The sequence below is a fragment of the Pituophis catenifer genome, unplaced genomic scaffold (genome assembly GCF_029215685.1).
Source record: "Pituophis catenifer annectens isolate HBS135680 unplaced genomic scaffold, rPitCat1.0.hap2 SCAF_1, whole genome shotgun sequence".
In the NCBI taxonomy this organism is placed as follows: domain Eukaryota; kingdom Metazoa; phylum Chordata; class Lepidosauria; order Squamata; family Colubridae; genus Pituophis; species Pituophis catenifer.
This window is the reverse complement of record NW_027256881.1, coordinates 80,125,633-80,268,540: the sequence shown is the minus strand read 5'-3', so window position 1 is coordinate 80,268,540 and position 142,908 is coordinate 80,125,633. Positions and strand designations below refer to the sequence as shown.

Below are 142,908 nucleotides of genomic sequence, written 5' to 3'. Positions count from 1 at the left end.
GTTTTGTATAAATAAAGGGTGAAAATGCAGTGGTTTAGCTGAATCTTTGTCTCCATCCTTAGCCATGCCAATTGAAGTCGGTCTTGCAGAAAATATTATGTTCTGGATTAGGGGGTTTGTGTGAAGCTTCAATTTAGAAATTACATTTGAAATTGATTCAATCAAATCTCTGAATCAAAACAATCCTCCCCAGTGAATTTGAAGACAAAGCAAATTATTAAATTGAATTAAATGCAATGAAGTTATTTCAGTACCCTGGGAGCATTTGCCACATTTGCAAATTTCCTAAACAGATTCAGAAAATTGAAGCGGTTTGATTTTTTTTTTCTAAACATTTTCCCTGGAACTGTATTAGTGATACTCTCTAGGTCAGAACAGCTATAAATAATTTTATTCCACACCACACTAAGCCTTCAAGGATTGCAACCACTCTAAAAGAACATGATGCTCATGACAATGTCTTCTTCATATCCCCTAAGCTTAGTCAAGTCCTAGTAATTGTCTGACCCATTGTGGAATGAGTATCTTTCATCTTCCCTCAACACAAACTTTACCACTGATTGTGGCACATTAACAGTGATGGAGATGATTATGTAAAAGGGGCTGCCCTCTGCTCATTTCCTGTTGAATAAGCTGGAGACTAGTATGCCTGGTACCCTACCAGTCATGTTGGGTGAATAGAAACTGAAAAGCCGGTCATGTGACAGGAAGGGAAAGTCAACTTTATGAAGTCATCTTTACTTTCCCTTCCCAGATCCTTGCACAGCCTCCCTGCAAGTTGCACAGGAGTTGAAGCTGGATAAATAGAAATAGTACTTAGACTTACATACCACTTTACAGTGCTTTACAGCCCTCTCTAAGCAGTTTACAGAGTCAGCATATTGCCCCCAACAATCAGGGTCCTCATTTTACCCACCTCGGAAGGATGGGAAGGCTGAGTCAACCTTGAGTCTAGTGAGATTTGAACTGCCAAATTGCAGGCAACCAGCAGTCAGCAGAAGTAGCCTGCAGTACTGAACTCTAACCACTACACCACCGTGGCTCACCCTGGCCCACCATGGCTAAAGAGGGAGACTTTCTCTGTTAACCTGTGGCATGACCTGGAATATCTCCCTTGCTTCAGTCTGTGCTCCTTTCCCAGCCCACCCCACAAGATTAGGGAGGCCGTGACTATAACTTTGTTAGATAAATTTGTATGCCACTGTATCCTTTCACATTAAAGCTAGCTTGCAACAGTACCATATATCATAAAATGTCCTTAGTAAGAATAGCCTTAGCCAAAGTAAACACCACAACATTTGTAACATATCAAAACCAATAAATGACATTAATGCAGAACACAAGTGAATATACCAATGTTGAAGTACCATTCTAAAAGAACCTCTGAGAAAGTTTGGTCTTCACCAGTTCCAAATACATAGAGCATGCCTTGCTTGGCAGACCATACCAACCCCATGGCCCATCTGTAAGCAACAGATCCACATGAATGGGTTGAGCTCACTCTGTTCCATGGCTAAAGCATTGCAGGTGATCCATGCAGTGGACAGGAGCAAGGGAGAGAACAAAGTGGCACAGACCTGTCAACATGCCTAAAATTGCTTCTGGCAGAACTCCATTCCACCACCAGCAGGGACAGCAATTTGTGCTTATTTTTTTTCCACCTGGCAAATAAGAATGTTAATGGGAGGGAAAACTCGCCCACCTATCATTGCAACTAAAGTGGCCCTATGGTAAACCGTCAAGACAATACTATCATAATTTTCACTGCCATCAAATACAGACATAGTCATTATAAAACAGCAATTCAGCCATCAACCCGACTACTTCAGCATTTCCAATTCTCCAGTAAATGGAGGAGCTGGCTGGACAGAATGGCAGAAGGGAGGCCCAGGAGCCATTTTGTCAACCTTTGGTGTTTTCTATTTCTGAAATTTGGTTGGAATTTTTAAGCCAATTGCTTAATACATAGCCATGTGCTAGGTAATTACTCACAATATCTCGCACACCAGAGGGATTGCACACCCACATTTTTTGAGAGGAAAATAACTTAGAAAGTTATTTCATTGTTTGTTGAGTTATGAAAACCAAGGAGATGGATAATGGAATGGATCTTCTAGAATTCTGATCAGAATAATTCTGTATTCCAACCCCTTGTTCAGGCTTCTTGCATTAAATTAATCCTGAAAGCCTGAGAAGAGACAAATCTAGCAATTATATAGCCTACTTAATTTTCTGAAAACCCATCCATGAAGCTTCTAATCAGCCTCATCTGTATTTAAACAATTGTTTGTGTATGTATGTATGTATGTATGTATGTATGTATGTATGTATGTGTATATATATATTTCTGATTATTCTTTTCAGCAACATAATAGAACAGTGCACCTAGTTATCTCAAGAGCAATCTACATTTTATCGTATCATTGAAAAGAAGTCTGCTGACCAAACTGACAACCATATCAAATAAAATAAATAAATAAACCATAACCTCTAGGAGACAAGAGAGCTAAAGATGCTCTTTTGGAGACAAATATTGAATTAAAGAAGGTGTCATTAGACCACATCTTGTTTCCAAACTGCAAATCAAGAGGTGACCAGTGCAGCCATTTTGGAGTAGAAATCATCAGAAGAAATTCATTCTTACCCATTTCTCTGCAAAGATAATTATCACCTCAGGAAGAAAACTTCCCATTAACCATTATCCTGTAGATGTTGACTTGTTATGACAATGTATGGAGGAGTAGGAGAGAGAGAGAGGGAGGGAGGGTGTGTGTAATGACAAAATGGTAGTTGTGACTGTGAGAGTGAAGCATTTTTACATGTGTGTATATAATGAACATTAAAATAGAGTGTGGCCTGAATCACATGGAGACAGCCACCATTTTGATTTTTTTTAACCTTGCTGCAGATACTGCTGGTGATTTTACAAGGAGAATATGACCCACTATTAGGAAGGCAGCAAGTGTACCATGCCATTTTTCTGTATATAATAAAACTAACTGTATCTCTTTTGGCATTAAAAAATGCCAAAGGTTGGCTGCAAATACTCTCGTCATATGGTCAGATCCTGGAGTGTCATCCGTGATTCATTGTTTACTAAGTACTGTACCTAAGTATCATCAGGCAGTGGCACTTTGGAAAGTGTCCTCATCTGAAAAAAATAAATCACAATTTACAATGTTCCTGTCAAAGTCATTATCCCCTTTAGGTACTTGAAAGTTTACTGGATGATTCAGTGGCCAAAAACAACCCAGAAAAAAGCTTTTATAACCCTACCAAGTAACTTTCTCGCTAAATAAATAATATTAATTTCTTTTCTCTCATTAACGTTAAAATTATATACTCACAGTGGCTCTGCCATCAGCTGCCATCCAAAGTATTGAAATAAACGGTGAAGCTGGAAAACAAAGGGCATAATTACATTTTAAATACTAATAATGCTAGGGAAATGCTTGTGATTAGCATTTAATGGACATACTTTAGTGTTGCTAGTTACACTGTGTTGTATTCCATGTAACAGAATTCAAAACAGCTCTCTAAATAGCAGGCCTGCAGAAGTCCCTGAGGCCATGGGTTGAGGATTTAACCAAGGAACCAAAGACAAACAGGCGAAAGAAAGACTTCAGAGAGGAAAGAAAGGGGTTCCTTCCACACATAGCCCTGAACTTGAATTCTTTAAATCATAATTTGTTGTAGTTAGAAATTGCCTGGTTTATACACAATGGGTTAGCCCCAAGTGGGTTCATATACATTGGCTAAAAATGAGTAGCCCCCTCCACTTCCATAATTGACTATACAAGATGTGGCTTGGAGGCTGAAACCCATGAGGAGAAAAGGACAAAGGATAAATAGTGAAGAAGATGAAAAGGTTCTCCAGGGATTCACAATTATACCATCAGTGCAACTCCCTGATTGTTCAGACAGGAATCAAATATTTCATGAGACATTTTTCTCTCTTCTGCACCCAACACTCTGAGTTAGAAGCCAAAGGCCCAGATTGCAAAGTAGGAAACCCTTTGATGTGTAGGGCCACTGCTGCAGGAATATTTGTTCTGAGTGTAATTTTTGCTCAGTGGGCAATAACAACAAATAGAGTACATATCCACTGTGCTTAAAACAGAAACACAAGGCACACAACAGTGCACACTGTGATGTTAGAAAGCTTGGGTGTATTTTTTTTTTCCCCATCTATAGCTCTGCAAAGGCAGGTTCTAATTTCTACGGTTTAGAAATTAAATCTTTGATTGCCACCTTCATCCTCGATGAAGAAATGTCTTTATTTTAATTTTGTGCCTCTTCAAATTGTCTCCAATTGTCCCATGGCACTGAAATGAGGCATAACTGATGCAGCATTTTACGTAGCGACACAACTCTGATACTCCACCCGTCAACGCAACTGGCTTTTGAACAATTCCCACTAGTAAAATAAGACGTTAAGGATTGAAGCACATCTTGATAGACCACAGGAGCCTCAATTACTCCGAGATTCTTCATAAAAATATTTCTCTCTGCCTTTTCAAAAATATTTGGCCTAAGAAATGGAAAGTTAACTTAACAAAAAATAAAATTACTTTATACTGTATATGACAGATATTTACACAGACACACAGGTCAAAACCTCAATAACCTGAATTTGAATAAGACAGTTTCATGAGAACAACTTTCATGCATTATTTTTAGTTTAAAAAGCCACGGTGGCTAACAATAGATCAAAACATTCGGGTTATCATATTTAACTATGATGAATTAAAAATAATAGAGATATTAAATTTGGCTATAAATAAGGCTAAAACAAATGAAAAGGAATGCTATAAAAAACATTTTCAGTGCTATATAAAAATTGGATCCCAAATATAAGCAGACACATAGGAAACCCTTTCTTTGATATATACATTATAAGGAAGAACAAAAGTTAACCAGAAAAAAAGAAATAATGTAACGAACAATATTCTGATAATTTAAAACCTATAAGAATCAGTGAAGAAAAACGTGGATTGTAATGAAGTACTATTATTCCCTTTGCAACCAAGAGAGGGAAGTTACGAATGCCATCTCCAAAATAGCAATAGCAATAGCACTTAGATTTATATACCACTTCACAATGTTTTACAGCCCTCTCTAAGAGGTTTACAGAGTTAGCATATTGGCCCCAACAATCTCGGTCCTTATTTTATCAATCTCAGAAGGATGGAAGGCTGAGTCAACCTTCAGCAGGTGAGAATTGAACTGTTGGCAGTGAGCAGTGAGTTAGCCTGCAATACTGCATTCTAACCACTGTGCCACCACCATGGCTCTTATAATTGTGTGTTTCTAGCATATCTGATGGCATCTGGCTCTAGAGTTCTAAAGCTTCTCCCAATTTATCAGGGACTCACTTCCTACTTAATGTTATAATGGGATTAATGTAGGTCTGCTATGTTTGTCTGGAATTCTACAAAAGAAACTGAAAGAAGATTCACCAGACTCCATGGCAGCAGATGGAAATCATATTTACCTTTTTTTTTTTACTATGTAAAATAACTCAGCTTTGCTTAACCTCTAGAAACTCAGCTGTTTGTAGAGAAACTTCTTCCTTTCTCCAAGCCTTCCTGGAATGACTATGTGAATTTGCAATGTTACAAAGTCAAATGACCAAACCAGGAAATGCAAAGAAGACTCCCATCTGCAAAAAGATAACTTAAAAGATTTAGAAAGATAAAAAGATCCCTGGTCTTTTCTTCAGTTTAGTAATTAAGTTAAACCCTCATTACAGCTTGTTTTCTTTTTTCCTGGGAAAAGGAGGAAGGAAGACTGCACCTGGTCATTTCCCTCTGTGGATCTGTTGTTATTTTAGCCATTTTATCCAGGGAAAGGTTCCACTTACCTGTACTACCGGTTCGCAGCGGGAGCATGCACACTTCTGCGCATGCACAGATCGCCCATGATGATGTTGTGGCGGGTGGGCGGAGCCTCCCACCAGTTTTACTACCAGCTCTATAGAACCGGACCGAACCAGGAGCAACCCACCACTGATTTCATCATGTCAGACTATGATGACTTTATACGCTATCCTGTCAAACACAGCTTCTTCCAACTGTTGGATGTTCAACTTTGTATCAGATTTGATGTTATCAAGCCAGCATGTTCTTTGCTTGCCCCTTCTTCTTGTTCCGCTAACCATCTCTAACATCTTTGCCTTCTCCAATGAACTTGCATGCATGACATGGCCAGACTAAATCAGACATAGCCTTATGATTTTAATTTCTAGTGATGTGTCTGGTGTCTGATGTGTTTGGAGAAAAATAGCCAATTTTGCTTTCAGCAACATTCAATGGATTGCTTGTGGCTGTATTAGATCACTGTCAGTCAGTAACTTTATGAAATCAGATGCTCCCATAATTTTATGTGAGACTGGCATGTATAATATGTCTTGGGGGAAGATAACATGTGCCACGTAGATGATTGGGATTATGGTGGCACAGTGGTTAGAGGGCAGTACTACAAGCTACAAGGGGTGGGTTATACTTACCTTTACTACCGGTTCGCAACAGGATCACGCACACACATTTGCTTCGCTTGCGTGCGCACCTTGCTTCTGTGCATGTGCAGATCAGTGATGATGACATCCGGGGCGGTGGGCGGGGCCTCCTGCCGGTTTTACTACTGGTTCTTGTGAACCAGTCCGAACCAGGGGCAACCCACCACTGAGGCTACTTCTGCTGGCTGCCGGCTACCTGCAATTTGGCAATTCATATCTCACCAGGCTCAAGATTGACTCAGCCTTCCATCTTTCCAGCAAAATGAGGACCCAAACTGTTGGGGGCAATATGCTGATTTTGTAAACGGCTTAAAGAGGGCTGTAAAGCACTATAAAGTGGTATATAAGTTTAAGTGCTATTGCTATTACAATTACATAAACCCAGTTATCATAGCCAATGACAGCAATTATGGTTATGACAGTCCAGAGCATACAGAATGCATCCATTTGCTTGCCCTGGCTTGAAATATTCCATTCCTATAATTCTCTAATTATCATCTGGATTAAAGGACAATGCACATGTTTCCCTGTTCAACTTTGAAAAAATTCTCTGAACATTGCTGTTTGCCTATAACAGTAACTAATTTATAAAACAGTGCAGCATGACAAAAGATCCTTCAAACAGTAAGGAAGATTTGAAACTGCCTGAATTTCCAATGCCTCCACACATTCAGACACATGAAATCTCCAGCTGCCCATCCAGACCGGACTAAAGCCATTGCTTCCTGAATCATCTGAAAATATCTCCTTACCAAATCTAAATATGAATTTTCAGGTAAGAACTGAAATGGGGACTTTACTATGTAAAAAAGGGAGAAGAAACCTATCACAGTTTTGCTTTGTTAACATTGGTCTCAGCTCTTGTAAGAGCAGCTAGAAATTATTCTACCTTCCAGTCAGATTTATAGTTGTCTGCCAATATTAGATGAGTCAATCTATTACAGTTGGGGTGCAGTTTTAACCAGTAGGTAAAGATATTTATCCAGGGATTAGATCCAAGTTAACTGACTCCCACTCCCCTCCCGTAAAAGTATGCATTTTTAACACAGGAGGTGTTACAAAAGGTGATACTACTTAGACATTTTGTTTGAAAACTTTCTGGCATGGCATGGCTTGGTGGGTGTGGCTTGGTGGGCATGGCAGGGGAAGGATAGTGTAAAATCTCCATTCCGTCCCCACTCCAGGGGAAGGTTACTGCAAAATCCCCATTTCCTCCCAATCAGCTGGGACTCAGGAAGCAGAGAATAGATGAGGTCAGGGCCAGTCAGAATTTTTACTACCGGTTCTCCGAACTATTCAAAATTTCTGCTACAGGTTCTCCAGAACTGGTCAGAACCTGATGAAACCCACCTCTGATATATACACACATATACATATGCATATGCATGCACACATACACACAAACACACATGTATATAGATATAGATATATAGATATAGATAAATATGCTGTATACAACATAGATACTGTACATATAGGTTGACTCAGCCTTCTATTCTTTGTAAACTATTCCAGAAAGTGCTGTAAAGCACTAAAAAGCAGTATGTAAGACAAAATGCTATTGCTATTGCTATATATATTCCTTTGATCCATGTTTCCGACTATAACATTTGAACAGATTTGGTACTGGAGTGGAGAATAATGGATATTTGTATTGTCATTTATCAGTGCTGCAAAGAATTCCATTTTGGCAGATGATGTTACTTCTAGGTCAAGAAGTCCATGTTGATTTTTATATATAGCCAAAACTGACAAGAAGATTGGTAAAGTATTTGAACTGATGGCAGAAATGCAGCATTATTATAAGATGAAGAGGAGCCAATTATCTGTGATAATGTAGGATTTATTAAATAGAGGTACATGTACCACTAATGTGTAATTGATATCCAATGCCCCTACTAACTTGGAAAAAAAGTAAAAGTTGATCTTTCGGTGCAGAGAAAGTAAAAAATTAGAAAAAGCTTCCTTGAATTGAGAGGGAGCCACTCAAAGACTCCTAACCAGACCTACTACATAAGAATCAGAGTCAATATTAAAGAGTAACTCAAATTAATGGATAACTTACCTGCAACAAAATAAGATACGCTTTTGTTATTGTATCTAAAATGCTTGCTTCAATGGTAAAACCTGGGGAAAAAATAGGGGTGAAGGAGAGAGTAAGAATCATTGTGGAACAATCAGGAAATAATAACACTGGAAAGAAAGTAACTTATATAATATGTTTCCGGTAAATTGCACAAATCAACATCACAGTGGAAGATTATTGCGTAATGCTGAAGTTACTCTTTGGCTAAATGAAGAGACTCAGATTTGGGGTGTACTGATCAGATCACAATGGTTTATTCTGATGAATTGAAAATGAAATGTCTTCATTTGATAGATAGAATTTGTCATAAATACAGTGAGAGGAATTTTCCATCAAACACCAGAAGAAAGATGATTATCTAAGAAAAAATGAGGGGTATGAACTCGTATACTTAAAACTGAATTAAAAATAAAAATGCGCATTTAAAATTGATCTCGTTTATTTCCTGATTCATTTGTTCCTTCTGTCTGGTAAAAAAAATTTAGTAAGGCCATTTTTCGCTATTTACTATGAGGCTGGCTTTCACCAGTTGCTTAATTTGTAAATACTTTTTTTCCAGACTCAATATATGAAACTGACAAGCAGATATGAAATTGGTGTCTATTCATTACTTTAGTAGGCAGTTTGCTAGTTTATATTCAAGAAGATAAGTAGTTGTAAGCTTCATTAATTGGAATAACTATTAGGACCCTGATCTTTTTCTGTTTCTTGAAGAGTAATTAAGTAGTGATCAACTAAAAAACAGAAAAACAAGACAAGAAAACAGAAACTAGACAAAAGGCCATAACCAAAAAAAAATCATGCATAATTAGATATGCTTATAAATATTAAGCAAGTTTGCAATCTTAAGAAGTGCAAAACATCAGAATTTATGTCTTGAAAAAATAATATAATGAGAAGCAATCTGTATAAGATTACTTCATTAATATCAGTAAAAATAAGACCAAATTTGAATAAAACAATGTTTAATTTAAAAATTCTTCAGAATTTTTTGGTGCTAAATTTTGTGTTGCATGATTTTTGCCCCCATCTTCTTCTCCACACTTTCAAATACCATTGCTGAAAAGATATACTTTAGTTTCATAGTATTCTGCAATAATAAATCTGATGCATAACAATAAATACTGAATTAACCTCTTGCCCTGTACCATTATATACAACCAGAGGAAAATGAACAGTAAAATCCCACTAGAATTGATTATCAAAAATTATTCTGTACTTATTAATTTTTCCTCATTTCTTATTCTCTTATTTAAAATTTTAAATAAAATTGAGAATGTCCCAAAAGATGATATGTCCCAATTTGAAATTTCTCTAAGAAAACTAGAAAGATTTAAATTTTTAAAGGAAACAGCACCACACACATTTTATTTTTAGAATGAATTCCTGTAAACGTGCCAAAACATTTGAAACTTGTAATCAATTCTTCTGCAAATTACTTTAAGCAGAGTTAAATTTCCCATCAGGAGGCAAGCTCTCTCTGCCACCCTCCCTCTCTCCCTTGAACTGGTCATATTTAACTTAGTAACTGGGGTAATCAAGGAATAGGAGTACCAGAAATGGAGACAAACATCGTTTCCATGTTTCCAAACATCTAAGGAATGTTTTATATAAAGATTTGGGACAGTTGTTATGCGATGTCTTAGGATCTATGAAGAAACATATCAGGCTGCCTACCTGAGTTCTGAATAATTTCACTCCTGAGTTCTGAATAATTTCACTCCTAGCTTGAATTGAAGAGCATTAAAATGACAGGTGTGAAACACCTCTGCTCAAAGCTAGAAGTAAACAGTGTGGAAAAGCAATCAACAATTTGAAGCGGAATCCAAGAGATATTGAGATGTGCCCTTTGGTGTGTAAATTTGTTTTTGTGCAATCTGACAAGTGAGGTCTGGTTTGCTGCTTCTGCTGTATTTCTATATTTATACTATGCACATTATAATAATGTATAATATTCTAAAGCTAATCAAAGTTTCTAATCCACAGTTTTTGGACCTTTTCCCAATCAGCCAAAAATATCACAAAACACAAGTAACACATCCAGATAAGTACAATTGTGGTAGACAATCATTCAAAAACATGAGTGTATGCACAGACTTAGTTTTAAAAGCAAATTATCGATATTGCAAGTTCTGACAACAAAGACTACTCATTTGTACTTGTTTTGATTGCAGTAATAAAATCTTTATTTTGAACCTGAACTGTTCTGTTAGCTTTTCTTCTACATTTCGCTATGGAAGTTAAACACCATCTGAGCAGGATAAAAACCCAAAGGAAAAGGTTTCTGTCCTTAGATTTCAATACCTGCATTGAAGGCAGTAATTCAGAAATAAGCCCCTTTTCAAACAAGCTGACTTATTTAAATCTCTCTCCTTGAAATCAGTGGGAATGTAAAATGCTTAATTTTCTCTGGGCCATGCCCTATCTTCTCGCTGCTTATCTGCACTGTAGAACTAAAGGAAAAGAGGAAGTCACACGGATCTTTGAAAAAAAGGAAAACAGCAACAAAACTGAGCAAATGCCTGCGCTCTATCATTAATTCCAAACAATTATTTTACAATTGAAGTAAACACCAGAATGGCATTTGAGTTTTAAAAGGAGCAAATTGCACATACCGGAGAGCTAGGGGTTCTAAAGAATCTGCCAGAGGTCCCACCTTCTCTACTTTCTCAAAGGAGACAGGAAACTTTACTCATTTCTTTGAGTAAGAAATGTTCTGCAATGAAAGATTACACAAGAGGAAGCTGGAGGAAAAGGCTTGAGTAGGCAAACCAAAGACAATAGTTTCATTGGTATAACAACCGTTGGAAACCATTTGACCAACAGGCTTATTGCTCCAAATGAAGACATAGCATGGAGTTTTTCCTCATTCAAAGTTGGATGAGGGCAGTCTATGAAACGAATGCAAGAAAAACTTATGTAATTCATTTGTCATTCATTTCAATGATAATTCGTGGTACAAAACTAAGACCAAAAAAAAAAGCTTTCTTTAGAAGATTGGCAGGCAGTTGTATTAATCATTTATTTGTTTAAGATTAGAACAGTCATCTTCCACTCTCAATAATTTATTTGTGAGGGAACATTTTAAAATTACCCAGAGAGGTTTGTTAATATCTGAAGTGCCATCAAAATATTTTGTACAAACAAAAGATAAAAGCATATTCTCCATGGCAAAGATGGGAGATCCAAAGCTTTCCAAATGTTGAGAAGTTGGAGTTGTAGCACAGCACAAAACATTGTGGGCTGTCCCCTGATACCACTAGATCAGTGGTGAAATGTAAAATTTGTTACTACCAGTTCTGTGGGCGTGGCTTGATGGGGGGTAATGTGACTGGGTGGGCGTGGCCACCTTTTTTTTTCTTTTAAAAGCATTTTTTCTACAATCTCTTTGGTTGAAGAGGTTGTTAAAAAATGCTTTTAAAGAGCTCTGACGATCCCAGCTGAGCCACATGATCATCAGAGGCTTTTTTTTTAACTTTTAAAAGCATTTTTTCAGCCAAAGAGGTTGTAGAAAAAATGCTTTTAAAAGTTAAAAAAAAAAGCCTCTGATGATCGCACAGCTCAGCTGGGCATGGGGAGACTTTTGCTACCGGTTCTCCGAACCACCAGCTGCGATCGCTACCAGATCAGGCGATTCAGTCCGAATTGGGAGCATTTCACCCCTGGACTAGATGAAATCACTAGGGCTCGCTGCCTTAGAAGAGTGAGGAAAATTCTCAGGGATGACTCTCACTCTGGTCACCACTTCTTTACCCTCCTACCATCAGGAAGGTGATATAGAAGTATAGCCAGCCACACAACAGGCTGAAGAACAGTTTTTATCCGTGGGCTGTCAGACTCCTGAATGAGAAATAACATCATAACTACATAGTATGATGGACTGCAGGGCCGGCACAATGTGTAACATGTTCACACTGGTGCAATAGGACTGGGTGGTTTGTTAATATGATTTATTGGGTTAGGGGTTTTCTGTCTTCACTATGAGTTGTATTGTGTTGGGGGGGGTGTACTGAGGGAGCTCAGCCAATCTCATTGTACATATGTTGTGCACTGACAATAAAGATTTGAAATTGAATTGAATTGTATTCCAAAAACTGGATTTCCAGGACTACACGGCTTTGTGCCCTGGCAGTACTTCTAAAGCATCAGTTGTTAAATGTCTTAGAGATAAGTAATTTGCTACCCTGTCAAAGAGCAAAATTGTCAATTTTCTGTGGAAGCAAAGGACAAGCAGAGATCTTCCTATTGGCACAAGGTTCATGCTGTGAATTCAAAGTGCATTCTCATTCCTTGATTATGCACTGTTTGTTAGAGTTATTTTGTGTTAGCTAATGAAGACAGGTTGCTTAAGATCACAATCCAGCCCAAAAGTTTAATACTTGTTCTTCATTATGTGATTAAAGGATGTTGCTGCTTATGTTACTTCACTTAGACTAACAGAGATGGACACGTTAATATTATTCCCAAAGCTGCAGAAGAAGTACTTCAAATTTGAACAAGCACAGCACTTCAGCATTATTCATTAAAACACAAGTGATGCTTTTCAGGATTGAACGTGAGCCAGGAAAAAAAAGAGTTGCAAATACTTTAAGATCACTTCTGTTTCAAATCTCTTAAGAAAAACGACAGTTTATTTTCAGGCGCACCGAAGGCGTGAATCACTTCTAAATTTTTCTGGGAACTACAAAATTTATACTGCGTTTAGCGAGTCTTCTTAACAACTGAGAAATGTGATTGTAACACTCTCTATGCTACAGCTAGGTATATTTTCTAGGTTTTTTTAAAAAAAAATGACGTTGCTTTTACAATGAACTCAAGGAAGAAGTGTTATCTATTATTTATCACTTTGCTAGACTTGTGAGAAATCGGCTTAACTAATTCACTGCATGAAGGGTATGGTCTTAAGAAAAACAACTTGATAATTGGTTATTTCCAATACCAAACAAACATATTGCAGGCTCTCATACTTATTTAACTAGATATTAGACTAAAGTAATCAAGCTAACAACTCCTTAATGAGGGAGATGGCCAATGCCTAGGAGCAATATAAATTTTGGTATCTCATCTGGGAATTTTTGGTTTAGCCAGTCATGGATGATCAGACAAGTTCAGCATGCAAAGCCTTTTTTTTCTTGTATATCTAAGACGAGTTAATGCACTTTTCTTGTTTTAAGTGATCTCAGTTTCAATGTCATTCAAAAGCAAAGCAGTTGTTTAATTTAAGAATAGTTAGCTAAATAAGTCAGCTTCAAAATTCATTGAGATATGCTAAGTTGCAAACAAACCACATGCTGGTTTAGTGAGACATTTGATAGCTTTTCGAAAACTTAATCTACGTTTTATCCACAGTTTCTAGTTTCAGAAAATCTGGCATATTTCAAGTAACAAGGATCTGTTTATCCCCAAACTCATAATTTTAAAGCTAGAGGAAAGCAAACAAAGAAATGTTTCTGGAAATTGGAATGCTGGAAATCTAACAATCAATCTGTCAATCACATTTTAGCTGAGTAATGGAAAGATGCTTCATTAACCTGCCTTGAACCAATAAAGAAGCCTTCATTGCAATGGGACCTCACGATTACCATGTAAGACCAAGAAAGAGATGGGTCTTCTTTAATGAGTTGCTTACAAGGTATACAATCATGCAAGATCCAGAGCAGTGGTGGTTTGCTACCAGTTCACCCCAGTTCAGGAGAACTGGTAGCAGTGGCAGCGGGAGGCTCCGCCTACCCTCCCAGGCGTCATCAAATACGATTTGCGCATGTGCAGAAGTGGCACACACGCGAGCAAACCGGTAGCAAAGGTAAGTGAAACCCACCCCTGATCCAAAGCATTTTCCCCATTTTGGATCCAAGTACTGCACAGTATACAAGAGAATGGGATCTTTCCTGGAGAAAGATCCATGCTACATTTTTTTCCTGGAGAATTTTTGAAGCTTTTCTTTGATTCAAGTTTTTTTTTTATTTCTGTACATTCTATTAAACCAAGAATGGGCAACAGGTAGCAGTCCAGACACAGACCAGTTTCTATTCACTTTAGCCAGTACAGTACAGTCACATGCGAACGTATCAAACTTTGGGTTTTAATATGATATGCAATATCACCAGTAAACACCCACATTTACAAATTGATAAAGGTGTTTTGTCTGATGTATTCCTCAATAAGGTCTTTATGAGTCAGCTTTTCAACATATTTGTTCCTTCTTTTTTCCCCAAAAAGTAATTACCATACTTTTCAGACTATAAAACGCACTGGTATATAAGACGCACCAAGATTTCGAAGAGGTAAGTAAGAAAAGAAAGTTTTTGCCCTCCCTGGCCCTCAGGAGCACTCTGCAGGCCTCCCAAATCCTCTGCACAGCCCATTTTTGCAAAAATGGGGCTGGGGGCTGGAGGAGGGCAAAAACGCCCCCATTTTAGTGAAAAATGGACCCTTTTTTGCAAAAAAAAGGGCACACAGAGGGTTTGGGAGGCCTGCAGAGTGCTCCTGGGGGCTGGGGCTGGGCAAAAATGCCCTGTTTTTGCAAAAATCAGGTGAAAAACGGGCCTGTTTTACGCAAAAATGGAACGAGTGGGGCAGGGCTTCGGGAGGCCAAAAATTGCTGTATTTGGTGTATAAGATGCACCAACATTTCCACCTTCTTTTAGGAAGGGAAAAGGTTCATCCTATACTCTGAAAAATACGGTACTCTTAGATTAAGCTCCATTCAGGTGGCTTCATGAAAACTTTCTTGTAATATCCTTGTCAAGAATATGGAATTGATGTATCATGGCTTCCTTCCAGAATGCTCTTTCAAATTCCCAACCCAGCCTAAAGACTTTAGATTTTCTGATGATTCCTTCATCAAGTATATCTTGCTTAGATTAACCAGGATTGACTGCCTAAACTGTCTATATTATTATATATTTCATAAACATTTATAAATAGTACAAATGTTCCCATTTCTAACAACCTTATTTAAGGAAACCAAAATCCTGGGTAAATCTTCAAATGTCTGATGTTCTCAGGGAATACAAGCTCCTAACTTTTGATTATATTACATCATATACATCATTCAGTACATTTTTCAGCTGAAATCACAGCTAGCATTTCCTTAGTTTTTTTATTATTATTATTATTTATTTATTTTTTTATTTATTTAATTTGTATACCGCCCTTCTCCAACAGGACTCAGGGCGGTGAACAGCCACGGTAAAAACACAACATATAAAATTTAAAAACAATTTAAAAAACATTAAATACTTTTGGTCGTCAATTTAAAATAACCCAATTAAACCAATTATAAATTTTAAACCATAAGGATGGGGTCAAGCCAGCCCAGCTAGATGGAATAGATGTGTTTTCAGGGCCCGACGAAAAGTCCGGAGGTCTGGTATCGTGCGTATCTCTGGGGGTAGGTTGTTCCAGAGGGCAGGTGCTTATTAAATTTATTGACTGCTCATCTTACCACAAAGTAACTCAGGGCAGTTTACGATATTAAAAAGATAAAATTTTACAAAACCTACACACAATAGAGACCAAATTATAAAAAGGATAAATACACAACCCTAACTAAAATATGAAGAGAGAGGGAATAGGATGAGCAGGAGGGGACGTGGGATCTGCTATTAGTTTGTCAACTGCTCCCAATGTGAAGATTCCCCACCACCGCATTGGAGCCCCAAGCCAGCTGGTAGAGGCAGATCTTTAAGCAATTGTCAGGAGGGTTGAAGCCAACCTCTTTCCAAGGGATAAAATGTTCCAAAGGGTAGAAGCAATGGCAGAGAAAGCTCTTCTCCTGGACCCCTCCTGCTAGAATACCGTGGCTGATGGGGCCATCAGCATGCCTCCTCAGCCAGCATAGGTGGGGCAGGCCAATCCAATGGGATGAGACAATCCCACAAATATGGCTTGACTGTATCCATATAAACTGATCCAATTTATCTTGTTTCTCTAACATTGTCACTGGCAAGCATTTAAAGCCCTAGAGAGACACGTTTAAAGCCCTAAAGAGATTCCTGAGGAGACATGTTCTCCAGCCCTCCTTCTATTGACCGAAACTGCACAACATAACATTGGTTGTTCTCATTGTTGAAAGAATAAAGATCGGCTTCTGCCTCAGATAACCTGCTTCAACAGACCCTGTTTGAAGCCATGGCAGTCAGTTCACTTTCCCCTCTAGCAATAGATTATACATACCTTGACCGTGTCACAATAAGGAGGAAAATATTTGTTTAACACCAATAGAGCTAAGCATGACTTAAGCCTGTTTCACCGACAGGTTAGAGGACAAGGTGAAGGCAACGTCATGGAGAGCAGCAGGACAGAAGAAAGGTATGGCCCATTGCCAAGTCATATTTGTCTTGTGGTTAGATTTTCAAGGGGGAAAAGTCCTCTCTTCTGCTGTTCTTAAACCCACACAATGTGGCTTAATGAATGGCTCATCCAACCCATTTGATCACAGAGAAACCTCCCCAGGTGGAATGATTCAGACAACATGTTGTCCTCTCTTTTGACATCTCCAGATGACCAAGTCACCCCCACCTACCACTGGAATATCAATAGAAACTAAAGTCACCCACCAACTTTAAAAAGTTGCCTCTTCAGGAAATTCACATCATTCAAACGTGGGCAGTTCCAAACCTAAACAGGTTGTTCTGTTTCAAACTCACTTTTTCCACCAGAAGTTTATTAACACTTAAGATCATGGGACAGATCTAACTTTTTCCCTCTCTCCTCCTAATGGTATTCACAGAGGACGCCCCTGACTATGTAGTGGGGAGGGAGCTAGTGATAAGTTTCATTAGAGATAATGATAAAGAGGAAATGTTTAATCCTCTCACCCGGGCAATTTTCCTAATAGCAATAGCACTTAGACTTATATACCACTTCACAGTGCTTTATAGCCCTCTCTAAGCAGTTAACAGGGACGCGGTGGCTCAGTGGCTAAGACGCTGAGCTTGTTGATCGAAAGGTTGGCAGTTCAACGGTTCAAATCCCTAGTGCTGCATAACAGGGTGAGCTCCTGTTATTTGTCCCATCTTCTGTCAACCTAGCAGTTTGAAAGCACGTAAAAAATGCAAGTAGAAAAATAGGGAAGGTAACAGCATTCCGTGTGCCTTTGGCGTTTAGTCATGCCGGCCACATGACCATGGAGACGTCTTCAGACAGCGCTGGCTCTTTGGCTTTGAAACGGAGATGAGAACCACCCCATAGAGTCGGGAACGACTAGCACATATGTGCGAGGGGAACCTTTACCTTTACCTTTACCTTTACCTTTAAGCGGTTTACAGAGTCAGCATATTGCCCCCAACAATCTGGTCCTCATTTTACCAACTTCGGAAGGATGGAAGACTGAGTCAACCTCAGTTATTCATGCATAAATAAACACCCTACAGGGCACAGGTGTCAAACTCGCCAAACTCTCCACGTCACATTGATGTCACGTGACATATTGCAATTTTTTTGTCTCCACAGAGCTGGGGTGGGAGTAGCCTGCGTGTGATGCATGCAACCAGTGGCCACCAGTTTGACACCCCTGCTATAGGTAATTAATCCAATTGCTTGAATGTATTGTGATGCTAGATATTTCACACATTACATAAAATGTGCTTGGCTATTTGGTGAATCAGTGCCTTGTGTGAAGGCAGCACTTGAACTGGGTACTGGTAGCCTTACTGAGGAAAATCTCATGGATAAGTAGATTTCAAGTTCATGGTATCTATTATTTTTTTACTTTTTATTCTCTAATCAATGGAAGTGTTTCAGACATTTAAAGTGTACAGTGCTGTTCTTGAATATTTGAACACAAAAATGTACATTTACAAAGTTGTGTTTCCTTTATTTATTTTTTAAAGCAATGCAACTTCTAACTATAGTATTCAGATATATTTCAAGATGGAACTTTATAGACTTTGAAGTTTTCCAAATTTAACATTGAAACCTTGTCTTTTTCACTAAAGTAAATAAATTTCCATTTCTGTAAATGGCAATGGTTTAGCATGTTGTATATATTTAAATGTTAAGTCACACAATGACAGCATTTATATATGTTTGAAATTCTGCGCGCTCACTAAAGAACATATAAGCACATAATTAAAGATTTTCTTTTCCAATTGTGAACTGGGCACTGTGCTTTTAGAAGTTATATCACCTTTACTATATTATTTTTTTCAGAATATATATAAACCATTTCCTTTTTATTTTATTTTCATCTGTCAAATCTCACATTAGTATTTATAAACATTCAGCTATTTTTTTGAAAAGGCATGAATTAGATTTTAAGCACTTTATCTATTTTATAGTCCTGAAAATATCAACAAAGGACCCCAATTATTTTTTAATATGTCTGTTATTTGCATTCATGAACTGTTATTAAAATAATAATACAGAAATTTAAATACAGGTAGTCCTTGACTTACAACAGTTCATTTAGTGACTGTTTGAAGTTATAACGGCACTAGAAAAAGCAACTGTTTTTTACAGTTATGACCTTTGAAGCATCCTCATGATCATGTGATCAAAATTCAGAAACTTAACAACTGGTTCATACTTATGACCATTGCTGTGTTGCAAGGTCAAATGTTCCTCTTTTGCGACCTTCTGACAAGCAAAATCAATGGGGAAGCCAGATTCACTTAACAACCATGTTGCTTAACAATTGCAGTGATTCACTTAACAACTGTGGCAAGGAAGGTCGTAAAATGGGGAAAATCTTACTTAACAAATGTTTCACTTAACAACAGAAATTTTGGGCTCAATTGTGATAATAACTTGAGGCCTACCTGTACTGCTTTAGGTCCTTCCTATATTTTCCACAAGGTGGCAGTGTCTACTTTATGCAATCCAATAGCTTCCATGTTTAGCTAAGAGAGTTTACAATATTTCTCTGAACAGAAGCAGCAAAGTGATGTATAGAAAACAAGAGCCAGAAGCTAGTTACTAAATATCAAAGCACTGGAAACATTCTAGATTGGGAAAATAGTGACCTCAATCCAACCAAAGTTAGTAATTTGAAAGGGGAAGATGTAAGTAGGTAGAGAATCAGAGGGAAAAGTAAAACATTTACACTAGATCAATCCAAATATCTATTAATTTCAATCCAGCATCTGACCTTCTCTGGACTCAGAAGCTAAGCAGATCCAGCTTAGTTGGTACTTGAATGGGAAATCACCAGGAATTGTCAGAGCTATAGGTTAATCCCGAAAGCAGAAAAGCATCTCAGAAGACAAAGCAAAGCATTTCCATACTGAAGAAAGAAAAAGGTTATTTGTTGATTTGATTTGATTTATATGGACCTATCTATGAAGTTATAAGGAAGGAGAAGAAGAGGATGACCAGGAACAAGATGGATGGATTCAGTTACAGTAGTGATAGGTATATATCAGAGATGGGTTTCAGCAGGTTCTGACCAGTTCTGGAGAACCGGTAGCAGAAATTTTGAGAAGTTCGGAGAACCGGTAGTAAAAATTCTGACTGGCCCCGCCCCCATCTATTCTCTGCCTCCCAACTCCCAGCTGATCAGGAGGAAATGGGGATTTTGCAGTAATCTTCCCCTGGAGTGAGGAGGGAATGGAGATTATACAGTATCCTTCCCCTGCCACACCCACCAAGCCACACCCCCAGAACCAGTAGTAAAAAAATTTGAAACCCACCACTGGTATATTTCTTTGGCAGACCTGAAGGACTAAATTAGGAGCAATTCATTGTGGGGGAAAATCTATACGGTCACTAAGAGTCAACCTTGATTTAATGGCATGTGATCTATCAATCTTCTATAAAATTATCAAGAGCTGAGGACAGCTGGAAGGAAACTACCTTTTGTACAGTTTTTTCTGCTCTGAAGAAATTGGTTATGTCACTGGGTTACTTACAAACTCTGTGTGGCCAACTTAATTCATATGATATCCCCATAGAGGATATTTAAGACAAAACTATTTGTTTAGAATTCTGTTGTTACATCATTGAAGTTAATTCATATTAACAATTGCTTCCCAACTAAAGGCAGCTACGTTTCTTTTCAGAAACAGCTAAATAATCTTCCCTTCCATCTCCCAAAAATTCATTACCTCCGTTGACAGATTTTTCTTGGAAGGGATTGATTAAAATGATTTTCATTTTCTTAAAATATAAAATTGAGATATATAAACATAGGACAGATTCACAATGTACATAAGTTTCAAGCTGTCTTCCTGAATCTAATGCAGGGGTGTTGAACCTTTTTGGACTCAGTGTGTCAAAAATTTGGAAAATACCTAATTTGACTCTGCTGGCATGCTACAGAGAGAGAGAGAGAGAGAGAGAGAGAGAGAGAGAGAGAGAGAGAGAGAGAGAGAGAGAGAGAGAGAGAGAGAGAGAGAGAGAGAGAGAGACTCTCTCTCTCTCTCTCTCTCTCTCTCTCTCACACACACACACACACACACACACACACACACACACACACACACACATTCCAATATCTAAGGAGCTGCCACAAAAAAGAGCGGGTCAAGCTATTCTCCAAAGCACCTCAAGGCAGGACTGGAAGCAATGGATGGAAACTCATCAAGGAGAGAAGCAATCTAAAACTAAGGAGAAATGTCCTAATAGTGAGAACAATTAACCAGTGGAATGACTTGCCTTCAGAAGTTGTGGATCCTTCATCACTGGAGGGCTTTAAGAAGAGATTGGGCAATGATTTGCCTGAAATGGTTTAGGAACTTCTGCTTGAGTAGTGGGTTGAACTAGAGGACGACCAAGCTGTCTCTTCCAATTCTGTTTTTCTGTTACTCTCTTTCAGCCTAACCTACCTCACAAGAGAAAATAGGAGAAGGATGGAAAGTTGTATTAAACTGCCTTGAGTTGCGCAAAAGAATGGTAGGATATAACAACAACACAACAATTTGTAAGGGTAGGGACAAATTTTGGTAAGGTGTTAGCATTTAAAATTATTTGGAAATGCCAAGATTCAGTAATATACTGTATGCACACCAAAATACTGTTACAGTGAACAGGCAAAGCTAAAACGCTGGATGTTTTTTTCCCCTTCTTTCATTCATGTTATGCTACAATTTGAGCATGCCTTTGATCACATTTGTCACCAGTATTAGTAAATCACAGCAAGTATGAATTTGAAGGGATTTGATAGGTCATTTAATAGGCCAATTGTTTAAGTTCTTCTTCTATTTCCTTTTCCTTGGATAACAGCCCAATACATAACAGTTGAATTTTCCTGACTTTCAGAGGTAGTAAGCCTTTGAAGTTGAGCGTGTAAAAATAGTTGACACCTTGGGCTGAATTCTGAGGGTTATGAACCAGCTTGTGTTAACAGCCATTATTAGCTAAGTGAAGTAACCATGTTATCAACTTCATATCTGTGAGGCAAATGTCTTCAGTAAGCACTGTAGGGTCTATTCAAGACCTGGCTGATTAAGTGTTCCATTTAAAAGCCCTACCACAAGACACAACACCCAGAAAATAAATAACCAGTCTTCAGGACATCCCTCGCTCTATGACTTATGATAATGCTCCCCAAAATAGATTCTAATGGTAAAGCCAAAAGGGTTTTGTGAACAAACATGCTGATGTAAGAAGAAAAAATAATTGCCTTGTTATTAAATTCAACTTTGTGTTTGTGGAAATATTCAGAGTGGCTTACAAAAGTCATAAGGCAAATATTTGGGAAATCTCTATATGGAAAAAGATTGCTTGCAGTGTGGGTACAGCAACTGAAAGTCTGCATTGCGTGTTTACTTAGAATGATGGCTGCTGTCAGCAATGTCAGGTGAAGATTTAGGCACCAGTACAGAAATAAGGAGAATTATTCCTGCTCTAGGTTAATTATTTGCATTTAGCAGAAGGAAAGAACAGCATTCCTCGCAGGATTTTCTCTATAACCAATAAGAGAAGCATAGAATTGGGAATGGCATTTGATTGTCTTTCAACTTTTTCAAATCAAGACCTTTGACTCTCTTGCTCCTTTCCAGTGATTTCTGGGTAAGAATTTCAACCAGGACACAGTGAAGAATTCAAAATGGGCAAATTGAAAATGGATCCAGACAAGAGAGAGCCATTCCTAATAAACTGCTCACTGAATAAGTTTTGCATTTACACATTATTATATTTATATCCTTCCTTACTTTCCTCTGGGAACAGAGATTCAACTTGTATTGAATAGGACTGCATATCCTTTAAAATTACAGGTTTGCAAGTTTTGGTGCTTTTACATAATGGACAAGCCATCTTTCAGCCCCATCCAGCACAGAAAAAATAATCCTAGCCTTACATTTGAAGCAGAGACTATTTGCATCTTTCCTCGGCTTTCAAATTATTACATGTCATTTCTGAGAACCACAGATCTGGCCATGGCAACTCGGGTCTTAGTTTCCATCACTATTTCAATGTGGGATTGTCTAAACCTGCAGCCAAGGTTGCTAAATGTCCTTGTAGAAAGAGCTGCTTTGGCTCCTGAATTTTGGAAGCAATTCAACATGGGGGTAAAACTCTTTAAAGCAATTTATGTTTTGTTCCTACAGTTTCTGAAGGATTGCCTATACGTTTTGCCTACAGATTGCATATAACACGCATGCACACACAGAGACACAGACACAGACACACACACACACACTCACACACACACATACTTTATTTACCGTATTGTGTCCAAAGCACCTGATCCCCTCCCCTTCCAAGATTCCAAGGCCAACATTTGATGGCCAATATGCTGGTGTTTGATGGCGTGGTATCCTGTTTATTCTTAAATAAAATAAATCGCAACACAGATAATTGTGCAGGACAGCTAATGTGGTTGATCCAGTTCTATCTCCTTGCACCTCACCACCAACCCAACCCCAGCTGTCTGAGGCAGTTGCTTCCTTCTGCCTTGTGGCAGTGCCAGGGCTCCACTGGAAAAATCCAAGATGCCCTTCTGTCTCCCCCGCTTAGTCAGAGCAGAAGCTCTTCAGCATTAGCTACTTCCTTTTCAATCCTTAGAGTTTCACATTCAGCAAGTCATACCCCCCCGCATTTCTCCAACCATCAGGCACTCCAGAGTTACCACTACAGAGATTTAGTTTCCTTTATGTGAGAGAGTACTGGAAATCTGGAAACTGACTTTATTTACAGCCTCTCAGGCAGAGCATAAGTAGAGGCAAACAGGCATTCCTTCTGTACCGCAGGCAGATGATCCCTAGATAACAAGTGAGGCTCACTGCCAAGACAGCACCCGCCCTCCCCAACAAGTTTACACTAATTCCACCAAGGAGCCCTCCATTCTCTCTCTTGTCCTGCCCATTCCAGCTCCAAATTCTTTCTCACGCATACAGGCTGTGTCTCTCCCTTCTCCAAAGCCATCATAGCAACAGAACTGCCTGCATGTGAGACCTTCCGTGTTCATTGAAAAGCACCATTCTTACCCCTATGGTATAAAGTGACCTTTAGCAAAAGGAAATTTCTCCATGGTCAAGATCTGGCCACTGCTAAGGGATGCCTCCTCTTCTAGATAAAATTTATCTTTTCTTTTTTTAAAAAAAATAAAGACTCTTCTAGAAAGGGTGCAAAGAAGAGCAATAAAGATAATTAAGGGACTGGAAGCTAAAACATATGAAGAATGGTTACAGGAATTGGGTACGTCTAGTTTAATAAAGAGAAGAACTAGGAGTGATGTGATGGCAGAGTTCCAATATCTAAGGGGCTGCCACAAAGAAGAGGTGATCAACCTATTTGTCACCTGAAGGCAGGACAAAAATGGATGGAAACTGATCAAAGAGACAACCAAACTAGAACTAAGGAGAAATTTCCTTGCACTCAGAACTATGAATCAGTGGAACAACTTGCCTCCAGAAGTTCCAACACTGGAGTTTTTAAAGAAGAGATTGGATAACCATATGTCTGAAATTGTATTGGTTGAGCAGGGTTTGGACTAAAAGACTTCCAAGTCCCTTCCTACTTTGTTATTCTATTATTCTGTTCTGTTATTTGGTAGCAGAACAGCCAAGGGCGTGGACTGAATTATTCATTCATTCATTCATTCATTCTAATTCCAATTTAAAATGCCTTTAAAGTTGATTTTGGAGACATCTCAGTTTTCTCGTACCCAGTCCTACAGATAAATAGATAGTCTTACTTATATGTATTTCCTAACCACAGGAGATGCAAATGCAGAAAGCAATTTTTTTGAATGATCCCCTCACCCATGAAATAAGAACAACTACAAATACAAAAGTTAAATTAAGTTCGAAGGCACTGTGGCCAATAATAATAAAATAAAAGTCAATGCAAGAAATGCAAAAATTACAATCATTTCAGGAAAACGTGATCACCAATAACAAAAGTACCTGAATGAAATAATTAATACAGCGTTGAATTGTCCTGCGGCGAGTTGGCCACAGTAAGTTGGTCATGGTGAGTTGTCCTAGACCCCTCTATTATCTTAGAGTTGAAGGTATGGCTACTTCCCCTATTCCCACTGCAGAATTCAGCATTTAAAACCCCAAATGGGGTACATCAAAAAAGGAAGAATTCTTTATTTAACCACTGGTAGATGCCATCTTTTTTATATACCCCAATAAACTGGACTACTCTTCAAAGCATTCCGCACAAATATAATTGACGATGGTCTCCCAGAAGAGCTCCTACAGGCCACCACCTAAAAGCTTGGAAGGAGCTATGGCATTTATCCAGATTTACACAATCAACAGATTACATTTATCCATATTGCCAAGAATGACAGAGGCTGCTCACATGGAAAATAAATATTTTTGAGAGCAGGCCTAACACTTTCCAGAATGTAGACTAAAGCTGAGAAGGTTGTTTATTCCCAGGCTGTGATTCCAGGTTTTAATCAGCTCTAAGTCCTCTTATCTGAGCCAAGGAGATTTTTACATCATTTTCTCTCTGATCTGCCCTTCCCCCGTTTGTATTTTTCTTTCTTTCTTTCAGACTTTCCAGTTGGTTTTATTTATGTAGACATGCAAGCATGCTAAATTTCAGAGCTTTAATTTGTGGCTTCCTGTCTCCAAGATTGTTCTGAAGTAGTTCTCATGTGGCCATTCTTCCAGTTAAATATTTACACACACATAAACTGCACATAACTTTTACTTAGGGGCAAACACCCAATGTAGCTTTGCTTCACTCTTCAAGTTCTACATGTGGTTCTTATCATGACAACATATTCAAAATATGTGCCTAGCAAACACATTTTAGATATATTTATACAAGCCATTATGTGCTTATCTTTGAGGCATTTACTATATATAGAAAAAAATGGAAGATTAGATTTCCTGTTCTCGTTGCTTGCCTCAAGAGCCCCTTCTGTATATTCATCATGTCCAGCTTCTTGTTTTAGAGTCAAGTCTCCCTTTTCTTTTTTTTCTAGCTGTAGCTACAATCTTCATAGTCAGTTAAGCACAGGTAGTCCTCAACTTCCAACAGTTCATTTAGTGACCATTCAAAGTTACAACAGCACTGAAAAAACTGACTTATGGCCATTTTTCACACTTACAACCATCGCAGCATCCCCATGGTCATGTGATCTTTAGACATTTGGCAATTGGCCTGTAGTTATGACCGTTGCTGGGTCCCAAAGTCATGTGATCCACTTTTGGGACCTTCTTACAAGCGAAGTCAATGGGGAAGCCAGGTTCACTTAACCACTGTGTTATTAATTAACAACTGCAGTGTGCATTTTAATTTTTGTACAGGTAGTCCTCAATCTACAATAGTTTATTTAGTGACCATTTAAAGTTACAACGGCACTGAAAAAAAGGTGACTAATGACCTTTTTTTCACTCTTATGACCATCATAGCAGAGGTGGGTTTCAGCAGGTTCTGACCAGTTCTGGAGAACCAGTAGCAGAAATTTTGAATAGTTCGGAGAACCGGTAGTAAAAATTCTGACTCGCCCTGCCCCCATCTATTCTCTGCCTCCTGAGTCCCAGCTGATCGGGGGAAAATGGGGATTTTGCAGTAACCTTCCCCTGGATTGGGGAGGGAATGGAGATTTTATAGTATCCTTCCCCTGCCACGTCCACCGCCACACCCACCAAGCCATGCCCCCAGCCAAGCGCTGGCTGGGGGATTCTGGGAGTTGAAGTCCACCCATCTTCAAGCTTCCAAGGTTGAGAAACACTGCCCTAAGGTATTATTTATTCATTCAATTTGTACTGAATAGCCATCTATCTCAACAAGTGACTATGAGTGGTGAACAATCGTAAAATAATTTAAAAACAATTTTCATCTTAATTACAGGTGGTCCTCGACTTATGACCACAATTGACCCCAAAATTTACGTTGTTAAGTGAGGCAGTTATTAAGTGAATTTTACCCCATTTTACGACTTTTATTGCCACAGTTGTTAAGTGTGTTGTTCAGTTAGTAACCTCGTTGTTAAGGTTTCCCCACTGACTTTGCTTGTCAGAAGGTCGCAAAAGGCAATTACATGAGCCCTGGGACACTGCAACGGTCATAAATATGAATCAGTTGCCAAGGCCTGAATTTTGTTCATGAGTCCATCAGGATGCTATGCTATGATGGTCATAAGAGTGAAAAAAAGGTCATTTAGTCACCTTTTTTTCAGTGCCGTTTTAACTTCAAATGGTCACTAAATAAACTATTGTAGATTGAGAACTACCTGTACATAAAATTAAAATGCACACAGCATTAACCCAACCAGGAGACAGAATCCTTTACACATTTGGGGATCCAGGCATATAACAGGTCTTTAAAATCTTATGAAAAGCCAGCAAGGTTGGGGTCATCCTAACTCTGGGGGAGGATGCTCTGTAGGGCATCCTCCTTTCTGGGCCATGCCAGCCGGGATTTCCTGGTTGATGGGATCCAGAGCATGCCCTTCCTATCAGACTGGATTGGACAGATAACAAACACAGTCCCAAGCCATGAAGAGATATAAAGGTGGCATCCAGCATTTTGAAGTACACCCGGAACCACACTGACAGCCAATACAACTCATGGAGTAATGGGGTTACATGTGCAGAAGAACTGTCACTATTTACTGCCCATGCAACTACATTCTGTTCCAGTTGAAACTTTTTTTTATTTTTTAAAATTTGATTTATATGCCGCCCTTCTCCGGAGATTCAGGGCGGCTTACAATGCGTTAAGCAATAGCCTTCATACTTTTGTATATTTCCAAATGTTCTTTCGAGGGCAGCCAGGGGTGAAATGCTCCCGGTTCAGACAGGATCGCCTGATCCCATAGCGATGGCGGCGGGTGGTTCGGAGAACCGGTAGCAAAAATCCCTGCCCCCCCCCATGCCCAGCTGAGTCGCACGATCATCAGAGGCTTTTTTTTTTTACTTTTAAAAACATTTTTTCTACAACCTCTTCCGATGAAAAAAATGCTTTTAAAAGTAAAAAAAAAAAAGTCTCTGATGATCGCGCGGCTCAGCTGGGATCATCAGAGGCTTTTCAAAGCATTTTTTTCTGCAACCTCTTGGCCGAAGAGGTGGTAAAAAAAATGCTTTGAAAAGTCTCGGATGATCCCAGCTGAGTTGCCTGATCAGCAGAGGCTTTTCAAAGCATTAGAAAAAATGCTTTGAAAAGTTTTTTTTTAAAAAAAGTTGGCTACGCCCACCCAGTCACATTACCCACCACCACCAAGCCACGCCCACAGAACTGGTAGAAACAAATTGTACATTTCACCCCTGAGGGCAGCCATATGTAGAGCATGTTGCAGCAATATAGATTTTCTCCATTTCTACAAGCCTTAGAACAGGGGTGTCAAATTGGTGGCCCACAGGCCAGATGCTTTACACGTAGGCCACGCCCACCCCAGCTCCACGAAGGGGAAAAAAGTCACAAAACGTCATGTGACACCACAAGTTTGACATCGTGCCTTAGAAGGTAAATCTCCAGTTTTGCCAGATGCAGCTTCCCAGTAAAGAGTGAGCCTTCCAATCAGAAATACGTGGTAGCAACCTAAATATTACCCCAAGAAAAACTCTTCTGACTTGGGGAAACGGCTGTGCACAGAAGCCTGGAAGTCAGGTAGAGGGGATGGTAGGGCAGAAATCCCAGGCAGAGATATGGCAGGTTTGTATATAAATAAATAAATAAATAAATAAGGTTTGTGTTATGCATTTTTGCCAGAGACACTGCTACAACAATCCTTATGTAGGTAGTCCTTGACTTACGACCACAACTGAGCCCCAATTTTTTGTTGCTACAAAAAACATTTGTTAAGTGAGTTTTGCTCCATTTTACGATCTTTTGTGCCATAGTTGTTAAGTGAATGACATGGTTATTGACATGATTGTTAAGTGAATCTGGCTTCCCCATTGACTTTGCTTGTTAAGGAGGTCACAAAAAGTGATCACATGACCTTGGGACCCAGCAACGGTCATAAATACATGCCAGTTGAAAAGTGTTCGAATTTTGTTCACATGACTACGGATATACTGCAACGGTCATAAGTCACTTTTTTCAGTGCCATTGTAACTTTGAACAGTCATTAAATAAACTGTTGTAAGTCGAGGACTGCCTGTATAGAAGCTTCCTGCTTCTGATGCATCTTTTTTTCCTACTATAAAACAACTAAAGAGACCCAGAAGTCACACAACATGCAATGTGCTTTTCATGCATAATGAAGTGCCTCTGATCACATACTACTAATTCTGTGGTGAAAGGATTTTTCCGGTGACATCACTGTTGCCCGGGGAACACCCAGTTGGGGGCTCCTCTGTGTCCCCATTAAGTTGCCCACTGAAGTGGTACCCATTTATCTACGGTCACCCGCTTTCGAACTACTGGGTTGGCAGGAGCTAGATCCTGTGACGGGAGCTCACCCCGCCCCACGGCAGCAACAGATCTCGAACGCGATCCTGTCAATCATCAGCCCAACGTTCTAACCTCATGAGCCACCGCGCTCCTCTCTGATCATGTGAAGATGCCTCAGGGTAAGAATACATTAAATTAACATGTCCACTCAATCCTGTGCAAAGCGTTTATATCAGAACATGTCTTGAAGAGTTCAGGTGCACCTAGCAGAAAGACTGCACAGAACAACTCTGTGTATTTCTACTCATAAGTAAATCATTCATTGTTCAATTGGGCTTCTGTGTAAGGGTATACAGAGGGCTGCAGAGCTGCTCACAGGTGTTCTTTGCACCTTTAATTTGCATTCCTCATTCATCTAGTTTGTTCCTTTTGCACAAAGGAAAAGCCCAAAATACTAAAAGCCATATGCAGGAAAAGTAAAGCGGAGCCAAAAAATGGAGTCCCATTTTATTCAAACTACAGTATGTATCTGTTTTTTTTCCTCACTTGAACTTTACAGAAAAACACACACACACAAATAAGGCTTTGTGCTGCCCTGAATGCGGTCCACAGTTACTGGTCCAAGTAAATATCAGCACCGTGTCTATTTAGGAAACAGAGAAAGAGCTTGTTGAATGGGCAGCCAGTAACTGATTCTGGTAAAAGCATGAGATCTGCAGATTTATCAGACCAAAATTCTATTAATCTTGTTCAATTCCCTATCAGGGCAGCCTAGACAGTCTGTTTCATTACTGCTAATAAACTACACCACTGCTAAGGTCCTACTGTCATCACTAGAGCTTAAGAGACATAGCATTTGGGATTATAAATTTTGCATTTGTGGTTTGAATTTATGTTATTGCCATACTTATAAAGCTGCCATCACATACCCACTTGCCTGAAAGTAAATCTCTACTGAAATAAGAATATATGTTGTAGATCAGCGACTCCCAACTTTTTGGGCACTAGGGAGCAGTTCCGTGGAGAGAGATTTTTTTCACAGACTGGAGGGGGCATGGTATTGTGTGCTCCTGCATTCCGCAGTAGAGGCTCCACTTGTTTGTGTGGCCCGGTTTCTAGCATCCCATGGACTGTGTCAGTACATGGACTTGGGGTTGGTGACCTCTGTTGTAGATAATTCCCTTGCCTGGATATTATGTAGACATTACATTAGAATAATCTATATGTGCGGTATGGATGGATGGGTGTATACTTTTTATACTATCTGAATATGGCTAACTCCAAGCAGCTCACAATAATCAAGAAGCCACCAATACAAGTAAAAGAAATAATAACAAAGAAGAACATCACATCATACAACATTAAATCCACAGTGCCATCATTCTAAGGGTTTGTTTTGTTTTGTTTTGTTTTGTTTTGTTTTGTTTTGTTTTCATGTTTTTAGATATACAGTACATTTCTTTCCACCTATACCAGTGGTGGGTTGCTCCCCGGTTCGCACCGGTTCTATAGAACCGGTAGTAAAACCGGCAGGAGGCTCCACCCACTGACCTTGATGTCATCAGAACGCTTCTGCGCACATGCGGTCCCATTGCGAACTGGTAGTAAAAGTAAGTAGAACCCACCCCTGACCTATACTCATTGTTCTTACTTTGTTTCTCACATATACATAAATTGCACATGCTTCAACTGTTTTATTTAGCAGGGAGAGATAATATTTTCTTGTAAATGGTTAACAAAATGTTGTTCTCCAAGTATTCCCTTAGGTCAAGTTAAGACTATACACCTGATCCCACAATTAGGAAAACAATGTCAGAGCTAAGGCTTAGATGCAAACAATGTCTGACTTACAAAGAACAAAATACAAACATGTGTGGATGACTTCAGGGAAGAAACGGTAAATTGAAGACAGCTCCACTAAAAGAAAAGTCACCAACCACAGTTGGTGACATAATTCCTCTCTCTGGACAAGAAAAGGATTAGAAATCACCCACAAGTGCTCCAGATAGTTGCTTCTTTTGAGGGGAGCACAAGACAGTGGTACCAAGAAAGTGATTTTGATAATTTTCTATATTGGGTTTACAAAAGAGGCTTGTTAAAACTTTTAAGAATTTTCTGAGAAGGTACAAAGAAAAAATGAAAAGCAATCAAGTTCTAAGACATTATTTGAAGGGACTAAAGATTAAGATTGTAAAGAAAAGGAAGGAATATAAAGTTGGTTTACATTGTTATCTCAGGTAACCTTAATGAAACTTTGTTGATCGGGTCAGAATTGACCTGGTTTTAAGGATTTGTTTATGGATAAGACATAAGATATAGGAAGAAAAGATCATTTATTGTATTTTAGAAGAAAGTGATAAGTTACTAACATTATTTTTACTTGTGATGAATGGGAAAATCGTGTCCTTATAGATTTCTTAATATTGTTAAGTTATGAATTTACAATGATATTGTCCAAAATAGGAGCTACAATTTATGTAGGTGTATAGTTCGCTGATGTTTAAATTCTCCTTGAGCTGCTGTTCTAACAGGAGAACTAATTTTGCTGTAAGTCAACTTAATGTTTGCAGCCAGAAATACTTTATCACTCCTCAAAACTCCAGCAGTTCAATACAACAGTGATGAAAAGAAAAACAGCCTTTAATAAATCATTATAATCTCTTGCCAAGTTAAACAAATCCTGGCATGTGTAACATAGCCCTCAACCTTGAAGGCACCTCTCACATGGATGATCAGTGACCTTGTTACTTCACTCCACAAATCTTTTTGAACTGTCGGATAATCCACAACACACTGTAATAGCCACATTTTGTGTTATTTCCTATGAATATGGCCTTGTATCAAAATATTCTGCTAACCACTTTGGAAAATGATGTTTGCCTAGGCCAAGATTTGAACAGACCATGACATTTTATACAGAGACTATTGTTATGCTGAACATTTATCACGGTGAGAGGGGTAGTGGTGTCTTTTTCTTGCATCAATAATAATTTTGGTTACCATACAAAGATACAAACATGCATTTCTTTCTCATTTCTCTTGCTGAAAGTTGTAGAAATAGCAGTATGTCATTTTACCTTTAGCTATGGAATTCTTATTCCTTCCATATCAATATATGGAATTCTCATTCCTTCCATATTAAGCAAATTACCTCAGAGTTGAATATCCATAGCTGCTCTGGAAATGAGGAAACAGGGGCAGCTAACCATGGCTCTATCCAGGGGTGAGCTTCAAAAATTTTAGCAAGGGTTCTCTGCGTGGCTGCTGGGTGGGCATGGCCATGGTGAGCGTGGCCTAGTCAGCCTCCTGCACCATGGCGGGGGGGGGGTGTTTCCCTTTCCGGACTCTGGAGGCTTTCCTTGAGATTCTGGGAGGGCGAAAACAGCCTCCCCAGGCTCCAGAGACCCTCTGGAGGCTGGAAATGGGTCCGTTTCTGGCCTTCCTGAACTTCTGGTAGGCCTCCCCGAGCCTCCACGCATGCCCTGCACTTACCTGCATCCAAAACAGACCGTGTGGGGACTCCTGGTAGGGGTGGCGTGAGTGGGGCAGGGCCAGCCAGGAGTGGGATTTGTGGATTCTCCAAACTGCACAGAATCTTAGCTAGAGGTTCTCCCGAACCCCTGCGAACCTCCAGCAACCCACCCCTGGCTCTATCTTGCATTTGCTACCAGTTATAAAGTTACTTGGACTCCTTTTCCTTGATAGTATCCATATGCTAGAAACAGGGAACACAACTGGAGTACATCCCAATCTTTCAAAAGAAAGGGGGGTTAGGGTAAAAAATAAGGCCAAGCAGCAACAAGAAAAGAAAGAGCAAATTTTAGGATGAGATTAAATAAACTGAAGAAAAGTGTATAATAATCTAATTCTGCTTAGGGTGGAAAAGCTTTTCTCCACCCAACCTTCAGGGGAAAGCAGATGAAGAACATAGGGTGATGGTGAGTGAAGCCAGAACTTGAAGTGAGCAAGGCCCAAAGAAATCTATCCATACAAAAGCAAATTGTTATAAGAAGATAGTTTGTGCCACTAAATTCACCGAAAAGTCCCGAGTACAGTAATCCCATTTCCTTCTAAAATAGGTACATGACAAATGTTTTTTTTTCTTTCTCTTCCTATCTAAACATGAAAGAATGGGCATTTGTTACTTTCCTTTCAAAGTCAAAGGCTGAATTCTCAATCTCGTTCTGCAGACAACACTGTTTTATTTTTAAAGCTAACACAGTAACTTAGGTGTCTCCTGAGTTGCATTACATTCAATATTAAGACTTAGCTTCACCTGTCTGTATTATAGCTATAATTTGACTGAACAAGCTAGACCATACAAGTAAACAAAAATGGAGCAAACTTGGAGAACTGGTGATTAATTTATTGACTGGTTGGTTGTTTGACTATATTTGTTAAATGCTTCAATCCAATATCCCTGGACTATTTCCATGTCTATTTTAACTTGAGCTGAATAAGGAAGCAGAACACCATGTTGTGTTAAAGGCTACTTTGAGGAAGGCTAAAATATTTCATTTATATTTAGCCATGGTAGATTTTCTACCACTTGTTTCTTTCTTCCAAAATGTTATCTCTGGCATGATTTGCAGGGTGAATCTGACAAAAAGAAAAAGAAAAAGGAAGGCACTGAATTAGGAACATAACTTGACATCACTTGATTTCATACCATTGCTCATCAGAACACTATGAATATTCAGAGGTGGATAAGAAACTCAGCAATGGAAGTGATGCTTTTCTGACTTTTGACCCTTCTTTCTACACTATATCCAGTGTGATGTATTATGGCTGATGTATGTTTAATTTTAGAGCGAAGCTGGGTAATGTGCAGACATTCAGATGGGAACTGGAATGTATCATCTGGAGGGAAACTTTTTCCTGAATTTGTTTTCAAGGCCTTGCTTCATGCTGATATATAACTGCAAGAAATTTTGAAAAACAATTCAAAGAAGAACAGTTGCAAAGCAAAAACTAATCTCAATTTTATTGTTTAATCTCACAGGCTTGTAATTTATAAACTTTGTTTTAATCTTTGGAGAAGCCTTTGTATTTCATTTTGCTTTTTGAGAAAGGTGCAAAAATGGAACTGAATGGATCCATTCAGATAATGTCACTGAAAAAGCTGTGAGCAATCCCTTCCTTTCTAAGCTGGTGATGTCACTGAAAAGACTTCTCTACTATATACAATTGTGCCAGGAAGTAGCTGTCCACCACTCCCAAGTATTAAACTCAACATATGAACTCCAAAAGCCTCTGTGATATTGCTAAGGATTTCAAAACATAATTCCAGTCTCCCACATTAGGAAGGAGTTTATTTACAGGAATTTATTTTGAAAACTGGTATGCTTTGTTGACAATTTTATTGTCCAGAAGGTGAAGGATGGAACAAGAGGGTCAGCTGAATTGATTTTAATATTTACCAAGAGGGAAGAAGTGGTGAGAGAAGTGGAAGCAGTAGGAACCTTGGGTGAAGGTGAAGACACCTTTGGGTTTTTGTTTTTTTTTTAATTGAAAAAGTTTTTCAAATACAGATTTTTCCCCCTTTTTTTCCCTCCTCCTCCCTAACCCCCCCCTCCCCCTCCCCTCCCCCCATGGCTTCTCCAAAATAAAATCCAAATTGATATCAAATTATATAATACTTTACCATCCTTTTACACCCCCCCCACATGCTAACCATTTCTTTCTAACATTGTTATTATATCCCCCCTATACTATACATTTCAAAGCAACCTTCAGCTATAAAACTATATAGTAGATCCTAATTTGGCATTTATTCAACTCATAATCTACCCATTTCCTCCACCCCCATACATATATCTCTTAATTCAAATCTTTTATGTATATTTATATCTAAACATAACATCCCTTTTCCTAAACTAAACAATCAGTAACCTAACCTATCTCCACCCATTTTCCTACAGGTCTACCATACATAATATTTTTAATATCTTTGTTCTTCTGCCCACACCACACAACTAAAAAATATTTCCATATATAAATAAAATCCTCAAATGACTTTAAATTTGTAATCCATATAGTATCTTCTGTAATGTCTTTCAACAGGATTATTAATTCCATCGCCCATGTTAGGGTAACATCAGGTTCAGCTTCCAACAGTATATTCAGTATCTTCCATTACCATCTGCCCCCATCAATAATAAGTATTTTCGTATATAAAAAACCACCCGAGTGACTTTATATTTATATTCCATGTAGTATCTTCTGTAGTGTCTTTTATCTAGATTATTAATTCCAACCACCACATTGGGGTAACAACCAGATCTTCTGCATGCCCCAATCCCATAGTTCTCTTGCCTTATAACTCAACATATACGTAATCCATTTTTCAAAGAGTCCAAAATAGAAAGTTCCAATCCCCTCAATCAGAGGCCATCTTCCACATCCCAAAAGCACCAGCACTGCAGAGATCTGTTATTCTTCTCAAAATAGTATAAGTCAATAATTTGCCTCAGTTATATTTTCATGTATCAGCCTTCTATAAATCCCGCTTATTATATTTAATCGTCTCTTAAGTAACTGGCATTAGACACCTTTGGGTTTGTCAAGGAAAATCAAGGAAACGGATGCCCACCAACTGGAGAAGACTGCAAGATGGTAATGGGGAACAGGGCAAAGGCTGAATTGCTTAATTTGTGTCTTTTTACAAAAGGAAAAATGGTCCATCCTGTCAGGAACTGCACCATTGGGAGCGAAAGAGAAATGCAGGTCAATATAGGTAAGGGATTGGCAAGAGAACACCTAACTGCTTTGAAGGAATTCAAATCTCCCATACTGGATGGAGCCCGTGGTGGTAACAGAACTGCTGGATGTTGTCTTAGAGCAGACGTCTTCAAACTTGGCTGGCTGGAGAATTCTGGGAGTTGAAGTCCACAAGTCTTAAAGCTGCCAAATTTGAAGACCTCTGTCTTAGAGCCACGGAGAGAAAGGACCAAACCCAGAGCACAGGGTAAGTGCCAGAAGATTGGAGAAGAGACAATATTGTTCCAAATGGGAAAAAGGAAACTATAGACCATTTAGCAGGATACTAATAGCTTGGAAAATTCTAAAAAGAATCAAGTAGTGGGCTTTCAATTATTTAGAAATGAATAAAGCCATTACTTGAATTAGCATGGGTTTATTAAAAACAACTTGCACCAGACAATGTATCTTTCTTTCATATTGTGACTAGATTAGCGGGCCAAGGAAATGTTGTAAGTGTAGTGTACTTAGACTTCTATAGGGCATCTGATAAAATAGATTATAGTCTCCATCTTAATAAAGTAGATCTATTTGGGATGGTTGGCACTACTATCAGATGGATTTGTGGTTGGCTAAACAATCATAGGCAACACATGGTTCTTAATAGGTCTATGATCACATAGTGGAAAATATACAGTTGAGTTTATTTTATTTATTTATTTATTTATTTATTTATTTATTTATTTATTTATTTTATTTGTCAACAAGTACAAGGAAACAAGTAACAGTATAGACATAGGCATAGACACATGAAAAAAAATTGGCACAAATAAAAGGAAATAAATAAGCAAAATACAGCCATAAACACATAAAATGAGTACATATAAATGGGAACAGTAGGACAGGGACGGTAGGCACGCTGGTGCGCTTATGCACACCCCCTTAGGGACCTCTTAAAAAACATGAAAGGTCTACGGTAGACAGTTTAAGGTAAAAGGTATGGGGGTTAGAGAGACTAACAACCGAATCAGGTAGAGTGTGGTGCAGTGGTTAGAGTGCAGTACTGCAGGCTACTTCTGCTGATCACCGGTTGCCAGGAGTTTGGCAGGTCGAATCTCAGCATGCTCAGGATTGACTCAGCCTTCCATCCTTCTGAGGTCGGTAAAATGAGGACCCAGATTGTTGGGGGCAATATGCTGACTCTGTAAATTGCTTAGAGAGGGCTGTAAAGCACTATGAAGTGGTATATAAGTTTAAGTGCTATTGCTAAGTGCTATTGCTAATAGAAGGGATGCTCATAACATTGCAGAAGGTACAAAGCCAAGGCGTGTATATTGCTAACAGTTCAGAAAGCTCAAAATTCAGCATGATCTCAAGAGACTTGGTTGCCCTATCCAACAAAGTTCAATGGCGATTCTGCAATTTGGCAGGAAAAACCAGATGCCAAAATACAAGGCATGTGGTACGTGACTCAACAGTAACACTTGCCAAATGAATCAGAGTGCCCTTGTAAACCGTAGTTTTAAGTGGAACCCAGCAGTTTGCTACAGCTGCAAAAAGAGCCAATGTAATGGGATTATGGGCATCAGTTCACCCAACCGGTGGTCGCTGCTCACCTCCTCCAGCTGCTCAATATTCCACAGAATTCAATGTTAAATGCAGCAGAGAGAATGCTAACTTTTCTCCCTCCATTCAGAACAGAGCTGCTGCAGCCTGTCCCTTTAAGCTAGTCCCCAGGAGTGAGGGGGCCAGGAGGGAACCATAAAGGGAGCAGAAGCTCTGTTCTGAATGAAGGGAGAAAAGTTAGCATTCTCTCTGCCATAGAATTCAATGTTAAATGCAGCAGAGAGAATGCTAACTTTTCTTCCTCCATTCACAATGGAGCTGCTGCAGCCTGTCCCTTTTAAGGTAGTCCCCAGGAGGGAGGGGGCACAGAGCAGGGAGCAGCTGGAATGGAGCCCTTTTTGAGAAAGGCAGGAAAGTGGGGAAGGGGATTTTCCTGCCTGTCATCCAGTCCTCAATCTCAGCACAGACTGAGGGAAGGATGGTAGGCAGGAATATTCCCCTCCCCATTTTCCTGCCATTCGCAACAAGGAGTGGCTGGGAGGGGAGGGGCCGGTGAGGAGCCCCTTGATGTAAGCGATGTTGAGTTGGCCACGCCCACCCAGTCACATGACCTCTGTCAACAAGCCACGCCCACAGAACCGGTACCCTGCTTTTATGTTGCCACAATACAAGTAAGGTGCTGAGGAACTGGAAAGAATGCAGAGAAAATGGACAAAGTAATGGACTTGGAAGCTAAATCCTATGAAGAGAGGTTAAAGGAACTTGATACGTTTAGGCTAAAGAAGAGGAGGCTAAAGGGAGCCATGATAACAATCTTCCAATACATAAAGGGATGTCACAGAGCAGAGGGCATGATTTTATTCCACATAAGACTAGTTGGTAAGATTTAAACCAGCTGATGGAAGCTTTATAGGGGACATTCAAACTTGAAATAGGAGGAATTTTCTAACTATTACAGCTATTAGATAGTAGTTGTTAGTAGTTGATAGTAGAAGTTGTGAGTGTTCCATCACCAGAAGTTTTCAAGAGATATTTGGATAGCTACTTGTCTAAGATATGTGAATTCTTACACTGGGCAGGATGCTGGACTGGAAGACCTCCACAATCTCTTCCAACCCTCTGATTTTATGAAACTTGGTGTTTCTATGAAAGATTCAAATAAATGTAGCTCCGAAGCTGACATTTGAAACCAATTCTGCCTCTTCTGAATATCTTTAAGCTTTTTTTTTTTTTTTAGAAAAAAAACCAATGGAATAAAATGTTTTACAATAGGAAAGGTCCATTTTTACCATCCATTTCCTAATTTGGTAGAAAATCCAAACTGATTCCCACTCCCCCAGATATTGTACAAATGTTTTAAAACCTTTTTTCAGAGACAAAATGTTAATTCATTTCCATGATTCTGAGGATGCCAATGTACTACTGGCTTTTATACTTTTCTTCTGTAATGAGCTTTTCTATAACCATTAAAAGTAAATGTATCTTCCATTTTTCTTACGCAGTTTAATAATTCCTTTCTTCCCATTAGGTCAGTTCCAAACATATTTGCCTAGCGGGCAACATTTAAATAATGGACTTTCTAATCCATATTTTCAGTTCCTGGGCACTCAAAAGGCTATATGTGCACATTTAGAAAAGTTTATTTTAAAACTTATTTTTAAACTTATTTCTTAATATTTAAAACTGACCTTCTTATAGCAATGTATCCGTTATTTCTAAGTTAGTTTGAAATAAGATAAACTAGGTTAAAACAAATATACACTTTTTATATATTTATAGGCTCTGGATCCAAACATTTAATTAATGAGACAAATTCAGACTTGAATTCCAAAACAAGGCATTTTTTAAAAAAAGATGGAGAAATCATATTCTCCTTCTGCTACCTTTTGCTTGGCAGAGAAAAAGGGAGCAAACCAAAATTAAAAGTGATTACTTTTGATTACTTAACTCAAAAGTTTGGCATGAAAATAATCTCCTCAGGAGAAGGAATAATGAGATGAGTATGCAATTAAATTATCATTTAATGTCTTCCCTTTGGAAAGAATTTACAAAGCAAAGCAGCTCATTAAGGCTCCAACTAAATACTAAGTCAGGTTTAATGGAAAAGCCTGTTTGTTTAACCATCTTGCCGATTAAGAAAATGCCAAGTAAACAGACTCTCATCCAAGTTATATCAACCAAGAATAGCTGCAATTTTAGTTTTGTGAAGCACTTTGGTGGAACTTTTCCAGAATTGTTTTTAAATATCTGTATCTATCATCTATCTATCTATCTATCTATCATCTATCTATCTATCTGTCTATCTATCTATCTATCTATCTATCTATCTATCTATCTATCTATCTATCTATCTTATTCCTGTTTAGTGTCTCATCTTAGGATATGGACATCCTGGTGCCATAAAATTTGTATTCATATGTGCACTCTGAACTTTACATGTACAAATTAAGTCAAATTAGGAAATTTGCTCCATTTCCACATATATACTTATACAGTACATGTCTTGCTTCTTTGGTATAACGTATTTCAGGCAAAGGAAGCAACAAGGTCACTAGAGCTCCATGCCTTGAGTGGAAATGTTATTTAGGATTTTTCGGAATTCAAGAAACTTCATCTATATTTTTATTGGAGTCAGGTACAAGAGCTAGAAGCATGCTTTCCATATTTAAAAGTGGAGATTGCCAGAAATTTAAATTCTGCACCAAGTTTTTTACCTTTCAATTCTCATGGTTCTGAATATGTACCTCTGTAATGGGTCGAACTGAAACAACAGTTCTCCTAACTAATGACAATTACACGATGAACAAGGAATTGGAGGGAGATGGTTTTCAATCCCATTTCATTATGGTTCTGGAAAGTGTGGGAAATTCCCCCACTTTCATCTCCTTGGGCAGTCTTTCCAGGGAGCAGATTTTGGGGGTGCAGGGTAGAATAAATCTGCTTATACTGTGATGAATTGATTTAAATGTAAGTGTGAAAACTTAGACAAAGTTTAGGGTAACAAGAGTGGAGTCGCTCAGTTGTGGGTTGCTCCCGGTTCTGTCTGGTTCTTGCGAACTGGTAGTAAATGCGGTGGGAGGCTCCGCCCACCCACCCAGACATCATAATGGACGATCTGCGCATGTCCTCCTGTTGCAAACCGGTAGTAAAAGTAAGTAGAACCCACCCCTGGTGTCGCTGGTTTCAATACTCCACAAAATGCAAACACCCACTTAAAACTGTCGGTATCTACTTGAACACTTTTTTTTTTGATGATCCCAAAATAGTCACTTCCTTTGGATGCAGACTTCATAGCAGGGTCCATTTGTTACTTTATCACTCACTTCAGCAAAATTAAAGTAAAACTGCTTTTTCACACATACAAAAAAGGACAAGCTGATTTTATTTTTTTTTAAATTTGATTTATATGCCGCCCTTCTCCGGAGACTCAGGGCGGCTTACAATGTGCTCAGCAATAGCCTTCATCCTTTTGTATATTTATACAAAGTCAGCTTATTGCCCCCACAAACTGGGTCCTCAGTTTACCTACCTTAGAAAGGATGGAAGGCTGAGTCAACCTTGAGCCTTGTCAAGATTCGAACCTGCAGTAATTGCAGGCAGCTGGTCTTAATAACCAGCTTAATAACAGGGTGCCTTAGACCACTGTACTACCAAGGCTCTTCTAAATGAACCTAGAAGCACCTGTGAAGTCGGGGTCAGCTATCATAACCCAGGCAGGAATATGCAGTTACCGTAATTATAAAGGAGGCTGGCAAACCTCATTTTTAAAATCTTGTATTAGAACTGCAACATTTAATTGGCTTCCACTTCTCATTAAGTTAAATTTATTCTGCAGTAAAGCTATGGCCTTCTCTGTAACCAGAGAATCAGCACTATAGAACTGAACATGTCTTGCAAATTACAGCAACCACATAAAGGTTAATTTTATGGCTGGTTCCCACGAAGAGTGGCACCCCAAGGGTAGGCAGATTCTGACCAACTGAGAAAGCCTCATAGGCCCCCATTCACTCATATGTTTTGTCCTACTTCTCATTGTGGAACTGTAGCACTGAGGAACTGCTCCCTTACTAGTGTGCACAAGAAAGTACATAAATGCTTAGGGCTAAACAGTTGAACTTTACTACGTGCATGATTATATCCATAGATGCTGGACTTGGGTTTTTCCTTGAAGATGTTTCACTTCTCATCCAAGAAGCTTCTTTGGTTCTTGGATGAAGAACTGAATGGAACGGAAGAAGGTTCTTAGATCAGAAGCGAAACATCTTCAATAAAAAATGAAGTATAGTTGCCTTTTGAAAAAGCACCTTTTGGACAATCATGACCTGGATGACTGAGAATCTCCATGGATATGCATGATTACACAGGCAGCAAAGCCATGAATTTTTCTGGTATATTTGCTGCATAAAATGTAAAAAGACTATATTATAGTTTAGATCTGCAAGACCTCCTACTGTATCTAGTCACTTTCCATGTACACATATTCTTTGCAATGGGTAATTGTGAGCGGGTATTTTTTTCTCCTTCTCATTGATGCAAAGAATTCAAACGCAGTTGGCCTGGGCGGGACAATTGTTCTGCTTTCTGTATTTTCTAAAATAGAAGAAATATAACTGAAATTTCCATGCCTACTGCCTTCTAAAGCGGTGGTATCTATTTCTAAAGAATTCTGTTAGGAGATCCTTGAAATATACCCTAGAGAAAAAAAACTATTACGGGCACTGAATTCATTCAAACATAGTTCCAAGATTACCTCAGAGTTCATGTACTTCTAGATTTCTCCAACTCTGCTTCTGTGGGTAGATGATATTTCATGAGATTAATGGACTTTGGCCCATCATCAGATTCCAAGAAATTTCTCTTTAAAACATCTGGGAAATTCCAGGGCCTGAAAGTTTGAAATTCCTAATCGAGTCCAATTTAATGTCAGTTTTTCTAGTCAGCTTTAGATGGCTCTCCAGACTCTGTTTGAAGACCTCCAGTGAAAAAGAACATACCAGTTCATGAAGCAAGCCATTATACTTGTTGACAGCACTTACCACCAGGAAATTTCCCATATCTATGATTCTATGATTCTATTTCTTCCCATTGGTTTAGTCTTGCCCTTTGGGGAAACCAAATAGTCCGCTCCCTCCTCTACATCACAGCATTTTAGATATTCAAAGGCTGTTGTTATATTCTCTTCTCTTAGTCTTTTCTTCTGGAGCAACATACCTAATTCCTTTAACCACCATCTATAAATTATAACCCATTAATATAAATGCCGGTAGTCCTTGACGTATGACCACAATTGAGCCCAAAATTTCTGCTGCTAAGCAAGACAGTTGTTGGGTTTTGCAGCTCCATCTTACAGCCTTTCTTCCCACAGTTGTTAAATGAATCATTGCAGTTACATTTTTTACGACATGGCAGGTCGTAAAAAAAGATGATCACATGACCACAGGACACTCCAACCTTTGTAAAGACAGGGCAAATTTTGACCGCATGGGAATGCTGCAACAGTTGTGTGAAAAATGTCACTTTTTTTCCAGTGCCACTGTAACTTCAAATGGTCACTAAGTAAGTCAAGGACTACCTGTACGTTAATCAATGGCCCCGAAGTTGGAATAGTGAAAAGTAGACTTGTTTTTTACACCGTTTTCAATCTGTACTCTATACCCCATCAAAGGAAACACACTGCTTGAGTGATGCAAACATCTCCATAATAATTCTCCCTGCCTCCCCTCAGAATGACTTTTGAATTCTTTTTCAGAACTTTTCATCTAAAAATAGTAAAATCATGACTCCGCCATGCCTCATTGGTCTATTTACAAATGAAAATAGACAAATCTTCATTCAGTGTAACCATGTCCAGCATTACCCCACTCTTGCAGATGGAAGGCAAAGGCTAAATCCAATCAGGATTACACATCAGGTAACATCTGAACTCAGGACTTTTTGACTTACAATCAGTAGCACAATCACCTTTTTCTCTCTTATTATTTTCAGTATGTACCTTCCATTACCTGCTAGCTAAGCTGGGAAAGGTTTTAAGAAACAAGATTCCTTCTTTTGCCACAGCAGTGGTTTCTGTCTCAACTTGCAAAGAAATTATCAGCTTGATTAAACAGATATATCAAAAGCATGTTAGGTGCCTTGTCCGACTTGTTGAAACCCCCAAGATAACTTGCTAATCTTAGAAACATCCTTCTCTATCATTGTATTTGAACTGTTTACATTTTATGAGAATTCTCTGTGGTAGACTTATCCAAACCTTTATAGACAGTTCTGAATTTCAGTTCCATTTGAGTTTTTGGGGAAAGGTGCATGGAGGAAGTGTCTTTCCCTTTATAAAAGTAGAATACAGGTAGTTCTCGACTTAAGACCACAACTGAGCCCAAAATTTTTGTTGTTAAATCAAAAGTTCGTTAAGTGAGCTTTGCCCCATTTTATGACTTTTCTTGCCACGCTTGTTAAACAAATCACTGCAGTTGTTAAGTTAGTAACACAGTTGTTAAGTGAATTTGGCTTCCCCATTTCACTTTGCTTGCCAGATACTTACAAAAGGTAATCAATCACATGATCCCAGGATGTTGTGACCATCATAGATATGAATCAGTTGCCAAGTGTCTGAAGCCTTGGGGTGCAGCGGACTAAGTACTGTTATGTAGCACTTAGCTGCCAGCTGCCTGGAATTAGTGCGAGTTCAAATCTCACCAGGCTCAAGGTTGACTCAGCCTTCCATCCTTCCGAGGTAGGTAAATTGAGGACCCGGATTGTGGGGGCAATAAGCTGACTTTGTAGAAACACCACTTATGGGGGGCCAAAAGCCCTAATAAGCAGGTATATACAAGAAGAATGAAGGCTATTGCTATGAGTGCACTGTAAGGCGCTCTGAGTCTTTGGAGGAGGGCGGCATATAAATTGAACTAATAAATAAATAAATAAATAATTTTGATCACATGACCATGGGGATACTACAACAGTCATAAGTGTGAAATACAGCCATAAGTGACATGTCTATAGAGATTCTCAGTTGTCCAGGTCATGGTTGTCCCAAAGGTGCTGGAATGCAATCCTTCCATTCCCCATCATTAAGTCACAGCTGAAGAAGCTTCTTGGATGAGAAGTGAAACATCTTCAAAGAAAAACCAGAAAGTCCAGTTGCTTCTTGAAAATGCACTTTTCGGACAGCCATAAGTCACTTTTTTGGGGCCGTTTAGTAACTTTGAACAGTCACTAAATGAATTGTTGTAAGTCGAGGACTACTTGTGAATATTTTTGATATAATGGTAAAACAAACAAAATAAGGCATGATGAACTGATATCACTATCAGATTGGGTGTGAAAGAAATATTGCTGTCTCCTTTTTGGCTCTTGCCTACAAGGCATATTATCACCAGCTCCATTTAGCAGTTTGAATAGAACCTAAATTGTTTTGGCTTCATAGATAATGTGAGGCCTATTTTCCAAATGTAAAAAAAAGGCCTTATTAGTTTCAAAACTAACATTTTTAGTTGATAGATTTGTCATGAACTGCTCAGCACAAGCTGTGGAAGTCAATCCAATATTTCAAAGCAATGTAAAATCTACCTTTTTCTTTTTCATTGCATATACCCCAAAAGAGGTTTTTGGAGTAAATGACCATGACAAATCTAATAACAATGACACCTTCACAGACGTCCTGAAATCATCTAAATGAGTCAGTTAAGTGAGATAAGGTAACAATAGGTCCATAGTCATTAGTAATCTTAACTAAGGGAGTAAACACTGAATGACCTCTAAATCCAAATAAATAAACTTTAAAGAGAAAAAATACAGCACAATGTCATGTTTAAATTATTTTAAAAATGAACTCTCTTTGTGGAACTATACCAATACTCTTTTCTACATTAAAAACAACAACACATTCTTAGTGGTTTTGCAAATACTTCCTTCCATAAATGATTTCCATTCCAACCCAATGCTATAGAAATAATTGGGACAGACACGATTTTGTCTACCAGTGTTTTAACATAGCAAACTGTTTTAACAACATTGTCATTTATCAGAACTCAATCTTTACAACACAAACAACATCAAACCAGTTCAACCTTGACCCACCATTATGCTCCAGAAGTCTGCAGGGTTTTAAAACACCACTTTGGTTAACAGCTATTCAGTCTTTTTTTTTCCCCCACAAGAAAAGATATATTCCTTTAGTTTTTACCATTGTCACTAAAAAGGCATATCTGTGACATGTGGTGCCAATCTATGTCAAGGGAATCAAGGCTGCAGCAGTTAAGGCAAGGATAATTCAAAACGGCACTGAGGTTTTAATAACTGGGATTGTACCCAAAACAGTGATATTTGTGATGAACCAGAAGAACGGAAGAAAGCCTTCTCTTTCCTTAGAGCTGTGTTTTCCGCAGGCACTTGCAAGTTGCATAGTTTTGAAGCAGAATGACACCTTCTTTCATCTTCCTTGGTCAGAATTGTAGCTTGGAGGTTTTTCTCTCAGTGCTACAAAGCCTCCACATCTGAGTAGCTGCATAGCATCTGAGCAAATGAAAGGCCATCTGACCTTAGGCCAAAGCAGAGACTGCTTCTGCCCAGAATCCATTGATTTCACATTAGCAGTGACTCCTGAAGTTCTCAACCTGGACTGATTTCTCTGGAGGTCTACATGGAAGTTCTCTTCATAGGCCGGCGTTTTTTATTTGTTTTAAACATCTTGAGATCTCCTCTGCCTCTCCATTAACTTCCCGTCCCCTCCCCCAGGTCCACCGGTGAATCTGAGCAACATCAGGAAAAAGAAGGATTCTCTGAAGGGGGGGGGGGGGGGAAACAAAAGACGTAGTCCCTAAATAACTCTTTAGGAAATAAAGATCCCTCTGACTGGAGAATAAAAGAAGGCACTTGGTGAGACATTCAGCCACTTTCCATCCAATCTACTCAATGAGTCAATAACCTCAACCTTGTGATCCAGCTAACCAGCAAAGAGGGTTCTGTGGAGGAAGATTTCGTGGACGTGGTCACAGGCGGCCTTTTAGCAGCATCCTCCTGGAAAGGGATGGTTGCGCTGTTGTGGAGATCCACATTAACAAAACACCGGCTTCCCCTGATGTAGTCGGCGCCTTTTACTAACTGTTTTTCTGCCACAGGTCTGGGAAACGGATGCTGCAAAGGGGAGTTTTCTTCAATAATGGGTGGGATTCTTTCATTGCTGAAGTATCGGCAGAGGACATTTTCAGCTGGAAAACCAAGCAGAAGAGTCTTATAAGCATTCACATTCAAAAAGTCTGCAAAGACTGAGCAGCTTTTAATATTACGCCACTCTCCAGCAGATGTGGTAAAAATTATTTTCTCAGTCAGTTGTGCAGAAGGAATATAATCTGAACTGGCCTCCACATTTTTTTTAATACTGACATTCTTTTTCTTAATCCGCTAAAACCTGAATCATTGGGAACAGAATCAGCCCAAATTTAAGTTAATGAGTAAAGTTTCTACTTTAGGAATGAATAAACTATACATAAATACATTCATTCTTAAAATCCCATTGTTGTTTCATTTAGGAAAGAAAATAAACTTAGTAAGGGACAAATTGAAACATACGAATTGCCAGGGAAATGTTTCTCTCATTTACCACTACTGTTATCTCCATGTCTTTTTCTTCAGAAGCTTCTACAAGCTTCTGAAATACAGCAAACTGAGATTGCTTCAAAATCTGACACAGATACAGTGATGTAATGATGCACACTTGCATTCTAATGTTTGCTGCAATCATGCAAGTCACACTTTCTGCATCATGGTGCATGTTTTGGACCTGAACACATACAAATATATACACACATCCCTTGCAAACACTAATGCTCTGACAAGCTCTAGGAGACAGACATTTTCCTATTTTGGCCCAGTACTTAAGATTTGCTAGCTGTGAGCATTTTAAACAGTATTTTAGCAACTATGGAATATCCCAACTCAGTATTCAACTCAAATGGGACATTAAAACCAGTGCTTGTGCAGAAGTCCACAATTTCTGCTAGGCTAAGGGCCACAATATGGGTGACATCAAACTATATTGTGATTTCATTTACCCTTCATTAAAATTAAACATAGGTCTGGATGTGATTACTCTCCAATCAAGCATTTCATAATTTCCGCAACCTATCACATTAAAAATTAAAATTTGGTAAGCATTTCCAGAGGTGTCTGATGCATACACCCAGGGCTTTCGGGAGCCACAGGCAGTCAGGGTTGTGCACTTTTACTCTCAGTATAATAACAGGTTATTACATTAATATCTGGAGTATAAAGTATCATCGAAAGCACCTCTCCTATTATATTAACGTAATATAAACTAAGACTCAAATATTGCTTTGACATTTGCCATAACAATGTCTAGTTTGCTGACCCCAGGGAGGCTATCTGGTTAAATGAATATGATGTTCCTCTCTGCTTGGCAAATGCACAGAGGGAAATCTAACATTAAACTGCAACGTGGACCATGAACAGACATCCTCATTGGGAAAAGCAATTGAACTTCAATGAGTTCCTTACCTTTTCTCCCCATCGCTCGCGGCTTAGAGAAAGATTCTGCAGCTCCTGACCAATTTCCATCAGCAGGCATAGACAGTGGGCGAGGTTTTCCTAAAAACCACAGATAGTGTTACTGCAAAGATATTATTAAGTTATGTGTAGGTTCTTGGTGCTTTTTCAGCTTGATTGTTTTCTTGCAGCCATTTAATTACCAGGCTAGGTAACACCATCAGTGTAAGAGGGGGATATTTTTGCCTTGATGATAACAAGAACCCAACACTTCAACTCTGAGCTACCTATACTCTCCTCCATGTGATCTGTGTGATGGCAATTATTGTGAACTTTAAACTTTAAGGCCAGCATCTCCCATCAAGAGACCACTGGATTCTCACAAGCAAGACCTCTTTACTTCCTAATATCTAAAGTTAGACTACTTCAGTATATGGAAGTTTATTTAAATTAACAAAATTCATAGATATTGATTTACTAATCATTAATAATCTGCAGATGAGTGTTATTTTTTCGTTTATGACATTAATTTGTATGCTATCCTAATTATCCTACAGCAAATAACATAATAAAAATACATTAAAAGCCATTATGCCTACCCAGTCCCTCAGGTACCACAGCTTGAAATAATTCCCAGGTCTAAAAAGTTGCATTTATCCCATGCAACTCAAAGTGAAACAAGTAATTTTATACATACAGAAAAATCTAGTTAATATATCAGAGCAGTCTGCAGGAGAATCCTCTAGTCTGTTCTTGTCCAACAGGTAGCAAATAACCTTAAACAGAGCCATTGGATGAATTTCTATGCATGCAATAAGTGTGGAGAAGTGTGACATTCACCACTCTTATCACCACAGCCTAGACCTAAACAGGAGCATGCAGTTGTATTCAATTACGTTTCATTCTTCACCTTCTGCCACCATTATTGTCCATGTCCATGCGGTTGTTCTGTTTCTCACAATTCCTTGGTAAGACACTTATTCCACTCTATCTCCATATTCCTAGACTTATGTGGCACAAATGACTTGTCTTCCGAGGTTGGTAAAATGAGGACCTAGATTGTTGGGGGCAATATGCTGACTCTGTAAACCGCTTAGAGAAGGCTATAAAAGCACTATGAAGCGGTATGTAAGTCTAAGTGCTATTGTTATTAAAGGATCCAGGCACCTGAGATGGACCACCCTAATTGATCCTCTACTTTTGTCTCTTTGGCAGAGGGTGAAAACAGAACTAATTATTTTGAGTTAAATTTCAGCAACACATGATTTTGCAGGTCTACTCAGAAACCGCCTAATCAATTCAATGGGAATTGTTCCTATGCCAGTGAGTATAAGACCGCAAATGAAAAGTTATAAACTGCAGATACATAGCAGAGCTTATATTTTAAAAAAACCTTTTCATAATTTTTCATAATACAGTATTTCCATCAGTTTCAGATTCTCTATGTTTTAGTCTTCTAAAAAGGAAGAGTTTTTAAAAAACTTTTTAAAAAAGGTGGGGGTTAACTCTCGGAAGAAGAAAACCCAAAATATAGGTTCAGAGTTTTCTCACCATAAGATGGAGTTTTCTCCCTCATCTTTGCTAGTGGAATATTTGTTTCTCTGGGATAGGCAGGCAATGGATCAGAATCTATCAGAGTAAACCTTCGTCTTCTACATTCCTGATCAAGGAAAGAATTGGGAGATTCTGCACCTTTAGAACCAGGGAGAGGCTGTCTAGGTTTATTGCCTCCTCCATAAATGAAGTTCCCCTTCTCGTCCCTGAAAAGATAATTAGATTCAATTAGCAACATAAACAAAGGGCCTGCAACCCTGAACCCTGAACAATTCTAATGCTATTCAGTTGCCACCTGAGAGATACTGTAAAGAGTAAACAAAGAAGGAAAACAAAAGGAACTCGGAGTACATATTCATGCTGCAATTTTGCAAGTTGCAGAGAAAAGTAGAAAATGTGGGACAGCCCCAGAATTACATTTTCTTCTTTTCTGTTTTCTTTATGAACTCCCCAGCTTTTATGGTGCAAGCAACAGCATGTTTAAAGATAACTCAAGATATTATCACATGATACTCAGACAGGCGGCTGAATAAATCTCTGTGATCAGAAGAATGGTCTAAGTATTCTGCAATTCAATTGTTCTTCCCTAATATTGGCGGCAACCCAATAAATCATGCAAGAGACCTGACTCATATTTTTTCAATAAATTACACAATGGGAACCTATGTATCATTTCCTAATTTATACCAAGCAGAAGAACTCAAATGTTTTACCTTCCTTTAGTGTTCGATTAATGTTATATAAGATTTTTTAAAAAACAAGGGAATTACTGGTTAGTACTCCTGTCAAGTATTATAAGGATTTAAAAAAAAAATAAAAATAAAACCTTTATTCTTTTTATAGGAAGAAATGCTATGCACTTTTCCATCAGTATCTTCAAGGTGGATTACTTTTTCCTTTTACAATATGTAAAAAAACAGTATTCAAAACCAATTAAAATGACATCCCAAGCTAGCAAATTCAAGTAATAAATAAAAAGTTGAGAAGGAAAGACAGAATGATTTGTTATCAAAAGCTGGAAAGAATGAAGCCATTTCAACAAATCATTTAGAGATGTCATAGAACTACTCCGTAAGATTGATTCTGACATCTTACATTTATTTTAAGTTATTGCTGAATATCCAGGTGAGAATATCCATATGCAAGAGTAAAACAATACTTAAAGAGTAATTTGCTTCTGGGGACATAAATGATTGAGCTAGACCTCTCCCCCTCCCACTCATATGACAGAAATGTATTTGACAAATCTCTGAAAAATAGAATCTAAATGGAGTGTTCAACATGTAGACTTTTTCTCCAAAGCAAAAAATTCCAATTGAAGCTTTACCATGTTGCAAGTGTTGTGCATGAATATGGTGCTTAATGTAAGTCTCCACACTAATACCAGAAGACAATTATCCCTTTATACTTTTAGTGACTTTGGCACGGCTATTTTGTTTCCCAATTCACAGTCTTAGCATACAGCATTCTGTATCTCTGGAAGACGGGTGATTAGTAAGTCAAAATGGCAGGCATCCGTGTGATCAAAGCTCCACCCCCAGAATAGAAGTGGGACCTTCTGATAGTCTTCCCAGTAAAATGGACAGGAAACACAACCTGATGATTTAATTCTACTTTATTGTAAGGCTACATTAACAGAATCCAGCAAGTCTAAAAGTACAAACTACCCACTGCCACTTTTAACTGTTTGATCCATTAGACTGGGTTCTTCCTACGTTTTTCTCTGATCATTAAGCCACTGGGGGCTCCTCCCTCTCTTGTCTGACTATTTCCTAGGCAAGACTTCTTTCCCCTTGTTCCTCAAGACCATCTACACATTCCACTACACCATCTTTTCTGCAATCATGCTCACACCTTGGCTTTCTGACATGCCCCAAGAATGCCCTTCCCGGTTTTTCTTCATTCTGAAAAGCAAAACCAACGCTAGCTCTAAACGTAAACTATTTAAAACTTTTACGAGTGAAGAGATGCACAGATATTTGCATCTCTTTTTATTTGCACATGCTTTTTTTTATTTGAGTATAAATAAATGTGGCCTCCACTAAAATCTACTGCAATCAGGCCACTGCAAATGCTCACGTCCTTTGAGCCTTGATGAAGCAACTTAAATCATTTCAACTGCTTAAAGTTATTTTGGCAGACCAACTTGGATCCAAAAGCTTTAGAGGCACAATCATTTAGAAAAGAGAAATAAAAACATCTAGTGGCTAGACAGGAACATTTTAGGAAGCAGAGATACATATTGGACAAAATTTAAGAGTTTTGCCAAACACTACCCCTAACCAATATAACCCAATATAAGCTGGGTTAACAAAATCATAAATGAAGAGGTGATAAGCCGCCTGGGAAAGCAAAGGGAAATCATCAAAGCCATTAAAAAGCGAAAGTTAGAATATTTTGGACATGTGATGTCACACCCAGAAAAATACAGCATCCTTCACTTAATCCTCCAGGGAAAGACTGAAGGCAAATGAGGTCCAGGCAGAAGAAGAACATCATGGCTTCAAAACCTAAGGGACTGGTTTGCACAAAACTCAGCAGCACTTTTTCATGTGGCTGTTGACAAAAATAGGATTGCCAACATCCAATGACGGATATGGCACAAGAAGAAGAAGACGACCCCTAACCAAATAATCTTCTACCATGTTTCCCCAAAAACAAGACCCTGTCTTATATTTTTTTGAACCCTGAAATAAGCGCTTGGCCTTATTGCCATGCGCTCAAAAGCCCGATTGGGCTTATTATCAAGGGATGTCTTATTTTGGGGAAACGGGGGTACTAAACATTTTCTAAGAATTTCTCATTGTAGCAAAAACCTGTGCTGTAATTCTATCAACAAAGACTTTTTCAGCCACCAGAAAATAACACTGCCGTACATTTAAGAGCTCAAAACTGTACGAAATACAAAGTAAATGCTGATTACAACGAAGTAATTCATCTGGAGAATGAATGCAAAATAGCCAGATAATAATGAGCGGCTCTTTTAAGTAATATGTAGCTGCTGGCATACCGAGGTGCATAGGGAACAGCTGGCGGTGGAGGTATGTAAAGATCCAGAATGGCTGGTTTCTCTTTCTTTAGTGATGTCTCCTTGGTGTTTTCCGATGACTGAGCTGGGTGTAGACTGGTCTACAGGGAGAAGATACAACAGTTCTTAAGTAATTTTAAAACTACAAAATGCAGTCAGGCCAGTTCCTCTACCATATGCTTACGTTATTCTCCATTCCTATTTTTTATCTGATTCACTGAAAACTGGAAACATTTCTTTAAATACTTTATTTTAGGATAATTATTCTTGGAATTTTATCATATGCTAACTACCTAGGATTGTTGACAATAAGGAATGCACAATATTTTAAAAATAAATAACCCGTCCCACACACAGGTGCCTTTCATTTTTTGTGTTCTATCATATTGGACTTAGGTTTGGCCAAAGTCTTTAAATCAAACAGAAGTACAGAAGCAGTTTTAGGAATTACTGTTTTATACAGAATTGCTTTAAAAAATTAGGCATAAATTAAGATTGAAGCATTGGGCAGACCTTCAGGTTCTACCCTGCTAGAGATAGATGCTGTCTGTAGATGGTTCAAGATTGTTTATCAACATGGAAGCCATTTCCCCAATGTGATCTTTCCCCAAACCTCTTCAAGCATTCAAATCAGTGGTGGGATTCAGCCAGTTTGGCCCAGTTCGGGTGAACTGGTAGTTAAATTGCTGGCTGGCCCCCGCCCCTTCCTCCCCTGCCCCTTTCAAGAGTCCCCACGTGCCACATTTTGGCTCTCAGGTAAGTGCAGGGAGGCCTCCTAGGCCCAAAACGGGGCACTGGGAATGGCACGTTCCCCGCCCTCCAGCCCATTTTTGTTCCCAGGTGGTGCAGGAGGCCGAGTGCTGCCTGTCATACCCCCTGGCCATGCCCACCAAGCCATGCCCACAGAACCTGTAGTAAAAAATTTTGTTTTCCACCATTGATTCAAATGATTAATCTCATAGGGTGATTCAGTTAGATAGTAAGTATTTCATCTACATATGGTTCAGATCCTAAGTAACTTGCAGAAGAATATCAGTTTTGTTCCATTTATAGCATGAATATTGTAAAAACAAGATACTGTATTTTAATTTTTAAGACATACTGTTTTCCTCCCTGGATTCTTTCTTAGAGATATCGAAGTCCCCCTTCCCTTGCCATTATCTGCTTAGACCCCAATGAAATTCTCTTTGAAAAGATTTTAATCCCCATATCTTCCACACCCTTTTTCCCTCCCAGGTTTCACAATGCCTCCAATTTTGCTAATATCAGCAATTGGCACTTCAAGGGGAAACAGCATAATTCAGTACAACAGCATAATTCAGATAGGTTATAAAGATTAATCTTTGACAAATGCAATATTTGGTCACAATTTTTCTACTCTGCACGAATTCAACTTTTCCAAAGGAGTATAAACAATTCAGCTCAAATAGCCTTTTAGATATCCTGCCCAGTTAAGAATGTCCTGGGAGTCAAGGAAAAAAAATTATACTTCCCTATTCTTTTATTTCTTTTGTGCAGTAAAATGAGATTACTATAAAAGGAGATTTCACAAATTCATTACAATTTTTTTTAAAAAAAATGACTGAAAAACTATTTTGATAAAATCAGTTATTATGATTTACCAATTATTAAATTAGTTTTTGGTATTATTTATTTATAAACATACACACACTTGCTAATAATTATACTAATGATACTAATATATCTCAGTACATTTCAGACCTTTCCACTGGCTCTCTATTGGAGCCAACGCCTAGTTTAAACAACTAAAGTTTTGTCTTTGGAACCCTTTGAGCATAAACTCCTTGGATTTGTCTGCCCTTTCTTCCCACAATGCAGTTTGTTCTTTATATTCCCCCTTTTTCAGCACCTCTTTCCAAGGTCAATGTTTTCAAGTTTTAGCTTTTTAATAACCTGGCCCTGCAAGTTTGTAAATCAGTATCCTCTTTTTCTCCATTTCTGTAGAAATGTGATGTTTTAAAGGTATTTAAACTACCCCCCTTAAAAAAAAAAAAAAGATTAGTCACTTAGGTTAAGATTTGACTCTTCTATCCTATTCTTGCTTTGTTGACAATTCTAGGTTAACATCTGCTTTAAATTAGTATGGATGTATATCAGATTGGCCTAACACTGCTTGCCTGAGGTCATGACTATGTTCCCAGGTGTTGGACCAGAGTATCTGTTGGACCCCATGAATTAGTTTTATTTAAATATGCATCTTAAATGAATATTGATGGGTGGATTTTATCTCAACTGCTGATTATATATTTATTTTGTGTTTTTTGTTGATTTCCTTGCTGGTTTTTTTTTTAATTGTTATTAGCCACCCAGATTCATTTAAAATGGGCAATCATATTAAGTAAATAAATACTTCATCCTATCTCAGGGAACTGTTTCAATGTACTGTTTTTGTCTTAGTTATCTTAGAATTAATATCTATTTACTGGGAATTGAGCTAATTTGACTGGGTTGATTTGTATTTACTATATTGTATTTTTTATACTCTGATTTTTTAAAACAGGTGTAATAAATCATCTTCTTAGCTTAATTGAAAAATTCTGTTAGAACTAATAATACTCTAAAATGTTTCAATCGCAGAGACTGCTTCATTTCCACATCCCATTATAATCTATAACAGTGGGTCTCAACCTTCCTAATGCTGCGACCCTCATGTTGTGATGACCCCCAACCATAAAATTATTCCTAAAACCATTGAAAATGTGTTTTCCGATGGTCTTAGGCAACCCCTGTGAAAGGGTCATTTGACCCCCAAAGGGGTCCCGACCCACAGGTTGAGAACCACTGATCTATAACAACCAAGTATAGTACTCTTTAAGTATGCTATCATTAGTTGACTTTTTTTCCCTTTCATTTTCATTTTCTGAGATCAAAGTTGGAACATTTTAAGTAGTTCCAAAGGAAATAGGGGAAGTGAGATATAAACAATTCAAAATTGTGTTATGTAGGACAGTCCTTCCTGCAGGAATGTATGTAGATCAAAGATCACCGAGTCAAATGCCAGTGATTAAAAAATCAAAAACCCCAATCCCCAAAACTGCATTCGGGGAAACTGGAATATAAGAATCACAGCTAATCTAAAAATCTTAGTTTCTGATGTCCTAATTTTTCATGTTCTGAGAAGCTTTTTTTTTTTAAAGTGAAGATCACCAGATATCAAACAACTTCAAGCAGTAGCACTATGAAAAATAACAATTCAATAAGGATTCTATCAAGTGCTTATTTCGCATGTTTACATGGATCATAAAAAAAGAGTACATATTTTTACAATATGAAAACTGTCTGCAGGTCCCTCAAGACTAGGTAGTGTACAGTTTCATTATGGAACATTAAATAATTATTTTTTGAAATAATTGCTATGCAGGTTTAAACTTTTTTAATGATAAAAAATCCCTATTAAAACAATATGAAAACTGTATTTATGACATTTCTATCCTACCTTAGCTTTGTAAAATCCAAGGCAGTTTGCATAATAGCAAAATATAATTAAAAAGTGACTAACTATGACCAATTATGGAGACAAAGTATACATAATCACTAAATAAATAAATAAATGAGAAAGGGTATATGTAAAAGGGAAACAAAAACTTTGTGTAACTTCATATTACCTGTACAAGTGGTGGTTTCCACCTCAGATTTTTAAGTGGTGCGGGGGTAAAATTAAAAGACCCTGTATGGCGTTTCTTTACTAGGAGAGTAACTCCAGAAGGATTCTCACGGAGCTTCCTTACGAGATTCTTCAACTGCCATCCCACCTTTTAAAAACACAACATATAAATCATTTCATTAAATCCAATTTAAGAAATGAATTTAAAATAAGGGCATCTTCAATACATCAGAAGAAAGTCAAAATGTTTCTCATTGCTATGTTTTTATTGTTTTATTATTTTGCATGCTTTCAATAGTGTAAGTGCAAAGTCTCAATGGATACAGTCTTCTCCATTGAGATGAAACAGTTATGGACAAATAGGATATCACTAGTCTTAGGTACATTGTTTCTGTGAATCCCTTGGATGTCAAATGTTGAATGGCTTTAGAGCAGGGGTGTCAAACTCAAGGTTCGGGAGCTGGATCTGGCCGCGGGGCTGCCTCTGGCAGCAAAAACAGAGCTTGGGAGGGCCGTGTGTGGCTCTCCCAGTCTCCATTTTCAGCCGCGACAGCCTCCTGCCAATGAAAACAGAGTTCCATTATCACTGGCAGAAAGCGGCAGGACACCATCGCAGCTGAAAACGGAGCTTGGGAGCCCATTTCGCTGGCAGAGTGCTCAGGCCACCACAGACAACTCCGACACGAGTGATGTCAAGCTGGCCATGCCCACACTGGCCATGTCCACCCTGGCCCCAAGTCAAACACAATCCTGATGCGGCCCTCAATGAAATCGAGTTTGACACCCCTGCTTTAGAGGAAGAACCATTGTGGAACAAATAATATATCTATGGGGTCTATGTCACCCCAAGTAGGTAGATATGATTAATTCATGTGGAAGATGAAGCATTACACTAATAAACTCTCTCCAGTTTTCCTGAGGATATTAAGTATTTTTCTCTTAACAGACCACTTCCATTAGTTTTATAAACTTTCAAGCCATTTGGACATTTTAAGAAGCAAAAAAATTAGCCCATACAAGAAAAAGTAGATTTACATTTTGTCTTTTTTAACCCCTAACCATATCATCTTGGTGTTTCTTTTTTCTTGTTTTAGCAGAGACTATGATTACTGTTAGGTTAGGGAAGGCAAATAATAAACAGGGAAGAATTCCTCCTGAATTTATCCTAGGGCAAAGGAGAAATAAGGATGGGGATGATGATGGCAATTAAACCTGAATACAATTTCAAAATGGAAATTGCCACCCAAATTCCTGTTCCTCCAAAGCCCTCTGTGCATCCTTGGTTACAATGGAAAGGCACAAAGCATTTTTTGATTAACTGGCCAAGAATATAATATTTAGTGTTTGTGCTGCTTGACTATATTGGTCAAAACCTTGTAGGCTGCCAGACAACCAGCAGAGGCACAAAATCACATAAGGCAGAGAGAAACTGTAAAGCGATGAATAAGAATCCTTTCTCTGAAGTGGAAATATTTCCCATAATAAAATGCTAATTCTCCTAAATATAGATACATTTATTTATAAAGTTTACTATTCATCATAATTGTAATGATTTGTAATTGTAAAGATGCCAGAGGCTGCATTTATGAACATTTACAACATTCCTTGCATAATGATCTTAAGACATCTCACTTGGATAAATTCATAAAACACTTAATAATCCATGAAATGTTCTCAGCAGCCAACATTCAAGAAGAATATTATTCCTCTAAGTATCCCTATTTTTTTTTAAAAGAATCAACTATTCAAACCTGTGTTTTTCTTTAACCAAAGTGGTTTGTGACATTTCATTCTTTTTTTAACAGATGGTTTTGCTACTGAATGCCTTAAAGTATAAGCAGCGTTTCAGTATAAAAATAAAGGAATACAATAGAAAATCAGGCTAAATTTTGGTTCTAAGTGGTATCTTTTGAATCACTTTTGCTGTGGTTATCTACTTACCACTGTCTGCCGGTTCACCTGAATCACTTCATCACCAGCATGGATTTTCTGAGACCGATCAGCAGGAGACTACATAGTATAAAAACAAAGCGAACAAACATTTCCAATTTAAAAACCTTCAAATGGTACACCACTCTTAGCAGAAAAGCTATGGAAATGGAAATGTCTGCAGTGCTTCTGTGTGAGCTACAAAGGCAGGGTCCCCCTACAACTAACTAGTCATTAAATAACTAGCCAATTATTAAAAACCAAACAGGACTTTTCTTATACTGAGCCAAAGGCTAGCAATTGAGCAGGGGAAGAAAGGAGGGAGGTCATTTCAGTCTGCAGAATTTCTTTTCTACTTCTCTAATAAGACACCTGTAATTTAATTAGGCATCCCCTAACAGAGTGAATGAAGCCACTTGTCTCGATTCCTAACAACATACAACCTGAACGAGAAAAGTGTTAAAAACTTTGATAGTTCAGATATCCTAAGAAAAGAAGGTGAGTTGTTTGATTCTCTATTAGCAGGCAGCTTTGGAGTCCATCAACATCTCATGTGATGGAAAATATTTTAGTTGAAGAAACAGGAGGGAGATCATTCCAGAACTCCTTTATGTGCCTTTAAAGTCTGCTGCAGAGGGACTCCCATCAGGGTGTGGGATGAAAAGGAGAAAGTTCTGCTGTGCTGGCAAAGTTAGTAAGACAATTAGGAGAATTTTTGCTCAGTTCTACACTACAAGGAAATGGCTCTGCGGCTGCAAATCTGTTCCAGTGATTCTCTGACAGTTCACATCATAGAGAAAGAGAAAAGGTCCTGAGCTGACCTGTGTGACTCAAATCAGCTGAAACAAATAGCTCATTTCCCTTGTTCCCTTATCAGGTGCAATGCAGGGCAAGAAAAAAAATCCCCTTAGGGCCACCTGAGATGGAAAATCTTACTAGGAAAGAGATCCCCACCGTCATTGGACTGATCTAAGGCATTCCAATCTTACACATCAGCATTAAAGAGGCAAAACTATACATGTTGCATTTTCGTAAATGGAAGCTCTGGCGAAAGAGAAGAGAGACATTGAGAAACATACAGACTCCAAGATAACTTCCTTTTCTTAGTAACAACAATCCTTTCAGGGACCTAGCCGATCTCTCTCTGAACAGACAATTGTAGACATTGCGTATCCAAAACACATTCTTTCTGAATTGAGAATTAATTTGTTAATAAACAAAAGAGGTGGGGGAGAAGCCCACTTAGCTTTCATCACTAGGATTTTGGAAAGTGACTGGAAATTTTTGTTTGGGTCAAAACATTCCCACCAAAAGCAGGAAATCACAAGTCATTAACAACTTGGAAATCCTGTCACCTGACAGGAATTGGACACATCTCTCCATGGCATTAAGAGCTGCTATGTCAGAGATGCAGCTGGATAGATACCAAATGACAGGAAGCCACCAGAGGCAAGACGCTGTCATTATACTGCTACAAAGAAGGGAAAGGGCGCTTATCTTAGCAACATGACTCCTCAGCAGAGATCTGGAAACCCAAGAAAAGAAGGTTACATGCTTGTGAACGCCAACTAAGGTTCCTAGCACTGAGTTCGTTCAAACAGAAAACATAACAGTAAATCTAAAAAGCCAGTTTGGCATGGTTAGGAGAAAGATTTGAACATTTGCATTGCTTAGGTATTTTAAATGTTTGGGATAGAAGGCAAAACAATATTCTCAAATGACCAATGGCCGCACTGGCTGTGGAGAATGGGAATTGTCATCCAGTTCTATATCTGCAGGTCAATGGGACAGGACAGGGTATATAGAAGAGAATGGTTATCTTTCTATTAAGGCAAAAATGAAACTGGAGCTCATAATTGGTTTTCCCACCCATTATTTATATCTCCATGGCTTTTCCTTTTCAATTCTAGAGACGCTTTGCATTTAAAGAACTCTCTTTCTCTTATTTTAATAAGTTCCTTTGATTCCCAGGAAGCATATGGACTCTTCTATGCCCAGTCTAAATATCCTGCTGGTGTTTTCAGAAGGAAGAGAGTGCACTACATAAGCATGTATTTGCTGAGCCTGCATTTACAGTCTAAGCATTTTGCTCATTCTGGGAATTCCAGTTGGTACAACCCCAATTAGCATTTAGAAACACTTTTACTGATTTGCATACAGCGAACTGAACTAAAGGGTAAATATAGAAGAGATAGAGTCAGTCATGCACATACCAAATTATCGCTGTCAGCAATAGGATAATGATAACATTGTGAAACCGAAATAATTGAAAATATAACAAGAATTTGCTTTCTATTCCCTTTTTGCCACTTTGGGGAGAACAAATGGCACAACTGAAAACAGAGGAGCTGATGACCGCAGTAGACTGAAGTTCCAACAAATGGGCCAGCTCTTCAGGATTCTGGACTAGGAGAGAACTTGGAATTGACCACAAGTACTCCAGACGATGATGGTGGTCTCCAGCAGCTTTAGAGCTCTAGTTGAGGGATCCCAATCTTTGCCCAAACTGTGGGTTTGTGCCTTTATGTTCATAGAGTTCAAATACTTCCTTTTGTAACCAATTTTGGAATTTGCTTGTTAACTACTTTTCAGGTTTTATCAACCTTCAAATGGCAAGATTTACTATACCAACTGAGTTTCCTATAAATACAAATTTAAGGACCATGTTTGGAAGATGATATGGAAGAGGAACACATTTTAAAGGATAGGATTGAGACTGAACTGAAAGTGGATTTTAAAATGACGAAGGGCTGTGGAAATAATGTAAGGAGACACTACCTTGCATATACAAATGAAACTGGCCGATGGTTTAACAAACTAAAAGAATGATCTGGATAACTTTCTTATGCTAGATTTACAAAAGAGACCTATTAAAGTTTTTTTTTTAATTTGTTAAGATGGGACAAGGAACAAATGAAAAGAAATCAAGTTCTAGGACATTTCTGAGGGGATTAAGGATCAAGATTGTTGAAAATAAAGGGAAGAAATATAAAAATATCAAGTAAAGTAAAAGGAATATAAAGTTGGTTTATTTGACCAAGATTAAAATAGACATGCTGTTATCTCTGGTAATCCTTAATGGACCTTTGCTGACCAGGACTGAATGCCAAGGCTTTAAAGATTTATGTATAAAGAGATGGAACATGGGGAAAAGAGAAGGTGATAACTTACTAAATATATAAATTATTAAATAAGTTACTAAAATTGTTTATATATGTTATGAAGGAAAAAGTTATTTCTTTATATATTCCATTTTTAAAACTTCTTTTCTATTCTTTTTCTTTTCTGCACTTTCTTTTTCCAGTTTCTATTAGTTCTTATCTTTTTAATTATAACATTTACTAAAACTACTATTTTAAAAAAGGTTTTGCCTTGGGTTCAATTTTATCACAAATAGTTTATGTTAATTTCCCTTTGATGAAGTCATTAAGAATACTTACATTTTCTGTTGTCCCAGTAACAACATGTAAACCATCATAAGTAGATTTTATGTACATTCCCTAAATTGAGAAATCGAAAGATAAAATAAGCATCAAAAATAATTACAGCACATCCACAGTTATACCTCAAATGTTTTTCAGACAATTATTTCTGAGGAACAGCGTGGCTGATAATACCATGCTGGAGCCTGCCCCAAACCAGCCCTGTTGAATTGTGTAAACAGAGTATAGTCTCCTTTTGGAGAAAAAAAAAAGGGGGGGAACCCCTCCTCACCTATGGAGGTGAGAATCCAAACAAAAACCACTTAACACCAAGACCCTCCAAATCAATCAAGGAGGAAAAGTGATCTCAATTTATTTCTTAGGAGAACGTCACAAAGTGAAAATTCTTGAATGGCCGAAGGGAACAACTGTTTAATTTTATCTTTAACGTGGAGAATAAAAAGGAATCTTTATGTTTAGTCAAGGTGGCTTGATATTTTGTTTATCTATTTTTCACATTTCTGAATCGCCCATCTCCCTCAGTGTCCCCCATGTTATTTTAGGATGGTATTGTTTTATTGAATCTGTGCTGGCAGTACTTACTCCTACTTTTGTTATTATTGACTGGAATTGGGCGGCCTTAGGTAATCTAATGAATAAATAAGCATAAAATTATTTATCTGTTTATAAAAGTTGATAAATTTTGATTTATCGTAAGATACTGTATGCATTACTTGTTATGCTCAAAGTCACTTTGAATCATATAATTGAAGCAGTATATAAGCGTATGTGATGAATAAATAAAATAAATATACAAAGATAATTTCCCCCCATATTATGTATCTCAGTATTTAGATGAGGGACACAACATGAGTGTGGGTCTTGTGAGAATAGCTGAAAATCTTTAGTCTGAATATAGTTTAGAAAACTCTTCAAAATGTATATATGGTACATGCTGGTTGTCAAATTTAGCTTTTTAATATGTTTTTCTAAGCTAGAGCATAGACCACCTAGAGGTTCGTAATATTTCAAACGTTCCTCTAAAACAAATCAATTTTAATATAATTAGTCTTTAATATTAATAACACGATCCTCTCTTGATATTCACATTTTTAGCAATGACAAATCTTAATGGGACTCCATAATGACCTTTCAGGTCCAATACAAAGAACCCTGTTTTAAAGTGTTTCTCTGTTCTCTTGTATATAGTAGGATACTTCATGTGGGAATTCCCTACTGGAAAAAAATTTAAAGTCCTGGTCATGAAGAATTACAGCTTTTATATTTTAGACTGCAATGTAAACTAATTATTCAAACTAATTAAGAGGGTGCTTGTGCTCTCAGTCAAAATACTGTCATAAATAGGAATGTCCACGATCTGTCTGTCTCTCGGTCTGTGTGTGTGTGTGTGTGTGTGTGAGAGAGAGAGAGAGAGAGGGAGGGAAGGAGGGAGGGAGGGAGGGAGAGGGAGAGAGAGAGAGAGAGAGAGAGAGAGAGAGAGAGAGAGAGAGAGAGAGAGAGAGAGAGAGAGAGAGAGAGAGAGAGAGAGAGAATAGGCATTGGTCTTACCTTGAAGGCCAAATTTCTTGATAGTTGTGTCATCGTCCAGATATGGGCTGCTTCAGTCGGATCTGTTGCTGGCTGAGCCATAGTTTTTTTGACCACGCCCCTTGCTCCTCCCTTTGGGGCCCAGTTTGGCGAAGAAGGCCACAGGAACAAGCTCCAACAGGAACCATCATCCTCAGAAATAGAAACTGGTCCAACGGGACAACTGGAAATAAACTTCTTTAACATTAACAAAAAACAAACTGTACAGGCCCTGAGACAGAGGGAGGGGCTGGACGATGACACAACTATCAAGAAATTTGGCCTTCAAGGTAAGACCAATGCCTAATTTCCTTGATCCAGTTGTGTCATCGTCCAGATATGGGACATACCAAAGTTTGGCAGTCCTAAGGGCGGGATGACGAAGGGCCTGGGGAGACCCCTGACCGGTGCACCTGTTGCAAAACCCTCCTGCCAAATGTCGCTTCCGCAGAAGCAAAGACATCTAACTTGTAATGTCTAATAAATGGTGAGGGGGTGGACCAGGTGGCCGCCCTGCAGACCTCCTCAAGGGAAGCCTGAGTTGCCCAGGCCGCCGATGTAGCCGCACTCCGGGTGGAGTGAGCAGTAATTTGACTGGGAATAGGAACCGCCTGGGCTTGATATGCCGAGGCAATACATGCTCTGATCCAGCGACCAACCGTTGCAGATGAAGCTTTATTCCCTAAGGAACTTGGCAAGAAAGAGACAAACAAGGCCTCGGATTTTCTGAAAGGGGCAGTTCGTGTAATGTATATTTTCAGAGCCCTCCGCACATCTAAGGTGTGCCACCTCCGTTCCAAGTTATGGGAAGGTCTAGGACAAAAATTGGGAAGAATAATGTCCTGAGTCCTATGAAATAGTGAATTAACTTTAGGAATAAAGGAGGGGTCCAGTCGTAAGACGACTGTGTCGGGTCTGAATATGCATAGATCTTCCCTAACAGAGAGGGCTGCCAGCTCTGAGATACGGCGAGCCGAAGTTATGGCCACTAAGAAAGCTACCTTAAGGGTGAGGAAACGAAGATGGACCGTGCGGAGGGGCTCAAAGGGAGATGCCGTCAAGGCGTCAAGGACTCTGGGTAAGTCCCAAGTGGGATACCTATGAATCGAGGAAGGCCGTAAGAGCCTGACACCTCTCAGAAATTTTCTAATAACGGGGTGGTGAGTGAGCGGCTGTTCAGAGGGCTTGGATAGGGCCGTAGACAGTGCCGCCACATGTCTTCTAAGGGTGCTGTGGGCCAGACCGCGGTCCAAGCCATCCTGCAGGAAGTCTAGGATCTGAGGAGGGGAGGCTAGCAGAGGATTGATCTGGTGGGACCTACACCATCGTACAAAAGCTACCCAGGTGATATTGTAAATCCTAACCGTGGACCTGCGTCTACAAGCCTGTACAGTAGGAATCACCCTATCTGAATACATGTCCCGCTTTAGGAGGGCCCTTTCAAGTGCCAAGCAGTCAGTTGGAGCCACTGAGGCTCCGGATGGGTCAGGACTCCCTGCCTCAGGATGATCTGGTCCGATGGAATCCTCCAATGGTGTGATATGGAGAGATTGACCAGATCCGCAAACCACGGGCGCCGTGGCCAGTGCGGAGCTATCAGGATTATTTCCGCCCTGTCGGCGACCACCTTCTGGAGCAGAGCTGGGATCAGAGGCAGAGGTGGGAAGGCATAGTGAAGACCGGGAGGCCATGTGAGGCGGAGAGCATTGATCCCTTCCGCTCCCGGAGTCGGGAACCTTGAAAAGAAGCGAGGAAGTTGAGTGTTCAGATTCGTTGCGAAGAGGTCTATGCGTGGAAACCCGAACCTGTTGCATATCGCTTGGAAAATGTCCGGATGGAGCTGCCACTCGGCATTGTCTATCTGAGTCCTGCTGAGGAAATCTGCTTGGATGTTTTCTGTCCCCGCTATGTGATCTGCTCGGATGGAGAGGAGATGTTGCTCGGCCCACTTGCCTAGACGAAAGGCTTCCTCCATGAGACGTCTCGATCGAGTCCCCCCTTGATGATTGACATGTGCTTTTGCAGCTATGTTGTCTGTCAGCACCAGAACGTGATGGTTTTGAACAAGCTGTTGAAACTGTATGAGAGCTAGGCGGATGGCCTTCAGTTCTAGCCAATTTATGGGGTTGGACAGGTCTGATGGAGACCAACGACCTTGAGCCACATGCGATTGGAGATGCGCCCCCCAGCCATGAAGACTGGCGTCCGTCGTGAGGGTGATCCTGTTTTGGTCCATGAAAAGACATCCCCCGTCTAGAGAAGGCGATGTCCACCAGTGTAGTGATCGCCTGACTGATAGTGGGACTCTGACAGTGGCCATGGTGTGAGCTTGTTGCTTTCGTTGGAAAGGCAGTAGAAACCACTGCAGGTGTCGGGCGTGAAGGCGTGCCCAGGGGACGATCTGAATGCAAGAGATCATTTTGCCTAGAAGTTTTGACAAGGTGGCCAATGGAACAGAAGGGTTTTTGTGAATGTGAGCTATCATGTCTTTGATGTCGGCTCGGCGTTCCAAGGACAGGTAGACTGCGCCTTGATGTGTATCTATGATGGCCCCGAGGTGGACGAGTCTGTGGGTTGGTACTAAGTGACTCTTCTTGTAGTTGACTAGGAAACCGTGTTCGGTCAAGGTTTGAATTGTGATGTGTAGATCGTGTAAGGCTTGGTCGTGAGATGGAGCTAGAATCAAAATATCGTCCAGGTAAGCCTGGAGTCTTACCGGTTGTTGCCTCAGGTGAGCTGCTACTACTGCCAGTACCTTTGTGAAGACCCTTGGTGCGGACGCCAGGCCGAAGGGAAGGGCCCGGTACTGTAGATGTTTTCCTGCGTAGCTGAATCGGAGATATTGCCGATGCCTTGGAAGTATTGGGATGTGAAGGTAGGCCTCTGTGAGATCTATGGAAACTAGAAAGTCGTTGGGACGAATCCCCTGAAGAATAGAGGTTAGTGAACACATTTTGAATCTGCGATACACTATGTAAGAATTGAGAGATTTTAAATCCAGTATTGCCCTCCACCCCCCCGACCGTTTTGGAACCACAAACAGGATAGAATAAAATCCCTGTTTCCATTCGCTTTGAGGGACCTCCTCTATGGCGCGAATATGCAGGAGATGTTGAACCGCTTGGTCCATCAGGAGGCGTCTGGACTTGCTGCTGTAAGGTGGGCATTGAATGAAACGTGTCGGAGGTGTGGATAGAAATTCTAGGGGGAGGCCAAATGTTACTATGGATAGGACCCAGAGGTCTGGGGTAGAGGCTTTCCACCTGTCTGCGAAGAGAGCCAGGCGGCCTCCAATGGGAGGGTTTGGTGATGAATTACTTACGGCCACGGGACTGGCGGTAGCCGGAGCCACGAAAGGGCCGCTTGGACTGTGTGAATTGTCTGCCCCTATCCCGAAAGGACTGACGATCCGAAGACCGGCTTGATCCCTGAGGGAAGCCCTGTTGGGAGGTGTTTCCATGGTAATAGGGACGAAAGGATGCCCTCTTGTAATAAGGATAAGATCGTCTGTCAACACGTGTAGATGTTGAAGGAAGAACCTTACGCTTGTCCCGTGTTTCAATGAGGAGGGGCTCAAGTGACTCACCAAATAATTTCGCTGCAGAATATGGAGCTGCAGCCAAACGCCATTTGGCCCGAAGATCTGCTGGCCACTGACGGAGCCAGATCATCCTGCGGGCTGATACAGTAGAGGCTAGGGCCCTAGAGGCGAATTTAACCGAATTTAGAGTGGCATCTGCTGAGAATTGAGTAGCAGCTATGATTTTATTAATATCCTGATGGAGGCGAACCTCACTAGGGGGCACTCTTGCTTGCAATTGCTGAAGCCAAAGGATGGTTGATCGGTTGAAAAAGGAGGCTGAGGCAGCCGATTGAATTGCCCATGCAGCAGCCTGGTGGTTCTTCTTGCACAGGAAGTCTAATTTTTTATCCTCTGGTCGTAGACCCTCGGAAGTATCCCCTGTCACATAGGAGGAGGGAGACGAAAGAGCTGCTACAGGACTGTCCACAGGGGGGACTTGCAACAGTTGAGCAAATTTGGGTGCAACCGTATAATACTTCCTATCTGAAGCAAGGGCAGAGGCCAAGGTTGCAGGGCTAGACCATTGTTTCTTAACCACGTCTGTAAATAATTGAGGGATTGGAACAAAGGATTGTTCAGGAGTAGGTTCAGCAAAAAGTCCCTTTTTATGACCCTGGCTATCTTCTTGCAATTCTTTAATGTAATCATCATTGTCTAGAGCTGCAGTAATGCGTGCCTTATGTAACAGAGACTTAAATTTGTGTGGAGGAAATAACCCTGTAAAGGCAGGTTGATCTTGAATTACGCCCTCATCATCTGATAAATCAGAATGGTGATCCATCTCCAAAGCAAAGGATTCACAAGCCCTTGAAGCAGTAGGGGAATGAGAGCCAGTAAGACTAACTGCAGGAGATACTCTAGCATGAGTGGAATGCTCAGAAATTATTGATCCAGAATGATGTCTTTTATAGGCATCCTCCACTCGAGAAGCAATGGCCCTTTCAATTAAAACTTGTAAGTTTTCTGGCAGATTTTTAAAAGGGTCCTCTGGAATCTGATCTTGCAAGGGAAACTCCCTTGCAGCCTGAGCTGGTGTCACATTTCTGCTAGGAGCAGGAGAAGCCGGGGAAATTATTTGACTTGCAAATGGATTTTGCAGAGTGCTCTGTTCTTCTTGAATAAGAACCCCTCCCTCACCTTCTGAAGACCAAGCTTGGTGAACTTCAACAACAGGAAGGGGGGGAGTAGCGGGGGGAGGAGAGGATTCCTTACTGGGAATAGCTTTTGAAATTTGCTTCTCTAAAGCCTTATGCCTCCTTTGCAAGTCTTTTTCCTCTGATTTAGAAGAGTGCTTGCGCTTGCAATCTGCTTTTTTCCCCTGAGGCATGGTATTTCCCTCCCCGTGGGAAGAACGCTCTGCCCTTGCAATAGTATACTCACTGCGACCAAGATGTCGACTGCAAAGATTTAGTTTCACTTTCGCCACGTGGTAAGGTAAACAAGAGCAGAGGATCTGGCGTTAGCTCACTGGCTGCCAAGTAACACGTGAGCAGAAGAAACTTGCTCTAGAGGTGACTGTCCAGGAAACCTAGAAACAGCCCCTATAAAGCGCCTTTACAGCCACAAAAAAACCCTGGCTGTAATATTGCCACGTGGAGAGTGTAAGGAAACCTTACAGCTCTCCTGTATAAGCTCCGTTGGTGATATAGGAGGATCACTGGCTAAAAAAGGGTTAAAAAGCCTCCTATTGACTCGTTGGTGGCAAAGCGGCAATTATCACCTCTCCAAAGTGCCGCGGCGCTTCAAAGGACCGCCCTACAGCTGTTCTGCTGTCCCGGGAGCTGAGGGCGGGGGCGGCGGCCTATTTTAGCGATTCTGGGGTTTGTCCCAGAATATCACTACAAACGGTGGTGGTACAATGGTTTAAGCCCCCTGCGGTGTTGTTGGTGGTATAGATTTAAAAAAACCCCACCAAAGGGAAGAAAAAAAAAAATTTAAAAAGACCCGGGAAGAGGCTTCCAAAATGGCCGCCGCCTGGATCTATTGAAGAGCCTGATAGAACAGGCTGCTCCAATAAGAGGTATACCGGTAGGCTATTATATGCAAAATAAAACTAAAAATATTTCTTAACTAGCCTAGTAGACCGGAACCTCTGAAAATTACAAGAAAAAATTAAATAGGAAAATAAATGAAAGAAATAAGAAAATAAAAGGTCAAAAAAACTTACAATTTAAATGCAATCGAACAGACCTGGGCTGAGAGCCAGATCTGTAGGAGGTGTTACTCTCAGGCCGACTGAGCCTAAACTGGGCCCCAAAGGGAGGAGCAAGGGGCGTGGTCAAAAAAACTATGGCTCAGCCAGCAACAGATCCGACTGAAGCAGCCCATATCTGGACGATGACACAACTGGATCAAGGAAATAGAGAGAGGCAGATAGTGAAACAGAAATGTCAAGATGGTGGCCCACTCCTTTTCATATGTGCATGCATGTTGTGAACAAGATGCATATAAAAAATGGGCAGGATTTCAATTGTGCAATTATAGCCTCCATGTTGACCTTTTTTTTTTTTAACTCTTCCTGCTTTGAGAAAATAAAGTAGACTTTGTTATTTTAAATAAACTTTATAGTAGTAGCTGGGAACAATTTAGAAGAGCAAGGAAATGCAAATATTCTTACCAAGCCTTCCCCAGGTTTGATATTGTTTAAGTGAACTTCTTCGAGACAGGCACCCTGACTCATCAACGGATCAGTTGTTGACCTGATTGTCTTATCACAGATTCCATTCAAAACCTTAGACTAGAAAAAAAAATAAGAACATGCTTTACACATTATTTCAGGATGTGGGGTGCTGGTCTCATGCACAGCCCCTCCAACAAAGAAAGTAACACCTAAATTAAGAATGTTTAACATTATTTCAAGGAGATGGGGTCCTGGTCTCATGCCCAGCCCGTCCAACAAAGAAAATAACAACCTAAATTGAGAAGAGCTTTAGTGCTAGTTCCAGATTCATAGGATACAGCATCTGCTCAAAGTTAACTTTCATTAACTTCATTGGTAACAAAGCTGTGGTACTTTATTTCAAACTAAAAATTGTATAACCATAATTCAAGTCCTTTTTTAATTTTGGACACAAATGATCCAAAATGGCTGTAACTGTTTATCATTCACAAGCTTGGAAGATAGTAAATAATATTTACTGGCAATCTTCTGGGACAGATGATAACATATAGGCTGAGTCCAATTAACCTGAAAACCCTGAATTAATCAGGAGATTCTCCTCTCCTGTATCTAAGTCAGCTTTCCCTTCCCTATGCCCATCAGATGTACTGCGAATTTCCAAGCAGGACGGACAACAGCTAGGAATTACTAGATTTACAATCTCATCACATACGGAGAAAATCAAGTTAGAGGAGAAAATTTTCCAAAAGTTTGGTCATCAACATTAACCAAAAACCTGATTTTTTTTCTAAAGAAAAAAAAAGTTAGTCTAATTATCTTAGTGGTTATTAAATTATAGAATTTATTTCCTAAAATATGCCAAGAAAATCCAATATTAATCATTTAATACGCATTTAAGTGAAATTTAAGGGATTTTTGTTTGAGTTGGCAATGTTAATATTTAAGATTTAACATTTATACTATTTACTTATTTCAAAAATAATGAGATTAGTTGCCTTGGATTCCCAAATATGGTTGCATATGAAAATGAAAAGAACATTTTATTGCTTTGTTTGGAATCCCAAACTTTTGGCTTGGAGATGCAAATTTAACAATACGGAGGGGGGGGAATCAAAATTAGAGCAAACTGAAGCTGGGCAAGGAGAAGCTGATTTAGAAAGGCATTGAAGAACAAAGTCTTCCCATTGTGGAATTTTGCTATTGTGATCCCTGCTTCTCAGTTGCTATTTACCTCTCTTCAGCAGGATATTTACAGCATGAAATGGAGAAAAAAAGTCAAACTTCTCTCTTCCATCAAATGCATAGTGTACAATTTTCTTTTAAAAAAATACATAACCACAGATCAAGATCATAGAGAAAATCTCTTCTCTTCCCTACTCTTTACATATATACATTTACCTATTAATATACGATTCTTTCCTCTAGAAACATACCTTTCCTTCTGAACTAAAAAGCTCTCCCAAAGTAATTTGAGAGAATATTAACAGTCATAGAATGCTCAATGGAAGGATCTAAGGAGAGTTTTTCTCCTGTCAAGTAATAAGGAAAAACACTCGTGGTGGTGACGTGATGGTTAGAATGCAGGCTAACTGCAGGCTAACTCTGCTGGCTGCCAACAGTTGCCAGTCATAAAAGGCATATTGTAACGGTGAAGTAAGAAAACAAACTTCAAAGATCCTTGTGAAACATTATTTCAGAATAATCAAGAAGAGGAATGAGCTTTGAGATCTGCTGAAGTCAGTTTATAAATACAAACATCCCAAAAGTTAAAGAAAAGATGTTCCATTTATTTACGGCCCACTATAACAAATGAATGTCATCACCCTACATGTGCATCTCCACTATCAGTCAGAATAATCTATTAATCCCAATAATCAATCAACTGAAATTTGATTGTCTTATCTAATACCTATCCAGCCTTGTACTTCCAGCTTCTCCTTGCTATCAGTGCCCAGTTTTTATCCCTTATTCACCAATACGTACATAAAATTTCAAACCTAACACTGTATTGTTGCAAGCTCCACCTCCATAATTCATTAGAGGAACAGCATTTATCTGTGCCTTGCATCTAGTACAAACAATTACAGCCTCAGTAATATTCACTCCTGGCACCTCATATTGCAAAAGCCAGGAACAGTGTATTACAAATGTTGTTGGAATTTGACTAATAAGTTGACTCTTACCTACTATTTTGGAGAATTGCTCTAAAGCCAAAACCCACCACAGCATTTCCTTTGTGGGGAATGTTACTACCGATCAGGGTGGATAAAAATCAATGAATTTTTTTAAAATTAAAAATAAATTGGATTTTTTTTAAATTAAAAATAAATCCATTTTTTTAATTAAAAATAAATTCGATTTTTTAAATTTAAATCTGATTTTTTTTAATTTAAATCGGATTTTTTTATTTTTATCAAATTTATTTTAATAAAATGCTTTTGGAGTAAAAATCTATTTAAAGATAGTTTTCTACTTAAGATACATTAATAATTTAGTTTATTCAGCATGAAATGGAGCTTGGTTATGTAGCATAAGGCTGTATATTCTGCAATATTTACATTTTTGGTAAACTCATTCAATGAATCCAAGCTCTGCAAGCTGAGATAACATGCACTGCACTGATGCATTCACACAATTTCACAGTAACCATGAGATAAATCATAAAACAAAGTTCAGGAATATTCCTTTATCCCATTGTTTTTGCAATCCATGTACACTACAAACGATATGATTGTTTGAAGAGAAATGCATCTGTACCACCAGGCTCTAAGTGTGAGGAGGAAGGGCAAGCAGTAAAAATGAAAGTGAAATTTTCTAAGCAGTTTATAAATATAATATTAAAGAGCACCTGTCATTTCAGATCCATCATGGCAGCGGGCATCCACTCACCTGCTGCCTGCCACATCCCTCACTTTGTTGTGTCACTGCCACATCACCAGCCGTCCCATTAAAGTAAATGGGGCTGTCGGTGAGTCAACAGTGGGTCCCCCTCTGCGGGACAGAGATGGCAGTTACTCTTTAAAAATTATGATTTAAATCGAGTTGATTTCAATCAAGTCTTTTTACTAGTTATTTAAATCATGATTTAAATAGTGATTTAAACCGACTTAATTTAAATCAAATCCACCCTGCTATCGATACAGGAAGTGTGTCAGGAGCACCTCTAAAGCTCCAAGCCAACACGCACTATGACACTAATTAAACAATCATGGCTACTAGACCAGTGTAGGAAGTTAGCACCCACCCCTTTCCTGGAAGAGTGAAATATTTTAGGAAATATGAAAAAGGCAGAATATTATATTTCCCTGGATGAGAAATATGAGAAGCATATTTTGCAGACAAAGCAGCTCCCACCTTCCTGCCCCCCACCCTTTGTCAATGGGCCATTAAGGCCTGGGCCAGTCTATTCTACATAACAAAGATCTGCCTCCTTCAGACAGAGCCATAGTAGGAATTGCCAAAGATGGGATTAGCCCTCTACACAATAGCAGCAGAAACTCACCACATGTGACCTGGGAAGCACATGTGACCATCAGCCAGCAAGGCCCCCACCCCCTGGGAGTCTGACAACCAATCAGGATACTCTTTTGGGGCCCCAAGAAATGCAGAGCCAGAGAGAGCATAAAACCTGGAAAACTTGCTGTATCTGCCCCTTTTTCTGTTCAGGAACTCAAGCCATGTGATCCTGTCCACCATTAAACCATCTTTCCAAGCAGTCTCCATGTTTCCAGTGTCTGTTTCCCCACTTGGAGCAGAACCCAGAAGGATGTTTCTTCCAACAATTGGCGAGCCAGTGGGACTCCAAGCTAACCTAACCAATGGACCAGGCCCAGGTAAGCCTCCCTTGCTGGCAGCAGACCCATTGAGTCTGTGGGTAAGTTTTCCTGGACCTTGGCCATTTGGAACTAGGTTTTAAAGGGGTTTTGAGTTTGAGCTCAAAGGCTGCTTGGAAAGAAGGTGAGTACCTCTAAATTTTAATTTTAAAGTATGGAAAAGCATGGGAAATTTGTGTATGCCTGCATGTGTGTGAGTGAAGGCCCTTCTCCCAATCACAGTTGGATCTTGCTTCCTCTGTGCATTTCCTAACCGCAGAAAGACTAACAGTCTGGAGAGCATGGGGGTTTTGCCAGAGCACAGGGCCTTCTGTAAGGGAAGGAGGAAGTGTGTGTGTGGGATTCCACCTGGAAAACAGTCTGATTTCACCTCTTTGAGCGACCTCTAGCCGCACCTCTGCCTACTGCTAGCTCCACTTAGCCATGACCGGTAGGATAGAGAAAGCAAGGGGGGGTTGCCAAACGTGGAACTTTGTGTTTAAAAGGAATGGAAGCCGAGCGAACAGAAGCGTGTGAAGGGGGGGTGGTAATAAAATTGTGAAAGGGAAACCCGGTTTTGTCCAGCCCAGACACGGGGCGAGCGTGTGTGTGTGTAAGAGGAGGTGCCCACACCTGGCTGCAGGGGTCAGCAGGTCCTCGCGGATCCCCTTTTTGGATCCGAAAAGTTGTGGTGATTCCCTAGAGGAAGGGGCCCATACTTCGCAAGGGAATCGAAGTCCTTCCCAGAGCTTTTTCCTCTGAAAACTGAGAGCGTGCCACCCAGCTAAGTCGAAGTGATCCTTCCGGAGAAAAGGAAAGGGTCATGGGTAGCGATAGTTCGCGGGTGGCAGGGACCCCAGTAGATGAAGTGCTCGCGGCCTGGGACGCCAGGCGGGTGCCCATATTGAGGGGCATGGATAAAAGGAAATTAGGAAAATTGTGTTAAAAATGGGCTTTGCTAAGAGAACACCGGGAGACAAATTTGGCTAAATAAAGGTACTTAAAAGAAAAGGGAAATATATAAATAGGAATGTTGGGTTTTTGTTTGTTTGTTTTGTTTGTTTTGTTTGTTTGTTTGTCTCTCTGTCTTCTATGCAACCACGTGGTATGTTTAAGATTTGTGCCTTCCCTAATTTAACTGAGATTTACATGGGAATGATCAGTATGTGTGAAATCTCAGAGTTCTGCTTTCTTCTCTTTGTCCTTCTTCTTTTTATGTGTGTGTGTCTTTGGGCGCCCTCGAGGTAATTGTAACTGTAAAATGTATCTGATCTCTAGAGACAAGAATTTTAAATTGTTAGAAAAGAAAAGAAGAAAAGGTTGAAGCAATGAAAATGGGGGAGAGAGAGAAAAAAGAAAGAAAGAGCCTTTGCCCTGTGTTTGTCTGGCCAACAAACACAGATTAAAGAGAGCATTTCATTTCATTTCTGTTTTTTTCTCTCCTCCTCTCTCTGTATCTTAAAGTAACAACTCAAGTTTATGAGGAAACGTTTTAAGTTTGTTTACAAGTAAAAAAATCAGTCTTGCATTTACTGTATGTGTTTAAATGGGTTTACCTGTTCATCTCTTTCCTGAAGCATGTGAATCCAGATTTTTCTTATCTGTTGTGTCTCCATTTTGTTGAAACTGCATTATCTGTTTAGTAATTGCAATACTGTTGTGTTGTTTCTTTTCAAACTCTGCCTGCAAGCTATCTAACCCCCCCCCCATCTCTAATCCTGTTACAATGCCTTTCCTGTGAAGATTACCCACAAAAAGGGGGAGGGGACCCTGTTCTCATGTCTTTCAGCCCTGCACAAAGGACTCTGCAAACTGTGGAAGCAGAGCACATGGATCCAGATGCTGCCTCCAAAGGAGACCTTCCATCTGTTTGAACCAGGAATTGGGTTTGAATCCAGCCTCCACTGAAAGTCATCACAGCAACCAGTGTGGAGCAGACCTTTCCAAGCCTGACTGACCAGCCTTACCACCAAGCATGCTACCCAGCAGACATTAAAGAAAAGACCCTGAGATGTATAAGTAAAGACCAAAAGACTCTTTTCAATCCTCAGAAGACAGCTGGAAAGACTATGGGGGAGGGTGGAAATTCATTGTAAGGTTTTCTTTCTTATCTCATTTATATTGTAATCAGTTTATTGTAAGAATTGTATTTGAGAGTGGTTGCCACAGCAAGTTATGTACACTCTAGATTTCTGTCTAGTGGGGAGGAGAAATGTGTCCAAAATGTTTGTATTGTCTGTATTGTAAAAGTAGCTGCATACACATGCACACACAGAGAGACACACCATTCAGAATTAGATTGAAACTATTTCCTTCACTTACCTCTACACAAAGCTTCTCCTAGGTTGATTTTTGCTCTGTAGCACTAAAAGCCCAAGTAGTCATATCTCCCTGCTAATTCCATGGGGAAGGAAGCAATACCCCTCAGGCAATTCCTTCACTTGAAGAGATAGCAGAAAAGTGATCTCCAAAACCCAAGCCCTGACTGACTCACAAATGATGCTGCCCAGTTGCCCAGTAAAGGAAGATATATTGCACTGGTGGTCTCATGAGTAGAAATCCCAGGGCTCATTATGTGTAACACCAAAAAAAAAAAAAAAGAATGGATATTGTACACTGGCTAACCTCAATTTGGACTCACAAATCCTGGATGCACTAAACTAAGAGCTAGGGCAGGTTTAGTAACCAACCCATGAAATGGGCAGCCTGTAATTTAAAGGAAAACTATGGCTGTGAAAAAATTTTGGGACATGTGCTTGCTTGAAACCTGACTGGAAGCTCACAGAAAGTAATATCTGAAGTCTGAAATTAATTGGCATGGAAAATTGGATACTGTAAAATTCTTACCAGAAATTTTTCCCTGGCTGCTAGACCTTCATGGTTGAAAGCTTTTGGAAGCCACTGAAGGAATCCTTTTCTGTTGCCTCTATCAATGCCTTCCCCTTTGCATTAGAAAATTAAAAGCACCCATTAAGCCTCCCTGATGTGATCAATTTTAATCTTTTGCCAAGAACTTGTTTCAAAACTCACGTTTTGAAAAAAAAAAGAGTAGGGATTGTAGGAAGTTAGCACCCACCCCTTTCCTGGAAGAGTGAAATATTTTAGGAAATATGAAAAAGGCAGAATATTATATTTCCCTGGATGAGAAATATGAGAAGCATATTTTGCAGACAAAGCAGCTCCCACCTTCCTGCCCCCCACCCTTTGTCAATGGGCCATTAAGGCCTGGGCCAGTCTATTCTACATAACAAAGATCTGCCTCCTTCAGACAGAGCCATAGTAGGAATTGCCAAAGATGGGATTAGCCCTCTACACAATAGCAGCAGAAACTCACCACATGTGACCTGGGAAGCACATGTGACCATCAGCCAGCAAGGCCCCCACCCCCTGGGAGTCTGACAACCAATCAGGATACTCTTTTGGGGCCCCAAGAAATGCAGAGCCAGAGAGAGCATAAAACCTGGAAAACTTGCTGTATCTGCCCCTTTTTCTGTTCAGGAACTCAAGCCATGTGATCCTGTCCACCATTAAACCATCTTTCCAAGCAGTCTCCATGTTTCCAGTGTCTGTTTCCCCACTTGGAGCAGAACCCAGAAGGATGTTTCTTCCAACACCAGAAAGGGATATGAGGCAGTGAAAAGGAGCCAGTGAACCAGATAGACATGCTTTGTAAGCTTCTCATGTTGTTAGTACACAATTACACTTACACAGACACACACCAAACAATGTTACTATTAAAAGTAAGAGTATTGAAAGAACCATAATGCATAAATAGAAGGGCGTATGGATTTTTTTTTTATGGAGGGTAATCAACAATTGTTCTGTTCTGAATGGAGGTGTGAGTATTTTTAGATACTGTGAATTCCTCCCCATCTCTCTGGCAGGCGGAAGGTCTTATCAAAGAACACAGCCTGATTCATGTCAAAAGGAGGAAGCAACGATTAACCATTACAAAATATTGAACGCAGGTCACTGCATCCCTATTCCAGTCACAAGACTGCCTCAAACGTATTTGGAAAATTCTCTTTTCACATCACTTCTGATTCAAAAGAGCGTTTTTCTACTGTTGTAATGTATTGTTGTGTATTTCCCTTAAAAGTTCCGTCCCCAGAACAGTGAGCTCTGAGCTCTATTGAAGCAAAACTCTTCCCCTCCTACTTCTATTGGAGACCTCAAAACATACTGCCACACTATCTGCCAGCACCTCTTTGCATCAGCAATTGTGACTAAAATAAAAAAGAACAGAATTCCTTTCCATCTATATTACATTAATAATACTATTAATTGGGATTTATATGCCACTGCGGTCCAGTGAGACTCTGAATGTGTAGTATTCTCTTCTTTCAGTAAGACGTTTAAAACAATAAAGCCATATGACAAAAGAGCCACAGCAGGAAAAAGAATTACAAAGACAACTATGGCTATTGAAAGAACCACAAAGAAGCATCCATACAACCTAGGCTGGAGGTCCCCAACTTACAACAGATCCATGGTTCTATTAAAGAGCCAGGTTTGACAGCTCTCCTGAAACTCAGCAGGGTTGAGTAGATTGAAGGAAGAGCAGAAACAATGCAACTGGACAAGAATCTTTCATTTGCTTGCTCTGTGGGTCACATTACAAGCAGCTTCCATTGTTTTCCATTTCCTGTCCTGAAATTTCTCTGCTCACACAGAAAAGGAATATAAGCTCCCCCATTTGATGGGCCAATATCCTTCATATTCAACCTAGTCATGAGTCTTGCAATGACAGGATAGGAGTCTATATACATTTCTTTGAAAAACAAAAAAATGCTATCAACTGAACTGGAATCCAGAATAATGTACAGATCTGTATTTGCATTTCAGAGCAGATGAAAACCAAACTGAATTAGCAGCAGAAAGAATGTAGGGAAATGCTTGAACGTAGCCTCCACTTTGTCCCATTTTTAGCCTTCAACTAGGCAAGCTACATATCAAAATAGGGCTTTTGGATCATCCAAAAATAGTTTGGACTTTCTCATTTTAGGCGATTAGATAAGCCTGGAAACTATGCAATAAGGAGCCATAGATGCCTGCTGTTCCTATTGACCTTCGTAATAAGTAAAGCTGCTTTCAATCATAAAAAAAAGTCCTTTACAGAAAGGAATTCAAAAAATGAATTAAACATAAACATTTATACTTACTACATTGAGAACTTTATCTTCCATTTCAGCTACGAGGCAGTCCTTTAAAAAGAAAAGAACATATTCTATTACTGGAAGATCCTTATATAGCATCAAACTGTAATTTTGACTTGACAGTCAGTAAAATATGTCTGGAGCATAGAGGACAATGCAGAAGTTTTTTTTACAATGATCCAAAAATTTAATTCTCTGCAGAAGCTTCAGCAAGAATCTTAACTGTTCATTTTAAAATGTTTTCATAAGCCATTTAATCAAAGCCTCACATAAAATAAAATAGTTGGTTAAAGGAAGCATAAAGTTAAACTATTAGTTCTTCAATAGACTGGCAACTAAAAATCAACGTTGATTTTAAGATGTGTGGACTTCAACTCCCAGAATTCCTCCAACGGCATGCTGGAAGTCCACACATCTTTAAATTGATACAGGTGAGAAACATTACTGTAAGTCAAAGAAAAGGGAAGCACCAATAAAGGAGAATACTTAAAAACTTAGGGCTGAGATGAGTGGTCCTTAATGGTCTCTGAGCTTGGTTGTTTTCTTGCAGATGTTCCATAACCCAAACTAGGTAACATTCCAGGGCTTCAGAAGCAAGTATTTCCCAATTCTAACCAGAGATGCTAAGGAAGGATCAGGACAACGGAACAAGGCACTTAATCTACCATGTAAGATATGTGCTCTGCAACTACAATAATGCCTATCCATCTTCAGAACACACAATGTAAAAAAAGTAATGTAAAACACAATGATTTGCATCTAAATAAGAGCCTCTTATGTGCAAATCATCCATCCAGTTAAAAATAATGGGCAGCAGCTTCAGTGATTCATTGCCAAATCAATCCCACTCAATTGAGAAGGTTTGATCAAGCCAGATTTGCTAGTTGAAGGACACAGGGAAATAATGGGAAGCAAGCAAAGGGTAGGAAGGACTATTTGTTATGTAGATTTCCAGCTAAAGTTTTCTGCATCTCGTCCATCCAGTAGTGCTTCTATTACCTTCATCTGTTCTACTATAGTTAAAAAAAAATGTGATTCGCAATGTATTCTCATAGAAAGTTTTTTGGCTTTGCAAATATTACCTGCAAAGACGCTGGGCTGAAAGAACGACATCCAACAGAGGCATCATTTATTCAACAGGAGCAATGAAGAATTAGAAGATTACACTTGCTTCTCCTTTTAAGGAACTGTCTGAGCCAGAATGGCAAAGTAGACATGCTAGCAACCCAAAATTTTAAGGTAGCATCCAATTAAGTGTTGTATCCCAGAGGAAGACTCTGGGATGCAACATCAAGAACCATCAGAGATTTCTGTCATTGGAAGAAGAAAGCCGATTTTTGGGAGGGGGAGGGGCTATTTTCCTCTCCCTACTGCACACACAATATTCTGACAACAGATATGGGGGTTAAGGAGATAAAAATAGCCTTTACTTCTTGTTCCGCTGGCAAAAATCTCACCTGCATCAACTGATGGCCACTGTCAGCAGTCATCTTAATTGGTTACAGCTTAAAATAATTTATCTTGAGCCAAGTAGAAGAAATGACCATGCCATTACTAAGAAAAGAAAAGGCCCTAAAATGTGCAGTTCTGGAAAGATGGCTTCAGCTAAAAATAGCTATAATCACACCTATATTTAGAGCATAGTCTTTTTAATCCTGTGTGTGTCTACTGTAGAAAGTGACAATAAAGGCAAGGGTGGCTGGAGAAAAAACAAATATTAGCAGCCACTGAATAGAGCGACCTACACATTCAGAGACAGGTTTTTAGACCCAGCCATGAGTTAAAATATTTATTGGATCTTTCAGCTGTTATGTTTAGTCTGACTCTAAACTGTTTCTACATTTGAATGCATCTCTTATTTCAGGGGAGTCAAACTCTTATTTCATTGAGGGCCGCATCAGGGTGGTGTTTGACTTCGGGGGGCGGGGATGGGCATGGCCAGGTGGAAATGGCCAGCTCAATGTCATTTGTGTCAGTGGTACCTGTGGTGGCCCGACCACTCTGCCAGTGAAAATGGGCTCCCGAGCTCCGTTTTCACTGGCAGAGGCACTGTGGGCCAGTCCTTTGCTGTTTCCAGGGTGGCCCTGTGGATCAGATCTAAGCACCCCATGGGCTATATCCACCCCCTGGCCTTGAGTTAAGACACCCGTCTTATTTCTTTCTGCCTTTCTTTTTTGGATCAATATATAGGTAGTCCTCAACTTACAACAACTGAGTCCCAAGTTTCCGTTGCTAAACAATGCAGTTGTTACGTGAATTTTGCCTCATTTTATGGCCTTTCTTGCCACAATTGTTAAGTGAATCATTGCAGTTGTTAAGTTAGTAACACAGCTGTTAAATAAATCTGGCTTCCCACTGACTCTGTTTGTCAGAATATCGCAAAAGGGGAGCACATAACCCTGGGATACTGCGACGGTCATAAATACATGCCAGTTGCCAAGCAACCAAAATTTTATCACATGACCATGGGGATGCTGCAACGATTGTTAAGTGTGAAAAATATCATAAATCAGTGATGTTTTTTCAGTGATTTTGGAACTTCAAATTGACACTAAGTGAATGGTTGTAAGTCGAGGACCTTCTTAATTCCAGTTCTTGCTTCCTTCTGTGTATTTATCTCTCTTCTGGTTTTATAGATCCCACAACTATAAGTTGCTGCTAGCAAAAATGAGCTGCTATGTATAAATTACTCAGGGCTGTAACTGCCTTGTTTTATGGTATGTCTCCTACTATTCTGGCTTTTTTTTTAAAAAAAAAGTAAGAGGCATTACAGTAAAAACCTGGAGAAAATTATATGTGAAGGCCTTATGTTTTTATAGATTCTAACATTGGTGGGTTATTAGCAACAAACGGCTGCTACAAAGGTACTGTTAGAATTAAAAATCTAATAATGAACTTATAAATTCCAAAGTAACTAGTTAATTTAAAAAATCCTTGTTAAAATAATAGTATTAGCTTTGAGAGACCAAAATAATAATACCAGGGAACAGTTTAAACCAAAGCTGCTTGATCTGATCATACAAAATCTAAAACTCACATGTATCACTAAGCTGCTCATAAAATTATATTACAATTATTTCTGTACATCTACTGTTCTGCATTCCTTTGGGAAATTTTAGGAAGAATAACAGCAGAGAAAGAGAACAGACATACACACTCTCTTAACTGACCTTCTGAACAGTGGTGGTAAGATCCAAACACAGCTGAATGATTTTATTCTTTGTCACAGAAAAGTCAGCTATCCCAGTAAATGGAGTCCTGTGGTAAGACAAGAATGAGCCTTTAAGGAAAGAAGAGGCCACACAACAACAGTCATTACTAGAATCTTACTTTCTATGAGAGTGCTACTATGTGTTGATTGTCATATATTGGTTTGTGCAGGGTCACCATATCACTTTTCATGGCTATTTACAATAAGTTATAATCAGAGTTTCAACTGGGGATTTGCTGAAGATTACTACATCTGAGGAAAGGCAAGCTCTGTTTTACTGTAGTTTTCCAACTAAGATATCTTTTGTGCAGAAACCGAGTAGTTTAGAAGAAACGAAAAGGCACAAGTTCTAATACTTTCCCCAACTTCCACATTTGTGGATATGGAATGGAAAGGATAAACTCCTCTTGTAGACCTTTCCAAAGCCTACATTAAGGGTTAAAGATGACTTTCCTTATGCCATTGCAAACTCAAGAGACCAACCTTCATACAGGTACCGGTAGTCCTCAATTTATGACCATAATTAAGCCCAAAATTTCTGCTGCTAAGAGGTTAAATGACTTTTGCCCCATTTTACAATCTTTCTTGTTTATTAAGTGAATCACTGCAGTTGTTAAGTTAGTAACCCAGTTGTTAAAGGAATCTGGTTTCTCCATTGACTTTGCTTGTCAGAAGGTCGCAAAAGGTGATCACATGACCCCAGGACATTGCAACCATCATAAATATGGACCAGTTGCCAATTTTGATCACATGACTATGAGGATGCTGCAATGGTTGTAAGTGTGAAAAACGATCCTAAATCACCTTTTTTTCAGTGCTATTGTAACTTCAAATGGTCACTAAGCGAATGGTTGTAAGTCAAGGACTACCTATATTATGTGTAGTGAAAGAGAAGAGAGCTACTCCTAGTAATACGCTACACAGATCAGTGAAACACTGATCAAAACTTATGAGGCATGACAAGGAATTTCCATAGATGAATAGGGGGAAAACAAAAATAGAAGCAATTGTTCTAAGGATGTAATTACTCTCTAAAAGCTAAGCCTGTTAAAATGCAAACTTCGGTTTAGATTAACAGTTATTTTTAAAACTAATTTAACACGTAATACTAAGAAAGTATCAATGCCACCCAGGGGAAAAGAAAGGTATTTTCTCACCCTGGTTAGAACAAGTTATAACCACAGTCTGTAACAGGGTGTTTTGAGAAGCAGAGACCTCTGACTGGGAACAGATCTCCCCATCATCCTTGACCCCAGCAGCTGAATAGGGAATAGCTTTCTTACAAACATAAGACATTCACATGGGTGGTATCTGTCTGAAGTTGGAAGCTAAGCAATACTGGACTTTGTTAGCAGCTGGATAAGAGACGACAAAGAAATCCCAGGGTTAAAGTTTAAACTGGGAAAGAACTGAAATACAACCTCCACCACACCCACACCCAAAAAACAAAAAACAAAAAAAATTCCAGAAGAGGAAAGTGACAAACTATTTCCATATTACTACCTTTATGGAAATGCCCATGAGGTCACCAACAGTTGAGCCTAAATTGAAGAAGTCTACCTACAGCATTCATCTTGAGTCAGTACTGTCTATTCGGACTGATTATGGCTTTCTGATCTCAGATAAACTCCCACTACAATCTTCCAATGAATTATAGCCTCTTCCCATTTAAATCTTACTTCAGGCCTATCTATGTGTGCCTGCAGTTAGTTCACATTGATTATTGCAACGCCTGTTAGGAAATCAATACACTTGACTGAATAAATCAAAGTCCACCATTCTTAAGACAAAAAAATACAAGAATCAAAAAAGATTTACTTTGGAGGTAGCCAATGGTGGTTTCAAAAATTTTTTACTACTGATTCTGTGGGTGTGGCTTGGTGGGCATGGCAGAGGAAGGATACTGTAAAATCTCCATTCCCTTCCCAATCCAAGGGAAGATTACTGCAAAATCCCGATTTCCTCCCAATCAGCTGGGACTTGGGAGGCAGAGAACAGATGGGGGCGGGGCCAGTCAGAATTTTTACTACCGGTTCTCCGAACTACTCAAGATTTCTGCTACCGGTTCTCCAGAACCTGCAGAAACCCACCTCTGGAGGTAGCCCACAAAAACAGCTATTATTGTTATATGAACCAAAGTGACAGGATAGTATTTAGAAGGAGTGACACATGTCACAAACCAAATTCCTCTCCATTTTCTAGTCCATATTTATATACACAATTTCCTGATGCCGAACATCTCGCTAATGAAAGAGAATCTTGTTTATAGAGCACATTTTACCCCCAGCAATTCCAGGTTCAAATGTGGGACCACTTGCTGAAACTGGGAACCCTAAAGAGGTGTTGCCAGTCAGCAAAGACACATACTGAGCAACAACAATCTTTGAAAGAATGAAGATTCTGAAGAGGCTGCATTACAGCTTGTTGCACAAAGTTGGATACATTGCAACTGAAAAAGGAGAAGAAGCTATGTTTACAATAGGCAGCCAATATAGATCAAGGGAAGAAAAAAAAAAAACAGGCAGAAAAATGAGAAAAAAGGGAATCCAGCAGAAAATAGTAGGTATTTGTAGTACATGTCTGTTTACTCAGTTATAATCTCTTTTTATGGTCATTTCATGGGTATCATGACATGGTATATAATATCAGCTCAACTGGATGGCTTAATGGTACAATGAACCTATAGTAGGCTCAAGATAGTCCTTGAGCCTACTATAATTACGAATCTACAAAGTAGGTCAGTAATCTCTCCATCTTGCAGGGTTTTTTAATGTTCTAACAAGTGCTTCCCTGCCAGTAATCTATCTGGTGTATTTCATTCCTTTCTGTAAGCCAGAGTTTCTCAATCTTGTTGATTATAAGAAGTATGGACTTCAACTCCCAGAATTCCCCAGACAGCATGCTGGATGTTGAAGTCCACACATCTTCAAATTGACAAGGATGAGGGAAGCTCTGTACAGGGAAGTATCAATAAAGGAGAATATTTGCAGCCTAGAGTTGAAATGCTTGGTGGTCTCTGAGCTTGGTTGTTTCATTACCCAAACTAGGTAACATCATTGATGTGCAGCACTGATGATGTTACATTTGGGTAATAAAACGTCTGTAAGAAAAAAGCCAAGCTCAGAGAGCAGCAAGGAGCCCTCAAAGAGAAGTATTTTCTAACCACGGATCCAGAGATTATTTGCTCCCAAATTAGGCATTAAAAATGCTCCCGCTGCCATAGCATCACCAATTGCCCCTCACTCTACTTTTTCACATAGGAACAAATGATTCTGACTGATCTGTGGGAGAAAATAAACAAAGATGAACGCTTGGCTAGGCCAGAGACGAAAACATCACTTATCTCTTGGCAGCAAAACCAAGGGATACAAATTAATGAACGCCAACATCCACTGAGCGTGTTTGGTTTGAAAGTCAATTCTCATAGCAATTTATGAACAGCCCACAGAATCGCAAGGTCCTGCATCAAAACACAAAGTTACTTTTTAAAGATAATATTTGTATTTAATCTCATTCTAAAATAGAATTGGGTTGGAAAACAAAAGCCTTTTAGAGAGCCAGTCACCTGATTCTCTCAGTATTTGCAGAAGAGGTCAAGGCAGAGACAAAATCAGCCTGGGAGGTAGCGATGGTATATGAGCTGCCTTTCATCCTGCAGAAACATCTATCTCTTTATAAATCCAGGGGAAACAATTGTACCAGGAAGCTTCCAACACTCTAAACTGGAGTGGGGCGTCTGCTCTGATGTAGCAGCTATCCCGCTAGAAATGGCTGCTCTGAAATCCAGAGAAAGAACAACATAGACTCCTTAGTGCTCTCTGAGTTTGTTGCTTGTTGTAAAGAATAATCCCATGCCATCTATCCCCTTAGTTTTAGTTCTTAAATTAAGTATTGATCTTATCTCTTTTTATGTTTATATTTTTACTATTTTGGAATCCACCCAGAGTCATTTTATTGGTGAGATGGGTGGCCTATAAATGTAACAAATAAATAAAGTTATCCAACTTTATCATCATTAGTGCTGGTGAGTGTGAGGTTTGCTCCATGTATATATATAGTACCCTGCCCTGCCACTTCCTACTGATGTGTGTGTGTGTTTGTGTGTATGTGTATACACAGAAAAAAAAGAATATACCGCAAAATGCAAAGGTAAAGATATTTCCCTGTAGCCCCTTTGTACTCAAACAGCAATTTTATGTGAGTGAGAAGCTGAATGGGATCCCTGCAAAACACTGTTTAAATTGATGGATTACAACTTGAAAGACCCAGGATCAACTTTTCATTCATCTATGAAGTTCACCAAAGGATCTGATGCAGGAAGTTTTTCTGTCTTCAGCATAAATTGCTGCAGAAGGCTCTTGAGAGGACAAAATGATATGAGCAAAGTTTGGATTTGAAGCAATCAAAGTGCTAAGGGTTAGGACTGAGTCCCTTGCTGTACTTTTTTTGCAGCTCCTTGAAGGAATCACAATCTTTCCTGGGCTGATAAGGTTTGGGCTCCAGAAAATGTTCGAGTTAAGAATATTCCTGAACTGAACTATTTTCCTAAGTTTGCACAGCTGCTGACTGAGGAAAAAGCAGTTCCTTGAAGGAATAGCCAACAGGTGATGCCAGATCTGAAATACCATTGGCTGCTTCACCTCCCAATATTGCACACCAATGGTTGTACTGAATGTTAACTCTTTTGTCTTTGTTTGGTTATGTCTAGTCTAATCTTTGAATGTAGTTTGCAATCACAAAAATGCAAGCATATTTCTCTGCTTGCAAAAGGACATTTCAGCCTTCTAGATACGTAGGCAGGTACGTAAGTAGACAGACAGGTAGAAAGGAAGGAACAACAAATATGACCCAAGTCTGGGAACGAAGTCCAACTGAAGGACACCCTGAAGTCTCTCTTAGAATGTCTCTCCTCTATATTTCCTGTCTCACAGGCTGGAAGAATGCAAGAAGTTCTGTACTATCTCCAAACCTCAAACGGTAGCAGAATCTTCTCAGCTACTTGCCATCTTCCACTGCAGTTGTCACTACACTGTAATCCAGGGGTCCACAAACTAGGGCCCATGCCCCTCCCAAGGCAGCTACATCCCTTTAGCTGGGGGTGCTTTCCACCCTCAGGAGCATAACAAATTGAAGTTTAATTTTGTGTATTGTTTAATAGACTGCTAAATTGGCCATGCCCACCCAGTCACATGACCACCCAACCACACCCACCCAGCAGGTCTGGTCCTCCAACAGTCTGAGGGACCGTGAATTGGTCCCCTGTTTAAAAAGTTTGAGGACCACTGCTGTAATCCATAATATTAGCTAGAAATTAAAGACATTTCTCTTAATGTATTTCTCTTTAGGCCTCTGACTTGGTTTCCTTTCATGCCTTGGTGAGGAATCAGGCAATCCAGGCTACAATCTTGCATCTTTTCACCTGGGAACAATCTCTACTGCACACAATCATACTGCCTTCTGAATATTCCCATATGCCTGTTTAAGAATCAATTGCAAAATGTAAAGCCAGCCTAGTAACCATCATAAGGAATTTGGTCACAGTTAACTGTGTTAACTGGAAATGCCTTATATAAAAAGGGAGATTTTTTTAAAAAAGTACTTTTGTTGGCTCACTCAAATATCTGCCTTGGCAAAAAGATGGGCAAAGAGGAAAAAAAAAAAACATTGCTACTAAGCCAGGAATAGATCACCCCAGACACATGAATTACTTCCTTGTTTGCAGAGTTTAACAGGATACAGACTCCTACCTGTCCAGCCATGTCAGCAGAGCCTTAGCAGCACCAATGAGTTCTACCACGGAGGTAAGGAATTCATTAGGAGGTTTGCGTGAGCTATTTCCATCGTAGTTTGAACTCTTCCTCCGGGTGCCAATGTAGTTTTGCAGATTGTTGGATGCAGCTCGTAATTTAAGAATCAAGTTCTTCATGTTGTCTGTTTCAAGGCCATAATTCTACAGAAAAGAGAATATTTTTTAAAAAATGAGTGTCCTGGTCCCTCAAAATGTTCACTGAGTGCCCAAGGTGGAAGCAAAGGTAGATTATTGGGAGGCATCTATCATGCTCCATAAACCTGCATACAAGGTAGTCCTGAACTTGCAACAGTTTGTTTAGTGAACGTTCGAAGTTACAACAGCACTGAAAAAGTGACCTATGACCATTTTTTCATGCTTACAACCATTGCAGTATCCCCATGGTCAGATGATCAAACTTCAGACGCTTGGCAACTGACTCATAAATATGACAGTTGCAGGGTCTCAGAATCATGTGATCAGCTGGTAACGGAGAAGCCAGATTTGCTTAACAAATGGGTTACTAACTTATCAAGTGCAGTGATTCACTTAACAATTCTGGCAAGAAAGGCCATAAAATGGGGCAAAATTCACTAAACAGTCTCACTTAGGAACATAAATTTTGGGCTCAATCGTGGTCGTAAGATGAGGACTACCTGTATTATCTGAACGCAACTCCTTAAGTGGTACACATCTTTTCCAATGATGTCACTACAGCTGTGGGGAAGGGCGGGCACAGATGCATGATTTACAGGAAAGATGCAGATGTGTTAAGGTACCACCCCTTAGACACTGTGAAATACCATTTAGCCTTTGAAACCAAAGAACTGCACAGCCTACACTCAAAACCATCTCATGAGCTGGTAATCAAACTTATATCATGTATTTTCAGACCTTCTACATCAGGGGTGTCAAACTCGATTTCATTGAGGGCCGCATCAGGGTTGTGTTTGACATCGAGGGGCCAAGCAGGGGTGGTCAGGGTGGGCGTGGCCAGCTCAACATCCTACAGCCTGCACACAGGTCTCCTGGGCTCCGTTTTTGGCTGCAACAGCCTCCTGCAGCCCTCTGCCAATGTAAAAGGAGCCCGGGAGGACCACCGGCTGCCTCCCGAGCTCAGTTTTTGCTGACATAGGCACCGCGGGCCGGTCCTTCACTGTTTCCAGGGTGGCCCTGCGGGCCAGATCTAAACACCCTGTGGTCCAGATCCAGCCCGCAAGCCTTGAGTTTGACACCCCCAGTTCTACATGGATTGATTTGGTATTTTAAAGGTGGTAATCTAATATCTACTTCCTTGGAAAAAAACTCCTCTGAATTTAATAGGACTCACTTCTAAACAGTTTAATTTAATTTAATTTAATTTCGAATTTATATACCGCCCTTCTCCCTGAGGACTCAGGGCGGTGTACAGCCAAGATAAAAAACATAGAATACAAATATTAAAACATTTAAAAGTATATATAAAATTTGGCCCAAAAAATTAAAAATCGCAGACTAATTAAAAGAATTTAAAAATTTTAAAAATTTCTTCTTAAGCCAACCCGGCTTGCTGAAAAAGATAGGTTTTCAGGGAACGACGGAAGGCATTGAGGTCCTGGATTCTTCTTATCTCCGGGGGCAACTGATTCCAGAGGGTGGGAGCCCCCACAGAGAAAGCCCTCCCCCTGGGGGCCACCAGCCTACATTGTTTGGCTGATGGCACCCTGAGGAGGCCCTCTCTGTGGGAGCGCACGGGTCGATGGGAGGTCATCGGTAGCAGCAGGCGGTCTCGGAGATAGCTAGGCCCTATGCCATGGAGCGCTTTAAAGGTGATAACCAACACCTTGAAGCGCACCCGGAAGACCACCGGGAGCCAGTGCAGCTCGCGCAGGAGTGGTGTTACATGGGAGCGCCATGTTGCTCCCATCACTACCCGCGCTGCTGCATTCTGGACCAGCTGGAGCCTCCGGGTGCTCTTCAAGGGGAGCCCCATGTAGAGAGCGTTACAGTAGTCAAGGCGAGAGGTGACGAGGGCGTGAGTGACTGTGCACAGGGAATCCCGATCAAGAAAGGGCCGCAACTGGCGAATCAGGCGAACCTGATAAAAGGTCCCCCTGGTAACAGCCGTCAGATGTTCCTCCAAAGACAGCTGTCTATCCAGGAGGACTCCCAGATTGCGAGCCCTTTCAGTGGGGGCCAAAGACTCGCCCCCAATAGTCAGTGATGGAGTCAACTGACTATATCGGGATGCCGGGAGCCACAGCCACTCAGTTATGAATAGGATCATCCTGCCAAGTCAGCAGTTGAAAATTACCAATACTAGAAATGCTAGTTTTAATAAGTTAATTAAAATCATACTTTTCATTTCCAGTATATGCTATTCCAAACATTGTCGTATTAAGTCTTTTTACAAGGGAATAATAATATATGCAATTCAATGATGTGTTTCTATTACTGCATGTCCCCATGCATATTATTACATGTAAATATTTTTATGCTCACATCAAAAGATGCTCACAAAGAGAGTTAGCTAAACACAAGCAAACAAAGCTAGTTTAGTGCTAAAACTTTTCAGAAGCAGGAATGCCAATTAACTGATAATATTTTGGATAGAATATTATCAGATTTATAGACATAGATTAATCACAAATTCCCTCCTGCTGCCCCCACAAAAAGACATGAGGCACTACACTGTATTCTTGCTTTTCTTTTTAAAAATAAAAATAACATTTAAAAAAAACCAGTTGTATGTATGCTCAGGCATTCAGTTTAAAGAGGAAACTAAATAATTTATACTTGTCTCAGCATTATATTTAAACATCCTTTTAAATCAGAGAACTTGATTTAAATAATTTCACAAAGTGCTTTCAATCAGTTTTTGTTCATCTATTTGACCATAATTAAGTTGCATTTCATATATGACATTTGATTGATTGATCAATGCACACTGCTTCAGACACTCACATATGTTTAAATTCATCCCTGGAGGATGAATGTAATCTTCTTAGGGGGATTAAAATAATGGTTATTAGTTCAAAATCAGCACGACAATTCTGTCACCCAAAATATTTTGTCTCAAACTACAATATGGGCCTCCATGAAAGAAAGTACAGGAATATGTTAGAGAGAGAAAGTAATACTTACATTTTTTTTTCTACCAAACTATGCACGTCTGCATTCTCAAGTGCAAAGCAGGGGTGAAATGCTCCCGGTTCCAACCGGATCACCCGATCCGGTAGCGATGGTGGCAAGCGGTTTGGCGAACTGGTAGCAAAATCTCCTGCCCCCACCCACCCACCCAGCTGAGCCACACGATCATCAGAGGCTTTTTTTTTTAACTTTTAAAAGCATTTGGCTGAAGAGGTTGTTAAAAAAATGCTTTTAAAAAATAAAAAAAAGCCTCTGATGATCACAGCTGAGCCGCGCGATCATCAGAGGCTTTTTTTAAAAGCAATACTTTTAAAAGTAAAAAAAAAAAAGATTGCACGCCACAGCTGATCACCCCCCCCCCTTGCGCGCTGTTCTACTTACCGTATGTCTCCTTTGGCGTGCACTGCGCACCTCGCATTTGGTGCATGGTACACACTGCACATGCGCAACCAGCGAACCGGTAGTAAACCGGTTCAGATTTCACCACTGGTGCAAAGCGTAAACACTAGAAAAACCATCTTAAACCTATGGTAGTTTTAAAAACATCTGGGGCATGTGGGCTGAAGCAGGTAAATCTACAGGTACCCACTCCAACTAGTAATAATTGCACCAAGGAGCAGTTAGGCACTAGGGGTTAACTATATAGAAATAGCACTTAGACTTATATACCGCTTTACAGCCCTCTCTAAACTGTTTACAGAGTCAGCATATTGCCCCCAACAATCTGGGTCCTCATTTTACCATTTTACTGACTTCAGAAAGATGGAAGGCTCAGTCAACCTTGAGCTGGCAATCAGCAGAATTAGCCTGCAATACTGCATTCCAACCACTGCACCACCTTGCCTATATATGGCTAAACAGAAGTTGCCTCTTTCCTCTTTGGCAGGATATCTTTACTACTGAGTTTGATCTTAATGTTTGTTTGTTATGTGCACATGTACTGGCAAATGCATTTGCTAAAGTCTAAGTAATAAGTAAAAAACAAACACAGCTACACATGTAGAGAGGTTAGATCAGAGGCGCACATTTGCTTGTGTATATAATCTTCCATCATTTTCATTTCTCTTTATTACTAGTCATGCTTTCTGAAAGTAGGTTTTCTTTCTTCAGGGTACAATTAAAGAGCAATAAAAGGTAAAGATTCCCTTGAATCAAGTCAGTTCCTTTTTACCTTACAGATATGTCCATGTAGTTTGCTTGGTATCAATTTGGAAGTAGTGGGCTATTACCATCTTCTAGAATGTTGTTTACAACTTTCCAGGACAGCCTGCAGATTTGGGCCTTGTGGGTGGTCTCGCATCCAAATAATAAGTAAATTATACTGCTTAGCTTTTTCTGTATCAGCCAAGTGTGCCCAGGCTGTTATGGATTAATCCAGAGGTCTTCAAACTTGGCAGCTTTAAGACTTGTGGACTTCAACTCCCAGAATTCTCCAGCCAGCATAGCTATGCTGGCTGGAGAAATCTGGGAGTTGAAGTCCACAAGTCTTAAAGCTGCCAAGTTTGAAGACCTCTAGATTAAGCAATAAAAACACTCCAAACTGAATTGACCACAACCTCCAATCCTCTACCTAACCAAATTCTCTGATGGTAGTTCATCAGCCTTCTATTGGCTCACTTTCTGCTTCACATGTCAATCGTTGTCTTGCTTGCTTGACCTCCACACCAATGATGATTAATTAACATGGAGTAACTTAGGTACAAAATGGTCTAAATTAACATTATTGCCGGAAGACACTTGAAGCCTTTTCCAATGATCAGATCTGCTGTCTCACTGTGCACCTAATTCTTTGGAATTAAAAGCTGACTCGGCACCATTGTCCCTAATAGCATCTCCTACATTAAGTTTCTCAGGGAGAACTCCCTAGCTATCTCAGGAGCATCAGCAATGGAAACAGCACACCTAGAGTGACATTTGCAGAAAAGAAAGAGTGGATGAATGGTTGCACCATGGAATTATGGCAATAGCAGCAGTGAAGCAGATTTATTTCTTCATTTTTATTGGGCCTGCAGTATAGCAATAGCATTTAGACTTACATACCGCTTCGTAGTGATTTACAGCATTCTCTGGGCAGTTTGCAATGTCAGCCTATTGCCCCCAACAATCTGGATCTTCATTTTACTAACCTCGGAAAGATGGAAGGCTGAGTCAACTTTGAGCTGGTCAGGATTGAACTCCAGGCAGAATCAGCCTGCAATACTATATTCTAACCTGCACCACTACTTGGCCACTGAGCCAGGGCTCAGTAATTTCACTCGTATTATTCAATAACTATATGAAATTTCAGGACTGATATTTCAGGAGTGAAATATCATTGGTATTCACTGGTCTTCAACTACAGACAAACCTGGGATTATATGGAGATCTTGACTCTGCAATGATAATAATAATAATTTGTGATAATTTGAGTCTACATAGGTCAAACCAAAATCAGACTGAATCCCTGAAAGGAGGAGGTACTGCCTCTAGGTGATCAAACAGATTTCATCTTGATCCCTAAATCAGTTCTAGACGAAGCTGCCCTAACCTTGAAAGAAAAGATCCTTGTTTTGGGAGTCCTCCTGTACCTGCAATTACTGCTTGAGCAACTGTGTATGTTTTTTTCTGGATGAAAACTCCCTAGAAATTATTCATGTTCTCATCACTTCAAGGTTAGATTATTGCAACAGTCCCTACATAAGGCTACTTTTAAAGATAGCCCAGAAGCTACAACTGATTCAAAATTCAGTGGCTTGATTAGGAGATTCAGCCATACTGAAGTCATTGATTACCAACAGGCTTCTGAGTCAATTCAAAGGACTGATTTTAACTTTCAAAGCATTAAAGGGATTGGCACCCGTGTTTTAGCAGAGTCATCTAGATAAGAATCTCTGGTCAAGAATCAGCTCACCCTATGTATGTGTCCTGAGAAGGGCACTTCAGATCTTCAACTCGTGTGAGTTAAAAAGCATAGAGTCCAAAGACAACCTCTCTATACCTTACTCCCTGAAGTACAAGGGGCTCCAGCTTTACTTGTACTTCATAATGCAGTTAAAATCATCCTGTTCAAATGGGCTCTTGGTATGAACTATGGAACTGGGCTATATTTGTAATTGTTTAGGCTCTTGTTCCTTTATGGTTTTATTTTTTAGTTTAGTTTTGTGTACTCTACTATATTGCGCTGTTTTGAAGTAGGCCTATTCATTATATTAATATAAATAAATAAGTGGTGGTTGAGAGAAGAAAGAAACTGTAGCATTCAGACAGGAATAATGTGTGAAACAAGCCCTTAAAATATCTCTTTGCTCAACAGAGAACTCCATGCTCATGCTGAACTCCATCGTTTTCATGGTGAAAAGTCTGCAGAGTGTCAGAATTGAGTTTATATGCATGTCCTCAATCCACTCTATGCAAAATATGCCATTTCTAGAAATATTTTCCCCCTTATTTATGTGGGCAGTTGCATAGCACATCTCAGAAGCTCAATACACCTTTTCATCACACGGAGAAAAACACACACATCACTGGGAACACACGAAGGTCAAACATTCCTGTCTTGTTAATCATTAATCCAAGTAACTGTGGATCAAGTTGCATTTGACAGGGTTTCCGTAAAGCTTATTAGAATTTACCCGGGCATAATGCAGAGGGCTGTAATGCATGTATCTGATGCATCTTACCAGACAGGACAGTGAAAAGTGGACATTGCCTTTTAATATTCAGTGTTTTAAAAGATAGCCAGGAAAAACAACCTGCACCCCGTGTGATGTTGTTGTTGTTGTTGTTGTTGTTGTTGTTGTTGTTGTTGTTGTTGTTGTTATTATTATTATTATTATTATTATTATTATTATTATTTAGCAGTTACAAAGCATTTCAAAGCTGCAGGCTGAACTCAGCAGTTTGTATTATAGTCATCCTTAACAGTCAACCAGCCATCAGTGTATTGCTATTATTTCCACTCTCTCCTCCCAAGGGAATGAAACTAATTTTCCCTTAAGGCCATCCGTGGGTAAGTAGGGATTAGCAAGATAACACTCCAATCCTCTTAAATTTCTCATAGAGGTTCTTAGAAGGTAGGGAGAGTTATGTGGCCCTGAATTCTTTCTGTCTATCTACCTACCCACCCACACATCAATTACCTTCAAGTTGATTCTTTTATCAACTGCCTAGACAGTCTCTTAAATCTTCTTGGCAAGATTTTTGCCTTCTATCTTGGGCTAAGAAAGAAGGTCACCCAGGGCCAAGGTCACCCAGCTGGCTTAGTGTCTAAAGCAAGAGCAGAAAACACAGTCTCCGGGTTTGTAGTCTAGTGCAGGGGTCTCCAACCTTGGCAACTTTAAGACTTGTGGACTTCAAATCCCAAACCTCAATTCTGGGAGTTGAAGTCCACAAGTCTTAAAGTTGGAGGTTGGAGACCCCTGGTCTAATGCCTTAAGCACTGCACCAAGCTATCTATCTTAATATATACCCACTTTTTCAATTGTTCAGCAGACGGAATAGAGTTGAAGCTGGGCAGGAGTGGCCTACACAATTTTTGGGAGGAGAAACTGAATAGACGATTTCTTTGAATTTCTCCAAGGGGAGAAGATGCCCCTTTAATGAGGATAGTAACCCCACCACTGAAAAACCCAATGGGAAGAACCACTGTACATCTTCCAAGCCAGGGAAGCAGGTAAGCCACGTTCTGCTGGACAGGTGACTGTACAACGACTGGCAGGACATCAACACAAGCTCTTGACCATCTCATAACTAACTAAATCCAAGAATGCTGTTTATTTTTCTGAAATTCCATTTCTCCAGCTTGAATGGCCATTCATAAGAAAAAATGCAGAATTTCTCTATGCATATTAGATAGATTTAACCTAAACGATATCAATTATTGAACCAACTTCAAAACAGATGAACAGGACATCTTGTACATGGACAACATTTGATAATACTTCTACCAGAACTGATTTATCACTCACAGAACACATCTCCAATGATTTGTGTGGCACCAACCCCAGTGTGTTCTAAGCAGGAGATAAGAACATTTCTAATTCTACAAATTTTTTGGGAGCTGGTCTTTCTTGCTGACGCAAGGAATATGAATCACAGAGTGGTTTGACGTAATAGTAACTGTAAATTTAACACAGTGTTTCTCAATTTCTGCAACGTTAAGTGTGTATGGACTTCAAGCTGGCTGGGGGAAGTCTAGAAGTTGAAGTCCACACATCTTGAAGATGCAATGGCTGAGAAACTCTGGATTAGTATCCTTTCTGTTTTAGATTAATGACAGCTTCTCATCATCCAAACTTGGACAAAATGTGTTTAATTACAATGATTCAGAAAAGGAAACCCAGTTCAGACTATAGTTTATGGGAGTACTAGGTGTCTTGTCATTTTCTAGTATTTCTAAAAGGAGCATTACAACAGGACAAGGACTCTTGAGTGAAGAGGAGTTGGCTTACAAACATTTGTTTATGTTCTCATCAGGCGCTCTACCTCTGAACTTTTTATAAATTTAGATGTTCTTCATCATAACTTTCTAGAAAACAAAAATGGAATGTGATTACAGCCTACCAACTCTGGAAAAAAGAAGAGGAAGAGGAAGAGTGAGCTAGAATGGATCAAGAGAGGAGAGCAAGAACAACCTCATCCATTTGTCTTCTGGTAAATGAGCATTTTGTGACTGCCCATGACAACTAGTTCTTCTGAAAATGAGTAAACCTCAACCCCAATAGCAGCCATTTTATGAGGGCATCCAGGAGAGCTAAAAAATTTCAGGCACGGATCCATCTCAAAATAGCTGTCTGCCTCTAAAGTAATACAAAATGACTAACTTATACCACACCAGGTTATAGCATAGCTTCTTTTTTTTGTGGCTTACATTGAGGGTTCAACTCGGCCTCTGTAATACAAAAAACATGGTTTATGGCTTGGGCCACTATGATTTGTTCAATAAACAAAATCATGGATATATATGTATATGTATATCTATATCTATATATGTATATAACTCATGAATTCTGCTTTCCACAGGAGATGGAATGGTATTTCGACTAATTCTGCCTAATGCATTAAGCAAGAAAGATTAAGTTGAAGGGCCAAATTGAAGAAGGAACACTACTTTGACAAATGCTGGCTTCTTTTCAATCTATATCCCTGAATAAAAACTAGAACAGAAGAATGTCCTATGATCAGGGGTGTCAAATTCAAGGTCTGGGGGCTGGATCCGGCCCATGGGGTGCTTAGATCTGGCCCATGGGGTCGCCCTGGAAAAGCAAAGGATCGGCCCACAGTGCCTCTGCCAGGGAATTTCCGCTGGCAGAGTGCTCAGGCCGCCACAGGCGCCCCCAACACTAGTGACATCAAGCTAGCCATGCCCACCCTGGGCCCCCAAGGTCAAACCCCTGCCTGATGCGGCCCTCAATGAAATTGAGTTTGACACCCCTGCCTTAGATGGATGCCATAGATATTATTCAAAACAAGATTGTATTCAATAATTTCAGTATGACAGGCATATGTTTAATCATATAACCCTAAACTCCCTTACTCCAAATGGAGAGTTGTATTTATTGAAAATTGCCAGGTTAAATATGTTTCCTTAGCACCCTTTAACCCAAATTATCTGCAATTGTGTAACTGCAAGGAATGGGATTGATTTAAGTCAATAGTTGCAAGTCTAATGCATCTGTTACAGAACAAAAAGCATCTCAAAGCTTCCAGTTGATCAAGTGCAAATTATTTCTGTCCTAGTCCTCTGAATGTAATTTGCAAAGGGAATCCAAAGCTCTGCCCATTCTAAGAATACACTTAAATGCAAGAGGTGTTACATAATAAATGGAATGCAGCCGATTAAGGGCAAAAATGTGATGAAAAATTCTTTCCCACCATTCTCACTGGTGAAACCGTATATGCTTTTGGCACTAGCTCCCAGGATTGAACAAGCACTTCATCCAAATGTATTCCTACCGTGAAATAAACTGCACAAGCGCAACAGCTATTAATGAAAAGGGTGGGGGGTGGGGTGGAGGAAAGCATCTTACTTTAAATATTTAGAGACAACCCTGTATAATATATATTTTTGCATGAGGGAAAGAGGTGAAAAAGTCATCCGTGAAAGATTTCCCTTTTCGATGAACTTGCTTTGTCATAAAAACTGAAAAGCTCCAAACCCTTTCCAGGAAAAGAAAATGATCCTTCCCAATCCTCAAAATACACAATTCCCCATATAAACACTTCCCAGAACCCCCTCTCCCCGTCAGTGGTGAAATCTGAACTGGTTTACTACCGGTTCACTGGCTGCATATGCGCAGTGTGCACCACGCACCAAATGCGAGGTGCGCACATACAGTGCATGCGAAAAGGAGACATGCGGTAAGTAGAACAGCGCGCGAGGGGGGGTGATCAGCTGTGGCGCACAATTTTTTTTTTTACTTTTAAAAGTAAAAAAAAAGCCTCTGATGATCGCGCTGCTCAGCTGGGATCGTCAGAGGCTTTTTTTTAACCTTTTAAAAGGTTAAAAAGGTTAAAAACCTTTTAACCTTTTAAATTTTTTCTACAACCTCTTCGGCCGATTGTGCGGCTCAGCTGGGCATGGGGGGGGGGGGGCAGGGATTTTTGCTAATTTCTCCGAACCACCTGCCTCCATCGCTACCGGATCAGGCAATTTGGTCTGAACCGGGAGCATTTCACCCCTGCCCCCGGGCCTTCTCACTCACGCATTACTTAGAACATGGAATGCAAACTCCTACATGCCTTCAATAGGATAGCCCCTTTATAATAGATGAACAAGGTATGACAAACAAGATATGACCAAATCACAATCCCTATCATCCCTCACCATTAGGCCAGCTGAAAAATGCTGGAAAGGTAATATTTGGAGGCCCGTTAGCCACCCCTGCTATGCACTCCATAGAAAACTCAAGATTTTCCACGGTCATCTTCTTTGATTTGAATGGGAAGCATTCAGGAGGCTATATGAATTAATATCTGAATGACTGGATAATGCATGTATAACAACTTCTCCATCCAGTTAATCCACTTGCAACCATAATACCACCCTAAGTGTAAAAAAGATATACTGATTACATTGAGAAAGGATTTGGCAAAGTTGCTCAACCTTTCTCAGCGCAATCAGTATCTCTCTTCTGACAAATATTATTCAAGCTGAGAAAAATGAGAAAGGATGACAAGGTCAACAATGCATCTCGATATTGATTTTATCAACTGACCAGTGCACAAAGGAGATCCACAGCCTCTAAAACAAGCTCTTGGTGTCCAATCCGGGTGACCCCCAATTCTTCAAGATCCTGGTGGGAAATCTGTAACAGCTGAGCACCGTTTATCTTCTCTCGTTCAAACTTTTGGACATACTGCTGAAGACAATCATCCAGACCTACATTAAAAACAAAAACAAAAACAGAGTCTATGTAATTGTATTTCTTTATTTAGTTTTAATTTAAAATCATGCACATCAAATTTCCACACAACTCTTACCCTGGTTAATATTTAATATTACCTAAATAAAACATTCCGTGTACCTCTTGTGTCAAATTAAAAACACTTTAAAAATGAAAGCAAGAGAGGCAAAAAAATAATAATCATGAAAGCAGAGAAACACAGTATTTTTTAATACAAATGTTACTTGGGGGGGAGAGGGGGAAGCTTACTTGGGATAACCTTGTTGGATAATTCTCTAAGTGTCCCATATTCATATAGCCCTGCACCTTTCCTTTGTCTCCATTTTATATCACTTCTACATCTACCTCCACTACTTTCATATACAGGTACTGTGTTTCCCCAAAAATAAGACCCTGCCTTATATTTTTTTAAACCCCGAAATAAGTGCTTGGCTTTATTTTCGGGGAGGTCTTATTATTTTGGGGCACGTTGAGCAAGATGGGGCTCCTCTTGCCATCTTACCTGATTTCCAGCCAATTCCCTAACAGAGGAATTAAATATTTTTGGGGAGGGCTTATTTTCCGGGGGGGGGGGAAGCTTATTTTAGCGCATGTGTTCAAAAGCCGATTGGGCTTATTATCAGGGGATGTCTTATTTTCGGGGAAACAGGGTAGTCTTCGACTTACAACCATTCATTTAGTGACTGTTCAAAATTACAACGGCACTGAAAAAAGGTATTTTTCCCCCCACACAACCATTACAGCATCCTCATGGCCACGTGATCAAAATTCGAACGCTTGGCAAGTGGCATGTATTTATTATGATGGGTGCAGTATCCTGGGGTCATGTGATCCACCTTTTGCGACCTTCTAACAAGCAAAGTCAATGGGGAAGCCAGATTTACTTAACAGCTGTGTTACTAACTTAACACCTGCAGCGATTCATTTTAAAATCTGTGGGAAGAAAGGTCACACAATGGGGCAAAACTCATTTAACAGCTGTCTTGCTTAGCAATGGAAATTTGGGGCTCAATTGTGGTCATACATTGAGGTCTACCTGTATTACAATCAAATTGCACAGATCATGACATGAGGTACTAGTTTTAGTGATGTGATACAATGGAAAGTAATGAGAGGGACAGAGCAACCCTTGATTTCCAATTTCCAAAGTTGGCAAGAAACAACCTTCATCACCCGCTGTTATTACAGACTGAATTTTTAATTTTTAATACCAACAAATACCAAGATAAGAATAGAACATCCAGTTTTTCTGGTCATCCAAGGGGCCAGACCACAGCATTCTCACTCATAAGGAAACCAAAGGGAAGTGAACTTTAAGCAGTGATGGGATTTAAAGGGCTGATTGCTGGCATTCTCTTCCCCAATTAAGTATGTTAATAAAACAGGAAGATTTCAGTTAAGGACCTGAACTGGGTTGCTTGTGAATAGTTTTGTGATTCCATCACTTCAGGTGTCTGTGAAACAGGCAGATTCTACAAATGCACAACTATTTGGTGCCTGGAGGTTGCAGGATAGCACCGAAGACAATAGGTTACAAAAACAGAAAGGAATAGGGAAAGGATTTGGTCTTTGTACCAGAGCAAAACCATTATTTTTTTATTCCCCCACTGGGTTCAAAAAGGAGATTTTTTTAAAATGATTTCTTTTAGCATTTATAATGCAACTTTAATGGACTTACTGCCACAATATTGTATGGTTAATTTTTACAGCTAGGGTTGGGAAAGCCCTGGAGAAAACTAAAAAGAGAGAGAGGGGGAGAGAGAGGGAAAGAGAGAGAGAAGGGGGGAGGGAAAGAAAGACAAGAGACAGAGAGAGGGGGGAGGGAAAGAGAGACAACAGACACAGAGTGAGGGGGATAGAAAGAAAGACAAGAGAGGGAGAGAGAGAAAGAGACAAGACACAGAGAGAGAGAGAGAGAGAGATGAGAGAGAGAGATGAGTGAGGGGATGAGTGAGGAGATGAGAGAGAGAAAGAGAGAGAGAGAGGGAGAGATGAGAAACAGAGAGAGGGAGAAAGAAAGAAAGATGAGAGAGATAAGAGAGATAAGAGAGATAGGGAGAAAGAGATGAGAGAGAGAGGGAGAAAGAGAGAGATGAGAACGAGAGGCAGAGAGGGAGAAAAGAGAGAGACAGAGAGAGAGAGAGATACCCATTTGGAAGAAAATAGAAAAATGGCTCTTTGATTGTTTAAGGTTGCAGACCCAAGTTAGGAAACACCATGGACATTAAGTGAACTTTGTGGTCATTAAGCAAACACCATGGTTGTTAAACAAGTCCATTTTCTCCAATGGGCATTTTTAAACTGAAACCAGGAGGAATTGTTGGAAACTGGCAAAAAAACCAGAAAATCTCAGTCACATGACTGTGTGGGATGTTGTAACTGGTCATAAATGTGTGTGTGTGTGTGTGTGTGTGTGTGTGTGTGTGTGTGTGTGTGTGTGTGTGTGTATGGCTGTCAAAACTCAAAAAACAGTTCAAGTAGCTCTGGGGAGGTCAGTCGTAAATTTGAACACTTGCTAAGCAACCGGCTTAAGTGAGGACCACTTTTATTTGGTTTGCCTTAAGGGTTCAGAGCTGTATGGAATCTGGTTTCCTATGAGCCTTTGGGGGATTGCAAAAGGTCCGGATGCAGGAATCCTCGTAGGAGGAATTAGGATCGTGACCACCTAGCCATGCCCACTCAGTCACATGACCACCTAGCCATGCCCACAGAACCAGTAGTAAAAAAATTTGAATACCACCACTGACACACGTGTGTGTACGTGTGCACACACACATACAAATCTTATCTAAAATTCTCTATAATGAACACTGGTTGAACACAGTTTTGGCAACCATTGCCACCCAATTTATTACTTCTGCTCTGAAGGGCACAAGGTCAAATTATGTGAAGCCTGAATAGTTAAATAAAACTTTGGGTTAGTTATCAGTCTTTAAAAGTGCAGGAGTTTGTGCCTTATTTCATTTAGCACCCTACAGATAACGAAGAAATGGGATAAAATGAAACTCTGGAATGCCAAAGAAAACAATGCAACTGTTATTAATCCATTAGTTCAATGTGCTAAAAGCTTCTTTGTCTGAATAAAATTCTTTTCCAGGGCAACAATCAGATAATCAAAATAGGCCACCTAACAAAGAATCTTTCAACAGTTTAGTTCAGCAAAAACCAAGTATCTAACTTTAATTCTTAGGCAAGTTATACAATATATGTGGGAGGCACAAAAATCCAGAACTCTGTGTTTCAGTACAGTATAAGCAGTGAATATAAACTCGGGCACATCATCCTCAAACAGGTGAGTATGGAAGAAATCATATCTCATCCAAGTGCTAAGTAAAGGGGAAGTACCATCCTAGCTGTTTTTATTAAAATGCAGTGCAATGTAAAATGTTGCTTTACAAAAGAACTGCAAAAACCACCTTTCTCTCTAGACGCTTGATCCAAAAAATGACAAAATGCAAATGTTTTGGATATGTAAATAACTACTTCTTGGATATTTTAAAGAAAACGACATTCCTCACTTCTCCACCCCCCACCCCCATCCCCCAAAACACACTTTCCCAGCCCTGCACAAAATTCCACCTTTGCACTGTAGCTGAATTAATAACATTAGAGTACACAATTGCTTCCAGGCCTATACAATTGTTACGGGAATAATTTACATTAACACTAATTCATATGTGTGTTTTGAGGACGATCTTAATACAGAAAGAACTGCTTTGCTTCTAATATCAGGGTACGCTTTTGAGGAAACTGAATGGATCTCTGCAAAGAGATCTAAATTGAGATGTTCAGAATCCATATGCACATCAAAATCATGCCTACTATAATATTGCTGCAATCACATAAACTGGAAGTCCCTTCAAGTAGACCCTAATGCTTGACAATTTCATGGATCCTTCCTTGCAGTTTTCTTTACAACAATGAGGAATGTGTTCGTTAAAGCTTACTTCTAGTAAGACTGTTCCTAGATTAATTTCATTCCCAGGAAGTTCCTACCATAAGAAAAGAGAAGAAATGTCCATGTACTATGGAGTTCTTGGAAACAAGATGGCAACAGTTTTCAACTGTTGCCTTTTGGGATGTTCTTCAACATCCCAGGATAAGTTAAACGCTTGATATATTGGAGAGGTGTCCCATCTATGCTTTAGCCCAATTTGACCCCATTTAGTTTTACAGTATCAGCCAAAACTAATTTATTAAATTTATTATGCTACCCAATCTCAATGACTACGGGTACCTCACAATAATAATAAAAATAAAACAATTAAAAGATAAAAGACAGAAGATAAAAGATGGTAAATGAGATAGATATATGCAATGAAGGGATGGGTCTCATTCTCCTTCACCAAAGGCCTGGATGAAACAAGAGTAGAGTAGGGGGCATCTGGATCAGGGGTGAAATTCAGCAGGTTCTGGAGAACCGGTAGCGGAAATTTTGAGTAGTTCAGAGAACTGGCAAATACCACCTCTGGCTGGCCCCAGAGTGGGGTGGGAATGGAGATTTTGCAGTACCCTTGCCATGCCCACCAAGCCACGCCCACAGAACCAGTAGGGAAAAAATCTGAATTTCACAGCTGATCTAGATCCCTAATTCCAGAAGTCAGATGCTACTACAGAGAAGGTGTATTTCCAGGGTTCCACTAGATTATACAATCAGGTCCAGAAATATTGGGACATCGACACAATTCTAACATCTTTGGCTCTATACACCACCACAATGGAGTTGGAATGAAACAAACACAATGTGCGTTAACTGCAGACTGTCAGCTTTAATTTGAGGGTATGTACATCCAACTCAGGTGAACGGTGTAGGACTTACAGCAGTTTGCATATGTGCCTCCCACTTGTTAAGGGACCAAAAGTAATGGGACAGAATAATAATCATAAATCAAACTTTCCCTTCTTAATACTTGGTTGCAAATTCTTTGCAGTCAATCACAGCCTGAAGTCTGGAACGCATAGACATCACCAGAAGCTGGGTTTCATCCTTGGTGATGCTCTGCCAGGTCTCTACTGCAACTGTCTTCAGTTCCTGCTTGTTCTTGGGGCATTTTCCCTTCAGTTTTGTCTTCAGAAAGTGAAATGCATGCTCAATGGGATTCAGGTCAGGTGATTGACTTGGCCATTGCATAACATTCCACTTCTGTCCCTTCAAAAACTCTTTGGTTGCTTTTGCAGGATGCTTTGGGTCATTGTCCATCTACACTGTGAAGTGCCGTCCAATGAGTTCTGCAGCATTTGGCTGAATGTGAGCAGATAATATTGCCCAAAACACTTCAGAATTCATCCTGCTGCTTTGGTCAGCAGTCACATCATCAATAAATACAAGAGAACCAGTTCCATTGGCAGCCATACATGTCCATGCCATGATACTACCACCACCATGCTTCACTGATGAGGTGGTATGCTTAGGATTATGAGCAATTCCTTTCCTTCTCCATACTCTTCTCTTCCCATCACTCTGGTACAAGTTGATCTTGGTCTCATCTGTCCATAGGATCTTGTTCCAGAACTGTGAAGGCTTTGTTAGATGTTGTTTGGCAAACTCTAATCTGGCCTTCCTGTTTTTGAAACTCACCAATGGTTTACATCTTGTGGTGAACCCTCTGTATTCACTCTGGTGAAGTCTTCTCTTGATCGTTGACTTCGACACACATACACCTACCTCCTGGAGAGTGTTCTTGATCTGGCCAACTGTTGTGAAGGGTGTTTTCTTCACCAGGGAAAGAATTCTTTGGTCATCCACCACACTTGTTTTCCATGGTCTCCCGGGTCTTTTGGTGTTGCTGAGCTCACCGGTGCATTCCTTCTTTTTGAGAATGTTTCAAACAGTTGTTTTGGCCATGCCTAATGTTCTTGCTATCTCTCTGATGGGTTTGTTTTGTTTCTTCAGCCTAATGATGGCTTGATTCACTGATAGTGACAGCTCTTTGGATCTCATCTTGAGAGTTGACAGCAACAGATTCCAAATGCAAATAGCACACTTGAAATGAACTCTGGGCCTTTTATCTGCACATTGTAATTGGGGTAATGAGGGAATATCACACACCTGGCCATGGAACAGCTGAGAAGCCAATTGTCCCATTACTTTTGGTCCCTTAACAAGTGGGAGGCACATATATAAACTGCTGTAAATCCTACACCGTTCACCTGAGTTGGATGTACATACCCTCAAATTAAAGCTGACAGTCTGCAGTTAACGCACATTGTGTTTGTTTCATTCCAATTCCATTGTGGTGGTATATAGAGCCAAAGATGTTAGAATTGTGTCAATGTCCCAATATTTCTGGACCTGACTGTATTGTTTAATGGAAGGAATTCAGAGGACAGCAACGCTGTAGGATCTATTTGGTCAGATAGATGTTATGGGACACAGGTGGTAACCAGGCTCTATTCCACATAGATTTTATAGATAATAACCAGTCCCTTGAAATAACTTGGCAACCAGTGTAGCTCATGAAGCAAGATGCTGCATCAGTACTGCCAATGCATTCTAGACCAGCTGAAGTTTCTGAGTGATTTTCAGGAGCAGAGCCAAGTACATTGCAATATATTCAAATAACCACTTGTGTACGAGTCACTTTTGCGGCATGAGGAATGGTGGATATATATATTTCATGTTTCTAGACCACCATCTCCTCAAGCCGCAAAGTGACTCGTACACAAGTGGTTATCTGAAGTCCCCCCTGATTTAGGAGAAGGCATAATAACTCCAAATGGAGTTGCATGAAGGTCTCCCTGGCCATAGCGGACCCCTGTTCTTCAGGGAACAGAAATTAAAAATGATGTATGGTTAATATTTAGAGCAAATCCTTTAGCTTACTCCTTCTTGCAGAATGAATGTACATGCATTCAAGACCATGCCAACATATACTGAATCACACTTTTTTGCTCATCACTTATACGTCATTGTTGTGATGGACCAGTGCATATATAGGATTGATAAAATAACAGGGTTTAAACACTGTGCTGATTCAGGAAGCTTTGCTAATCATGATTTATTTCACTGGCTGAGTCCATAAATCATGCTAAGGCAAAGACTATGGCTTTCAAAGCATAGCTTGTTATGTCTGAATGACACAGTTGAAAGCACAGGGTAACCCAAATGGAATTCTAACTTCTGAGTAATTTCTATGACTGAACCAGACTACACTAACATAACAGATTTAAAGGAACAGGACATGAAACCACTGCTGATCCAGTGTGCTAGTTCCCTCAATGAGTAACAGCTGAAAATGTCATCTGAGCTTTCTCACCAAGAAAACTGGAAGAGACTGGTAGCAGCAGCAGACTAATTTTAAAAGAGAGAATGCTGACGTTTCATAAATTCTAGTAGCCTCCATGTGAAACTCCCTTCACTGAAGGGAAATTATCATTCAACAATGCCAGATTAGTTAGGTCATGTAAATTACAATGTCAAATAACTTAGGGAAAAACTTCCCATTTGATTATTTCAAAGCAGAAAAAAAATGTGTTTTCTAACTCAACAATTTACACAGAGGCAAATTGGTTGTTGTTATTAATATTATAACTATTAGTATGTATAAGGACTGCGCAGCTGAAACAGTCATTAGTCTTACTTTTGACTAAGAAGCGATGAGCCTCATGTACATATATTTATTTGGAAACCCAATGAGGTCATTTAAAACTGTGACACTCCCTTCACCAGTGGTGGGTTCCTCCCGGTTCTGCCGAGCCGGTAGCGGTGACAATATGACATCACTGAACCGGTTCTGCCCCCCTGCCCCTTCCCCCGGGTTATTCTTACCTTTTATTTGGCCCCACCCCCAATCTATTGCTGCCTCCTGAGTCCCAGCTGATCGGCTAGAAGGAAAAAAACTGTTTAAACTCTTGCCGCGGGGCTTCAAAGAGCCGCCCTACAGCTGATTAGTGTTAAAAGGCAGTGTGGTGGTAGACCGGTGCCTCCAAAAACAAATGAGTAGACCAATGCCTGCAAAAATAAATGAGTAGACCGGTGCATCCAAAAACAACTGGGTAGACCGGTGCCTGCAAAAATAAATGGGTAGACCGGTGCCTCCAAAAACAAATGAGTAGATCGGTACAGCTCTGCAAGCAATTAAAAGCCTGGTAGACCTGTACCTCTGTTAAATCCTAAAGAATTGTCACATGACCATCAAGCCATGCCCACAAAATAAGACACACCCACAGAACCGGTAGTAAAAAAATTTAGAGCCCACCCCTGCCCCTCACCCTTCTAAAGCAGACGTATTCTTCGAAAAGGCCTAACTATACATCAACTCTAGGAATAAACAAAAGAGAAATTACAAGTAGTCATCAACGTAGGACCGCAACAGAGCCTAAAATTTATGTTGCTAAGTGAGAAATTTGTTGAGTGAGTTTTGCCCCATTTTATGACTTTCCTTGCCACATTCTTTAAGTGAACCATTGCAGTTGTTAAATTAGTAACACAGTTGTTAAGTGAACCTGGCTTTCCCCACTGACTTTGCTTGTCAGAAGGTTGAAAAAGGGGATCACAACCCCAGGACACTGCAACCGTCATAAATATGAACCAGTTGTCAAGCATCCAAATGTAAATCACATGACCATGGGGATGCTGCAAAGGTCAAAAGTGTGAAAAATGGTCAAAAGTCTTTCCCCCCCCCCCCGTGCCGTTGTAACAGTCACAGCCATCCAGAGGTTACTATAACTCTTACTATTCCTCATGATAATAAGACATTTATAATACAACAATAATAAAAGTTTTTACTAGGGATCTCTATAGAAAATTATACCAAGGAAATACATTATTTGATACTACATATATTGACAGCAGCCCGCATAGCCTATGCACAAAATTGGAAGAAGGAAAATCCGCCATCAGAAGAAGATTTAATTAGGAAAACTTTAGAATGCGCAGATGGACAAATTAACAAAAGAACTCAAGGAGAAAGAGGAAACAGAATATTACAAAGTGTGGTATAGATGGTATGAATGGTTGGAAAATAAGAAAAATGAGGAAGAGGAATAAAGGGAAGAGGGGGGAAAAAAGTGTTGAAGATCAATGTACAGGGTAGACAAAATAAAGAAAGATGGAAATTAAGTGTTGAATAAGATATAGTTAAAATATGTGAAAACAGATGTATATAGAAAGAAAGGATCAGTTCGAAAAAGCTGTAAGAAAAAGTGATATGTATATAAATGTTGTGTGTCTGTGTCTTGTTTTAATGTACTTAAAATAAAAAACTTTTTATTATAGTACAACAATAATTGATGTTAATATTAAGGCTGGTGGGAAATGTAAATCAGCACCATTTGTAGGATGCAAGTTCCCCATAACTGCAATGTGATCCCAGAGTAACAAGGGACAGAAATGGGATTTGAATAAGACCTGTTATGTTTGTGATTTTGACTTCTGGTTTACTTGATAAAATGAGCTTTGGAAGTACACTTCTGTAATAACTGCAAGATTTAGAATAGTTCACCAACCTACCCTATTTGACCAACACGTAATCTTTCAGCATGGCACATGAGCTGGAGTTGAACAAACAAAATAGAAACAAAAGCACATTCACCGATTTTTTGCAGACACCTGGTATTTCAAGTTTCAACAAAATCATATACAAAGGCTGGTGGCTTGCAACTAACAGATGCTGTATCAACTGAACTAAAGAAACACCTGCCCAGAGAAGCAAGTCTGGGCAGTGTTTGTGCCACCACAAAAACCATCTGGATGGGTATTGCTGAAATATGACACCCATTTAAAGCTAAATGTTGCCTTGTCAGAAAAAGATCCCAAACTGGTAGCTTGCATTCTTTCAGGATTTCTTGAAAAAGGAGAACAGCCAAATTGGGGGGGGGGGGGGGAATACTTCAAATTCCTCATTCTGTATCATTCAGGAGAAAATGTGATTTAATTTTAACCTCTTGCATTTTGTAGTGAAAAGAAAGATATTCGTTGAAATATTTGACGTACAACAAGAATCTGAAGACTCAATAAAATCAGTCAAAGCAAGTATAAACTAGCAGGTAAAACTAAGCCATAACTTACAAACCACAATGGCTCAACAGTACAAAACAGCACACTAAACCCAACTTGGCAGAAACTTCACCATGCAACATTACTGCTCATACACTGTGGCGTTGCAAAGAACCACATTACGATTTCAGTACATTAGAATTAAATGCTTGAGCGAACAGCCACATTGGCACCAACCTCCAAAGAAAGAGCATTCCTTTACTCAGTGCCACATAATATAGCACTCTCAACAATGGGAGGTAAAAGAGCCTCTCCCTGACAAATTGTAATAGCAAAAGCAATAGCACTTAGATTTATATACCGCTTCACAGTGCTTTACTGCCCTCTCTAAGCAGTTTACAGAGTCAGCATGTTGCCCCCAACAATCTGGCTCCTCATTTTACCCATCTCGGAAGGATGGAAGGCTGAGTCAACTTTCAGCCTGGTGAGATTTGAACTGCCAAATTGCAGGCAGCCAGCAGTCAGCAGAAGCAGCCTGCAGTACTGCACTCTAACCACTGCGCCACCGCGTAATACATGTAGAGTTCTCCTTCAGTGACCACAACTGGGACTGGTAACTCAGTCACTAAGCAAAGCGGTCATTAAATAAAACCGTGACAACGCTTACAATCTTACTTCAGCTTCTCTTTCTTTTACAGGCCTGCAAAAATGTTAAATGTGGGCATTGGTCACAAAGTTATATTTTCATCACCATTATAACTGCAAACAGTCATTGTCCAAAATCCCCATTTCCCACCCACCCACCCCCCATCAGCTGGGACTTGGGAGGCAGAGAATAGATGGGGACAGGGCCAGTAAGAGGTGGTATTTACCGGTTCTCCAAACTACTCAAAATTTCCGCTACCGGTTCTCCAGAACTGGTCAGAACCTACTGAAACCCACCTCTAGTCCTGATCCTGTTAAGCCAGTTAAAGCCTAGACTCACATATCAGGCTAAGCCATAATGTTGTTTGATTTTGACTGGATGTATTATGAGAACCCATAGCCAACTATGACTTATTTAAGAATCCATGGCTTAGACTGTTTTGACAACCTGAAGATCCAGATCATTAAACTGTCTATTGCACAATCCAGCACTTATAAAGCCTCAAACATTTTACTGATACTGGCTTTCTATTCTAAACAGTGATACACGTAGTCCTCGACGTATTAGCACAATTGAGCTCCAAGGTTTTGTTGCTAAGCAAGACAGTTGCTAAGTGAGTTTAGCCCCTTTTACAATCTTTCTTGCCGCTGTTGTTAAGTGAATCACTGCAGTTATTAAGTTAGTAACACAGTTGTTAAGTCAATCTGGCTTCCCCATTGACTTTGCTTATCACTAGGCTGCAAAAGGTGATCCTGGGACACTGGAACCGTCATAAATATGAATCAGTTGCTAAGCATCTGAATTTTGATCATGTGACCATGGGGATGCTATGACAGTTGTAAGTGTGAAAAATAGTCATACATCACTTTTTTCAGTGCTATTGTAACTTGGAATGGTCACTAAATGAATTGTTGCAAATTGAAGATTACTTGTACTTTCTGTCAGGTTCCAGAATGGTGCTTTGAAATAAGACTCCAGGCAACTGGGTTCCTAGTTGTAGAGATCTTTATCAGGCCCTCCAGCACATTCCAACAATCACCAATTTTCCAAGTGAGATACTGTCAGCTCTTTCGCGCAGTGCTCCCCACCACCGTTTTAAAGGCTCCCGCCCTCCACCCGTGACCCCACCCCTTGGCCCTGCCCCATCTCACGTTTCTTCTACAGTTAACCCACATCTGACCAAGCAAGCCAACCTACACCAAACCTAGCCTGCTTTAACTCCATTTTTCCTCTCGGCTCATCAGATCAGCCGAGGCTTGGCTTGGCTTGGCTCTGCTCAGGCAAGGCCCCGAACTTCATCTGCTTCCGGGGCCTGCCTCTTAGCTATGCAGCGGCGGCGCAGATTTTGGTGGCAATCACAGTAGTGGCAGCAGGCTTCTGAAGCCTAGGCTGGGTGAGCGGACATACTTCTGAGTGTCGCCAGGTCAGCTCCCCGGTCCTGCCTGAATGACAGTCCCAAGTTGCAGCGTGGCGCAGTGGGGCTGACACTTTCATCAAGTAGCTTTATTTAGATATTAAAAAGCAAGGAAAAAAGGTTAGAGTCTCGCAGCAATGCCCTACTCAACTGCTGTAGAGCTAAGCTCCGGTGAAGTATCTTTAGAACTGACTCTGTACATAATGCCTCTCATCCCTAAACTCATTTTAATTGGCAAGCAAATTTACAGGTTCTAGAAAAAGAAAATGCAACTTTGTCCTGCTGGTACCAATTCAATGTTTGCACACTAGCAGGATTTCGGGAACCTCCCTCCTTCAAATCAGACCAACACTCCTAACTTCGGTATTTGAAAGCTCCTTCAGTATACTTTTGTTTATAAACATTAATGTGGTTTGAGTAATTACTCAGCTGGGATGACCAAAGAGGAAGTGAAGTATTTTTTAAAAAAACCAGAGCATCCCCACCTCTGCTGCCTACGTTACCACCATTTGTCTCACAAAATAAACCAGTCCCACCCAGCCTGAAATGTGGAAACCAATATTCAATATTTAGATTCTAGGAGATTTAGCTCTATTATACTTTGGACTAGTCTATGGGTCAAGAATCTGGAAATGCTGCATACAGAAACAAAAAAGTAAACATACTCAAATGTCCACACTGCACTTTTTCAGTGTACATTTCTATATCCATATGTTTTTTGTTTAAATCCAAATACAGAAGTACAAACAGATTAATCCATGAAGGATTATGTCATCTTTTTTTTTTAATGCCATATTTTAACAGGCCATAAGGTACTTTGTGGCTCATTTTTGCTGCAACAGGATAAAAAAGATGATCTCTTTGAAAATTAAGGAAAAAAAATATGACTTTAGAAACAAGGTTTTTTGATGTGGAATACATCATTTAGAAAATAATCCCAAGTAATTTAATTTTGTTTTGTTGAAAACTGTTTTAAGGAATTACCAGATTTTGAAAAAAGATAAAAAACAAACAAACAAAGAGTAAGTCATTCTTTTTAAATGCTTTGTTTATTTCTAGAGTTGCCTATGAAACATTTGAGTTTCACTAGTGCCATCCAGGAAGACCAGGTTCAACCTTTCCAACTAGACTTTTATTTATAGTACCAAGCAAACATCTGTTAAGTCAACGAATGTTCTACATTTTCGTTGGTCAAGCCCAAGTTTGTTTTAATGTTTAACAGCAACAGCAGAGATTTGTTTATCGTATTACAAACTGCTATTTGTACTTCACTCGTATGAGAGTTGGGTATCACCAAACATATCCTGCTTAGAGTTGAACGTTCACACCCTCTCATCCAAGATCATATGTGGCCTGCCATTGAAAGTGGATGTTACAAGACTTGTTTATGAATCGCAAGGACTCCTTTGGCTGAACTCTAATAATTAATAGGTTGGCACTTATTCCCATAACGAAATCAGGAAGCTATGTTGCAATGTTACTTGACATGAGGAAACACCTGGGTTGGTGTGGGGTATCTACCCCTGCAGCGTGACACAGTTTGGAAGATTGCAACAGAAGAATTGTTCAAATCGCCATAATGTCTGCCTTCCCAATTTGATGTGATTGCAGATTATGCACATATGTATGAATGCCCACAGAAACTGTGGTAATGCCGATGAACAAGTCAGAAGAGCGCCACAGGAAGTGCACATTTGCATGTAATGATTTTGAAATCAAAGAAGAAAAAAAACCCCATGCAAAATAGATGCAATAAGTAGGTCTGTGAATAACACCTGTCTACAGCACCTTAAAGCAAAATTCCATCTTTTTCCAGGGTTCTTTCAAGGTGATATATTGTAAACACTCCGCAGCCCTTCATGGTCCAAAGCTCCTTTTGGAGATGAAACCCTTAGAATACACTAGTGCAGGCAGTCTCTGACTTACAACCATTTGTTTATTGACCATTCGAAGTTACAACAACACTGAAAAAAGTGACTTATGACTGATTTTCCTACTTATGACCATTGCAGCATCGTCGTGGTCACATGATGAAAATTTGGGCACTTGGCTACTGACTCCTATTTATGACGATTTAAGTGTCCCAGGATCATGTGATCACAATTTCTAATATTCCCAGTTGGCTTCGACAAGCAAAGTCAATGGGGGAAGCCAGATTCGCTTAATGACTACATGATTCACTTAAGAACTGTGGCAAAAAGGTCATAAAATAGTGCATGACTTACTTAACAACTGTCTTGCTTAGCAATAGAAATTTTGAGCTCAATTGTGGTTATAAGCCAAGAACTACCTATAGTAAGTATTTCCAAGCTCTGAATCCTTCAATATTACCATTTCACCACCATGCTGAGACCAAAACTTATATGTGTGAATTAAATTCATCCTCAGCCAGAAATTACAGTTCTGCCTTAATGTGAGATATGAGTGTAAGATATAGACCAGGCCACAAATCATAGTTCCATCAATCATAGTTAAAACTAATGCTTAATGTAATATTTCATCCCAGTCAATCTAGTTTTCCTAACCTGCAATAGACATATAATTTTCAATCAATTTCAACCCCATTCTTATTTCCTGCAAAAAGAATTACTGGATAAACTACACTTTGTATTTAACAGAACATGGTCTGTTAAATTGCTCACTGAAGCAATTTAAGTTCTTGCAGTTATGCAAGCTCCATTAATGCAAGCATAAATCGTTAGGTTCTCAAGAAAGTTGTGGGAAGTGAATGAGAGGTAAATAAAAGACCTGGTGTGCCAGATATGGGACTCTATTATCGGGAGTTCTTCTCTACTTATACTTTAATTTTATGCAAGCACAATTTCTGCTTGGCTAAAAACCTGCAGGAAAATACAGCTAGCACTCCACCATGCTCCTACTAGATCTGCCTAAATAAGTCAATGAGCAGCTTAACAATGCAAAATTTGTACACCTTTGGAAGCAACTGATTAGGGGGGGGGGGAAATCAAGGATAGGGCCACACTTCAGAGCACCTGTTAGCCATATTATGTGTGTGAAAATGAGCCAGTTTGGTGTAGATGTTAAAGGCACCTAGAAACCAGGAGATTGGGAGCTCTAGTCCTGCCTTGGGCAAAAAGCCAGCTGGGTGACCTAGGGCCAATTACCCAAGGTCTTTGAGTCCTAGGAAGAAAGCAATGGCAAACTAGTTCCAGAACCATGCCAAGAAAGTAGATTCATCCAGGCAGTTCTAGGAGTCAATACAGATTCAAAGTCACGAAAAGGAGGCGAGGGATCAAAGAGATGCAATAGTTGGGACTGCCATGTTGCAATTTAGCCTACATAAGGTGACTCCCATTCAGAATGGTGCTTCATGCTAATAAATAATGTCGTTCACCATGTTGTGGCAACACCATCTGCCTTCTTACACAATTTGCATAAGAAGAATGTAGTTCCTCTTTCCAAGCTAGGGCATTCACAGAACCTGGGTTGGATGGGTAGTTGTCAGAAGCTGCGGCAGAAAAGAACGAAGCAAACTGAACCAAAGCAGCAACTTCAGAGAAGTGAAGTGACCTCATTCAGGGGTGAAATGCTCCCAGTTCGGACCGGATCGCCCGATCTGATAGTGATGGTGGCAGGTGGTTGGGAGAACCGGTAGCAAAAATCCCTGCCTCACCCCCCCCCCCACCGCCCATGCCCAGCTGAGCCGCACGAAAAAAGCCGCACGCTTTTTTTTTGTACTTTTAAAAGCATTTTTTTCTACAATCTCTTTCTTTAAAAGAAAAAAAAGCCTCTGACGATCCCAGCTGAGCAGCGAGATCGTCAGAAGCTTTTTTTTTTTTACTTTTAAAAGCAATGCTTTTAAAAGTGAAAAAAAAGATTGTGCGCCACAGCTGATCACCCCCCCTTGCGCGCTGTTCTACTTACCGCATGCCTTTTGGCGTGCACTGCACGCCCGCACCTCGCATTTGGTGCATGGTGTGCACTGCGCAGCCAGCGAACTGGTAGTAAACCGGTTCAGATTTCACCACTGACCTCACTGCTTTACCACACAGTGGCAAAACAGCTGGTTCGTTGAAATCCCTTTCTGGTTTTTCTTTGAAGACATTTCGCTTCTTGATGACCTGAATAACTGAGAATCTCCAGTCTTCATTTAAATCTTTGTCAAGGCAAAGGGCCCCTTTGAAGCTTGTACAGCCCCTTTCTTATCATAGTGAAATACTGTATTAAAAACTTGATCCGTGTATTTATCCAATAATTTTAAAAACCGAGGAGTAGAACCAATAAAACCAATATAGGCAGTTCTCAACTTACAGTTACTTAACAACTAGTTATGACGGACTTTTTAAAAAGTTACTTATGACCCATCCTCAAAGTTATGACTGCTGCACTATCCTCATGATTGTGTGATCACACATTCCAGGTGCTTGGAAACCAGCTCATATTTACAACCAGCTGTAGCGTCCTTTAGTCATGTGATAGCCTTTTGAGACTTTTTTGCCATATTCTGGCAAAAAAACACCCATTAGATAAGCTTTTGGACATACAACATGATTTGCTTGACAATCACGAGATTTGCTTAACAATCGTAGTGATTCTCTTAACAAACATCATAAAAATAGCAATAAAATTGAGTTAAATCAGATGACTTGACTTACAACTGCATTGACTAATGATCAAATTTCCAGGCTCTACTATGATCCTAAGTGGAGGATTACTCTATATATATATAGAGAGAGAGAGAGAGAGACTGCTATATTGGATAAGGTAAAATAAAATTCTGGAATTAAATTTACAATAATCAGAAAGAAAAGTATTTCGGCATACTCAAGGCTTAAGAATATTTTCAGCCAACAGTTTGTTGAGTATTTGTGCTTACTTCAAGAGAACGTTGTACTATAAAAATACTCTTTAAAATAAAATGCAGGCAACAAGAGATAGTATAGTCTAGTGGGCTAAGCTGGGCGAAGACTGAAAAGACTCAGGTCTAAATCCACCCTTAGCCATGGAAGAGAGTATGTCATGACGGATTAATTTTCTCAGTAACTTTAACAGACAAAGCGAATGATGGTAGTTACAGTTCAGGAAAGACCTCCATGCCTGCCTTAAAGCCTACTAATTTTTTTTCCTAAGAAAAGCTTGCCAGATTAGATATATGAATTAAATTTCCAAGCAGATAAATTTGAAAACTTGGAAATCATTGTGCATTCCACAAATAGTTTCTCAGATTGCCAAGAACCTAAAACTAACCCACAAGAGAATGACTTTGTATATACTAATTTAGAAATACCAAATGCATTTGTGCAAAGTAAGTCTATTTTCTCCTTCCATGTTTTACATTATGTATTTTCCGTTCCATGCTGCTCTAACTCTGAATTAAGTATAAATACTGCATGGGCCTCTAGATGTTTCAGAAAGGTCCTCAACATACCTAATAAGCCAGGGTTCCTGGAAGTTAAAGTAAGTAAACATCTGGAAGGCCACACTGACCATACTTGAAGGCTATCGTTTGGTGCTTTACTGCCCCACATGGCATATAAGCCTCCTATTTTATTATCCCAATGTCACCCTACTCCCTTCAAACAGTATTTATTTTATTCTGGATACCAGCGGGAAGAGCTACTGCTTACAGATGTTGCTGTATGACAACTCCCAGCATGTATTATTACTGGCCACACTGGCTGGAGCTGCCAGGCATTTCATAGATACCCATGAATTTCATAGAAATCTAATTGCAGATAAAGGAAGAAGTTCTTTATTTGCTCTCTTGCTTTTTCAACCTCTCAACGTCAGAAAAACCAATTTCTGACTTCAGAAATTTTCTGGAAGAACAATCCCAGCTTCCCGTTAGGTTTAGTAGAAAAACCAGACTTGTCTCTATTCGGTTCATCATATGCAGCCTGCACTACTTCTCAGGAAAAGTTACTTTACTATAGTATTGTACACACCCCATCCTACACATAGCAGACATTCAGAAATTATTTAATGCAGGCAACATATATTCTTGCCCCAAACATCAAATCTTCAACTTTATATCTCCAAGTTATTCACATTGAAGTATTTAAAAAAATCAACTTTCTCTCTTATTTAGTAAGCTTTAAGCATTCACTCTTATTAAGAAATCCTTGAATCTGTGTCAACAATAAAAATTAAATGCTTCACACCAATGTAAAAAAAAAAAGTATTATTCTATACAACTTTTTAGGGGGAATGGAACTCATGTTTATGTACATTCACAAATCATATGATACTCAGTGGGATTAAAGAAGGTGACCATAGGACTTGACGGAAATGTTCCATTTCCTTTTAAAATATTTCTAATGAAGCTAATCCAACCCCATTGCTTTTTTTCCTCCTAAATACCTCTGTCTCTTACAAACTGTCTGCTACTAGTGACAGATTTGTTTCTAATTTACATTCTTTAGGCATGCCTCAACTTGTTCTACTCACAACAGTCTTCTGGCAAAGGAGGTAACAAACAATGACAAAAGTTCCCACTTACACACAGTTTTCATGACAGCACTGAGTTAAGCTCTCTAAGGATGTCTCAGGATCTACAGCTGCCTGCCAATTAATGGTGAAGACATTAGGCTAGAAAACATGAGATTGTGAGTTCAAGTCCCGCCTTAGCCATGCAAACTGACTGGTTGATCTTGGGCCATTCTCTCTCAGCCCAACTCACCTCACAGTGTTGTTGTTGTGGGAAAAACAGGTGGACGAAGGTGTGCTGGATATCTTTGCTGCCTTGACTTATTTGTGAAAGTAATAAAGGCAGGATGCAAATAAATAAATGGATACAAATTTAAAAAATATTAAATCTTATTAATACCACAAAAGGCAAGGCATCTTAGGGAGAGATTAAGTTACCATGCAGTCATTGCTACAGATCCCATATACTTGTTCATATAGACTAGAAAGTCATGATAGACTTTATTGACCTTCCCCTCTTCTCAAAATTTCCCTTGTTTATGATCATTCCAAGGACAGCCAAGGTTGAATATTATGGGGGTTAGTTAACTAAAAAGTTCTACAATATTGGTCAGTTGACAGAAGCCTTTCAATTAACTGCAACATCCATCAAACCACTGAGACTGATAGACTCATGACAGACTCACAAGACTATCTGCCAAACGTACATGCAGACACAGAGGATTCAATGAAATGCAGATCAGAGATCATATTTGTGGGTGCTTTATTTTCCCACGGTGATAAGGAGCTTTTGAATATCCTAGGACAAAACCCAATGCAACAATGGGAGCACTGACTATTTGATTATCTGAAACCGATCATCCTTTCTCCTTTGCATCAATAACATTAATAGCATGTCAAATCTGTCTTCCAAATTCTTGAATGTTTTCTCCGCTGACAAAAGAGATTTTATTTTTATTCATCTCAGGTTGATTTGGAATGTAAAAGACATTTTTTATCTGTCTCTGATTACTATAAACTGATAGAGATTATCAGGGATAGGTTCTGTTGGTGTTTGTCACAAATCTTTCCATCCCTCTGATGTTATTGGTGGCTGCATGCTTCCTGAACAAAAAGACCTATATATGGAATGCCCTCGTTATGTGTTCCTTACAATTTAGTTGAACTGTGGAAAGCCAGAAATGAAAGGATTATTTAATAAAGGACATTTACATACATTCTGCCCACCTTATATAACTAAGCGAAGAGCCTTCCACCTCACTCATGAAAATTCCAGCAAATTTTTCTTACCTTTCGGAGGGGGAAAAAATAAATCCCATTTCTCTTTCACCAAACAGAATTAAAGTGGGTTGAAAGACACATACTGCAGTCCTTCACTAATAAATCTGAAACCTTACAATAAAGATCCAAGGAAAATATAGATAACAAGCTGGCAGCAATCTGTAATTTCAACATATGGTTAGTTTCAACACTATGCATGACAATTCTGTATTTGCAAAACTGGAGCCAGAATAGTAAATCAACCACTTAGTATTCTCTCTGGGTACATACATGTCCCAAGCGAATGGGGTCATGTTCTAAGGACTTTGCTTAATTTCCCTGTGGTACCCCAGTGAAGGATGGCTATTGCCCATGAAGCTACACTGAGCCACAGTACTTTATCAATACACTACAATAGTTTGACAGATATCTATACTTTCTTTCATATGTGTTGGGGATTAAGTCAAAGGTTTCTTAGCCAGCAAAGGCTACAGTTGCTGGGAATTCTGAGAGTAGCAGACCTAATAGATCTGGAGGATCTGCTTTGTAGTAGTAGCAGATATACATTGCCCATACCAATGCAACATTCTTAACACAGCTATTTTTCTGGATTTTTCACAATATATTGAACCATAATCTTAATCCTTTTGTGTGAACCATTTGTCTGAAATGATATAGGATTTCCTGCCTGAGCAGGGGGTTGGATTAAAAGACCTCCAAGGTCCCTTCCAACTCTTCTCTTCTCTTCTTCTCTTCTCTTCTCTTCTCTTCTCTTCTCTTCTCTTCTCTTCTCACTACTCTACTCTATTCCTTTATTTGGCCAAGTGTGATTAAACACACAAATATCTTCCAAATGCATTGATTTAAACATGAGTGATCAGAAAAGAAAGCTAATCTCAAAACCAACTAAGTTTACCATGCTGTACCTATTACTTTTAATTGACTTCACTAAATGTATTATCTGAGTACTGCCATTATATTGTGTCTTATCTACTGTAATTAAAGGTTTGCATCTTAAAAGCATGCATAAGCCATTAATGGAGATAAATTCCACTACAAACCTATACTACTTCTCTTAGACTTTATTATTAGTAGAGAAACGTATTTAAGTCAAGAAGAAAAGCTCTCCAATGCTTGAGGACGTTGCTCCCACCATTTTTTTTATGGGTCTTCTACTTGATAGCCAAAAAGAACTGGATGGTCCAAGAAAGCAAACCATCCACATTTTAGAGAACTTAAAGCAATATGCAAAAGACTGTTGATTTTCCTGGAGACTTGTCTATGAAGTCTACAAGAATAAAATATACACCTCCACAGTGCACAAGTTAATGGATGTACCCATTGATTTCCTTTTTTGAAGGACACACAACAAACTAGCCAGTCTCTAACAAACTGGCATTTCATCCAAACCAGGAAACGATGGATGACATAATTAAATTTTTACACTATTTTCATGCCCAGATGCTATAAAGTGTTTCAAATAACATAAATGGTGATGGTATAATTATGCAAATAAATTATATACATTTGGCTATCACAACATTCAAATGTAATAGATACCTTCCCTCACCTTTGATTGGTTAAAACAAGGTTTTATAATATCTGATAACCTGTTTTTTCCATTCATTCTTTCTATTTTCTTCCTGCCACAGAAATAATTATTGTGAAATGTAACAACCTTTTATAGGATGAAATATAAGGATCTGAAAAAACTCCTTAACAAAAAGCAAACTATAATTTTTCCCATCCTGAAATCTGTTTTGTGACACAAGTCTTAAGCAACACCCAAATGGTTAAGATACAAATTATTCTTCCCCTGCATTAAAAACATAGTTACTTTATTTCAAGAATGGAAAATGGATAGTGACTGAACAAAATAAATGTAATAGAAAATAAATGTAATAATAAAACAATAAAAAATAAAAAAATAAATGTAATAGTGAAAGAACACCCAACTTCTCTACAGCAGAACTGAAACAGGGCTAGCTTTCAATGTCAAAAGGATGGAAAACAAACTCTCCAATTTTCAGTGTGTGTGAAAGTGCCCTCACAAATTGGGAACACAAGTTAAAGGATCATGATGCAGAATGCAAGGAAATAAAAAAAAATATCTTTGTCCCATATAAATTTTGCAACTTTTTGGAAGAAAAAACTATGATGTAATTGTCTCAAAGAAAGGAGGCCATAAACGCTAACTATCCATCTGTGCAACTTTGTACCTTTATAGTAAAACATGCTTACTTTGGGGGAGTTTTTGAGTCGGTTTCTAGTTGGATAAAGTTAAAAAGGAAGAAAAGATCTTTAGTTAGGACTATGCAGTGGTTCAATATCAAAGGGAAAGAGATGCTTTGGAGCACCCTGTATTTTTTCTTTCTATAGCTGCAGTGCAACCATAAAACACATTTGGTTTAAGAAAGTGCTAATAAATACTAAAAAAACACCCTTTCAAGTGCTCCAAAGCAGCTTTTTCCCTTTGAATTCAAAGCATTGCACAGTTCTAATTTTGAACTGTTGAGTTGCAGCACACTGACTCTTTAATTAAAAAATATTAGGAAATTTGTCTTCAAATCCTTCCTTTATCCAGAACCTCACTGATAACCTCAGATTAATTGATTTAACTTTCCTTGCTGGACTGTTTGTGAAGAGGAAAGAAAAGGATCTCACAAATGCCATCTGAGCAATCCCAAGAAATCGTTATACACCTAAAAATGTATGTGCAGATTCGTGCAGGCAAAGCCAAAAAAAGAATCTTGTATCTGTGTTATAAGCAGGGTGGATTTGATTTAAATCGAGTCGATTTAAATCATGATTTAAATCATGATTTAAATCACTAGTAAAAAGACTTGATTTAAATCAACTTGATTTAAATCATAATTTTTAAAGAGCAACTGTCATCTCTGCTACTTTGACCCACTGTTGACTCACCGATAATCCCAGTGTTGCAGAATATACAGCCTTGTGCTACATAACTAAGCTCCATTTCATGCTGAATAAACTAAATTATTTATGTATCTTAAATAGAAAACTATCTTACAATAGATTTTTACCCCAAAAGTTTTTTATTAAAATAAATTCAATAAAAATCAAAAAAATCTGATTTAAATAAAAAATCCGATTTAAATAAAAAAAATCCGATTTTTTGATTTTTTTAAAAAACCATTGATTTTTATCCACCCTGGTTATAAGTAGTGTCCTTTGGTTGACAAAGAAGAACAATTTGCTCACTAAGAAATACAAGGATACCAGGGGTGGGTTCTACTTACCTTTATTACCGGTTCGCATTGTCATGCGCAGATCACTTACGATGACATCCAGGTCAGTGGGCAGAGCCTCCCACCGGTTTTACTACCGGTTCTTGTGAACCAGTCCGAACTGGGGGCAACCCACCACTGATACATACTATCTTTTTAAATATCTAAAATGGTTGATTCAAATATTGCCATCTGGTCATTTTTGCTGAAAAGGAGGGGGGGGCTTTACTTGAATGTGTCTGAGAAAACAGATAACTAATGTGTAGACTTTAAGTTGTTTGCATATATTAAATTCACATTTAATTGAAAAAGTATTTTAGAGAAAAGGACATATTTTATACTTAATTCTTCCCACTTCATATTATCTAACAGATTTTTTATTGTGCATTATTACTATTTTGTTACTTTTTAGGATCCACTACTTTACCTCACTTAGCCCAATTATATTGTAAACACATTTCTGGTAATAAAATAGGAAATTCAAAAAGAAGGCATAATTAACTGCCAGCCCATGTGCTGAATCCAGTCAGTTTCATTTGGCCCAACGTTTGCTCTAAGTATTTACTCCACAATTCTCCAAGATATCCACATCCAACAGGAAAAAAAGAGGGGATCATTGAAATATATTCTTGTTCACAGGCTGACAGCCAATGAGTATAGGCAGCCTATGGATGTCAGACTGATTATCATCTAAATTTGGCTTGTACCTTAACCAATCTTATCTCTCTAAAGTCAAATGAAGACCAGAGGTGGGAAGGAAAGATATTGGAGAAGGAAATGATAAAGGCACTATTGTAGAATCACACTGCAAGCTCCATTCTTTGTATATCATGTCATACATATCACATGTCATAATATCACATCCATATATGAAAGAGTTGTTTTGAATAAAGCATCCTATAGATACCTCCGACTGCACTAACATCTATAGCTTTTTTTCATTAGCAGAACTCATTCCAAAGCAAGGCAGCAATAACAACTGTTTCTGCAGATGTTTAATGAGATATAGGCTGAATTCACATTTCCCTTTAACTTCCATATTGAAGTTTCTTTGATTGCAATCCAGCCAATTATTGTTTAAAGTGTGGTTAAAGAAACGATGGCTTAGCACCCTGTGTGAGCTCAGTTACAAACATAAGAACCAAACCACACAGCTGGCCCAGATGTAGTTTCACAACTAATTTATTTAGTTAAGACTCTTGTAGGACCTAATTATACCTTTTGTAACATCAGGGGATTGCCCTTCTGCCTATTTCCCAAGATGTATATATTATCATTTGCCAGTAATGCTATTGCATTAGACAAACAGGCTAGTGTACAATCCTCCCACCCCTCAAATACAGGGGTGAAATCCAGCAAGTTCTGACAGGTTCTGGAAAACCGGTAGCAGAAATTTTGAGTAGTTCAGAGAACCGGCAAATGCCACCTCTGGATGGCCCCAGAGTGGGGTGGGAATGGAGATTTTGCAATATCCTTCCCCCAGGAGTGGGGAGGGAATGGAGATTTTGCAGTATCCTTCCCCCAGGAGTGGGGTGGAAGTGGAGATTTTGCAACATCCTTCCCCGAGGAGTGGGGAGGGAATGGGGATTTTGCAGTATCCTTCCCCTGACACGCCCACCAAGCCACGCTCACCAAGCCAAACCATGCCCACCAAGCCACACCCACAGAACCGGTAGTAAAAAAATTTGATTTCACCACTGCTCAAATAGAAATGTTGGGAATGTCAATCTTCATTAATGCAGGAATATATCACAACAAGGTTTCATAAATAATCACAGTTTATCACCGTGCTTTCTGCATTCTTTTTTTCAGACTTCACTGTTTACCAATCATTCTTTAAACAACTCCTAACCATGCTTCATGAATGTAATACAATGTGCAACCCATAGAAATGTATGACCTGCTTCACATTTTTTACTTTAATGTTTTGTCAAAGTCGGACATAAACTATGGTTTACAAACCACATGTCAGTTAAAATCTAAACAAGTTATAACATGGCCTGGGGCAGTATTTTTTAAATTGTGGTCCTATGATTTCTGAGGTTCTCCAAGACACTCTCAGGGAACCACAAGGTCAAATTTATTTGCTAGCCTGCATTGAAAAATAATGGTATAATATTAAAATCCCATCAAACAATTGTGAAAAGCTTTAACAGCAGGGAATGCATCAATTTTAATTTGGTTCTATTTATCTATCTCAGCATACTAAAAAGCAGAGACATCACCCTGTCAACAAAAGTGCGTACAGTCAAGGCTATGGTTTTCCCAGTTGCAATGTATGGCTGTGAAAGTTGGACCATAAGAAAGGCTGAGCGCCAAAGAACTGAGGCCTTTGAACTATGGTGCTAGAGAAGACTCCTGTGAGTCCCTTGGACTGCAAGGTGATCAAACCAGTCAGTCCTAGAGGAGATCAACCCTGACTTCTCCTTAGAAGGCCAGATACTGAAGATGAAACTCAAATACTTTGGCCACCTAATGAGAAGGAAGGGTTCACTGCAGAAGAGCCTAATGCTGGGAAAGATTGAGGGCAAAAGGAGACGTCAGAGAACGAGGTGGCTGGATGGAGTCACTGAAGCAGTAGGCGTGAGCTTAAATGGACTCCAGGAGATGGTAGAGGACAGGAAGGCCTGGAGGAACGTTGTCCATGGGGTCGCGATGGGTCGGACATGACTTCGCAACTAACAACAACAAATCTATTTATCTATCTATCTATCTATCTATCTATCTATCTATCTATCATTTATCTAGCCATCCATTCATTCATCCATCCAGCCCCCACCCCTGCTCTAGAAAGAATGCAGAGAACAACAAAGATGATTTGGGGACTGGAGGCTAAAACATGTAAAGAACAGTTGCTGGAATTGAGTATGTCTAGTTTAATGAAAGGAAGGACTGGGCTGACATGATAGCAGTGTTCCAATATCTCGAGGCCGCCACAAAGAAGAGGAAGTCAAGCAATTATTCAAAGCACCTGAGGGCAGGACAAGAAGCAATGGGTGGAAACTAATCAAGGAGAGAAGCAACCTAGAATTAAGGAGAAATTTCCTGACGGAACAATTAATCAGTGGAACTCTAGAAGTTGTAAATGCTCCAACACCGGAAGTTTTTAAGAAGAGATTGGATAACTATTTGTCTGAAGTGGTGTAGGGTTTCCTGCCTAAGCAGGGGGTTGGACTAGAAGGCCTCCAAGGTCCATTTCAACTCTGTTATTCTATTCTATTCCATTCCATTTCACATTAAATCATTTTGAGTCATACAGTGTTTAGAATGCAGTATTGCAGTCTAATTCTGATGAGTGCTGACTGCTAGCAGTTTGACAGTTCAATTCTGACCGGCTCAAGGTTGACTCAGCCTTCCTTTTTTTTTTTTTAACTTGATTTATATGCCGCCCTTCTCCGGAGACTCAGGGCGGCTTACAATGCGTTAAGCAATAGCCTTCATACTTTTGTATATTTGTACAAAGTCAGCTTATTGCCCCCACAAACTGGGTCCTCAATTTACCTACCTTAGAAAGGATGGAAGGCTGAGTCAACCTTGAACCTGGTGAGATTTGAACTTACAGTAATTGCAGACAGCTGGTGTTAATCACAATGCTATCAGTCTGCTGAGCCACCAGGCCCAATTCTTCTGAGATCGGTGAAATGAGGACCCAGATTGTTAGGGGCAATATGCTGACTCTGTAAACTGCTTAGAGAGGGCTGTAAAGCACTGTGAAGCGGTACAAAAGTCTAAGTGCTATTGCTGTTAAGTAAAAGTTAAAAGAAAAACCTTGCCAATGCCCCAGATTTAGATGGATATTTAAGGCTACCAACAACTGATGACACACCAAGATGTAAGTGTTGTAGCGCCATCAAATACTCTTCCCGTTTTAGTTCACACGTAAAACGTCCTTTGGCAAGCACTCAAGTCTCATTAATACCTAACTTTTACCATCTTTGGTTGTGAATGTTAATGTGACAAAAACATACAGATTAATCTCTCTATCAGAAGAAATCTCAACCTACCCATATGGTATCAATCAGAGAAAAGGATTGGCAGACAAGTTTGGCCACCCTTTAAAAACATATGCTGCAGATTAGCAACTGCGAATGCAAAAATTTATTCAAAGTAATTACTGTTAATTAGTCTTTCCCAAACTGGTGTCCTCCAGATGTGCTAGATCTCAACACTCAGATGTTCTGCTGGGAATTCTGGGAGTTGGAGTCCCAGTTCATCTGGATGTGCTCATTTGCAAGATGGTTGTAATGAAATATCATTTTCCATATGCATCATGAAAGGAATGTTACAGCAATTTACAATCTGAAGCCATTAAGGCTTATTTTTAAGACACACAAATAGACATTTTTGCAGAATGTCCATTTGTGTGTCTTAGAAAAACAGGCCAATATAAACTTTCTCAAAAATTAAAATTTCCAACCCTTGTTACATTTGCTTAGAAAGCAAACAATAGAATTTTTTCCCCAAATAAGTGATTCAACTAGCAACGCTTGTTTGAATGCTTTTGAAACAAACAGGTTTCAAAGGATAGCATGTTTTGGCACATCTTAAAAAAAACCTTAAAAGCAGATGGGTTTTAGCAGCTCTCATTTAGTTGTTCCACAACACAAAAATGAATGTAGTCACTCCCAACATTTCCTTTAGCTGATACATTCCTAAAGTATTTTCATCTTGTACTGTACAACTCTGATGTAGTCCACTCTCCATCCCAGAATTCCCAAGAGAATCCTTAGGGTGTGAACTGAGCCTCTCTGAGGGGGATACTCATGGTGTATCATGATCTCACAAGGAATGTGAGCTTCTGAGATCTTGGGCTGTACAGATGGATAAGGTTTCTCTTAATCACTTCTGAAAGACAACACAGGAACTTTTTAATAATACATCATTATGTTTCTGGGTGTACACAGAGTTGGTCTACTCCGGGTCCCATCAGCTAAACAATGCCGGCTGGCGGGCCCACGGGGGATGGCCTTCTCTGTGGCTGCCCCGGCTCTCTGGAACCAGTTACCTCCTGAGGTCCGGACCATCCCCACCCTATTGGCCTTCCGAAAAGCGGTGAAGACTTGGCTTTTCCGGCAGGCCTGGGGCCGTTGATCTCACTCTTGTGATCCGGTGAGATCCGGCCATGAATGGTATGAATGAGTTTTAATGTTTTTAATTCTTAAATATTTTTTATAAAGATTTTAAATGCATTGTTGTGAGCCGCCCTGAGTCTTTGGAGAGGGGCAAACTGAATTAATAAATAAATTGAATTAATAAATAATAAATAAATGAGCCTAAAAGGGCATTTCACTTTCTAATCCCAATTTAACCTGGACTTTATATTGGACGTTAGTTTTGGAATCCTACAATTCTTTAAACAACCTTCCCCAAGCAGATGTCTTATGCACAGTGATAGAAACACTTAGGTTCTCACAATGGAAGAAAGGATGGTGAAGTTTCCCCCCACCTCCTTATTCCTTTGCACTATCCCCTTCCTGATTTTTCCCCTTCCTAATTCCTTTGTTTGTGTTTTATGTTTGAACTTTTGCAAAAAATTTAAGAAGCTATATTTTTTTTTAAAAAAAAATTATTAAATCACCCCCCCCCAAAAAAGGAACAACATAGATTATAATGGTCATCAAAAACAGGAGGGGAAACCATATAGAGGTTGAAGACACAATCCAGATTTCTCTAGGGACTAAATCAGGGATGACTGATAAAAACATGGGACAGGAGCACATTTGGATTTTGACATAAGCACTCTCCCAAAATGATTGCCAGGGCAAGTCTGACCAATTATAAAGCAGAAGACAAAGTCTTTGTTGCCACCTGCCATTTTATTTTCTGGTACCAGTTATCAGTCTAGGGAATATAGACTGATAATTGGTTCTGCACTGTTGGAAATACAAGATTTTGTTTCAGGTTGGTATTCTGCTCTAAAATATGCTATTTTCTAGGAATGTGAGCTTCTGAGATCCAAAACAGGAAAAATGCTTCAGAACTGGTGTGGATATAACTGGGTATATACGAAACCGCTTTCTGCCACCAGCAGCCTCCCACCGGCCAATATACTCCCACAGACAGGGGCTCCTCAGGGTGCAGTCGTCCAAACAATGCCAACTGGCAACACCCAGGGGGAGAGCCTTCTCTGTGGGGGCACCAGCTTTCTGGAAGGAGCTGCCCCTAGAGCAGTGGTTCTCAACCTGGGGGTTGCGATCCCTTTGGGGGTCGAACAACCATTTCACAGGGGTCGCCAAAGCCCTCTCTCGCCCCCCCCCCCACGCCTTCACTCACCCTCACCCTCTGTCTCTGTTGGATCGCCGGTTGCCATTCGCTTACCCCGCCCACTCCCAATCTATTGCTGCCTCCTGAGTCCCAGCTGATGGCTAGAGGAAAAAAAAACTGTTCAAATTCTTGCCGCGGGGCTTCAAAGGGCCGCCCTATAGCCAGTGGTGGGATTCTGCCGGTTCCGCCCCGCCCCTCCGCACCACTATTTATTGCCAATAAATAGTGGTGGGCGAGGGGCGGGGGAGCCAGCAATTTAACAAATGGTTCGGTGTTTTTTTGTAATTTTATTGGCCTGCGGAGCTTCAGCATAGGCAAATTAGCCCTTGATTAGATCGGCTCCCGACTCTCAGCTGATTTGCTCTCAGCTGTTTTGCTCAGGGCTCTGCTGCTTGCTGGAGCACATTTTTTTTCCCCTAGCTATGCTGAAAACCGAAACTGAAACTGCTTTGCTGTTGCTGCAACGTTGGAAAATTAGGCAGGCAGATTTCTTTTCTTTTTCCTCACCAAAAAAGGTAGGTGCAAACAATGGGAAATTTAGGGGAAAAGAGGAGAGTTTAAGATTTTAAAACACAAAAGAAAAAAAGCTCTATTTAACTAGGGAATTGTAATAATTGAGATACTATTAATTGTATATTTCTGAAAGCAGAAATGGTTAAGTTGTGGTTTGGAGGAATATATGGGGGAAATTATTTGGTTTATTATTAGTAGTAAATATAATTAATTGATTTGTAAGAAATTGAATTGCATGGAAATAATTGGAATATTCATGTTCATATTGATTAATATACAAAAAAGGTAGTTATATAACTAATTTATTTATATTAAAATGTTGAATTTATATTAAACAACTGTAATATTACATAATTAACCAATGTGACGATGGATATAAAAATAGATGACAATGGGAAGGGGTATAATATAGAATAGAAGGGAAAAATTGAATTTGATTAAGATTAGAGATGAGGATGAAGGGTAATATTGGTTTCTTACAAAAATAGATGAGGAATAAATATGGCAAAAAGGAAATATAGAAATTGTAAATTTAATTGAAATGACTAAACGCTGTTTAAATTTGTGAACCGACCAAATACTCTGTTCAAAGAAAATACATTGTATGTTTGTATGTGTGTTTCTAATTATTGTTATTTATTCATATTTGTTCTCTTTTATTCTTTAAAGTTTAACAATTCATTCTCTATCTTAATATCTTTATATTTGTTTGGGGTTGGCTTTCTTCCCTTTCATCTTTTTTATTGTACAGCAATCTTTCTCCTCAAACCTACCACCTCTCTCTTTTCTTTCCTTCTTACTTTCTCTTCCTCCCCCTCTTCTTCTCCTCCCTACTTCCTCTTCCTTTCTCCTTCTCCTCCTCTCTTCCTCCCTCTCTTATCCTCCCTCCTACTCTAATTTCCCTTCCCTTCCTTCATCCCTCTCTATTGCTGTATCCTTTTATGCATATGGACTACTCAGAGGACTGAAAAAGTTTTTTCTGACTGGTCCTTGCACTTTTGACCAGTCTTCGAACTTACGACTGTCCTCACATTTTACGTTTTTGCCCTATCTTGTCACCATGGTGAAGAGAAGCAGTTGTGAAATGAGTGACACGGTTGTTAAGAATGCTACAATGGGCATAAATGATGACCAGTCATAAGTGCGAAGACCGGTCAAAAGTGCGAGGACCTGTCAGAAATCACTTTTTTCAGCCCTCTGGGTAGTCCTTTTGTGCATATGAACTACTCAGAGGGCTGAAAAAGTTATTTTTGACAGGTCCTCGCACTTTTGACCAGTCCTTGAACTTACGACTGTCCTCACATTTTACGTTTTTGCCCTATCTTGTCACCATGTTGAAGAGAAGCAGTTGTGAAATGAGTGACACGGTTGTTAAGAATGCTGCACGGGCATAAATGTGAGGATGGTCATAAGTGTGAGGACCATTCAAAAGTGCGAGGACCTGTCAGAAATGACTTTTTTCAGCCCTCTGAGTAGTCCCTATACACATAGCCATGGCCACCCGGTCACATGATCTCCAGGCCACACCCACAAAATAAGCCACGCCCACAGAACCAGTAGTAAAAAAATTTAGAACCCACCCCTAGTTGGGGATCACCACAACATGAGGAACTGTATTAAAGGGTCACGGCATTAGGAAGGTTGAGAACCACTGCCCTAGAGGTTCGTATGATCCCCAACCTGCGTACCTTTTGCCGTGCCCTGAAGACCCTTTTGTTCCACAAGCGGGCTGGCATAATATGAATTTTATAATGGGTGTATGTTAGTTTTTAATTTGTGGGCCAAATTTTTTATACATTCGATTTTAAATTGTCTTTAAATTTTGTAAATCTATATGTGTTTTAATATGGCTGTACACCGCCCTGAGTCCTTCGGGAGAAGGGCGGTATAGAAGTCCAATGAAAGTAAAGTAAAATAAAGGTTGTGGTTCTGGAAAGAAAAATGAACTTGAGTTAAGAACATGCCTTATCCCTCAATTCAGATGTGTGTATATTCCTGGTTATCAAAAGAGCCCAGGAAAAAATCCAGTTGCTGGCACATATAATAAGTATACTTGTGTTGTATCTGAAGCACCATTTATTTTTATGGGGGGGGGATTGGAGCTTCAAAAATAATCTGCAAGGAGTGCTTGTGACTTCACAGAAGCAGAGTATATATTCATTAAGGCAATCCCTTTTTTTCCTGGAAAAAAAAGTTGCAAAGAGTTGTTGTACTCGGATGAGGATTAAAGTCCTTGTGAATCATCTTCAATGCATGCTCTAAAAAGACCTTTAAAAGGTAAATTTGGGTAGGATAGTACACTTGGCAGTCAGAAAGGGACATAGTGATGGACACTTTTTTCATTCCAGGTGCCATGCCAGGAACCTGAACCAATAAACCTTTAGAATTTAGGGAAAGCTTTCACAGAACAACCTGGTAGGCACTAACCCAGCAAGTGAAGTTTAGTAGGAACAACTGTTATACATTCTTCAACAAGACACACTTCAATTATCTAGCACAGTGTAGGAGAAAGAGTGGCAGAACCTGGGGCTGGAGTGAAGAGCCTTGGTAGTACAAGGGTTTGAGGCACCCTGTTATTAAGCTGCTTAAGACCAGCTGCCTGCAATTACTGCTGGTTCGAATCTCTCCAAGGCTCAAGGTTGACTCAGCCTTCCATCCTTTCTAAGGTAGGTGAAATGAGGACCCAGTTTGTGGGGGCAATAAGCTGACTTTGTATAAATATACAAAAGTATGAAGGCTATTGCTTAACACATTGTAAGCCGCCCTGAGTCTTCGGAGAAGGGCGGCATATAAATCAAATTAAAAAATAAATAAATAAATAAATAATAAATAAATAAATAAAATAAGAGGAATCAGCCTAGAATCTTTAGGTAATCACAATGAAAGTCCTCCTTGAATGCTGTTGACACTTATTTAGCCACCAAAATAGAGCTAACTATTAGTTAAGTACCTTAACCGTTAGTTGAGTAGATTCCTGTGCATAGACATGAGTAACAAATCAATTTAACTAACTTCATGTGTGGTCCTGCTCTTTTGTACCTGATAAAAGGCTGTGAAACACCATAATACTAATCTGGGATTTTTAATACAGAATTTCTAACATTGGATGAATAAACCTTTATTTTTGAATAAGGAAGTAGGGGGTGTCAATCTGTCCTTTAGGTTAAGTACTAATGGGTCACTTTGTACACCACCAAAATCCAAAACCAAACAAACCACATAGTGGTTTAGCTTAAGGTGTGAGCCTGCTTCCCTCCAACCTGCAGTGTTTTCTTCTTTACTCTTAAATGCCACTTCAAAATATTAATTGCTTTGTACTTTGTATTATGCTACGTCCCATTAAAAAAAAACAACAACCCTGTAACATTCATGTATAGCATTCACTTTGGCCAAATACAATGAAAATCTAAGAACTGTAGATGGAAATCAAAGCTGAGATAATACCCAGTTTTTCTTAACTTAAACAATTTAAAATGTAACTTAACACCTGTGTATTTAACCAGCTGTTGACTTGGTTTTAAATGACTCCTATGAAATCCAAAAGCAATGAAATAAAAGCATGCAGTGTAGTTAGTCCCAGCCTTGATTAATTGGTGGAAGCTCAGCTTAAATAAACAGCAGAAGAAAGCAAGTCGAAGTACATATTATAACAAATATAAAGGGTTTTTTTTCCCTGTAGGACAGAGGTTCAATCAGAATAGAGCTGGAAGGGATCTTGGAGGTCTTCTAATCCCTCTCAAGCAGGAGATTCTAATCTATACCATTTCAGATAAGTGGCTGTCCAGTTTTTTCTTAAAAACCTCTAGTGATGAAACACCTTCAGCTTCTGGAGGCAAGCTGTTCCACTGGTTAATTGTCCTCACTGTTGTTTTTCCATAATTCCAGGTTGCTTTTCTCCCCTTGATTAGTTTCCAGCCACTTTTTCTTGTCTTGCCTTCTAGTGCTTTGGAAAATAAATTGATGCCCTCTTCTTTGTGGCAGCCCCTCAAATACTAGAATACTGCTATCATGTCCCCCATAGTCTTTTTCTCTAGACTGGCCATATCCAATTCCTGCAATTGTTCTTCATATATTTTTGTCTCCAGGCCCTTAATCTTAGTTGCTCTTCTTTGCATTTTTTCCAAAGTCTCAACATTGTTTTTTGTAGTGTGGTAACCAAAATTGATTGATACTGCAAGTTTTTGTTGGCCTTCCTGAGCTGTAATTTTCATTAACCTTACCCAGCATGGCTAGTATCAGAGAGAGATGGTTACTGCAGTCCAGCAACAATGTTAAGGATATATTACCGATCTTATTTTATTTATTGGGTTTTGCTTCAGCTTCTATTACTTGTCTAAATAATGCAAAGCAGCAAACATACACAATGCCCCTACTCCTCCTCTTTTCCCCAATAACTCTATGAGGTAGGTTGGGTTGAGAGAGAATGACTGGCCCAAGGTCACCAGCCAGTTTTGATGCCTCAGGTGGGACTAGAAGTCACAATCTCCCAGTTTCTAGGCCAGCACCTTAACCACTACACCAAAATGGCTGTCTCTATTAGGAGAAATAACAAACTCTGGGGCAAGTAGCTAAGACTGCCGATGACGAAAGAACCTGCATGGAGTCATTGCATCTATAGTGGAGATGTTCAAGAGGATTCATACTTACATTATGGTGCAAGTGAAAGTCTGCTTACAGATAAGGAAATTGAAGCTTATCTCTGAGACTACAACCCCTTCAGACCTAAACAGGTTGCCCTGTTTTATTCTGACTAGAGTTCCTTGGGTTTTATGGATTGCAACTCCCAATACATTCAGTCAAAGATACAGTTTTGGATCTCAAGGTATGAGGCTTAAGTAAGGATTAAGTTTCTTTTCCTTTCTTAGCTTCTGAAGAGGGGGATACAAACTGTAGTTCTCAAATTTTCCTCCTAACTCTTAGATTCCATTTCTCTTCCAAATCTTTTTTCTTTTAAATTGTACATCTTATGTATGCAAATTTATCCTGCCATTAATGAATTGCTCTCTGGGCTGGCTAGTAGTGACAAAGAGTTGTGGGTCCATATCCCAGAAGCACGAGAGTGAAGAAATCAGTTTTCAGAATTGCTCAGAAGAAAGGAACCCTGAAGTCCTTCAAATTGTACATTTCCGAAAGTTCTTCCCAATTTAGAATAATGGAGATCTACTTTGGAGTAGCCAGAGGACATTTGATCATGCCCTAATGCAGTGGTTCTCAACCTGTGGGTCGCGACCCCTTTGGGGGTCGAATGACCCTTTCAGAGGGGTCGCCTAAGACCATCGGAAAACACATATTTTCAATGCTTTTAGGAATAATTTTATGGTTGGGGGTCACCACAACATGAGGAACTGTATTAAAGGGTCTCAGCATTAGGAAGGTTGAGAACCACTGCCCTAATGGAATATATGAACAGTAAATATCGCCATTTTGCAGAAAAGATAGCAAGGAGAAACCACAAGACTATAAAAAAAAAGTAGCCAGAGGGGACTTACTAAGTCTCATGACTTCAGTGAAACTTAAATTGAGAGTGCCCTAGCTGAAGTGCCCGAGTCTTTTTATGTTATTGAATTATTTTGTAACTGGAACAGATATCTTGTTACAGTGACACTTAAATAAGCCATTGAACGCAGCTCTTGTATAAACAGATCACTATCTAACTGGACCAGTAACATTTGCATAATTCATGCTTATAACATGCATACTGTATGTTTTCTGGCTTGCAGATGTCAGAATGTGGTCTAAAAAAAAATTCAAAATTATGTTTTATTTATTTATTTATTTATTCAAATTTCTATACTGCCCTTCTCCTTTCGGACTCAGGGCGGTGAACAGCCAAGATAAAAACATTTAATCATTAAACAATAATTTATGGGTATGTATAATTTCAAATTTGAACATTCTGAATGTATTCTGCATATATTGCATTGTTTCTCCATGAAATAATCTGGATTTTTTTAAAAAAACTGACACTGTGTGACCACTAGCACACAATGTTGGTCAAATACTGAAAATGTAAAGATAGCTACAACTATTAAAATAATTTTTCCACTCAGTGTCTGGGTTCACAATGTGCTAATAATATAATTTGATGGGTTTCATTCATTTTGGTTTGCATAAGGGATAAATCAAGTCAAAGCTGCTGTGACCTTGTAGTTAAACAAACTACTTGTGCAGTTTATTTAACTAACAATGCAGAGAGAAGACTGAAGCCTCCCTTCCATGCCCTGAGTTATCCAGCTGGACTATTTTCGGGATTACAAATGAACTCCCACCCTGAAAAGGCTAAGTATGCTTTGGTGACTCTATGATTCCTAAGAGGGTGGAAACTTTCCCAACCAGAAACGCTGATGCCATCTCTGTGGCTGAAGTATTGTTACAATAGGGTGAACCCAGCCATTGTCTGCAAATCATTGTTAAAAATACAACTGAAACATTACTATTGTTCATTCAATAAACTATGATTAAAACCCATCATGACTTAATATGATACAGAACCCAGCTACTGACAAAGCACCTGGAGTTTTTTAATAAGGAAATAACATTGTAATGAGTTTAATGCTGTTTAAAAAAACACCAGATTTCTCATTTTAGAATGTTAACATTCCACATATAGATATGTTTTATATACATATAAAACAGCTGAATTCACAGAAGATGCTTGGCTAGATAAATTACAGTTCACTAAATAACTACATACACGTAGTCCTCAAGTTACAACAGTTCATTTAGTGACCGTTCAAAGTTACAACGGTGCTGAAAAGTGACATGACCATTTTTCACTTATGACCTTTGTAGCAGCCCCATAATCATGTGATCAAAATTCAGATGCTTGGCAACTGGTTCATACTTAGGACTGTTTCTGTGTCCCAAAGTCATGTAATCGCCTTTTGCTACCTTTTCACAAGCAAAATCAATGGGGTAGCCAGATTCACTTATCAACTGTGTTACTAACTTAACAACTGCAGTGATTCACTTAACAACTGTGGCAAGAAAAGTCATAAAATGGGCCAAAACTCACTTAACAAGTATCTCACTTAAGAACAGAAATTTTGGGCTCAATTGTGGGCGTAAGTCAAGGACTCCCTGTATATGTAACAATCTGAAACTTAATATTGATTCATGTGGTATGCTAAGATGCAAACAACTTTGGCTTAGACTGTTGCATCAACCCAGCCACAGACTGATTTCACATATCACACTAAGCCATTATTTATAATCCACAACAGATTGGTTCATGCAATCCACTGGAAACATTGCACTAGGCCAAAATGGACCATACCACACAATTAAAGTGAATTATATCACGGTCATATAGTGCAAAGGTTAACCTGTTCTTCTGACATGGCTTTTCTATAAACAATCAAAGTGGCTGAGGGACTTGTGACAATGCAGGCCTGCAAACCTTGGGCATATTGAGATCTTATTCCTTAGCTGAACTATAACCCATCCAAAGTGATGGTACCTTTCCTATGGTAGGAACTGTTACACTAATGGCAACTCAGAAAATCAGATTTCTACTGTTGGGATGCAGCTGCCTGCATTGTTGTCTAGCCTGGTACAAGATCAGCTGTGAAATATTCAATTCCCTTTTTAAAGCAGCATGACAAAACAGCCACATTTCCCTTTTATATAGATAGATCCTCCATCCAATCGCCTCTTATTTCCCTCTTTATTCCTTCGACCCGCCTTTAAAAGCCTTCCATAATTTCTTCTTTTGAAGAAGTTTTTTTTCCAGAAAAAGAAAGATATGCACAGAAAACCAGGGACCTCTCACATATGAGGCAAGGGATAAAGCCACAAAATAAGCACAAGCATTTTCAGAGCCATAACATCCATTTTCATGCAAGCTATGGCAATTTTTACCATTTGTTGTAGCCAGTAATGATACAGGAGCTAGATAAATATTCCAAGACTCCATTTACAAAAACAAATTTTAAAAGCTTTCAGATCATTATCTATTCAGAGTGAAAGAACTCAGCCACATTTACATATATTTTCACATATCTGAAAGACATTATAAATGAACAGGATCATCGCATGTTCTCTTTTAACAGGCCAGGCATAAGTGGTGTACAAGTGCAAAGGGAAAAGAAAGGATTAACATTCAAGTCAACCTGAATGAAATGTAAAAGATGTTTTAGTGGTAACCTCCACTAAAGCCCATGAGCCAAGAGAGTAAAATCATGTAACAAAAATGCAGAAAGAGCCACAAGATAATGGTTTCTGACTGGCATACATATCCTTTCATGTTTTCCTTTCAAAGTTTTCAAAATAATGACTTCACACAAATAATTAAAATTATAGTACTCTTTTAACTCAGGTGTTTTTTCTACAGTGACCTTTGAGGATTCTTATTTGCAGTCACCACACTAAATGTATCTTTCTTTGAAATGGCAATCTATTATTTTTAAATGTTCTGGAAACAAATGTACATTATCCCAATGTACTGAGTATCCAATATTCATGAAGATTAAGTTAGAAAATAGTGGAGGGGAAACTAGGAAGGCTCTACACTACAGCACAACTCAAGATTGTTTATCATTAATGAAGATCTTTGACAATACCAAGTAGTTGATAAATATCCTTAACCAGATAGAAGCTGAGCAGATCAAAGAAAACTGCTGATCAAAAAAAGCAGAAGTCCTAAAAAGCATTTCTGCAATATCAGGATTGCACTCATCCTTAACCTATGCGGTGCTGCCTAGCCAGTCTTCCCCAAACTGATACATCCCCCATTATCTCCAATCCAACAGGGCCACTCTGACAGCTACCATATCTCAAAATTATGGAAGTGGTGTGGTTCTGCACATCCAGTTAGATCAGCCTGATCTAAACAGACAGATGGTGCATTATTTGGGGGGGGGGGATGAGTGATTATAAAGGTTTGGGAATGCTGCCAACCAACTAATGCACCCTTAGGATTCACTTTTCTCTTAGAATCAAGTGGCGCCTAAAGTTGAAATGTTCTGGAGCACTGCGTGTTTGGGCAGAAGCACATCGGGCAACGTTCAGACTGGCATTTTACCTAGGAGGTAGCTGCAAAACCTACCACCTCAACATTTAGCAGTAATACGCAAGATAACTTATTATTTCTTTCTTTAAACACCCTCAATTGCTAACAGGACATCCGTTCAAAAGGGAAGCTCTGGAATCTCGCATATTTCTCAGGCTCCAAATGACGCACATCTTCTGTGGTTCCTGGCCATTTTTTGAACCCTGGTTCGCTTCAAGCGTTAAATGGGCAGCTCGTAGGTGGGGGAGAGGGGTCACTTTAGATTGAGATCTTCGCCTTCAATGAACCGCTACGCCCCATTATTATCCTTCAAGAGCACCCAAACGTGCAACCGACACGCGTTGTGTTCTCCACTAACTCTGGCCAACGCTTGGCGGAGTGTGCTTTTTTTTTTTGCTTGAACATCAAAAGCTGGAAAGCAGTGAACTCTCGCGATCGGCTCCCGGAGCCCAAGCCTTCATCATCCCAAACTACCATAAGGCGCTCAGGGCCGCGGAGAGCTGGCTTGTTTGTTTACCCGCGCGGGAGGCCAAGCTTGTCTGCTAGAGATAGGCGAATATGTGCGCGCGCGTGTTTTGCTCGTAGCCAAGGAACTGGGGTTCTGCAATAGCCCTCCTCAGATTAAGAGCGACAAAACAACGGCAGGCACGATCCCTCCGTGATCTACCGTCCTCCTCGGTAGAACCCGGGAATCGGGAGCAAAGGAGCTGGAGGGGGGGGGGCTGGCAGGAGAGATCGAGAGACCCGGGGAAAAGAAGGAACAAAGATGGGAAGTTAGCAGAGAAAGTTTGGAGAGAAGCAGAAGGCGGCTGGAAGCGTCCTAAGCAAACAGCTGCGCCGGAGAAAGATCCAAGCGCGGAGGTGCAGCCGGAATCCTCTTTCTTACCCTTGGTCCACTCCACAACTTGCTTAGGATTCCACTTGGTTACGGGCTCCATCCTGTATTTTTCGGTCCAGCCTTTGCTCTGTCCCAACACCCGGCAGATCCGGATTCCAGCAAGGGACAGTTGCCTGGAGCTCCAACTAGCTCCTTCCTCTCTGTCCCCAACCACGGATTTCCCCCTTTCGGGTTCCCATCAGAGCGGGCAGCCCGCGAGCCGCCCGCCCTCCCAGCTCCGCCCTTCGGCCCAGGCCGGCCTCTCCTGCGCGTCCAGCCCCTCCTCCACGTGCTTGGCACTCTTGCCAGGAGACCCGCGCGGAGGCGCTGCCTCTCGCTCGCTCACTCTCGCCCTTGGCGGCTCCGGGGCTTCGTCTCTCCCGCGCCCCCTGCAGGACGGAAGGGCTCGGGCTGCTTAGCTCAGGTTACAAAAGTGTATATGGGGGGGGGGGGGGAGTGTTTGGTTGCAGTCGTGGGGACCCGCCCGTTTTTCGCAGCTCTTTCAACCTCCAGCTCTGCGCGGGGGCTGGAGTGAAACTCCTGAAAGGCAAAAGAAGCCCAACCCGGCATGGGCCGGCAGCGCCCACGCAGGCTCCCTGCTCCGGCGGGTGTATTTTGTTTTGCAATGTGAAGCCTGCTGGAAGTGGTTGCCAAGTGTGCACATCTGCGGGGTGGGGGAAGGCAGGGAACGGACCCAAAAATATAAACAGAAAACCACGCGTGGATTTCTTGTCCCTCGTTTAAACAGAACTTGGAAATCTGTGTGGAAGCGCCTACAGTATTCCCAGCATTCCCCCAATTCAGGTGTTTGCAAGGTTTAGAGAAGAGCAGTCCTGTTCCCCTTCCTGTCCCCAGATGTGCTTTTCCAACACAGAATTTGGGTTGGGTCACCTTGCCCAAACGTCGTTTTTAGTCATTAAAAAGAAAAGACACTGTTGCCTGCTTAGCCAACACTGTAGTACAAGGGTCAGTACATGCAGCTACTCAAAAGATGTCAAAATTGAGGCCTGCATAAATGCTGCAATTTATCTACCTGTGATGTTCCCAGTGGATTTATCTAGGGCTCCTTGTTATAAGAGGATCATAATTCTAATCTTTCTGGGCTGGGAAAAACTGATTTTTATATGTTGGAAATGTAGCTTCAGCTGATGACCCCTTTTATTTTGCTTTCTTGCTTGGTTTTAATACTAGTGAATTGGCTAGATCATGAGTGGCAAACTCAAGACCCGCAGGCCAGATTCGGCCCGCGGGGTGCTTAAATCTAGCCTGCGGGGCTGGCTTCGAAATAGAAATAACAGTGCCTCTGGCAGCCAAAATATCAACTTTTCCATATATTTTCCAACTCAAGTAATAAAGGTCACATTCTGTGCCATATGCATGGATAGGGGTGGGGAAGGGATGAAATGTGCCTCAAAAATTGCTACTTAAGCATTTGCGCCAGACATTGGAATATAAGGAGGCAGCAATGTGGATTTTGTTATGATGGTCCTATGTGTGTCATTTGGATGAAGTATTGGTTTGCTGCAGGCAGTAATAATGGAGATGATGATTAATTAGAAATAATTATTAATAATAAAATAAGAATTAAATGTATATGCCACGTGACTCCCACTACCCCCTGTGGTTTGCAAACTTGTTAAAAAACATGAAAAACAAAGAAACTGCAAAAAACAAAACAGCAGAAATGATGAAACCAGACAGAAATAAAGAGAAAAAGGAGCTTTAGTCATGCTTGCCAAAGGCCTGGGTGTAGAACCAGATCTTCAGGGCCATTTGAATTTTGAGAGCACCTCATTTAATTTGATATAGAAAAAGCATGTTTCCAGACTCCCAATGGATGGCATTGTTTAATTGAAGGAACATGGACCCTGGACCGCTTCAACCCTGCCAGATCTGACCAGCCAGGCAGATGCTTAAGGGAGACAGGCAGCCCCCCTTAAATAACCAGGTCCTATGCTACAGCTCTGATCTGATCACCCTGCATGTGGCCTGTTTCACATATCATTTCTTTTAGTTCTGTCTCCTACCAGAGTTTGGTGTCTTTTAGGCTGTCAGGTACAATGTGTCTGGTGTCCAACAGACTGCAGATAGCGGAATGGCCATTTAATATAACTAAGAGCTGTGTAATAAAGCATGTTGAATAAGCAGTCATGGATAATTGGCAGCAATACTCAACAGGATGCAGCACCAGTAACATGTAGAAAATAATATAACAATAATGCTGATTTTCAGTGGTGACTTTTTTTAATCTCACAAGTAATACCAATAGGAAATACGTATATGCCTGGTACAGTTGTGTTTCCAACAAATCAGGATAGTCTGGAACAAGTCTGGAGATGCAGCTTATTTATTCCACAATGTAATAACAATGTGGAAGGCAGTGGAAAATCATTAGTATGTATTGACCCTAAAAAGGTATCGGTGTCTGAATACAGTAACATTGCATATCATACTATGCATTAATAACATGATTTGATTTTGGCCTAGCCCAATATATGTAACCACTTCCGAAAATGTTGCCAAGAAAACTGTAGGGACTTGATTGATGCAAAAGTGGACATAAACATACACCCAACAGATTATAAACAATGATTGTTTAGAAACAATGGTGTAGCAGAACTCTCCCAGGCTTCAAAGTCCAGATTTTTTATTTTATTTATTTAGAAAATTTATATTGCCGCCTATTTGCACATGGAGACTCAAGGCGGCCTACAAAGACGTGTATGATACATACATAAATGAAACTATGGAACCTGAATAGCAAAGTTTTGGAACAAAAGCTCTACCTTAATTATATATTCTAGGTTCTTAGTTCATATGACATGCTAGTTTTTAACTTGACTTGTGAATGCACAAATGCAACTATTCATATATTTTTACCCAAAAAATCACATAGATAGAAAATAAAGCCAACGCCAAGAAAAATAAAAATCTCAGAAAGAAGTTAACAAAGAGTTTCAGAGAACTGTTAAAAGAGATAAGAAGCAGTATTACAATTTCATCTGTAAAGACATTGAGAATGGAAATAGACATGGAAAAAACAAGGGAAGTCTTTGAAAAGTTCTCTGAAATTCAGTATTGAATTGGTGTGCTAAAGGATGCCAATGGATTGATAGTAACTGATTCATAGATAGATGATAGATAGATAGATAGATAGATAGATAGATAGATAGATAGATAGATGATAGATGATAGAGTGAGTAGTGGCCAAAATTGTGGAAACCTTTTAGGAAAGGTATATTTTCTAAAACTAGCTAATAACACCCCTTTTTTTTTTGGAGTAGTAGCATAAAATTATGTATCAATGGAAAGATAATTTAATCAAGAATGTAATGCAATAACATCTATGAAGGATTTGCTATTAGAATAGCAGTTACAGTATAAAGAAGAAAAGTGAAACGTAGAAAAAATGAGATATACAAAAATTATCACCATGTCAGTTAATACTTAGTTGGGTAACCTTTAGCATGAGTTATAGCTTACAATGTCTTCCCATGGAGTGAACCAAGTCTTTTAGTTCTGCAGCTGTTATAATGTGAAACCAAGATTGAATGATTGCTTCTATTAACTGGGTTTTAGTGCTGGGTTGCTTCTGACTAGCAAGTTTCTTTAGTCAGTTCCATAGATTTTCAATTGGGTTAAGGTCTGAGCTATTCCCAGGCCATTTCAGCAGTGGAATATGATTATCTTGAAACTCCAAAAACAAATGGTGTTATTAGCCATCAAACCTCAAAAATACAAAAGGTTTCCACAATTTTGGCCACTACTGTAGATAGATTGATTTATAAAATTTATTACCGCTCACCTTATCACAGGGTAACTCAAACAAAGAGATGGAAGATCAAACAAAAATGAAAGGACAATATTGAAATTTTGTACAATAGAGATGTCAACATCCAAGATATCTTAAAAGATATTCCTTACTTACAAGAACCTCTAGGACTAGAAGATGAAATTAGATCACCACGCTAGTCATTACCAGTTTGGAAGGCTACAGGAACCACTAAAATATGGAGTTCAAATGCAATGATGTCTCTACACTTACAAACTTCAGTAATGTGCAACCATAGCGTTCCTGTAACTCTCTGGAAGCAAAAGTTGGGCTTTGAAGAAGCAAAATAGGAAGAGTATTGATGCTTTTGAACTTTGGTTCTATTGGAGAAGATTTCTGAGAATACCATGGCCAGCCAAGAAAACAAACTAATGGATTGTCTGACAAATCAACCCAGAATTCATACGCAAGGTGCAATTTACCATGTCCAAATTATTCTACTTCAGACTCATTTTGCAAACACCTATCTCTCTGGAGAAGGCTCTGATGCTGGGAAAATTGGAAGGAAAAAGAAGAAGAGACCAACCAACAACAAGGTGGATAATCTCAGCAACAGTAATTATGAGTGCACTGCTGAAAGAGCTGAAGGACCAATTTAGGGACAGATCATCATGGGGAAAAAACCTA

General features: G+C 39.5%; 1 protein-coding gene across 1 annotated transcript; it reads right to left on the bottom strand.

The window, feature by feature from the left end:
- Window positions 1–45,482: 45,482 nt before the first annotated feature.
- CNKSR3 (CNKSR family member 3) lies at window positions 45,483–138,693 on the bottom strand. The gene is made up of 13 exons (XM_070932642.1): window positions 138,459–138,693; window positions 98,702–98,865; window positions 87,337–87,539; window positions 81,549–81,636; window positions 78,385–78,426; window positions 69,408–69,527; window positions 61,639–61,698; window positions 58,211–58,279; window positions 56,271–56,417; window positions 52,627–52,745; window positions 49,614–49,822; window positions 48,075–48,164; window positions 45,483–46,768 (listed from the first exon to the last, which is right to left on the bottom strand). Exons 1-13 carry the CDS (start codon window positions 138,508–138,510, stop codon window positions 46,470–46,472), a joined length of 1,662 nt encoding a protein of 553 aa, XP_070788743.1. The 5' UTR covers window positions 138,511–138,693; the 3' UTR covers window positions 45,483–46,469.
- Between the last annotated feature and the right edge of the window lie 4,215 nt (window positions 138,694–142,908).

Bases quoted from the DNA above. Each gene is read 5' to 3' on its own strand.
- CNKSR3 (XM_070932642.1), bottom strand. From the start codon at position 138,510: ATGGAGCCCGTAACCAAGTGGAATCCTAAGCAAGTTGTGGAGTGGACC. The intron at 52,746-56,270 runs GTAATATGAAGT...TTCTCCCTGTAG, and splicing joins GGAAACCACCACTTGTACAG to ACCAGTCTACACCCAGCTCA. The intron at 46,769-48,074 runs GTAAGGAACTCA...TTGGTTTTCCAG, and splicing joins GCGAGCGATGGGGAGAAAAG to CTGAAAATGTCCTCTGCCGA.